The 144,179-nt window shown below is 43.0% G+C and overlaps 2 protein-coding genes and 1 long non-coding RNA gene across 12 annotated transcripts in view; 2 read left to right on the top strand and 1 right to left on the bottom strand.

Moving 5' to 3' along the window:
- GEM (GTP binding protein overexpressed in skeletal muscle) overlaps positions 1-7,322 on the top strand; it is a 13,559-nt gene extending 6,237 nt beyond the window's left edge. For 3 of the 7 annotated variants that reach the window (XM_044928535.1, XM_044928533.1, XM_044928534.1), the window contains exons 3-5: positions 3,137-3,213; positions 4,195-4,495; positions 5,950-7,322. In XM_044928535.1, the coding sequence (XP_044784470.1) occupies positions 3,137-3,213; positions 4,195-4,495; positions 5,950-6,227 (656 nt within the window). In that variant the 3' untranslated portion in view covers positions 6,228-7,322. The remainder of the gene's footprint in view (positions 1-3,136; positions 3,214-4,194; positions 4,496-5,949) is intronic. The other 4 variants (XM_006076283.3, XM_044928536.1, XM_006076284.3 and 1 more) reach the window with 2 other exon arrangements.
- A 38,082-nt stretch (positions 7,323-45,404) lies between these two features.
- On the top strand, positions 45,405-131,620 carry CDH17 (cadherin 17). Of its 4 annotated transcripts, XM_044928532.1 has the most exons (19): positions 45,448-45,565; positions 48,757-48,892; positions 65,643-65,713; positions 71,208-71,306; positions 83,613-83,747; positions 84,637-84,775; positions 87,591-87,749; positions 87,855-88,054; positions 91,581-91,712; positions 92,034-92,184; positions 95,883-96,098; positions 99,905-99,981; positions 102,358-102,549; positions 115,796-116,040; positions 121,119-121,249; positions 123,691-123,930; positions 128,119-128,235; positions 128,373-128,486; positions 130,786-131,620. In XM_044928532.1, the coding sequence occupies exons 3-19, from the start codon at positions 65,663-65,665 to the stop codon at positions 130,884-130,886; spliced, it is 2,499 nt and encodes an 832-aa protein (XP_044784467.1). In that variant the 5' UTR covers positions 45,448-45,565; positions 48,757-48,892; positions 65,643-65,662; the 3' UTR covers positions 130,887-131,620. The 4 variants fall into 4 exon arrangements, with proteins under 4 accessions (XP_006076349.2, XP_006076347.2, XP_044784467.1 ...); XM_006076287.3 differs by lacking the exon at positions 48,757-48,892 and having other exon boundaries at positions 45,405-45,537; XM_006076285.3 differs by lacking the exon at positions 48,757-48,892 and having other exon boundaries at positions 45,418-45,565.
- LOC123329426 lies at positions 82,573-88,710 on the bottom strand. Its single transcript, XR_006544834.1, has 3 exons — positions 88,494-88,710; positions 84,606-84,790; positions 82,573-83,141 (listed from the first exon to the last, which is right to left on the bottom strand). It is a non-coding gene; the product is annotated as an uncharacterized LOC123329426 (long non-coding RNA).
- Positions 131,621-144,179: the final 12,559 nt, after the last annotated feature.

Raw genomic sequence — 144,179 nt, 5'->3', positions numbered from 1 at the left:
TTTAGGCTCCTGGGTTTCCAACACAGTGACTTTCAGGCAGGGGTAAGTCAAAATGATCCTGTCAGGAACCTTCTGGAACAGCAAAGCAGTTTGGCCTTAATTTGCAACTGGACTCTTCAGTCCACTTATTCCTCTAGACTTCTGATAATTCTTAAACCGAGGGAAAGTTTGAGTTTGCTTTTTCCCTTAGCTACTGGAATACAGTATGCTTCTGTCTGAACTACTGGAGATTCAAGCAGATCTCTTGTGCTTGCCTACTTTTGGGTAGTGAGTGATGAGCAGAGAAAGTGGGGTGGTTTTTTTTAGTTTTCTGAGTGCAAGGAAGGCTTTCAGAGAAAAGACAAAAACTCTGAGGTGGTCACTGGCAGGCAGCCACGCCCCTACCACTACCCTCTACCCCATCTGTGCTGCCCAAACTCCGATGGTTGGCACTTGGTTGTATAAATTTGCCTGTTGAAGTCATGAGACTCTACTCTCCACTAAGCCAAGTTATGCTATTCACTCCGATCCATTCCTGATGCATCCTGAGGGTAGCAAACACGGTGGGAATAAATAGACTTAAAAATCCCCAGTGGGAAACAGTTACCATCGTTTAGAAGAGTGACTCCAAAAAAAGGTGGGGACGCTGAGAAATTTAAAGTTGTTCCTGGTTCATTTTTATTCTCCTCTGTCCATGTTTCCTTCCTTTCTCTCTCCTGATTCTAATCCCTAGATGAAGAAACATTAGACCAGGAGCATGGCTTTTCTGTTTTAAATTGGAGTGTAGTTGCTTTACAGTGTCGTTAGTTTCTGCTGTATAAGAGTGTGAGTTGGCTACAAGCACACCTGTATCTCCTTGCTCTTGAGCCTCTGTGCCGCGCATTCTGCCCCTGTGGATCGTCGCGGAGTGCTGGGCTGGTTCCCTGTGCTGTATACAGCGGCTTCCCACTAGCTATATACACGTCAATGCTACTCTCTCGATTTGTCCCATGGCCTTCTTCCCCCACTGTGTCTGCAAGTCCGTTCTCTACGTCTGTGTCTCTATTCCTGCCCTGTAAATAGGTTCGTCAGTACCATTTTTCTAGATTCCGTATATATGTATTGATGTACAGTGTTTGTTTTTCTCCCTCTGACTTACTTTATTCTGTGCGACAGACTCTAGGTTCATCCACATCACTACAAATGACCCAATTCCACTCCTTTTTATGGCTGAGTCATATTCCATTGTATATATGTAACACGTCTTTATCCATTCTTCTGTTGATGGACATCTAGGCTGCTTTCATGTCCTGGCTGTTGTAAATAGTACTTTTACAATTTGCACATGAATATTGGGATAATGTGTCTTTTTCAGTTATGTAAACCAGGAGCACTGCTTCTTCTAAGTCCCTCACTGTTATAAAGCAGGAAATGCTCTGGTTCCTACAATGCAGGGCTCTTCAGCTAGGATTACCTGTAATAGGAAATAGCAAGTATGGCAAGAAGCAACTTCCATGATCTGAAGAAGTGATGATAACAGCTAACATTAACTGCATGCCTCCTGTGTGCCCAGGCTTGATAAATGTAATTGTCAGATAGCCCTAAGGTATGGATACTGTAATCAGTTCCATTTCACAGGTGAAGAGACCGAGGCCCAGAGAAATTAAGAAAGCAGTTCAGAGCCAAATAGTTAATAAGGGCGGGCACCCAGATTTGAGTTCAGGTTTGCTTGTGCTCACAGCTCCAGTGCTATATTTATCATCCATTCATTCACTTGATAAGTATTTACTAAGCACCCGCCATCTACCCAGTAAGTGTCCTGGGTGCTGGGGGAGAGGACAGTGAACAGCACAGAGGTAAATCTCTGCGTTAACATTCTGGAAGGTGATAGGGACTGAAAATAATAAAATGAGTACATTAAATGCATTCTTGTTAGCAATCAGCACAGTGAAGAAAAAACAGGGAAGGGAGTAAGGAATATTGGGAGGAGAAGGATAATGGAATTTTAAGAAGATAGTCAGGAAACACATCCCTCAGAAGGAGGTGAGGGAACAAGTCTTCGAATATTGGAGAGAAATGTTATTGTTGTCATTCAGTCGCCCAGCCATGTCCTACTCTTTGCGACCCCATGGACTGTAGCCAGACCTCCCTGTCCCTCGCCATCTCCCGAAGTTTGCCCAAGTTCATGTCCATTGCATTGGTGATGCCATCTCATCCTCTGATGCCCTCTTCTTCTGCTAGAACTAGTTCTAGCAAAAAGAACAGCCAACGAAAAATGACCAAAAAACAAAAAAGACAAGAAATCATTACGAAGATCATAATTTTCTAATGTTAAAATTCAAAACAGGAAACCGCATTGTACAAATAGAGGGAGTATGGGCTCAGTTGCGTGGAACTGATGGGAATTTCTCTTGCAAAAATCCCACTGAACTCAGTTACTCCCCTCCCCCCTACACACACACTGATTTTTCTGGCCTGGAGCTACTCTGCCCTTTGGACTGCATTCACCCTTCACCTACACTCAATCTGGGCTCAAGTGCCAGGAGGGAAGTTTCCATTACTAAGTAGAGCTGGAGGCTGTGCCTCTGTTCTACTTAAGATGGAAAAGCAATCCCGTTTGTTCCAGGGACCTGTATTTTTTAAATGCAGAAAATATCATCAAAACAAGGGTAGTCTCAAGATTTTTTTCTTGCATATTTCAAAAGAGCTCTGTGAGCTGAAAGCTCCCGAAATTGCCAGTGAATGTTCAGTCATCACCCCTGTGAGGGTTGTGAGCTACGTTTGCAGTTCTACTGGGCAGTCAGTGTTTCTCAGGCAGCATCCATGGAATCGGAGTCAAAAGTACTCAAGTGAGTTTATTCTCCTAAAGGGTTTTCCTGTATAAAACGTATAGGAATGATGAAAATGAATGGATGCCTTTCGAGTGTTTAGTGACACATATTCAGAAGATGCAGGAGATCTGCTTAGTAAATACTGGAGGAATATGTGTGGAATGTTGTTGAAGGTGATTAAAAAAGAGTTTATCTTTGTGAATATTTACACAGTTTACTCTGTCTACTTGCATAATTAATTGCATAGTTAGTAAGTTTATTTTCTGGCATAATTTGCTGCATCACCCTCTTAGAGAAAAGTGTTGCATATCTGTTTGACTCCAACATCACTGTTCTTTCTTTTCCAGAAGATACATATGAACGAACACTGATGGTTGATGGGGAAATTGCAACAATTATCCTCCTGGACATGTGGGAGAACAAGGTATGCAGGGCCCGTGACTGTAAACTCCTCTGGGGCCTGCCTTCCAACAGGCTGTTTGGTGCAAGGGTGACATTGTCCTTCTTGATGTTCCAGATAAGGTGGACTCATTTTCTTGATTAAAAAGCATTTACTTCTGAAGACCAAAACTGTTGTAAGGGACACGTTGTTCATAAATGAACTTTGAATAACAAGCAAGTGGCAGTGATCTGCCCTTAGGTCTATTCAGAAATACAAAGTGTATTTGCTTTAGGGAAAGTCCCAGTAAGTATGGGTGATAATTTTAAACTACATAAAACCATATTATATGAAGTTGACATTCTCAATAGTTTTCACATTTTGCTTTTTTTGGTGAAAGGTTTGGGGTTTCTGAGCTTGTATGCTAGACCTTCTGTTTATTGAGAATCCTCCTATGCTAATGAAAGGATTCTTAATTTCATCACTTAGGAGAGGCAACGGAGAAGGCAATGGCACCCCACTCCAGTACTCTTGCCTGGAAAATCCCATGGACGGAGGAGCCTGGTAGGCTGTAGTCCATGGGGTCGCGAAGAGTCAGACATGACTGAGCGACTTTACTTTCACTTTTCACTTTCATGCATTGGAGAAGGAAATGGCAACCCACTCCAGTGTTCTTGCCTGGAGAATCCCAGGGACGGGGGAGCCTGGTGGGCTGCCGTCTATGGGGTCGCACAGAGTCGGACACGACTGAAGCGACTTAGCAGCAGTAGCAGTAGCAGCAGGAGAGGCAAAAAGAATTTTATGGAAGCCAGGAAAGGCTCCTTTTAGGTAGTTGAAATAAAATTGGAAATATTGTTTGGCAGACCCCTTGTATAATTTATCAACTCAAGCTGTAGGAGGAATCGGAAAGTCAAAGTTTTTGGCGTCCGTCCTGTCTGAGCTAGCAGTCTTTACAGTCACAGACATCATGGAAGACTGATGCCTCTGGGGGGAGTCGGAATGAATTTTCTTCCTTTCCCATATCAGCAAAGGGACTCTGGGATACACACGTTCCCTCTTTCAAACGGACACCTCATTCAACCAGGCAGATCTGAGCTCATGGAAGACCTTGTCCTTTATCAGGGGGAGAGTGAGTGGCTACAGGACCACTGCATGCAGGTGGGCGATGCCTACCTGATCGTCTACTCCATCACGGACCGAGCCAGCTTCGAGAAGGCGTCCGAGCTGCGGATTCAGCTCCGCAGGGCCCGGCAGACCGAGGACATCCCGATAATCCTGGTTGGCAACAAAAGTGACCTGGTGCGGTGCCGGGAAGTGTCCGTATCAGGTAAGAGGAGTGGTGCCAGTACCACAGAAACGTCTCTGAGTCCCTTGCATTTTGCTTCCGACAGTTGCTCTTTCCTGAAGCTGAAACTGGAGACTTACTAGAATGCCACATGGAGTTTCATGCATCCTCTCTAAGAGGTCCACGTTCCCAGCAGATCATCTGCTCTACCTGCGGGATTCCAGTCTCTCCATCCCCAAGGCTTTCTCTGGGATTCCTTTAGGGAAGAGGTTTGGCTCAGGGGAAACTGGCCGTCCCCAGCCTTTTGGCCTTGTCCCTTCTATTCTCCAGGGAGATCTCAAGCCTTCTGGGAAGTGAAAGTAACATCTTTAGACAGGAAGAATGGGCACTTGATTAAGGGGCATTGTGAGAAAGAGTCTCACTGAGATTGAGAATTCTACTCTGGCTGCCTCTGGTTCCTAGAAGCACCCTTCCAGCCCTCACTCTTTGTTTCCTGAATTCCAGTCAAGGCATCAGTCTGCTGGTGTCATGTACCCTTTGTCATAATTCAGGGTTACTTTCTATTTGTTGAGCTGGCACCCAAGTGCCTTTGGGGACCTTAAAATTTTATTGTCCTAATATAGATTTGTACAATGGTTAAAAAAAAAATAAAATGCTGCATTGCCAGCCTCCACCCAGGAGTAAAGAACCCTGTAAAAGACTGAAAAGACCCAACCAGCTTGGGAATCCCTTACTCTTGGGAAATGGCTGTCTATAGTAGTCAGTTCCCCCCAAACAAAAACGTGGACACCTGGTCATTAAACACAGGAGAACATTCAAAATTGAGACTGTTTCAGAAAAACTTGTTTGTAGAGTTGCTGTGATTGTACTGTACATGTGTGAAATCTTCAAAATTTTTTCAAAATATCTCATCAAAACTTAAAAAAAGTTTTTTTAAGAGAGGAAATAAACTAGTAGGATTCTTAATTTTCAATTCAGGAACTGAATCAGGAGAAAGAGTAAAGAACATGAACTTGAGAGTGAAGCAGACCTGGATTCACAGCTGCTACTTACAGGCTGTGTGAATGCCCCTCCCTTCCAGTCTCATCAGCTACCTGAAAGGGATAGTGTACTTTTAAAGATTGTTGTGAGCATTAAAAAAATATTTGTCAAGTATTTAGCCCGTTTCCCGAGGGGAGTCAATTAAGACACTGGCTGGGACTATTATAATTAATACTAAGACACTAGTGAAATTGGACCTTCACATCGTGAATTTGGTGGGCCCGATCTAAAGCCCGTCTTTGCTGCTTCCAGGAATTTTCCTGTGAGGCTCTTTGCTTCTGTTTAGGGGAGGCCACGTGTCCCCGTGGCCTCCGGTATCCATCATGTGTATTGCTGACTTTGAGTTCCCTGGGGCACCGTTTCAAGTTAGGCCGCATGCAGCTTGGCTGTGTGCGTGGCGGGTCAAATCTGCAGCTCCCCTGACTCTCCTCTCGCCCTCTTGTTTTCCCCATCAGAAGGGAGAGCGTGTGCCGTGGTGTTCGACTGCAAGTTCATCGAGACTTCTGCGGCCGTCCAGCACAACGTCAAGGAGCTGTTTGAAGGCATAGTGCGGCAGGTCCGCCTCCGGCGGGACAGCAAGGAGAAGAACGAGCGGCGGCTGGCCTACCAGAAGCGGCGGGAGAGCATCCCCAGGAAAGCCAGGCGCTTCTGGGGCAAGATCGTGGCCAAAAACAACAAGAACATGGCCTTCAAGCTCAAGTCCAAGTCCTGCCACGACCTCTCGGTGCTCTAGGCACCCAGAGTCACCCGCTGTCCCGCAGAGGACATCACTGAAGGCCACTGGGACCCATAATCTATATTAGATTGGATTCTTAAGTATCGTTAGATGTGGCTTCCCCTATTGTAGCTGGGAACTAACGTGCTAGCCTGCTGGGCAATGTACGCATGGGAAATGAAAGAGCTTCGTGAGGAGTCAGTATTCATCTACAGGAAGAGCCTGACCTTTGCTGTTTGAACACCCAAGACTCATTAAAGGGCGTGGTCGGGGTTCACATGTGTTTCTTCTCTCCTTTGGCCGATAGAGAATCGAAGCCTACCGAAGAATGCCTGGACAAGAACTTTTCCTTGTTAAAATTTTGCCTGGTGTTCTGATATGTGAATTTGAGGCCAATCAGTCTGTCATAGGCAAATATAGGAAAGCTGTCAAAGGAGTTTTGCAAAGGAAAGAGAACGTCTGTCTTTGTAGCTTATATTTGTGGAGCTAGAACTGCATAACTGGGTCCATCATGCTCATTGCTGTCATTGCTCCGTGAAGCTGTGAGAGATGATGGACTTGCTGGAAACGAAAGCTTAGCAAACCATTTTTGTTCAATGCCCATAGCTGATGATCCAGAAATCTGTACAATTTGGAATTGATACATGTACCACTTATGGGTTCAAAAATTGTGTATTTACTATTGTGTCTTATATTTTTTTATTTAGAGGAAAATTATTTTAATCAGATTCTATTTAGCCAAACCACATTTTCTGTTGCATTGTTTTTAAAATCATGGGGCCATCATAAAAATATTTTTAACATCTAAATTACTAAGAACATAGAGTGCAAAATGCCAGATTTTAAAATATAATTGAAGCTCTGAATTTTTGTAAAACACAAAACATAAATACTTCCAGCATTTTGGGTTGACCCTTGTATGCCACAGCTCTGCTCTATTTATTATTATTTTGCAAAATAACAATCATTGTAACATTTGATAAAGCATATTTATGAACCTGTTTCTTATTAAGAAAAACACCCATTTTATTACCATTTTCTATCTTTTTCAGAATATTCAAGTTTTTACCTATATGTCTTATAATAAAATAAATAAAATCTTTGGGAAAAAAAGGCATTCCTAAATATTTTTCCTCTCCAGGAAAGATGGTTGTGATCATTTTGGTATAGCTTCCAGAGCAAGCAAATTATAAAGAAACCTACCTATCATTTTATTTCTTCTTTTCATTGGCAGTAGCCCAGTCATTATCTGTTTTAAAGAGTATTCCTGACCCCTGTCCTTTGGGACGTGATTCACAATAATGCAAGGTGATTTTCAGCTGATACAGTTAGGAAGTATTTGGAGTCACGTAAATGCTAAGTTACAATAAAAGTGAGATTGATCTTTACTTTGGTCTGGAAAATTCCTAACTCAACAGATGGGCCTCGCTTTGCTCCCCAAAGGCTCATGGTCCTAAGCTTGAGTAAAGCATTAGAGGAAATTATAAAGGATTAGGGAGGAAAAAAAGGAAGCTGGTGATTTTCAGCCTGAGATCTAGCCAGGCAAGGCTTTAACCAAATTCTCCTTGCTGACTTTATTACAGCTGGACATTAATACATGGCTGCTTTCCAGTGGTGCTGTGTAGCCCTTCTGCTGCAGGAGTGAGGCTCCCTGTTCACACCCCTGGCCCCCATGTGCCCCCTCTTTCACTCTCAACTCCCTCTCTTTCTGAGTTTGTGGTCAGACACACACAGTGACAATCGTGGGACCTTGCATATTGCCCCGAGTGACACAGTTTTACAAGGGGTTTCTTTTCTGTTCTGTTGCCCTTTCTTCTCCCTTTTCTAAGCTGGGAGCAGAAGTTCCCATCTCAGAACTTTGTATCTTTGAATTGTGTAAGGAAACAGTACAGGGAAGTGATGAGAGTAAAGATTCAGGTTACACAGGCCTCTGCGGAATCCCGGCTGTGCCATTTAACATGTGCGTCTGGAGTAGAGATTAAAGCTTCTTAACTATCAGTTTCTCATCTGCAAAATGGGGCTGCTAAATATATCTGCCTTATAAGGTTGTGAGACGGATGTCGTTTGGTTTGCCACACTGTAAAGAGCTTGAGAAATGGCAGTTTTCATTGACACACATCTTCCACTTTGCATCAGTTAGTTTTTTTAAAATTTTAATTGGAGGCTAATTACCTTACAATATTGTTTTATATGTCAGCCTCCCCAAAATGAAATGGACACTCCTTAAAATCAAGAACCACTTCAATCTTTTCCTTTTCACCTCTCTGCGGTACAGAGCTTTACATACATTGAAGGTTTTAATAGCATTTCTTCTTGAATAGTTTCTCCCAGTGGCTCCATGAGGTTGACAGGCCATTTTACAGCAAACAAGGCCAGGGGATAAGTGACTTTCTCAGTTTGTTCAGCTATGAAGTATCTGGGTTATGACTGGTGTCCAGCTGTGATGTATTTGCATCTTCTAGAATCTAAAACTGTTTCCTATACACACAGCTCTTTTCATCTTCATCGGTCAGCCCTTCTCCCCGCCCCACACACCACACACACCACACATAGCATGCCACACCTCCCCTCCACATCCCCCACACGTAACACAAACCACATACACGCACCCCTCCATGTAGCATACACACACAACATGCACATACAGCAAACACAGTACCCACATCCCACAGTACACATACCACATACATACCTGACACGCACACCACACACACACACACACACACACACACACACGTATTCTTTATACTCTCTTCTCCCAATTCAGCCTGCCTCCTCACTTATTTCAGATCTCCTTAGATAAACAGCCAACAGCTCCCAAGCGTCTAAGCCTCAGGGCCCGTTGAGGACCGTCACCTCAGGGCTCCCCCAGCTAAGCCAGGCACACAGTGCAGGTTGCAGTCCAGTCTGAGAGGTGATTTGGTTCAAACACATCTGGGTTTCAAACTGGTTTCATCACTGTGGCTATGTGACCAGTAGGAACTTGCTTATCCCCTTCAGCCTCAGTTTGCCCATCTGTGATGTAGGGATAACACCTACTTCACAAGGTTGCAATGAGAACAGCGAGAGACCTGCAAAAGTTTTCGCCCCAAGGTAGCTCCCACAGCTGCTGCTCCTACACAGCATCTTGCCTTCACTCACCCTCACCTCCTCCAGACATTGCTGGGTGTCCGCGCACCATCGGATGCCAGGGATACAGTGATGACTAAGACATTGTCCTGGTCCTCCGAGTCCTCGAGAAAGGTAAACACAACTGTCCCGAAAAGCCAAAGAAGGTGGCATTAGGGATAGGAAGAAACGAAACGAGGATTATACGTGGAAGGTGCTGGATCTGCTGCCATTAGATGAAGTTTAGATGAAAGAAAACTATTAAAATGATTGGATTTGAGGTGGAAAAATAAATTGGGCTATTTTTTAAAATTCCATTTTGGAAAGTAGGAGCATTGGAGAAAAGTTGGATTTTTAGCAACCTGTCTTTTTGCTCAATACATGAACTACTCAATAAATGGAATGAAGCAGACGATTATGAATTCACTCGGCCAAATCCATGGAGTGCCTACGTGTGCAAGGTGCGGTGGAGGAAACCCAATGGGAGAAGGCTGTCTCGCCTTTAAGAAGCCTATGATATAGTTATGGCATATTTGTGGGAGGTGGGCATGGTGTGAATGAGGACAGCTACACAAAAACCTAGACTATGACACAGAAGATAAGAAGGGGCCGCAGACCTGTGAGGTAATGTGGTGGGAGCTTGGCTGGTGCAATCATGGAATGCCTCTTGGAGGAAGTGGCATTGCGCTTAATCTTGAAGACTACTTAAGATTTCCACAGACAAGGCTAGTTAAAAGAAAGAAAAAGGGAGAGGTTGGCCTATGTCAAGAAAATAGCATGAGTAAGAGCAGAGAGGCAGGAAAGAGAAAAATATGTTTAGAAAAAATAAGACAAGTCTAGTTTGACCAGGAGATTTCTGGAAGGTGGTTAAAAGTGAAGTGGTTAAATATATGAGTCTTGGAGTCAGAAAAATGTAGTTTCACATTCTAACTTGTTAGCTATAGTGGGTTGAATTCCCCCCCAAATCCACATCCACCTCAAAATGGGACCTCATTTGGAAAGAAATTTTTTTTTAGTGTACTTAGTTAAGGATCTTGAAATCATTCTGGACTTACGGTGGGCTCTAAATCCAATGAGTGCTGCCTTCATAAGAGAAAAGAGAGGGAGAGAGATGTGACACGTAGGGAAGGAGGCCACGTGAAGACAAAAGCAGAGATTGGCATGATGCTGTGGCCGGCGAGGAATGCCGAGGAACATCTGGGACCAGTAGTTGCAGACAGAAGGAAGGATTCTCCCTAAAGCCTTCTGAGGGAGAATGGCTCTGCCAACATCATCATTTTAGATTTTTAGCCTCCAGAACTGCAGTAGAATACATTCTGCTGTTTGAGCCAACAAGTTTTTGGTAACGTCAGCAACCCTAGGGAAATGAAATGCATTGGGTTATTTAGGGCAATGTAGCCTCTATAAAGGAGAAGGCGATGGCACCCCATTTCGGTACTCTTGCCTGGAAAATCCCATGGACGGAGGAGCCTGGTAGGCTACAGTCCATGGGGTCGCTAAGAGTCGGACACGACTGAACGACTTCACTTTCACTTTTCACTTTCATGCATTGGAGAAGGAAATGGCAATCCACTCCAGTGTTCTTGCCTGGAGAATCCCAGGGACGGGGGAGCCTGGTGGGCTGCCGTCTATGGGGTCACACAGAGTCGGACACGACTGAAGCGACTTAGCAGCAGCAGCAGCAGCCTCTATAAGCCTCCATTTCTTCATTGGAGAAACAAAGATAATGCCCATCTCAAAGGATTATCATGAGGATTAAATGGAAAGCGCTCAATTCATTGTCTGTCCAAGAGGTAGAAAGTGACTAAACAGGAAGGTAAGAATGGGGCGTCAGAGACTTGTCAATGTCCAGGCTGAGAAGTTTGCACTTGGTTCAGAAGACAATGCAGGGGCTTGAAGATTGCCAAACGGTGTGAGAGGTCAAGTGGTGCTGCTTCAGGACATGCCCCAGGGGGGTTGACCTGGCAGGAACTTGGAGGTACAAGACCACCCCCCACACCCCCCCTGCAAGAAGACCTGCGAGGAAGCCACGGGAGCACCTGGCCTCGTGTACTGAACCCTGTGCAGAGGGGACGGAAGCTGTCCAGCAGGAGAGCCGTCGATGTGTGCTCTGCATTGACGAGTGCACGCGTCTGGCAGGTTTCCAGGTTTTGTGCGGGGAGTGCCCCCAACGCAACGAGGCCTGATACCTACAACAGCCAGATGGCAGTGCAAATAAGAGACAAGGAGAAAAGGGCAGCAGAGCAGGGCGGGGAGCGCTGGGTTACCAGATGATCCTGTGGGAAGGGTGTGGATTCCAACTCTGTGACTGCCGAAAAAAGCCGTAAAACAGGAGGCCTGAAACCACCAGTAATTGTCCAGTTTAACTCCTGAAGCACTGAGGAAATAAATATTGCACACCTGCTTGTTGGCTCCTCACATCAGATGGCCAAAATATTGGAGCTTCAGCCTCAGCATCAGTCCTTCCGACGAATATTCAGGGTTGATTTCCTTTAGGATTGACTGGTTTGATCTTGCTGTCCAAGGCACTCTCAAGAGTCTTCTCCAACAGCACAATTTGAAAGCATCATTCTTTGGTGCTCAGCCTTCTTTAAGGTTCAACTCTCACATCTGTACATGACTACTGGAAAAACTGGAGTACTGCAATTAAAATAACTTCAAATGTCAACTAGACTCTCATCTTGCTCCACTATTCAGTATATTTCAAAAATACAGCTTCTGTCAATGGTTTTATTTACTTCAGTATTTACAAAGGAAACTGAGTATTCAAGAGGTGTGTGCCCTTTCAGAAACCAAAATGAGTTGCAATTTAAGTTTACTGAGATTGTGGTCAGATAAGCTGAAACAAGATGAGCCTGCAGCTTCTGTGGGACTGAGGTTTTTAACCACTTGAGTCAAAGTAGAGAAGTTACCTCTCACTGTCAGACTTTAAGAAACATGGATACTCAAGTGGCCTGAGATGTACTAGATTAGCATTACTTAGAGGCCCCACGGATGTCATTTGACTTGCAGAAAACTGGCTGCCATGTGGGTGATTTGAAACAATTTTGGAGGGCACTTTCCTGAAGGGTATTTGTAATTTTAGCTACATACATATACCTTCCACCTATATATGTTTGTATATGTACAGACCACACATATTTACACCAGCCTCATTTGAAGACAAACTAATTGTAATACAGATGGCAGATGTTGCAAACTAGATATCTGATGAGGGAACTATACTCCTCATGTGAATGTCGGCAAAAGGTACCTTATCAGGAGCACCGTAGACACAGAGAGCACATTGCAAATACCAGAAAACGGGCAGGCAAAGAGCCGTGAGGAGTGCAGTCGATAGTCGGTCAGCTTTTATTTGATTAAAAACACAATCAGATATATTTGAAAGCAGTACTTTCTGTTTTTTGTAAGCATCAGGCTGGACAAGGCGATGAAGTAGGAATGGAAATCCTATTTAAAAAAATGCAGAGGAAATTGCCTGTGATTCATCTGTTTGATGGTAAGATGGAGCTGGTAGCTGGCCATAGTGTGGTTCAATATTTGGAAAGAGCAAGTGAGGAGCTTGGCTTATCTGAGGAATGATGGGGCAAAAGTAATTCTGAGCTGAGGTGGAAAAAAACAAGTGCCAACAGGGCCTCCACATGTCTTTCAGACGAGACCTGCCACACCATGAACGTGCCTCCCCCTTCACCTGGGCCTTAAAGGGAGGTCCAGGCAAGGTGCCCACAGAGCGACAGGACCCTGGGCACAAGCCTTTATTAAAGTCTGAGGATGGAGGGCTTTTTCTTGTTGCAAGGCCCGATGGGTTAATTCAGACAAGAGAGTGAGGCTTTGATAAGCTCCACAGGGGTCTTATCTAATGGGTGCCGGGGAGGCTGTGCTTGCAAGGGCTGCTGGGAAAGTCACGTCAGGAACTTACTTTTGCTTGTGACTCTACGGGCTGTTACCGAGGACATGCACTTGTATGAGGGCATTCCTGTCAGCTTACGGCCTCCCGCAGGTCACTAGGTCAAATAAAATGGATGCAGAGGCAGCAATGCCTGGGGATAGAGTATCTTAGCTAAACTCTGGACTCTGGATGTTCATGAGCCCCGTAAGACCCACAGTAGTACATGTGGTCCTGTAGACTCCAAAAGATGACTCGAGTTTAGAGTTTGAGCGAGCCTCAGATGGCAGAGGACTCCTCCTTTTTGCACAGGGAGACACTGAGACCCTGAAGGTGTGATTTGCTCAGTGACCCAGTTGGGCCAGAACCCAGGGTTCCAGACCCCAGTTCAATGCTCTTTCCACAAGAGTCACTGCCTTGCCACCTGAGTTAAAAGACTGTCCTGGCTTTCCTAATCATAGCTCAGTTGGTAAAGAATCCACTTGCAATGCAGGAGACCCTGGTTCAATTCCTGGGTCAGGAAGATCCCCTGGAGAAGGGATAGGCTACCCACTCCAGTATTCTTGGGCTTCCCTTGTGGCTCAGCTGGTAAAGAATCTGCCTGCAATGTGGGAGACCTGGGTTTGATCCCTGGGTTGGGAAGACTCCCTGGAGAAGGGAAAGGCTACCCACTCCTGTATTCTGGTCTGGAAAATTCCATGGACTAAGTCCACGAGGTTGCAAAGAGTTGGACACAACTGAGTGACTTTCACTTCACTTCTTCACTTCAGATCAGATCAGATCAGTCACTCAGTCATGTCCGACTCTTTGCAACCCCATGAATCGCAGCACGCCAGGCCTCCCTGTCCAACACCAACTCCTGGAGTTCACTGAGACTCATGTCCATCGAGTCGGTGATGCCATCCAGCCATCTCATCCTCCGTCGTCCCCTTCTCCTCCTGCCCCCAATCCCTCCCAGCATCAGAGTCTTTTCCAATGAGTCAACTCTTCACCTCAGTGCATCTTAAAATCTTAATGCATAAAATAAGAAAAATACTACTGATTTCACAGTGTTTTTTTAATTCAAAATTGTTTTAATCTTTTTAAATGGAATACAGTTGCTTGACAATGCTGTATCAGTTTCTACTATACAACGTGAATCAGCTGTATGTACCATATACCCGCTCCCTCTTCAGCCTGCCTCCCTCCACCATCCCACCCTTCTCAAAACTACAGTGAGGTATCACCTCACATCGTCAGAATGGCCATCATCAAAAAGTCTATAAACAATAAATGCTGGAGAGGCTGTGGAGAAAAGGGAACCCTCCTACACGGTTGCTGGGAATGTAAATTGGTGCAGCCACTATGGAGAACAGTATGGAGGGTTCTTAAAAAATGAAACAGAAGCTACTGTATGACCCAGCAATCCTACTCCTGGGCATATAACCCTGAAAAAACCACAGTGTTTTTAAGATGACAGAATGAGATAAATAAAAGTGCTTTGTAATCTCTGAAGAGACTTCAAACCTCTACAGAGTCATTAAAGTGCTATGCACATATGAGGTGGCATGAAGGCTTGTTTGCCAATCGATGACTTCAACAGTGTCTGAAGGAGAATCACAGGTGGAAGTCAGACCAGCTCGTGGAGTAGGTGGGTCTCTCAGTGCCTACCCTCAGCGGATTCTCCCCCCACCACCCCAGACAGATACTCACCTACTTTGCTGATGTATTGGACTGGCTTTGATCACTGTCCCTTGGAATGTCTGAAGCCAGTTAAAGCGCATTAGCAGTTGGGGAAATGCCAACGCCATCTCTTCTGGCAGCAGCAGGAGGGAACTTGTAATTTGATTTTCTTTATTGTATCTTTGAGAGTCTCTGTACAGACTGGGCAATGAGAAATGCTATTTTAGGTGTTAAAGATGAGGACATTTGACTCATAAAAATATCAGATTGATAGTGACCTTGTCCATTTCCTTGCTTCTAGGTGGAACAGTGTTCCACCTGACAGATAAATGAGACCCTAGGGTGTCACAGGTGCTTCAGGTTATAACTGTGAGTAAATCACTGCAGATGGTGACTGCAGCCATGAAATTAAAAGACGCTTGCTCCTTGGAAGAAAAGCTATGACCAAGCTAGACAGCATATTAAAAAGCAGAGACATTACTTTACCAACAAAGGTCCATCTAGTCAAAGCTAGGGTTTTTCCAGTAATCATGTATGGATGTGAGAGTTGGATTATAAAGAAAGCTGAGAGCTGAAGAACTGATGTTTCTGAACTGTGGTGTTGGAGAAGACTCTTGATGGTCCCTTGGATTGCAAGGAGATCCAACCAGTCCATCCTAAAGGAAATCAGACCTGAATATTCATTGGAAGGACTGATGCTGAAGCTGAAACTCCAATACTTTGGCCACATGATGTGAAGAACTGACTCATTTGAAAAGACCCTGATGCTGGGAAAGATTGACGGTGGGAAGAGAAGGGGATGACAGAGGATGAGATGGTTGGATGGCATCACCAATGCGATGGACATGAGTTTGAGTAAGCTCCGGGAGATGGTGATGGACAGGGAAGCCTGGCGTGCTGCAATCCATGGGGTCACAAGGAGTTAGACATGACTGAGCCACTGAACTGAACTGAGGGTGTCACAGGTGCTTTGGGTTATAACTGTGAGTGTAGGAAAGAAGACAGAAGTGGACACGTGGGATTCACCTCCTTTGTGACTGAGAAGGAAAATGCAGATTGTGCAGCTCCATGAGAGAGTAGCTGAAAACGTAAGATGAACCCAAGATGAGGATGGGTTGCCTGGGTTTGGATGCTGGTTCCCCCTGGGTTATCCCAGCTAGGTAACTTGGGCAGGTAACAGTCTTTATCAGGCTCAGTTTCATTATCAGAAGGAAGCAATCAAGTAAATGAATTAAGATTATCTATTTCTTTGGTTTTTATAGAGAATAATGGAAAAGTGCAGCCTCCTGGTACATGATGCTTAAAGCTTTTAGCAAGGTTTATTTTCTTTATTCAAATGAAAACCAAGTGCCTTCAGAGACTAGTCCTAGGAGGGAAGTCTGGAAGCAGGGAGGGGCTGTCTAACAGGAGACTCTCCTAGTCTGTTATCCTAAATTGTCATCTTGCCCTTGGCAGTCAATACTACTCTAGAGGGGAGTCCAGCCTGAATGTCCTGGCCAAAGGATGGACCAAACTTCCTGCCACAAAGGAATCACATTCCTTTTTAAGGCTGAATAATATTCCATTTTATGTATCCACAAATGAATTCTATATTTTCTATATTCGTTCATCTATCATTAGACACTTGATTGTTTGTACCATTTGGTTATTATGAAAAATACTGTCATGAACATGGGTGTATAAATATCTGTAAGAGTCTCTGTTTTCAATTCTTTTGAGAAGAAGTGGAATTGCTGGATCTTTTAGTAATTCTATCTTTAATTTTTTGAGAAATCTCCATGTCCTTTTCCACAGTGGCTGTGTCATTTTGCATTCCCAACAGCAATGAATGTACAAGGGTTCTGAGTTCTCCACATTCTTGCCAACACTTCCTATATTATATATTTTTTTGTTAATAGCCACCCGACTGGGTGTGAAGCAGTATCTCATTGTGGTTCTGATTTGTATTTCCCTAGTGATTAGTGATGTTGCAAGTCTTTTCACATGCTTATTGGCCATTTGGTGGTGGTTTAGTTGCTCAGTGGTATCTGACTCTCTGCAACCCCATGGACTATAGTCCTCTAGGCTTCTCTGTCCATGGGATTTTCCAGGTAAGAATACTGGCATGGGTTGCCATTTCCTTCTCCATTTACATACTGTTTTTGGAGAAATGTCTATTCAAGTCCTTTGCTGATTTTTTGATTGGGTTATTTTGAGCTGTAGGAGTTCTTCATATATTCTGAGTATTAATCTCTCATTAGATATATGATTTGCAAATATTTTCTCCCATTTCATGAGTTGTCTTTTTGCTTTGCTTATGGTATCCTTTGATGTACAAATGTTTTAAATTTTGATGAAATTCAATTTATCCACGTTTTCTTTTGTTGCTTGTGCTTTTGATGTCATATCCAAGAAATTGTTGCCAAACCAGTTTCATTTGCCTGACATACAGCAAGTCAAATCTAGATGGAGAGGTTTGTAGCAGAGAAAGGATTTGTTCACAAGGCAGTCAAGCGAGGAGTCAGGAGAACAAGTCTCAAGTCCACCTCCCCAAAGGCGAGAGGGCCTTGGAATATTTATAGGGTAAGGAGGTAAAGTGGTCTGAGGAGTGGGGAAAGATGACTGGAGGCAAGAAAATGGTGAAATAACTGGTGTTCTGTGCAGGTGTATCTGAGTTACATTCTTCTTCATAGTATGCATGTTCAGAAAATGGCAGCATTAGCATGATCTAAGGGTGGAGTTTGGGGCCCTCTAACGTCAAAAGGCTATCCATCAGACACTTGCACAGTCTCAGTTGGATGTTGGTCATCTTGATCGGTTTGATCTGAGCAAAACTAGCTCCATGTTCCTGAAAAATGATTCAGCCATTACTGTGGAAGCCCATACATCAGAGGTGTTATCTCTAGGGGGCAGTTAATCGAGTCGTGTGACATATTGTCTAGGCTCCATGAAGCTTGAAGGGTATATAATTCACAAGAACAATTAAGGTAAGCTTGATTGGTGAAGGCAGGTTTTTGTGGTTATTCAGTTGTGCCCAACTCTTTGAAACCCCATGGACTGCAGCATGCCAAGCCTCCCTGTCCTTCACCATCTCCTGGAGTTTGCTCAAACTCATGTCCATTGAGTCAGTCTTGCCATCCAACCATCTCATCCTCTGTCGTGCCCTTCTCCTCCTGCCTTCAATCTTTCCCAGCATCAGGGTCTTTTCCAGTGAGTAGGCTCTTCACATCAGGTGGCCAAAGTATTGGAGCTTCAGCTTCAGTATCAGTCCTTCCAAAGAATATTCAGTCCTTTCAATGAGTATTCTTGATTTCCTTTAGTACTGACTGGTTTGATCTCCTTGCCGTTCAAGGGACTCTCAAGAATTTTCTCTAACATCACAGTTCGAAAGTATCAATTCTTCAGCACTCAGCCTTCCTTATGGTCCAACTCTCACAGCCATATATGACTACAGGAAAAATCATAGCTATGACTATATAGACCTTTTAGGATATTATTTATTAAGCAAGTTATGGTTTAAAAGATCTAATTGATTACTGCCTTCAGTTTAAAAATCCTTGTTGAATCCAATGTTATGAAACTTTTCTTCTCTATGTTTTCTTCTAAAAGTTTTATAGTTTTAACTCATGTTTGGGTCTTTGATCTATTTTGAGTTAACTTTTGTAGGTGGTGTAAGGTAAAGGTACAACTTCCTTTTTTTTTTTGCAAATGGGAAATAGGTTTTGTGCATCATCTATAGTTCACTGGTTGCAAGCAACAGAAACTGAGAGGCTAACTATTGGAATCATTCTAGGTAGTTCATAGAAATTAAAATAAGTTCTGAATGGTAAAATCTCTGTAGGTAAAGAATATGGCAGTGACTTAGGAATCTTAGTCATGGACTGTTTCTAATGATGCTGTGATCAGAGAGATGCTGTGACTGGCTCCAAAAATCTTGTGTGTGTGTACTTCACTGGATGTCATATTTGGCTAGGAGGCCTATAAGGGGAAGTGTGTGTGTGTGTGTGTGTGTGTGTGTGTGTGCTGAGGATGAGGCAGCATTGTTATTGAATTTTCTCAACAGATAAGATCAGTTGAAATGCAGGGTTTGAGTGAGTGGGAGAGAGGGAGGAGGGGGTAAGGGATTCCCCACAAGAAAACCAGAATGCAGGAGCAAAAGGAAGTGGTAAGGAATACTGGCTAGGTCAAACAATAGATATTCGCTACCTGTCTTCACTGAAAACTTCTCAGATATTGATTGATATTGCATTGCGAATCTTGAGTAGACAGCAACAGAGTATGTCATGTTTTCCACACCTATTTGTCCAAGATACTTTTCAGTTCAGTTCAGTCGCTCAGTCGTGTCCGACTCTTTGAGACCCCATGAATCACAGCACGCCAGGCCTTCCTGTCCATCACCAACTCCCAGAGTTCACTCAGACTCATGTCCATCGAGTCAGTGATGCCATCCAGCCATCTCATCCTCTGTCATCCCCTTCTCCTCCAGCCCCCAATCCCTCCCAGCATCAAGGTTTTTAAGTGCATCTTACAGAATTGATGTTCCATAGAACATGTTTTGGGAAATGCTTTCACATGCTAATAAAAAGAATTGTGTACTTGTACAATAGCAAGTTCAATCCTGGTTGACTCTTTTCTTCAGTTCGTAAATTAGACACAGCTTACACAAAGAGCAAGGACACACACATCACATACATCAAAGCACTGAGCTGAAGTGGGTCTGGACTTCCCAAGTTTGTGCTGGGAAGCTAGGGGTCAGATTCAAGTAACCCTCTCCCATACACTCACAGAGGAAAGATGACTTCACATAAGCCAAGCAGAAATATCATCCACAATATTTGTGTTGGGAATACATTTCTCTGTGACACTTTGATGTGAGAAATGACATGTTCCTTAATTTTTTAAAAATCTTCATCTAGCTCTTTCTCAGCAGGACTGGTCTTTCTGGGAGACCACCACTCTTTTGGATTATTCATGACACCATGGGACTTATTCAAACCCAAATAGCTGGTCTCTAGGGACTGGTCATCTTCATCACTGCTGTGCTTTCTGGGTGCCTTCACTGGGCTCCTGAGAGGCGCCCTGCCCCCCGTAGTGCTCTTCTCCGCTGACCTCATGCTCAGCCTAGGACTCTCAGCATGGCTTCCCAAATCTCTTAGCATCTGCCTCTGACAAGCAGAGCTAAACCCAAACTCCCTTTGCATGTGGGTGGCACAATGGAAGGCTGGGGTAGTCCCATGGAAGCCGCATCCCCTCCCCAGGATATGGGATTCCAACCCCACTTGACATTGAGTCATTTCTCTTTCTTACTTCAAGGCATCAACACCTCCATCTCCTCTTCTTCTGGTTCTTAGTGATCCAGCAGTTGGGGTAAGGGGAGTACAGCTCAGTAGTAGAATTTCAGTCTCCTGCGGGTTTTGGAGCTCCCAGGGTGCTATCTGTAGAGGCTCTGATTCAGTTCCAGAGCGGTGGGGACCAGAACACACTGTCAGAGAGTCTGATCCAGCACATCTTCTGACCATACTTGATGGGCTGTGTCCTCATCCTGGGGACAAAAACCAGACAAGTCTCCTGGGCAAGGGTAGGGGGTAGGATAGAAAGAGTCCTGTCTTTGGAGATGTCAGAGCTGGTCTCCCAGCTTCCCAAAATGGACAGTGTGCTTCTAAAGGAGCAACATATCAAAACAACCCATATGGTTAAATTTCCATATCCTCATCCAATTTGCCATGACTCACCTCTGTAGATCTGTGTTTTGGAACTCCCCATAAACACAGAGAAGAGAGCCTGTGTGTTTCTATCATGTCTCTATTTCTCTGTGTCTCTTTTGAAGCCTGGCAGGTATCGGCAGGACTTTGGCCGAGTGCCTGGGTTGCTAACTCTTAGCGTCTGACAGGCCGCCGGCTTGAAATGGGGGTGGGGGCGGTGTCTGTGTTCATGGGTGTGGCTTGTCTTCCCCAGGGCACAGATGTGAATCTGTCATTGATTTGGGGATCTTTTGTGACTTTCAGAAGAGGTGTCTATTTTGTTGCCAGCACCCTCTCTTTTCCAAATCCCATGCAGGCATCCGTATTTCTATTGTTTCATAAATCCTGGTGTTCAAGAAATGAATGGCTGTCCACAAGTACTGCAGCAACCTCCTCAGCTCAGGAAAGGGGGCAATGATTGCTTTTTAACTCCAAAACTTAAGGCCTGGTGGTCACTTCTATGCTTCAGGATATTTTCCTCTAGAAAGCGGGAGGGTTGGGCCAAATCTATTAATTCAAAGATAAACATTTACTGAGCTTGATGATGCACTCGGCTCTGTGCTGGAGGGATGTGACATTAAATAAAACCTGATGCATGCCTTTGTAATGATGCTTTCCAAGGTCTTCTGACACGCTGGCATTCTGTGAGTCTATGAGCGATGCCTGCTCACAGCAGCCCTCCAACACTGCTTTCACACACATTATCACATCTGCACTTGAGATGAGTCACCCTTCCCACTGCATGGGGGTCGAGTGACTTGTCTAAGGATACACCGTTGTGAAGCAACAGGGCTGGATTTGAATCCTGAGTTTCTGTTTCCCAGTCCCGTGCTCTCGGCTCTTTAGCTTGCTGTCTGTGACTACTCCTTCCTTCCAGATTTTTTTCCACCCAGTGAAATAACAGCTATCATTTGAGAAGCGCTTGCTTTGGGTCCTGCTACATACATTATCTTGTGGAAATCTCACAGCACTGTTACTAGGTAGTTATTATTACTGTCACTATACAGAGGAGGAAACCAGGGCTCAGAGGTTGAGAGCCTTACACAGAGTCACACAGCTTGTCAGTGACATTGGACCCCAGGTCTGTCTGGGGCTGCTCAACTGTATTGCCTTCTGGGATCATTGAGAGAGAAGACTGGGAAGACCCTGGACCCTGTTCTTTCCTAGAGAATTGAAGGTTGGGCCTTTGTGTCTTTCTTGGTTCCCTCTGAAGAAAACTGAGAAAGCCAGAGGACTTGAGGGAGTTGTGAAGAGGCCTTGGTCAGTGCCCCCTCCTGGGCTGAAGGTCCTGAGTTTGGGGGCTTCATGGGGAAATATGACAGACTTCCAAGACTCCAAAGACATTCCAGGTCTTAGGCCCAGAGGCCCCCGTAGGTGTCAGCTGAAAAGCAGGAGCACCCTGTCATTTTCCAGAAGGGGTGATGTGGACTGGCTGGGAAGATGCTTCTGGGGTCTTGCAGAAGCAAGGTCCTCCCTCCTCCCAGCCCCGGGCCTGCCATCCTGGGCTCCCTCCGCCCACCCTCAGGACCCCAGAAGGCCTTTCCTCTTCCTGAAGCCTGCCTGTGGTGCTCCCTTCATCCAGTGCTTGGAGGCTCTGGGGGCAAATTAACCTCTAGCTGGGCAGTGCCCTCACCTCAGGGCTTCTGCTTAGCCTCATGACCTCGTGGGAAGGCTGAAAGTAGTAGAGTGCACTCCAGCAAACAGATGGGGAGTACGTGTGGGCTTAAAGGGGAAGGAACTAGCTCAACTCACTCACCACCAGCAGAAATCAGGCCTGAAGTGTGGACTTGGTTCCCAAGGGCGGGGTGCAGAGCTGGCCCCCGAAACCTGGGGTAACCATGGCTCACACCTTAATTTATTTTTTAGGTGCTTAACTCATCTACAACCACCCAGGGAGGCCAGTAGTACTGTCTCCATGCTACAAATGAGGAGCCTCGAGCCTGGAAAGGTTAAATAACTTTCCCAAGACCACTTGGCTAGAGAACTAGGGAAGGATTCAAGCTCAGGACCCTCTGGGTTCCTCCACTGCACCTCACTGTCCCCTCCCCTCACTGCCACCCTGAGATTTTCCTGACTTCCGGTTCACGGTGTATGCATGCCAAGTCGTGTCAGTCATGTCCAACTCTTTGCGACCCCATGGACTGTAGCCCCGCTAGGCTCCTCTGTCCATGGGATTCTCCAGGCAAGGATATTGGAGTGGATTGCCATGCCCTCCTCCAGGGGATCTTCCCGACCCAGGGATCCAACTCAAGTCTCTTCTGTCTCCTACATAGAAAGGTGGGTTCTTTACCACTAGCACCACCTGTGTTCAGGTTCAAGACCCTGATGCTGGGAAAGACTGAAGGCAGGATGAGAAGGGGACAACAGAGGACAAGATGGTTGGATGGCATTATCCACTCAATGGACATGAGTCTGAGCAAACTCTGGGAGATGGCGAAGGACAGGGAGACCTGGTGAGCTGCCATCCATGGGGTCGCAAAGAGTTGGACACGACTGAGTGACTGAACAACAACCAGCACCTGGGTTCACAGTAGGGAGTCGTAAACTGGATGTGAGTGAAGCCCGGATGGGTCCTTATGGAGGTTGGCTGGGAACTGGAGGACTAACTACCAATTGAAAGCTGACCCTCCAGGCCCTGGATTTTAATTATCAGCAAGAAGCCAAGACAAGCTTAGACTCATTCCTTAGCAACAGGAAGTGTGTGGGATGTGCAGAGGCTTTGGAGGGACCACCAGCAGTTAAAGAGGAGTGAGCAAAACTGCCTAGATACAATCTACTAGCCGCAGGGCCCCAGGAGAGGAGACTCTGACAGCTGGTGAAGTCACGAGCGGGGGACAGATGCTAATGGACAAAGGTCACGGCCTCCATGGAGCTGGGCATGAGGCATGCATCTGTGAGTCACGGCAGGAGAGACTCACAGGCTTACTCCCAAACCCAGGGACACACACCGAGCTGTCACCAGAGCCACCCTCCTATAAAATACATGATTAATTATGACAAAAGCTTCTTACAAATGGGAGTCTCCAAGCTGGGTTTGCAATTAGCATGAAGAGAAGGTGCTTCACGTTCAATTAATTTTAATCTGACCTGCCTGATCTCCCGGCAACAAAGCTCGGCTCCCGCTGCTGTAAGGATTCGGTTCTCTGCCAGGGCCGGAGGGAGCTGCGGCGCCGGGTCCTCCCGGACTGGAAAGCAGTGTTTGTGAGAAGAGCAAATGGCGCAGATGGGGAATACTGAGCGTCACTGTCCTGTCCCACCCTCTGGAGAGCTGCTGCTGCTGCGTCACTTCAGTCGTGTCCGACTCTGTGTGACCCCATAGACGGCAGCCCACCAGGCTCCCCCGTCCCTGGGATTCTCCAGGCAAGAACACTGGAGTGGGTTGCCATTTCCTTCTCCAATGCATGAAAGTGAAAAGTGAAAGTAAAGTCGCTCAGTCATGTCTGACTCTTAGCGACCCCATGGACTGCAGCCTACCAGGCTCCTCCGTCCATGGGATTCTCCAGGCAAGAGTACTGGAGTGGGGTGCCGTTGCCTTCTACGTCTGGAGAGCTGGGGAGGTTTAAATCGAGCCTGGTGGATTTTTTTTTTTTTTTAATTTGAAAAATAAATCAGGTGGCACAGTTCCCCCCCCCCCTCAAGAAAGCATAATTTTTTTTTTAGGGGAAAAATTCTCCAGCATCCAGAGATGATGTTGACCCTAGAGTGGCAGAGGGAGAGGTGGGGGGCACAAGCCCTGGGTTCCTGATGTTTTCTGGGACTTCCTGACTTTGCCAGGCCGGGGGGTCTTGGTTTCCCCCTCCCCTGCTCCCCGCAGAGGGTCCGGCTCTCACGCTGGAGAGCGGGGGGCTGGCACCCGGCTGCGCGTGGGCTCTGAGGGAGAAGCGCCGCCATCTTGGAGCAGAATTGCGTCACTGGAGAGAGCAGGGAACGCTAACGTGACCCCCGGGCTGGTTTCCGGGTCTGAGAGCCCAGTCTTGCCACGTCCTCGTCGTCATCGTCATCAGGGAGGACTTGGGGGAGCGGGGAGTGGGGAGTGTCACGGGAACCCTGAAGCACTGGCTCTTGTTGAAAGCAGGCGGATGGGATGGGGGGCGCGGGGGGGAGGGGGGGCGCGGCGGGGAGGGGGGGCGCGGGGGGGAGGGGGGGCGCGGCGGGGAGGAATGATGCTAAAGCTGAAACTCCAGTACTTTGGCCACCTCATGCGAAGAGTTGACTCATTGGAAAAGACTCTGATGCTGGGAGGGATTGGGGGCAGGAGGAGAAGGGGACGACAGAGGATGAGATGGCTGGATGGCATCGCTGACTCGATGGACGTGAGTTTGAGTGAGCTCTGGGAGTTGGTGATCGACAGGGAGGCCTGGCGTGCCGCGATTCATGGGGCCGCAAAGAGTCGGACACGACTGAGCGACTTAACTGAACTGAACTCAATGAAATTGTTCACTAGAGAGAAAAATTCCAGGGCTGGTTGGGATGGTGTTTGAACGGAACGCGAGCATTTGGGGTCCCTTTTATTCAACCGGGGTACAGCGGAATGGCACATCCTGGGAAGCCTGGAAGTTTGGAGTTTCAGGAGGAAGGGTTCAGAACTCTTACCGCCTAATCACATTTCACTCAAAAACCTTGAGTCAGACCTGGTTCCACACCGCCCCCCTCTCCTTCCTGTTGAGTCATCCTGGGGAGGTTATTTAACCTTCTATCTTACCCTTATAATATGAGGGTAATAAATATCTCCCTGTTAGGGCTGAAGTGAGAGTCAGATGGAATCATGTTGTACCAGCCTACCCAGGGGTTCGCTGCAGGGGTGTCCTGAGGCCTCCAGCCCCGAGAGACTCCCCATTTTCCTTGACATCCCAAAAGCCTTCCCTGAGGTCCAGTCCATAAGCTGTGGCTCCTCCCATCTCCCCTCCTTTATGGCTCTCAGCGTTCTTGGGGGAATTTTGTTTGTCTCCTGATGATTTCTCCCTCTGATTTCCCGTCTCTGCAGAATTTTCAAGCCCTTTCTGCAGCTTTCCTGCTGTAACTGACCTTCTGTGACTCAGCACTCTCATTTGCCTTTAGTTACTAGGAAAGTGATCATTAGTCCAGGTGGTTGTGTTTACTGAAGATCTGGGCCTAGTTGGGCCTGATTCAAGAGAGTTTACAACACAGTCCAGAGAACAACCTAAAACGGAGCAATAGGTAGGACCCTTCTAGTGTCTCAGCCATTCCACAGGCCATCTCACTAGTCATCTGTATCAGTTAGCTATTGCTGCACAACAAATTACCCCTAAACATAGTGGTCTCAATTCTGTGCATTGGCAACTGAGGATCAGCCATGTAGTTCTGGTTTCATCTGAACTCTGATATGGATCATCAGTTACCAGTGGTCGGTTTGCTGTTCCTGGTTGAATTCTCACATGTCCGGGAGCTTGGCTGGGATACGTTGGTTCTATTTCACGTGGTCTCTCAACTTGTAGCAGTTAGTTGTTCATATGGCAAGTGAGTGGAAGCATACAAGGTTTCTGAGATATAGTCTTAGAAATGGCACTCCATTACTTTTACTGCATTCTGTTGGTCAAAGCAATTCTTAAAATCAATCCAGATTGAAGTAGGGGAAAATAAATATATTTTTGGATGTGAGGAGCTACAGATCCAGATGGCAAAGGGTGTGGATGGAGGGCAGAGTGAAGTACTGTATCCCTGTTTTTTTTAATCTCCTGCTCCATCTTTTCCCCTCAGGGTCTCTCCTATTATTGTTGGATCTTCAGTCCCTCCTCCTGGACTGTCTGGATCTCTTTCCAAAGAGATAATTTCTCCCTCTTCAAATCCCTCTTCTGATTTAAAGAAGACTCTGATTTCCTGTAACTATTATGCAGAATGTTTATTTTTCTTTATTGACAGTGTTTTCTTTTCCAGTCACATTCTCATCAAAAAAATGATCCTAAAGTGTGTTGATTAAAGTATACCACTGGTGGGCGTCAGAATCACCTGCTGCTGCTGCTGCTGCTAAGTCGCTTCAGTTGTGTCCGACTCTGTGCGACCCCGTAGACGGCAGCCCATCAGGCTCCCCCGTCCCTGGGATTCTCCAGGCAAGAACACTGGAGTGGTTTGCCATGTCCTTCTCCAATGCATGAAAGTGAAAAGTGAAAGTAAAGTCGCTTAGTCGTGTCAGACTCTTAGTGACCCCATGGACTGCAGCCCACCAGGCTCCTCTGTCCATGGGATTTTCCAGGCAACAGTACTGGAGTGGGGTGCCATTCAGAATCACCTACAATGCTTTAAAAAATTACTGATGTCTTTGGTCCCACCCCCAGGTCTGGGCTAGGTTTTGGATGTTGGTATTTAAAAAAATTGTCTCTAGGTGGTTCTAATATGTAGCTAAGGTTGAAAACCACTGGAATAAAGAAAAGCACCATGTATCCCTGAAGTGAATTTTGCTCCTTCTTTAAAATATGGGCATCTTAGAAGCTGTTTTTTTTTTTAATGAGCAAATTCCCTCTTCATGTTACACTGTGTAGTGTCCAGTGCACTGAAGGTACTCACTAAATATGAGCTATTATCACTGTTACTATTGCCATCAAGGATAAGACTGTGGTAGTAAGGAATGTGGTTTCTAAAGTCAGACCACTTCACCAGTATCTGCCGCAGTTTCCTCATTTGTAAAATGAACATAATTAAAATTATTACTTCATTAATATCTACTTACCTCCAGGATTGTTGTGGGGATTAAATGTCTTAATGATTGAACTTCAACACGGAGTAGACGTTCAATAAATGGTGGGTACTATGTAATTATTGTTTTATTATTTCAGCACCCCATTTTTTATTTTTCACAAAGCACAGTTTTCTTTCTCTTTGGACCAGTTTGTTTCCAAATAAAATATGATGACAGTGGATGGGGAGAAGTGGTGGAGTTTTACTGGAGCGTGCTGGGGTTGGGAAGATACAGAAGAGAGCTTGCTTGGGGGAATCTCTCAGCTCTGCCAAGTCTAGATTAGTCATGGCATTAAGAAAATTCTCTGGCAAACCTGGGAATCTTCTTTCTTTTCCAAGCTGAAGTTTTCCTCAGCCCAAACATTCATTTTAATGGAGGCAACTTCAAACTTGTGCAATTACTTGAGGAGTGCATAATTAGCACATTTAGCTCAGTTCAGATGTCCTGGAGATAATAGATGTGAACAAGGATGCGAGAATCTGTTAGGAGCCTGGACCAGGTCTGAGTGCCAGCCTGGGTGGTGGGGGTGCAGTCAGCACGCTGAGGGGGTGGTGGGTAGGACGGAGGACATCTTGGAATCACAAAGAGAGTCAGCGGGGCTTTTTGATGTCTAGACCCACATAAAGGAAAAAGAATCAAGCATATCTACAGTCACATTGCTGGTGACTGGTAGAGCTCAGACTAGCGGGATTTTAACTGTTACTGTGTCCTTTCTTGTTCCAGGCTTGTGTTGGGTCTTCATCTTTACTACTTCAATTGTATCTCACAGCTTTAGAAAACAGGGAATATTGTCTCCATTTTATAGCTGAGAAAACTGAGGCTTCAAGAAATTACGATGTTACTGCAACTAAATTAAAAGTTAAGTCACCATACGGCTAACCTGTGACAACACAGGGCAGTTTAAAGCCATTGGAGTGACTTAAAATTTTTTCTATAAAATTTCTATTCCCCTTTCTGAAGAGGCAGAATGAGATTAGCTCCACAGTATGATTTTAGGAAGACTCTAAGGGGAAAACAATTCTTTCCAAAATCTGAAAATCAGAAAACCCAAATCTTACTTCAGTTTCCTCTCACCTTATTCACTGATATGTGAAAATAAATTGGAGCTTAATTTAAGGTTTTAATTTCTGATACAATGGAATCATTCTTGAAAGAAGCTAAAACTCAACATGACCTGAAAGAGGCAACATAGTATGGGGTAAATGAGCACTGTGATCTCATGTTTCAAAAAACTAATCTGGCTTCAAACTTGGCCAGCCCAGTACAAGTCACATATATGGAAAATTCTGGAAGAAAGGGCACAGACAAGATATTTGCTGGACAGAAGCCCAAATTATAAAATACTTAGAAAATATGCAATTTTTATTATTTCCTATATTATACACCAATGCATGTGATATTTTTATGCAAAATGAGATGGGGAAAAAGAAAAGAAAAATCTCAACAGCCTTATTAGTGTCTCATAGGCATAAAAAATTTACAAAATTTGGGTGCCAGGTAAGTAGAGTGGTTGTCTTTAGACGTGGGAGTCGTACTTCCTGGTTTCATATCCTGGTAGTATCATGTTACTAGTTGTGTTACTTTGTGTAAGTTTACTTGACATCTCTGGGCCTAGTTCCTTATCGAGAAAATAGTGCTAAGGATATATTCCTGCTTCATAATGTTTTGAGATCTGAATGAATTAATGCCTTGCTGTCTTCTTCCCAGGGCAGGATTCTCTTAATAGGAATCCTCTCTGAATTATTGCCTTATTGCCAATAACACATTTTTTGAATTAAGGCGACTGCGTTCCTGGTTTCTGGTTATTATCTTTGTATCAGACTAGGATTACCTCTTGTCGACTTAAATTTACCGCTTGCCCATGATTGCCTTGGCTTAGTTTGACTGCCCTTTATTATTTTTCACATAAGTCATGATTTGCAGAGCTTTGGCAAATGTGCACTGGCCTACTGTTGCAGCAACAGCCGGGGAGAAGGCAGGATCTCCTGTTTCACCCCGCCAGAAGGTGGCCACAGCAGATCCGCTTGCTCTGGGTGTGGCTGTTGGTCATGCTCCACAGATGGGTGTTTTATTTTCATGTCTGCACCCAGCAAGCTCATGACTCTACCAAGCACTCTGCCTCTTACTCCTGGTCCTCCTGGAGACCAGGCACTGGACTAAAGCAGGAATACGGTTATCTGGGGGCCACAGGGAGAATACAGAAATAGACTGCTTCCTAGTCCAAATACCAACACAAACTTTTTTTAAAAATTGATTTTTAGTGGAGTATGTGTACTTACTCACTCAGTCATGTCCAACTCTTTGTGACCCTTTGGATTATAGCTCACCAGGCTACCCTTTCCATGGGATTTTTCAGGCAAGAATACTGGAGTGGGTTGCCATTTTCTCTTCCAGGGTATCTTCTTGACCCAGGGATTAAACCTGTGTCTCATCTCCTTTGTCTCCTGCATGGCAGGTGTATTCTTTATCCACTGAGCCATCAGAGTTGATTTAAAATGTTGTGTTAGTTTCTGCCGTACAGCAAAGTGAATTGGTTATACATAAACATATACTGACTCTTTTTTCGATTATTTTCCCATATAGGTGATTACAAAGTATTGAGTAGAGTTGCCTATTCTATACAGTAGGCCCTTACTGGTTATGTATTTTATATATGTAAGTGTAAATGACAGTGTTAGTCGCTCAGTCATGTCCAACCCTTTATGACCCCATGGGATGGTAGCCCATCAGACTCCTCTGTCCATGGAATTCTCCAGGCAAGAATACTGGAATGGGTTGCTATTCCCTTCTCCAGGGGATCTTCCCGACCCAGCGATCGAACCCAGATCTTCTGCATTGCAGGCAGATTCTTTACCATCTGAGCCACCAGGGGGGCCCATTTTATACATAGTAGTGTGTATATGTCAATTCCAATCTCCCAATTTAGTCCCACTCCCCATTCCCCTTCAGTTCAGTTCAGTCACTCAGTCGTGTCCGACCCCATGTCTTTGCAATCCCATGAATTGCAGCACGCCAGGCCTCCCTGTCCATCACCAACTCCCAGAGTTCACCCAAACTCATGTCTATCGAGTCAATGATGCCATCCAGCCATCTCATCCTCTGTCGTCCCCTTCTCCTCCTGCCCCCAATACCTCCCAGCATCAGGGTCTTTTTCAGTGAGTCAACTCTTCACATGAGGTGGCCAAAGTATTGGAGTTTCAGCTTCAGCATCAGTCCTTCCAATGAACACCCAGGACTGATCTCCTTTTAAGATGGACTGGTTGGATCTTCTTGCAGTCCAAGGGACTCTCAAGAGTCTTCTCCAACATCACGGTTCAAAAGCACCAGTTCTTTGGTGCTCAGCTTTCTTTATAGTCCAACTCTCACATCCATACATGATTACTGGAAAAACCCTAGCTTTGACTAGATGGACCTTTGTTGGCAAAGTAATGTCTCTGCTTTTGAATATGCTATCTAGGTTGGTCATAACTTTCCTTCCAAGGAGTAAGTTTCTTTTAATTTCATGGCTGCAGTCACCATCTGCAGTGATTTTGGAGCCCAGAAAAATAAAGTCTGACACTGTTTTCCACTGTTTCCCCATCTATTTCCCATGAAGTGATGGGACCAGATGTCATGATCTTAGTTTTCTGAATGTTGAGCTTTAAGCCAACTTTTTCACTCTCCTCTTTCACTTTCATCAAAAGGCTCTTTAGTTCTTTTTAACTTTCATAGGGCCATAAGGGTGGTATCATCTGCATATCTGAGGTTATTGATATTTCTCCCACAACCTTGATTCCATCTTGTGCTTCTTCCAGCCCAGCATTTCTCATGATGTACTCTGCATATAAGTTAAATAAGCAGGATGACAATATACAGCCTTGATGTACTCCTTTTCCTATTTGGAACCATCCCCCTTGTTCCAACACAAATTTTTATAAGTAAACAGCACACACGATTCTATTACTATCCTCCTGTTATGTAACTCCAACTGAGTGTTTCCACACTCAAAGCACCCAGCCACAAACAAGGGTGATTCTGAGCATGAGCTGAAGACAGAGGAAGACCTGATGTAGGTCACCCAGGCTCTAGAAGGGGCCATCTTCTAGATCAAAGTGCAGCCCTGCCACCAGCTGCCTGCCTCTGAGCAAGCAGTTCTTTGGATTAGCTCTGCCACAAGCCATGAGCAACCGTTAGTCTAAATTTAGGGTTGGCAGAGATAAGAGGCCAGGCAGATGGCCTGGATGAGAGCCTTTCCAGGGCCTCAGTAAGAATCTACAACTGACAATTGTCAACAGGGTGTAATGGACTGGAAACATGGGCATGTCCTGCTAACAAAGGCATCCCCAAATCCCTTTAGAAGAGGAGGTATGGGTTTCAGTCTACAGGCTTGGTTGTTTACCCGAGTGAGTATTCCTCCCCATAAGACCCCTAAACAGAGATGAAATAAGGGAATAGCATGGAATATTGCACACTTACCATCACAGGTTTCTTCTGTTAGAAGCATTTTTATGATTTTCTTTCTTCCCTTACTTCTTGGGCAGCATGAAGAGAAATCACAAGTCATGTGGAGGCTGAAGACTCCAAATGTAGGTTTAAATTTAGGTTCTTCTATTAGCTGATGGATGCTGGGGCAAGTCACTTAACTGAAGAGTTTGTGAAAATGGGGTTATAGCAATATTTACCTCGGAGATGCTAAAAAAAAAAAGCATTTTAGATAAATAGTGCCTGTTTTCTGAATCAATGGATTATTTTTCTCATGAAAGAAGAAAAGAAATCATATCTTGAAATTGATATGCTGATAGTCTCATCAGACAAGTAGCCTCTTTGGAGGGCTCCAGAAGACCCCTGGTGCTTGGCATTATGACCTAGGTACTTCCTTCCTCATCTTGTGATGAATCGTGATTAAGTGTGCGTGTGCACGTGCACGCGTGTGTGTGTAAGAGACAGAGACTGTGGCAGTTAAGGGGCAATTTGGCTGTGCTGTGCCCAGATATGTTGTCAAACATATATGCTTCTGTGAGATTGTTTTGAGATGGGGACAAGGAGGCCTGGCGTGCTGCAGTTCATGGGGTCGCAAAGAGTCGGACACGACTGCACGACTGAACTGAACTGAACTAAAATTTAAATTAGTGGGGTCGAATAAAGAAGATTGCTTTCCCTAGTGTGGTCAGCTTTACTCAATCAGTTGAAGGCCTGAATAAAACAAGACTGATTTTCCTGGGTCAAGCATGAATTCTGTCATTCAATTGCCTTTGGACTTGAACTGGAACATTAGCTCTTCCTGATTCTCCAGCTTGCTGACCCACCTTGCAGATTTTGGGTTTGCCAGAGCCATAATTGCATGAGCCAATATTTTAAAAAAGAAGTCTTTCTGTTGGTTCTACTTCCTTGGGGAACCCTGACTGATTCTGGTGAGACAAGAAGAGTATCAGCATTCCCTGCTGGCTTATATCATCTGAGAGACTTCACTTGACAAACCTGCTCACAGCGCTTTTTTCACAGTGATTCTGCGTTTTAGAAATACTGTAGTGTTTCTGTCTTGTGCCTGGTTTTCATTATTTTCTTATTTGGAATAAATTAAAAGCGTAAAACAGGGAATACAATGGTCATTACTAGATTGTACTATGTTCAAGGGAATCTTAATTCAAACTAAGACCAAAGACACACACCCACTCCTGAAGACAAAATAAAAGACAATACAAGATAGTTTCTGTCAACATAATTCTATTATAAGGACCTACAAAACAAGGATTATTTTAATAATTATGATAGTAATAACAATAGTTGACTCTTAGAAAGAAAATGAAAGTGAAAGTCGCTCAGTTCATTCCAACTCTGTGACCCCAAGGATTATATGGTCCATGGAATTCTCCAGGCCAGAATACTGGAGTGGGTAGCTTTTCCTTTCTCCAGGGGATCTTCCCAACCCAGGGATCGAACCCAGGTCTCCTGCATTGCAAGCGGATACCAGCTGAGCCACAAGGGAAACCCAATACATAGAAGCCCTTACCAGTTATTGGCTATATACAAGAATTTACATGTATTATTTCCTTAAACATGATGATAGTGGTGGGAGGCCTTCCCAAATGTACTGGAGAATCACTGAAGGCCCCTAAATTTTAGTGTTTAATTTCTCCCTACAAATGATGCATTTCTTTGAATTTTATTTAATTATTTTTAAGTTTTGAGTGTGCTGTGACCTTGTTGCTGTGTGTGGGCTTTCTCTAGTTGCAGCGCGTGAGGGCTGCTCTAGTTGTGTGTGGACTTCTCATTTAGGTGGCTGCTCTTGTTGCTGAGCTCTGGGACACTCGAGGCTCTAGGACACTCGGGCTTCAGTAGTGGTGGCGCGTGGGCTTAGTTGCCCTGAGACATGTAGGATCTTTCTGGAACAGGGATCAAAACTGTGTCTCTTACATTGGCAGGTGGATTCCTAACCACTGCACCTCCAGGGAAGTCCTAAATGATACATTTTGAAAGGACTATTTCTTGGTTATTTTCTGCCAGATTTGTTCCGTTCAGTTTTATCTGTCTTCAACTCTCCATGTGGTTGAATAACTGTACGGTGGAGGCTGTGTTTATCATTATCCAATGGCAGAAAAGCCAGCATGCTCAGAAAGCATGTTTATTCTGGGTAATCATGTATTCTGGTTATATAGATTTCACATAACCATATGCGGCTGAACAGTTGTCAGATACATTTAATTCAATAGGATATATTTATTGCTCTGCCTCTGGAATGTAATAGCAGTTTGGTGGGTCATAAACCTCTTGAGTTTATCTTTCTGCCTCTGGGTCATCTTCACAGGCATCAGTTCTCACTGTATGTATCATTACTTTTTTTTTTTTTAAATTGGAGTATAGTTGCTTACAACATTGTGTTAGCTTCTGCTGTACAATGAAATGAACCAGCTATATGTGTACACGTATCCCTTCCCTGCTAGAGCCCTCTCCCAGCCTGCCCCCATCCCCACCCATCTAGGTCGCCACAGAGCGCCGGGCTGCGCTCCACGTGCTGTATGGCAGCTTCCCATGTGTCTGTTCTCACACACGGCAGTGCACTACTTGCTAATCAGCAGGACGCTAAATAAATGAGCCTTTACTGCATTACTTGCCACGAGGGACGAAGGCTGCATGTGTCTATAAAATATCATTTGTGGTCAATTTATTTAAAAATGATAGAAGGTGATGGGAAAAGGAGCTGTGAAACATACTTTCTCCTTCCTCAGTGCCCACCAGCCCCTGCTGGGTTTTCTGGCTGTTTTTGTCCTGGATTTGCTGCCCAGTGACAGCAAATAAAATAAAAAATAAAGTGACAGAGGCATCAGTTGTCTTCTGAACTCATTCGCCTTTGGTAAGAGGTGTTCATCCTTTTCCTGACGGTGCTGTTGTCCTTATTTCAATGGGCAGGATTTTCACCCAGGAAATGCTCTGGGCATTGGTGCCCACAAAATGCCATCTGTAGCCTGCCAAACCCAGACAGTGGGGGAAGGCTTTTGAAGGCCGAATTCCCTAAGTTAGAGGACAAATGAAGTCACTTGCTGGCTGTGTGATCTTGAGAGAATAACTCAACCTCTCCGAACCTCCTTTTTCTTACCTGTAAAAGTGTGGTGGTAATGCCTGTGCCATGGGAGAGGGGAGACTGTAATGATTCATGGAGGAAATGAATATGAAATGCTTAGTACTTGGTCTGGAATGATAATTCATAAATGGCAGTGGATCTAAGTGCTTGTAACCCTGCCATCAGCTCAGATTTCTCTGACCATTGGAGACACAGAATCTCAAGTCTAAAGACACCCCCAAGATACCTGCAGATGACTAAGACCTAACCTCAAGTCGGACAACCTGCCCCTTCCTTCTATACCCTTTTTGCTTCCAGGTCACCAGCTCCTATGTCTACAGATGTGCAACTTGTGTTTCACGCTGTGCCCGCTGGTCGAGACCCTTATATCCTTGAGATGCTAACAAAGGAGAACAGTTCTTAAGTTTCAATACTAATATTGTAGTGCTCTAAACTCCAAGTTTACCTTCCAATTCAGGAGGCTTCATTTACATTTTGTGAAAGGGCAGGTTCAGAATGTGAAACTAGGGCCCCCACATGGTGTTGTGGTGAAACTGTCTTCTCTGGAAACTGTCCAGCTGAGAATGTGCTCAACACTGTCTCTACAGAAATAAATGCCTCGATGGTTTGAACAAAAAACCCACCATTCACCCCTTATTGACCCAGATCCTTTGTTCAAAACAAGAATAAGAAGTTAGGGAAAGTCAGGGTGTGCGTGTGTGTGTGTGTAACTAAAGTGTTCTCATTTTAAAGTTTACTAATAGAACATGTCAAAATAAAAAAAAAGGAATAATGTAATAAACTCCCATGTGGCATCATTGCCCAATTGCCTTGGTACTTAGCTTGTGCCTAGTCTTGTTTCATTTCTGCTGCCCTGTACCACACTACCTTCCCTTACAACCAGAATGGATTCTTGCAAAGCACATCTAAGACAGCAAATCACTTCATCCATAACTCTATACATATCGCTAAATAAGAACCCTTAAAGAACTGAAACCACATAACCATTTTCACACCCCAAAATGGAATTTACCTATTTATAGAACTTTTTTAAAAAAAAGAATTGGTTTGGGGAATTCCCTGGCAGTCCGGTGTTAGGACTCTGAACTCTCACTGACCTGGGTTCGGTCACTGGTTGGGGAGCTAAAATCTCCCATGCTGCATGAAAAAACAAAACCACAACAGAGAATTGGTCCATGCCTTCTTTCAATTTTCTTTTAATCTATAACTGTTTAATCTTTTTTCCTTTTCAATTTATACATGGAAGAAACAGAGTCCTCTGTCCTGGAGTATTTCTATTTTGCAACTCCGAGTGTCATTTCATCTGTAACTTGTTCCTCTCACCAGCATTTCCTGTAGACTAATTCTTTAGACCTACAGTCTAGAATGGAAAGTTTGATCTGCTGTTTCTATTGTATCTATTAGATACAATAGATCTGCTGTAACTATTGATAGATACAATTTTCTATCAAGAAATCTTCATAAGCGTACTTCTTTCAGGGGCAATGGTGCGACATGCTGTCTGTTTGTTGTAGTTCATCATTTTGATAGATTCATTTTTCACTAGGGGTTGCAAAATGATAATAGTCTAATTATATCATTCCTTCATTTATTTGGTGGAAGTCTTCTATAAAGAGGAAGTTTCCCTTAAAACTCTGTGGTTACCCCAAGGTACAGTTTGCACAGTAAGGGCAGGTTAAGTCCTTTATTCTTATCTATCAGGAAACGAAGATCATGGCATCCGGTCCCATCACTTCATGGGAAATAGATGGGGAAACAGTGGAAACAGTGTCAGACTTTATTTTGGGGGGCTCCAAAATCACTGCAGATGGTGACTGCAGCCATGAAATTAAAAGACGCTTACTCCTTGGAAGGAAAGTTATGACCAACCTAGATAGCATATTGAAAAGCAGAGACATTACTTTGCCAACAAAGGTTCGTCTAGTCAAGACTATGGTTTTTCCTGTGGTCATGTATGGATGTGAGAGTTGGACTGTGAAGAAGGCTGAGCACCGAAGAATTGATGCTTTTGAACTGTGGTGTTGGAGAAGACTCTTGAGAGTCCCTTGGACTGCAAGGAGATCCAACCAGTCCATTCTGAAGGAGATCAGCCCTGGGATTTCTTTGGAAGGAATGATGCTGAAGCTGAAACTCCAGTACTTTGGGTACCTCATGTGAAGAGTTGACTCATTGGAAAAGACTCTGATGCTGGGAGGGATTGGGGGCAGGAGGAGAAGGGGATGACAGAGGATGAGATGGCTGGATGGCATCACTGACTCGATGGACGTGAGTCTCAGTAAACTCCGGGAGTTGGTGTTGGACAGGGAGGCCTGGTGTGCTGCGATTCATGGGGTTGCAAAGAGTCAGACACGACTGAGCGACTGATCTGATCTGATCTGATTCATAATGATAACTTGGTTCTTAGTCATCCTCCAAGGGTGATCAATGAGTTTTTGTTGTTGAGTATAATTATAGCCTCATGGATTTAAACATGTTTGATGTCTTTTAGTTCATTTCAGTCATTTTTTGCCTCTGAGAGCCTCTTTTTGTTTGCTGAATTCTTTGAATACAACTCCAGTGGGTTTTGATAACTTCTTCGCTGTCCATTATGACAAATGTTCTAGGTACATTTTGTACATTTCCTGCTCCAGACCAAGAGTCAGCAATTTCTTCAAGGAGACTTAGCTCTTTTTGTGAGAAATGATGTTTAAAGATCACAAGCTGGCTTTAGGGCTGCTCATTGCTTATGAGCTGGTCATTGTTTCTAGGCTGTTTCAGTGGACAGAATGATAAAAATTATTTAGGAGAAAATACATCATGAGTTCCTGCTAAAATTTTGAATTTGGACTTAGTATTGTAGGACTGCTATTTAACTTCTTTGATTTTGTATTTGTATATTTTTGCTCTTCTGCTTAAATCTTGACTCCAAGCAGTATTAATATAATTACTTTGGCTTTACTATCTGTGTTTCAGAATGATGATATTAATATCATTGCTAGCAGAATAATTTCTGAAAACAGTTTAAGATTTTTAAGGTGATTTTTGTCCTTAGGATCGAACCCACCATGGTTCACAGTGATATTGCTGTTTTTAAATCGTTTGAATTGTTTCCTCTCAGGCTATGCTTCTCATTCAATACATAATGAATTTTGTTTGTTTCATTTGCTTTCCATTTAAGAGTAGCTTTCTTTTAATTTTGACCTAAAGTTGTTTTGTAGTTATGTAAAGAATTTGCATGGTTCTAATGTCAAATCTATACAGTCAGTTATATTCAGAGCAGTTCTAGCTTCTGTTCTTATTCTCTCCACTTTGATCTCTAGCTTCCCCTATGATAACTATTAAACAAATTTGCTTTATCCTTCTATTTTCTAAAGTATAAGTAAATGTATATCTGTATGTGTTTATATATGTGCATAATTATATATATGTATATAAATTAATATATGAATTAGTATCTTCCCCTTCTTCAGTGTTAGATAAATGCTTCAGTTCAGTTCAGTTCAGTCACTCAGTTGTGTCCAACTCTTTGCGACCCCATGGACTGCAGCACACCAGGCTTCCCTGTCCATCACCAGCTCCCAGAGCTTGCTCAAATTCATGTCCAATGAGTCGGTAATGCCATCCAACCATCTCATCCTCTGTTGTCCCCTTCTCCTCCTGCCTTCAATATTTCCTAGCATCAGGGTCTTTATCAGGTGGCCAAAGTACTGGAGTTTCAGCTTCAGCATCAGTCCTTCCAATAAGTACTCAGGACTGATTTCCTTTAGGATGGACTGGTTGGATCTCCTTGCAGTCCAAGGGACTCTCAAGAATCTTCTCCAACAAGAATCTCCAACCCCACAGCTCAACAGCATTGATTCTTCAGTGCTCAGCTTTCTTTATGGTCCAACTCTCACATCCATACATGACTACTGGAAAAACAATGGCTTTGACTAGATGGACCTTTGTTGGAAAAGTAATGTCTCTGCTTTTTAATATGCTGTCTAGGTTGGTTATAGCTTTCCTTCCAAGGAGCAAGTGTCTTTTAATTTCAGGGCTGCAGTCACCATCTGCAGTGATTTTGGAGCCCCCCAAAATAAAGTTTCTCACTGTTTCCATCGTTTCCCCATCTATTTACCAGGAAGTGATGGGACCGGGTGCCATGATTTTAGTTTTCTGAATGTTGAGTTTTAAGCCAGATTTTTCACTCTCCTCTTTCACTTTCATCAGGAGGCTTTTTAGTTCGTCTTCACTTTCTGTCATAAGGGTGGTGTCATCTGCATATCTGAGTTTATTGATATTTCTCCTGGCAATCTTGATTCCAGCTTGTGCTTCATCCAGCCTAGCATTTCACATGGTGTACTCTGCATATAAGTTAAATAAGCAAGGTGACAATATACAGCCTTGACGTACTCCTTTCCTGATTTGGAACCAGTCCATTGTTCCATGTCTGGTTCCAACTGCTGCTTCTTGACCTGCATACAGATACCTCAGGAGGCAGGAAAGGTGGTCTGGTATTCTCATCTCTTTAGAATTTCCCACAGTTTGTTGTGATCCACACAGTCAAAGGCTTTGGCATAGTCAATAAAGCAGAAGTACATGTTTTCCTGGAACTCTCTTGCTTTTTCTATGATCCAACAGATGTCAACAATTTGATCTCTGGTTCCTCTGCCTTTTCTAAATCCAGCTTGAACATCTGGAAGTTCACAGTTTATGTACTGTTGAAACCTCCCTTGGAGAATTTTGAGCATTACTTTGCTACCATGTGAGATGAGTGCAATTGTGTGGTAGTTTGAACGTTCTTTGAGATTGCCTTTCTTTGGGATTGGAATGAAAACTGACCTTTTCCAGTCCTGTGGCCACTGCTGAGTTTTCCAAATTTGCTAGCATGTTGAGTGCAGCACTTTCACAGCATCATCTTTTAGGACTTGAAATAGCTCAGCTGGAATTCCATCACCTCCTCTAGCTTTGTTGCTAGTGATGCTTCCTAAGGCCCACTTGACTTCTGACTCCAGGATGTCTGGCCCTAGATGAGTGATGGTAGCATACTATTAAATATATACACTTTCTTTTGGTTTTCAGTTCAGTTCAGTTCAGTTCAGTCGCTCAGTTTTGTCCAACTCTGCGACCCCATGAATTGCAGCACGCCAGGCCTCCCTGTCCATCACCAACTCCAGGAGTTCATTCAAACTCATGTTCATCCAGTCGGTGATGCCATCCAGCCATCTCATCCTCTGTTGTCCCCTTCTCCTCCTGCCCCCAATCCCTCCCAGCATCAGAGTCTTTTCCAATGAGTCAACTCTTCGCATGAGGTGGCCAAAATATTGGAGTTTCAGCTTTAGCATCATTCCTTCCAAAGAACACCCAGGATTGATCTCCTTTAGAATGGACTGGTTGGATTCCTTGCAGTCCAAGGGACTCTCAAAAGTCTTCTCCAACACCGCAGTTCAAAGCATCAATTCTTCGGCACTCACCTTTCTTCACAGTCCTTGTTTTATTTTAAACTTTTTATTTTGTATTGAGGTATAGCCAATTAACAAGCAATGTTGTGATAGTTTCAGGTGTACTGTGAAGGGACTCAGCCATACATATAGATATATCCCTTCTTCCCCAAACTCCCCTCCCATCCAGGTTGCCACATGACATTGAGCAGAATTCCATGTGCTCTACAGTAGGTCCTTGTTGATTAACCATTTTAAATATAGCAGTGTTCTGGGTAGCAGCAGCCAAGCAAAGACTCAGCTGCTTGGTTAGAGCCTGAAAGTCAATTCCTCTCAGTTGTTGAATTTTCAACTCATGAATTTCTGTGGTCCAGAGAGCAAAAGTTCCTCAAAATTGTCTACCACAAATAAGCAATGTTAAGAGTAACTTGCATGGTGCCTCTTCAGACCCTAGCATAAACAGTTTTGGAAAAAGCCTCCAAGAGCCCAACCAGTTTAAAAGTAGAAGAGCTGCTGTTCATTGGATGCCAGTCAGGTAGAGAGAAAAGCTGATGTAATTTTATGAATTGAGAAGCTTGGCCTATAGTCCAGGTGATGCAGGATCATTTGACTTCTAGTAGAGTTGACCATAGCCTTGACTAGACGGACCTTTGTTGGCCAAGTAATGTGTCTGCTTTTCAATATGCTATCTAGGTTGGACGTAACTTTCCTTCCAAGGAGTAAACGTCTTTTAATTTCATGGCTGCAGTCACCATCTGCAGTGATTTTGGGGCCCAAAAAGCCAAGGCTATGGTTTTTCCTGTGGTCATGTATGGATGTGAGTTGGACTGTGAAGAAGGCTGAGCGCCGAAGAATTGATGCTTTTGAACTGTGGTGTTGGAGAAGACTCTTGAGAGTCCCTTGGACTGCAAGGAGATTCAACCAGTCCATTCTGAAGGAGATCAGCCCTGGGATTTCTTTGGAAGGAATGATGCTAAAGCTGAAACTCCAGTACTTTGGCCACCTCATGTGAAGAGTTGACTCATTGGAAAAGACTCTGATGCTGGGAGGGATAGGGGGCAGGAGGAGAAGGGGATGACAGAGGCTGAGATGGCTGGATGGCATCACCAACTCAATGAACATGAGTTTGAGTGAACTCCGGGAGTTGGTGATGGACAGGGAGGCCTGGCATGCTGCGATTCATGGGGTTGCAAAGAGTCAGACACGACTGAGCGACTGAACTGAACTGAACTGAACTGAGAGTTGACCAGAAGTCTGCTTCTAGGAAAGACCAGTATTTCTTTTTTCCTAAGAAGTCAGTTTGAATGCTCTAGGGTGAGGGATCAGGTCATGTGTTTCAAGGGAAGCACAGATGGAACAAAGCTGGACATGAGGTGTTAACTGCTAAAGCTGGAAGTTGGTACATGTGTTCATTACATTAATCTCTCTACTTCTGTTTATGTTTAAATTTTTCCACTGCAAAATGTTACAATAAGAGAATTCAAGTTGCACACACACACACACACACACACACACACACAGCCTAACTGAAGCATTTGGTATCCAACCATAGACTACAGATACTCCTGTGGGCCTTCTACATCAATCCTTGAATCAAATTAATCACCAGCAGAAAGATGATCCTAGATGGATCTCATTAATTTAAATTCCAGCTGAAAAGCCTTTTTACTAAGTTAAGTTTTCATGTTATATGCTTTGCTTTTATCAATGGTGGATGTAAGAGATACCCTTATAGAGAATGTACATCTTTTATACAGTCAATGCAAAAAGATATACATTGTTGGATGTACACTCTAGAATTGAGGTTTAATCTGACTCAGGTATATTTTCCCAGGAATAATCCTGTATAAATGGTATTGCATACTTCTACCAGAAGGCATCTAGTGACCAGTTTGCCAACATGTGATGGGACAGTCTAGTCTTTACCTAGACTCATTATTTCACTAGGCATTTGCAAAATGATAACATTTAGATTATATCATCATCACTTCATTTCTTTGCTGGAAGACATCTATAAGAGAAACTTTTTCTTATCACCCTAGAGTTCCTCTCCTCATGGAATGGCTGGCATGCTTTAAGCCTGGAAGATGCTAAGAGTGGTTACCACCTTCCTCAACCTCAGCAGAACCTTAGTAAACTTCTGAAATGGAGAGGATGGCATTTGGACAGAGCAGTCTGGATGAACTCATATAAATATGTCCTGGAGGGAATATAGAAGTAGATGAATAAACAGGGCTGGTTTAACACTGCCTACTTCAACATTAGTGAGTTTGCCCAAAGTAACAATTTTGGCTTTGATGTAAGTTCTCTAGAACTTTTTTTAAACTATGTGAAACAGTTAGTTGTATACTAAGGCCTCTTCTGTTTGGTTGAGCCACTTAAGTCCAAGTAATAGGAGAAAGGATGTGGTCCTGGTGTCCAGGGTAGAAGCTGTGACTAGGACACCTCTATAAATCAGGAACAGTGTTCACAATGACAAAGATCCTGAGTTATCTGAATCCAAATCTTAGCTCCGTAACCACCAATTATGTGTCTATGAACAAGGTATTTGACTTCCATGAGGCTCAGTTTCTGTAATTGGGGTTGGAGACTGTGATCTACCTTTCAGTCTTGCGTACACTAGAGATAAGATAAGCCAAGCACTTTGCCCAGCATCTGGCACAGAATAGATACTTGCTAAATAGACCTCATCATCATTTAGAAGTAATTTAGAAAAAGGCAAACAACATGTGATACCACTTATATGTGGAATCTAAAATATGACACAAATGAACTCATCTAGGAAAGAGAAGCAAACTCACAGACACAGACAATAGTCTTGTGGTTGCCAAGGGGGAGGTGGGGTGGGAGAGGGATGGACTGAATGTTTGGTGGTTGCGGGGCGGGGGGAGGGAGAAGGAGAAGGCGTAAGTAAACAAATAAATGGAAGAAAGACAAAGGAACTGCTTAATGATCAGACTAAATAGTCAAGTCGGAATTGGGGACCATCCCTAAATTCAGGGCTGAACACATTGGGTGGCAAAACAGCTCCTGGAGAAATCACATGGGCTACATTTGAAAACTGTGCAAGGTCCCTACTGGGGAGAGTTGTATGTCCACCAAATCCAAAGACGCTGCTGCAGGGTTATAAAGTCAGGGCAACTCTCTAGTCAGCTACCAATAGAAATCAGAGTTCTCACTGCACTTTCAGAAGCCATTTGGTGAGAAATATGTCCAAATGGTGTCCACTGAGATGCTAATGACTTATTTCAAGCTTTCTCACTGATGTTTGCTGTATTTTAGCTTTTAAAATAGAAACTTATATGAGAATTTGAACTTAGCTTTCTGTGGCTTCCTTTGTATTTGGTTTGCTTATCAACGACACCAATTTTAGTTTCCTAGCAGCCTTTGCAATACCACGAGATTAGGTTGATTAAGCCTTCTAGGCTTGTGGTCAGTTCAGTTCAGTTCAGTTGCTCAGTCGTGTTTGACTCTTTGCGACCCCATGAATTGCAGCATGCCAGGCCTCCCTGTCCATCACCAACTCCTGGAACTTACTCAAACTCATGTCCATTGAGTTGGTGATGCCATCCAGCCATCTCATCCTCTGTCGTCCCTTTCTCCTCCTGCCCCCAGTCCCTCGCAGCATCAGAGTCTTTTCCAATGAGTCAGCTCTTCGCATGAGGTGGCCAAAGTATTGGAGTTTCAGCTTCAACATCAGTCCTTTCAATGAACAACCAGGACTGATCTCCTTTAGAATGCACGGGTTGAATCTCCTTGCAGTCCAAGGGACTCTCAAGAGTCTTCTCCAACACCACGCTTGTGGTAGATGAGGCTAATTGCTGTTGGTTCCTGGTCTGAGTGAGGTTGGGAGGCAAATGGCAAAACACTCTCAAGGCAGGTAGAGTAGGGTTGAAAGGCTCCTTAGAAAAGTAATTAATGGAAGATGTTGGAATCTCCTCTTTCTACCTTCAGTATATTCTTACATATCTTGGTACCATTTTTAAGCAGAGTTCAGAGCTCCCTACAAACACCCCTATTGCACCTTAGTGTTTTAACCCCTTAATGGTACCACTGCTGTTATGAGCACAGAGTAGGCGGTTCAGTTATGGAAGGTCTAGTCTAAGATTTCCCAATCTTTGTTGGTGATAAATATAGGAGTCAAGAATAGCATTGGAATTGGGATTCAGATCCTAATTTGCCAGTCCCCAAAAGCTGTGGTCTTAAACACTCTGACTCAAAGAAGAGTGTACATATGTTAGTCTCTCAGTCGTGTCCGACTCTTTGTGACCCCATGGACTCCCCACGGGCTCCTCTGTCCATAGAATTTTCCAGGCAAGAATACTGGAGTGGGTTGCCATTTCCTTCTCCACAAAGGATAATAGACTAATAGTTTATTAGGGAGCTGACTAAAAATGGGGAGAAATAAGTTCTCATTGCCCGTGTCAGGCTCAGGAAATGTGTCCTTGACCCTGAGAGCCCTGGGACTGGCTCTGTGGTAATTCTCCCTCCAGTCTTTTCCTCGTGATCAACAAAGAAAAAGACCAAATGGTCCTCTATTCCAAAGACAGAAAATTAATTTCAAAGTCCAAAGTGAAACTCACTCAGACTTTTTGCAACCTCAGGGACTATACAGTCCCTAGAATTCTCCAGGCCAGAATACTGGAGTGTGCAGCCTTTCCCTTCTCTAGGGGATCTTCCCAACCCAAGGATCGAACCCAGGTCTCCTGCATTGCAGGCGGATTCTTTACCAGCTGAGCTACCAGGGAAGCCCAAGTCCAAGTCAAAGTCCAAGGCCCCTGTTAAATTCCAGAAGGAAAGTCAGCACATTGGCACTGTTGTACTGGGAGCCATGTGATACCCCAGTAATGGAGAGGATGTTCAGTTATTGGGGGAAGGGGCTTCCCAGGTGGCTCATCGATAAAGAATCCACCTGCCAAGCAGGAGATTGTGGTTGGATCCCTGGGTCAGGAAGATCCCCTGGAGAAGGAAGTGGCAACCCATTCTGTACTCTTGCATGGAAAAGCCCATGGACAGAGGAGCCTAGCCTGCTGCTGTCCAGGAGGTTGCAAAAGAATCAGACAAGACTGAGTGACTAAACAACGAACAATATGTAAAAAACCCAGGAAGTCAGGGATAATTGATTGACTGCTGGGGCAAAGTGCACCTGGCCGCGTGTCTAATTCTTTGAACAATATTGGCTTCTGGGCTGGGCTGGTCTGAGCTGAACTCCAGTAAAGCTAACCACTTCCTCATTAGCTCTGAGACAGGGTGACCTTCTTCCAGACCAGCTGAGAGAGAGACTGGATCCAAGTTGGCCAGGTGATGCTCTCCTTCCACGCCGAGAAAGGTCAGGGGGATGTCTAAGAGGATACCAGCTGGGGAGGAGATCTGGGTGGAACGTGCTCTAGGGGGTAAAGTAGTTGGTGTTATCTGGGAATGGAAATGACACCAGGGCAGGTTTCGAGGCCAGGGCAGGATTCCCAGGGAAGGAGCTCTCAGAAAAGGTGGGGCAAAGGGACAGCTGGTGGGAATGATGTCGGGGTGGGAGTGTGGATGTTTGGGCTGTGGTCTGTGAGCTGATGTGTAAGCTGCCTCTGATTCTGGTACCTGGTGGATAAGTAGAGCCGCATAGGAAAGGCACCCTGCAGCCTATTAAAGGCTCTCAGCCCTGGGTAGCTATGAAGTGCTCTGATATATATATATATATATTTTTTTAATTCACACCTGGATTCAAGCCTTGGTGAGTCTATTTTTATCTTCTTTTTTTCTCGGTTTCTTTATTTGCAAAGTAATACAAATAATGACCTCACAGCATTGTTGTGAGGGTAATACGCTGAGACCAGTTAGGAAAGTGCCTGACAAAGGGCAGGCCTTGGATCGGTGAGTCTCAAGCTCAGCTGAGCCTTTGGTACCAAGGAGAACATAGAGATGGCTGTTGTCAGATCATCAAACGCCAATCCAATTAGAATCACTTTGCTTCTGTGCAGCCAGGGTTAAGAAGTACTAAAAATTAATTGTTTTCGGAAAGCTCAGAGGATAGAAAGAGTGGTGGTTTTTGGTTAACTTTTAGTCAAGTCCTGTGTTGTTAACTGATTAGTTTTCTTTTGTATAAAGTGGTAACTTGGAGAAGGTACAGCCACCTCTGGCTTGTAAATCAATCCTATTGGATATAGTGCTTGTTCTAGGCAATCCCCTTTGCTTCTCATGCTTAGCAGCAGAACTGGGAAGATATGGGAGTAAAACAGTCTCTTTGGAGCCTTGCCTCTGGGACTCACCGGACAAGATCACAGGGTTTAAAATAGGGGCACAGTTTGAGTGAGACTCCAATAGTTTAATCAAAGACGGTCTGGGGCCTCCCCCATGCTTTGTGAGGGGACCTGGCATTACCTGAGCACTCATTGGTGATCCTCAAGAATCTTTCCCCAGTGGCTTTCCTCTTTCCTCCTCCTTCAGGCTTCTCCTGAAGAACAGCAAAGTGGATCTCAGGTGTGAGATTTCATTCCTGGGTTTTCTCATGTAGCAACTGGAAAATTTCAGGCTTAAGAAGACAGAGCTTTTCCAGAAATTCTCCTGCATTATTATTGTGTGCGTACGTGACCCTAGGCTTAATATTACCCAGAGCCGGAAGACCAAAGGAAGAAAAAAATTTCTCTTTTTTTTCCGAGTTACTAGATTTGGTCATGTCGAAAGAAAGTAGACTTCCCTTTTTGGGGGGCAGTGAATTCAAAGAGTTTCTCTAGTGCTGAACTGACTGACCTGAAGCGCTAGGAGGGAGACGGAAAGGCCTGTGGTCACCTGGTCCTCTTTTCCTTCCTTCTTTGCTCAGGGCAGAGAACTTTCAAGAATGGAAATGTTCTTATATACACTTTTGAAAGTAAAACACAGAAGATGAGATCAAATAATAAGTAAAATAAGCAAAACAAATACATTTAGGTGAGACTATCATGATTAAAATCCCTCAAATCATCTATGATAATAGAACACAATGAATTTGTTCTGAAGTTCTTTGTTTGAGGTAACTGGAAATGTTTAAACCTATGTCTTGTATTTCATATCAGGGTGAGTTTGGCTGCAGGAATTACCTCTTCCTTTTTTTGGTAACAGCTTTACTGAGATAAAAATTAATGTACATAAAAGTTACCAATTTAAAGTACAGAACTCAATAGTTGTTTTTAGTATATTTACAGAATCCTGCAACCGTCACTGCAATGAATTTTAGAACATTTTCATCACTACGAAAAGAAACCCCATATCCTTTAACATAAACTTCTAACCCCATCGACCCACTGCCTGACCTCAGGCAACCCTGAATCTACTTTCTAGCTCTATGAACTTGCCTGTTCTGGGCATTTCACATGAATGGAGTCATACAGTGTTTGGCCTTTTTTGTCTGGCTACTTTTACTTCATCTATGTTGTAGCATATGCCAGCTCTCCATTGCTTTTTGTGGCTAAAGAATACCCTATTACCTGGATACACCACATTTTGTTTATCCGTTTGTTGGTTGAGTGGACATTTCGTTGTTTTCACTTTTAGTTATTATGCATAATGCTGCCGTGACCACTCATGCACCGATTTTTATGTGGACATATGTCATTTTTTTCTTAGATACATACCTAAGAATGACATTGCTAGGTCAGATGGTTTAAGTTTTTGAGGAAATTTCCAGATTTTTTTTTCCAAAGTGACTTTATCATTTACATTCCCACTGAGTATATACAAAGATTCTGATTTCTCTATATACTCTCCAATACTTGCTATTATATGTCCTTTTTGTTATAGTTATCTTAATGAGTATAAAGTAGTACCTTACTATGGATTTGATTTACATCATGCTTATGCCTAATGATGTTGACCATCTTTTCATGTGTTTGTTAGCTATTTGAATACCTTCTTTAATAATATCTGTTCTTATCCTTTGTCTATTTCTGATGGATTTTAATCTAGTTATTTTTGAATTCTAAGAGTTTTTTTTAAATGTGTTCTAGCTACAGCTCCCTCCTCAGATATGTGGTTTACTCTCATCCTGTGGGTGGCCTTTCCACTGTAAAAAAATAAAATTATTTTTATTTATTTGCTGCACTGGGTCTATGTTGCAGCATGTGGAATCTGATTATAGTTGCAGCATGCAAGCTCTTAGTTGTGGAATGTGGGGTCTGATTCCCTGACCAGGGATTGAACTTGGGCCCCCTGCACTGGGAGTGGGAAGCCTTAGCCACTGGACCACCAGAGAAGTCCCCCACTTTTAATAGTGTTCTTTGAAGCACAAATTCTTAACTTTGATGAAGTCCAATTTGTTTTTCTATTGTTGTTTGTGCTTTTGCTGTTATGTCTAAGAAACCATTGCCAAATCCAAAGACATTCAGATTTACCACTGTTTTCTTCTGAGAGTTTTATAGAGTCCCTAATTTCAGGTCTTTAATCCACTCTGAGTTCATTTTTCTGGATGGTATGATATAGGAGTTTTGACTTCATTCCTTTGCATGTGGGTATGCAGTTATTTCATCACCATGTGTTGAAAATACTATTCTTCTCCAGGAAATACTTCTTAAGGACAACATTTTCAGAGGCGATTCCAATGTTTTGTTTTCCCATGAGAAACTCATAAGTAGAGAAGGCAATCCAGAGTTCACTGAGCCCTCGTGTCCAAGTCACAGAGTCCTTCCTAGGCAAGGTGGGTGATTCCCAGGCGTATTCACTGCCAGCCTCCTATTTGTACGCATGACAGGAATTACCAATCAATCACAGCACCCTGGCTAAGGCTTGGTGACTACCAAGGCTAACATGAAGGGGTAGTGTTCCAAGAGGCTCAGTTTGGGAGAGAGTGAAATGGTGAGGTTAATTTCGGATATGTTGAGTTTGTAGTGCATTTGGGACATATAAAGGGAGCTTTGGCAATAATTGGTTGGTGTAAAAAGACTGAAACCCAAGCCAGGGGAGGGATCTATGCTGAGAGACCTGAGACTTTGCTGTACAGATGGGAACAGATCCAACCTTCTAGAATGAGTGATAAGGCGAGATAACCCGGCATTGACCCAAGGAGTCTGGTGAGGCTACAAATGGAACTGCCAGAGACTGGCTCGAGAAGTAGAAAAGAAATCAGAACAATATTCGCAAATAAACTAAGGATAAAGGGCAGTTCAGGGAAGGCTATTGATAGTGTCACATGTTGTGAGAGATCTGGTAAAGTGCAGCGTTTCTGATTATCAAACGGGGTTGTTATCGCCTTTGGGAGTGCAGCTTCCATGGGATACTGGAGGTGGAAATAAGATGCAATAGTCTGAGCATTGAACTGGATGTGAGAGAAGACCAATGCTGGTGAAATCTGGTAAGAGATACAGAGATCAGACTCAGAAAAGCAACAAGATTATTGTAATTTCTTGGAATTAAGAAAAAAATTTGAGGTCAAATGAAATGTTCAGTAGACTGTGAAAAAAATGTCTGAGGCAAGATAAGCATCTTTGTGTTTGCCAGATTCAGTCTACATGGATGACATCAACTCAACCTCAGTGTTGTCTGAGACAGGTCCTGCAGAAATGGTGGGGGAAAATTATTATCAAGGACAGACCTTGTTAAAGAATATTTACTCACAGATAGAGCACAGAATCACTAAGCTGTGTTTCTCAGAAAAGGGTCCATGTGATTACTTGCATCAGGAATCCAGAGGGGTTTAAAAAAATATTGATCCCTGGGATGCATCCGTGACCTCCTGAGTCAGGATCTCATCATAGGAGGCCCAGTTTTAATAAACTGCCCATAGTTAGAAAGTTCTAGAAAGCATTTGTCCAATCTATGTCTGATGTGGATACTTACTAACCATTCCAGTCATAGGGTTCTCCAGAAGTTTCCTGATAGGGGTAACTGGAGCCAGATTAAGGACCTAGTGCCTATTAGGACCAACTGCCTACTAGGCAATTGTCAGAAGTAACCCTCTATAGATGGAGTTAAAATATTCCTGAAATAAACAAATGCAAACCGGATCCACTTCTGTCAAAATTGAAAACAGGGAAAAAACTTTTCGTTAGCTTCAAACTGTCTTTTTTGAATATTTTTAGGATGAGCACAAGTCATAGCTAAGATTTTGAAACTTCATTATGTATGGTTCAGTGTTTTTTACTTGGCGTTAGTGTTTTGTTTTAATATCTAAGTCTTAAATCACTTAGTAATTCCTTAGAGTGTTCTGGTCTGGGAAATTGCCTGAAACAATAACGTGAAAAACAATAAAAAGCCCAAACTCAAGGACAAGAATAAGGACAATGTGAGAGTGGGGGCTATGTTGCTTACATTTATCAGAAAATGGACACTGCCTTGGCTGGTGAAAGGAATTAGAGAAAATTCTGCTTTGGTCTAAAACATTCACCAGCAGAAAATTAGTTTCAAGTCATTCCACTAAATAAATGTGGAATAAAAGATGTAAAACATAGCCTTGAGAGGATCCAAAATCATTCACGTATCTGGGTTCCCATTAGCCTTGGTTGGGCCTGCATGCAATCCTGACTATTTGGAGTTATTGAATTAAATAACTCAAAAGAGTTTTATTCTAAAAAGTATTTACTGAGAATTTCCTAGTGGGCTAGCACTCCCACTGCTGAGGGCCCAGGTTCAATCCTTGGTCTGGGAACTAAGATCCTGCAAACTGCATGGCTTGGTCAAAAAACAAATAAATAAAATAATAAGAATTTATTCAGTGCTAATGGAAGACAGTTTCTGCCACCAGTAACATGAGTAAGACAGATATTAAGTAATTAAAAGTATTATTATGTATATGTATTATATAACTCCTATTAGATGAGGCTCTATGTTGATAGATGCATGATAAAATGTTCTTAAAATACATGATATGTAGTGCAAATAAAGTCCAAGTTAAAGTGCAAGTGAATGAAAAATGGAAAAACTTAGCATTCATAAATTTATTTTGAGCTTTAAATAATAAGAATATTAGAAATGTAACATTCTTTGAAATTTAAGAACCATTTCAAATTTTCATCAAGCTTTTTTTTAAATTTAAATTTATTTATTTCAATGGAGGCTAATTACTTTTCATCAAACTTTTGTCTGGGAGGCTATCCAAACTTTATTCCTTGCTAACTAGCTAAGTAGCACAGTCCATAGATCAAACACTGCTTATGTATTTTCTATGGCTAATGTTGGAGGAATGGTTGCTGCTGCTGCTGCTGCTATGTCAAAAAAACACTATTAATATTAATTGTTAATATGTTCTAATACCATGAAGCTGTTAGTCAGAAGTATTTATCCTAACTTTTCCAATTGTTCACTTGTTTCCATCATATAAACAATTTATATCTACTTTGCTCTGATAAAAGGAATTAGTAATCTTTATCAACAACCTAGATAGCATATTCAAAAGCAGACATTACTTTGCCAACAAAGATTCAACTAGTCAAGGCTATGGTTTTTCCTGTGGTCATGTATGGATGTGAGAGTTGGACTGTGAAGAAGGCTGAGCACCGAAGAATTGATGCTTTTGAACTGTGGTGTTGGAGTAGACTCTTGAGAGTCCCTTGGACTGCAAGGAGATCCAACCAGTCCATTCTGAAGGAGATCAGCCCTGGGATTTCTTTGGAAGGAATGATGCTGAAGCTGAAACTCCAGTACTTTGGCCACCTCATGTGAAGAGTTGACTCATTGGAAAAGACTCTGATGCTGGGAGGGATAGGGGGCAGGAGGAGAAGGGGACAACAGAGGATGAGATGGCTGGATGGCATCACTGACTCGATGGACATGAGTCTGGGTGAACTCCGGGAGTTGGTGATGGACAGGGAGGCCTGGCATGCTGCGATTCATGGGGTTGCAAAGAGTCGGACACGACTGAGCGACTGATCTGATCTGATCTGATCGATTAAAATTTCCTTATTATTACTGTCAGTGTTAAACTATTGAACTGGAAATGCCTCATTTTTACATAAGAATGGGTTCCTAAAATGCAAAGGTGTTCACCCTGAAACACAGGGCAGAATTTAATCTAGAATTATAAATCCAGATAACTTTAATCTAGAAGTGTAAATCCAGATAATTTTATAACTTATAAATTTAATGTATGAATAGTGAACACACAGCTCTGAAAACTATGCTAACCTATTATCATGGAGAGCACAAGAGAAGCCTTTATAATACAGAGATGTAATTACCTGTTAATTTCTCTGATGGGTGGTTTTGGCCTTTTTAGAATTTAATCAATCTGACTTGAGAAGCTGCTGCTGCTACTGTTGCTGCTAAGTCGCTTCAGTCGTGTCCGACTCTGTGCGACCCCATAGACGGCAGCCCACCAGGCTCCCCTGTCTCTGGGATTCTCCAGGCAAGAACACTGGAGTGGGTTGCCATTTCCTTCTCTAATGCATGCAAGTGAAAAGTGAAAGTGAAGTCACTCAGTCGTGTCCGACTCTCAGCCTACCAGGTTCCTCCATCCATAGGATTTTCCAGGCAAGAGTACTGGAGTGGGGTGCCATTACCTTCTCCGGACTTAAGAAGCTAGGAACCTAGAACATAAAATATATAAAGGGAAGCCCACTTTAGGAACCTGGCTATCTCCCATCAGGAACTGGGTCACACAAATGGATTTCTTCCTAAATGGAACCAGAAGAAAAACAAATTGGCAAATTCAACAGCTGTGGTGGTGAATAGGTTAGGCTTTGAATCAGACAGACCAAGGCTGGAGTCCTGATTCTATAATTTTGATCATTGCTAAGAATCAGTGATTAAAAGTGGTACATATATACACATTCTTTTGAAGAAAAGCTTATAGATTTAAACGTACTTTTTGCATACATTATTAAAAAGTACCACAAGTTTCTGAAGAAGAAGCAAAGTCTGAGCAACACCTTGAAATTTTTGTCATTGATTCAGGAAGTAAAACATACAAGTGAAAGTTCTTTGATCTTGTGGAATAAGGTCATTTGATTTGGTTCACAGGAGGGCAGAGGTGTTAAGAGTGTGAGAGTTGCTTAGCCTCACTGACCTCATTTTTCTAAATGTAGCTATGTTGTGAAACAAAGGAAGAAGGATCCATGCTGGGCCTGCCGGTCCACCGAGCATGCTGACTGCTGACCCACAACCAGGTGATTTCACTTCAGGGTCCCCAAGACAAGTGAGGCTTAGTCTTCTCAAGGGGATCGAGAAGGAAGAAGCCCATCTAGACAGTGGGCTGTGCTCTTGTGCTTTGACTGTACTAGATGCACACTAGAGACAGATGGAGAATGCAATGCAGCTCAGGAGAGGCCCAGAAATGAGTATCAGAATGACAATCACATTTGACATAAAAGCGACCTTGATTCACATCTTTAGTGTAGGTTTCCAGAGTGACTGAGGGGTGGGAATGAGGAATCCGTCAAAAAGAGCCCTTGACTTTAGAAAAGGCCATAGGCTTTTATTGTTTAATCGGAAACCTCATTTTGAGTGGAAAAAGTGGTAACTTGTTCTTAGTAAGTCCAATCTCAGACAGTGAGAAAAAGGACTTGATTTGTGTTTTGGGGGAAGGCTACTGCTGGCTGTTTCATGCAGACTTTGAAGAGGACCCTTGGGCTTCAGAAGCGGGTGCTGTCAGATTGCACCCTGGGTTGCACTGTCTGAATCATTTCCCCCGTCTCTTGTGCCTGGTTATCAGTGAACTGAGTCACTGCTCAGACATGACATCCTGTACTGGTCTGTGTTTAAGACGGAATCTACACAAATATCTGTTAATTATTCTTCTGTGCCAAGTGGTGGGAAAGAGGACTTCCTCTCTGGCTCACTGGGTAAAGAATCTACCTACAATGCAGGAGACACAGGAGGTGCGAGTTCAATCCTTGAGTCAGGAAGATCCCCTGGAGAAGGAAATGGAAACCCCCTCCAGTCTTCTTGCCTGGGAAATCCCATGGACAGAGGAGCCTGGGGGGCTACAGTCCACGGAGTCGCCAAGAGTTGAAAACGACTGAGCGACTAAGCGCACAAGGGTTGGGAGAGCAAAATATGGAGGAAGCTCAGAGATGTCAGGGAACTCACACTCTACAGACAGTTGAATACACAGAAAGTTTTTCCATGCTAACTTCCTCTTGTCTTCTATTTTATTTAACCTACATTCTGATATTCAGAAACTTGTTCTGAGATGTATTAGATGTGAACGAACTGCTTTTGGTACAAACACATTTCTTTCCTGGATTACAATTCCATTTATGACATCTGATGAAAATCAATAAAACCAGTCGATGGTTAATGTTTGACTGAAGGAGAAGGGAGAGGCTGGGGAAGCAGAGCCATGCACTGGGTGTGGCCTCAGGGGAAGACACTCCAGTCCCAGCAAGGGTCCCAGCAGCTGAATGGAAGAAAATAACCTTTAACCACCATTTTTGTTACTTACAGAAAGGTAAGCTTTGGTATGTCTTAACTATGCTGATAATGTATTTCTTTAAGGAGAGCAGAATAGATGGCGAAGGGGCTTACTTAAGTTGCTGGATAAAAGTATTCCTTGAGGGGTGCTGGGTAGCATTTGCTGGGAAGAAAAGTTTATTCCTAGTGTAATAAGTTATGCTTCTGGAGCATAATTTCTTTTGCAGGTTCTTTCGATTAGTCTATATCTTCTATAAATCCATTTCATGAAGTGGTTTGGGTTAAGTCAAGCTTGGGAGTAGATTTAAAGGAAAGCATAATGCTTTGGATGTTTACGTGTGGATCACACCCATTCCTTTCAAATAAAATATTAGAAAGTGCCCAGCCCTGAGAGGACCTGGGACTCTCATACTCTAGAAATCAGGGCCAGAATCTCATTTTCACAATGTGTCATTTCTCAGAGGTGATCTTTAAAAACTGTGCATTTTATTTACTTCTTAGACAGCGAGATTCAATTTAGGATTCATAGGACTGCCTGGGACAGAGCAGAGAAAAGGAAATGCATAGGAGGAAAAAAAGTCCTTTGTTTAAAGTAGTGGAATAGGAATTGAAAACAGAGAGACAGATCTGCCTTCCCAATTGGGAAAGCAAGGTTGGTGAGTGTATCGGTCAGGTTCTGGTCCTTCTTTCGGCCACGTCGGTGGGTGTAATATCAGCTAACGAGTGATTATTTTGAGATATCAAGACATGTACAGCTTGTCAGTATCTTCAAAGGTCCAGTCCCTGTCTTTGTCCCAGTTTTTTATTCATTGTGAGTGACTTTGAAACAGATGCCCTCTGGGCTGGCAGACGCCAAGCAGCAGACAGGCAATGCATTCTCTAACATTTTCTTGTCTTTCTGTTTCTTCAAAAACTCAGATAGCAAGAGAGGAATAATTTGAAAGAAGAAGAAAGCATATGTTTCGATGACATGGAAAATGGATGGCATTCACCCCTCACCAGGAAATGAAATGAGTTTTGCTGAGTGAGGGTTTATCATGGACTATAGAGTATATAGTTTATGAGTCTTCAGGGTTGGGCAGATGGGTTAGGCCAGTTTCACCATTTACCAGCCAGCGGACACCGAGCAGATTGCTTAAGCTCCCTGTACCTTAAATTCCTCACCTACAGAATGGAGATACCTGCCCACCAAGTCGTTGTGAGAATAAGTTAAAAATTAGATCAGCACGTCAAGAACTCAGTACGTAGTCTGGCACCCAATAGACGTTTAATGAATGTTAACTACTTTCCATGAGAAAAGATGTTGACTCTACCTTTTAAGTAGGTGATGCAAGTCAGACTGAGAAGTTGCTCTTTCAATACCTAGGGAAAGAAACCAACAGTAATTTTGCAGTAACTACATCTACCATTATGCAAGGGAGAAACTGGTTCTATGCCAAAGAAGTGGGGTCCCAAAATATGAGATAATGAGAAAACACTTGAGTTTTGCTTCTTTTTAAAATGAAGCATTTTAAAGCACGTCTGATGTTTCACATATATCTTGGGTGAGAAGGGGGTGTGGTGTCCTTTGAGACTTGCTGAGATGTCCCCTGGGAAAAGTCATTGCTGTCGTTCAGGATGAAGATTGCATTTCCAGTACCTCTTCCCTTCTTTCATAAAAGGCAAAATATACCCCGGCAACAACTCGACTTGCTGTTCGTTTGTCAAAGGAACTCTCTAGAAAGGAGAGTGGGGTCCCCCTTTTCTTTCCGGTCAAGAGAGGCGACTCTGCTCAGGAGGAAAGCTGAACACCGTTGTGCTCCTTTCTCTGAAGGCTGACAAGTGCCTTTATGGCTGTTAGTTTACACTGGTAGAGACATACAGGTTTATTTGTTGGCATGAAGTTGTATTCCTTCAGAAATCCCTGGTGTCGAATTTAGCAGGGGCTAGTTGTTCTGTGTTCTCCTCCGTGATTAAACAAGAAAAGAGGTACTGAAGTTTGTTAGGGGAATATCAATCTACTTAGTTGTTACTTGTGAGAACAAACAAGGATGTTTATTTAGGTATAAGAAATGTTAAGTTAGCAAAAGCAGATACTCACCCAGTGGTTGAGGTTTAAACTCTTGTACACTCAAGCTGAGCTTTTCACTTATGCGTGTGTAACAGACCAAGCTGTCCATGGTTATTGTGTATGCGACACAAATAAAACCTAATTTGTCTTAATATTCTGTAAGACTGACATTGAATTCTCTCGTCCATGATATTCTGAATCAATGATTTCTTACGGCATTTTAATTATTTTAAAGCATAGGACTTGTGTTTCTGAGTGAGAGGCAGAGAAATCGGAAGGGTAGACTTGTGCCCTTAGGGAATGTTAAACTCAGGATGAGCACGTCTTCCTCACGCAGAGGGTTCCATGCTTGGTCTCTGCGATCAGACTGGTGCTCCTTCCTCAACCTCGCTGAGCTGTTCTGCCCTGTAGGATGACAACAGGTCCTGCCTTATGGAAACGTTGTGAAACTAGATGAAATAAGTCATCCAAAGTACATAACTTAGTAAATGTTCAGTAAATGCTAGCTTTTTTTTCTTTTTAAAGGTTTCAATGATAAAAAACCAACTCATGAATGAGTTTTCATAGTGGTAAAGCACCCTTTACGAAGATAGAATTAAATTTATTTTCCCCTTATTCTCTTGCCCATCCCAGTTGTCAATTACAACTTAATTACAGAATCAGAAAGTTAGCCTGCCACACTTGAGGAGGACTGCACATTTTTGTTTTTAGAGCCCTTGTCTGAAGGTCACCTTGTACATGAGCTAGTATTGTAGCAAGTCTTTTGTTTTGTTTTAAATCTCAGTGTTTTGTTTTAAACCATATGTGAAAGTTAAAGTGTTAGTCACTCAGTCATGTCTGACTCTGCGACCCCATGGACTGTAGCCTGCCAGGCTCCTCTGTCCTTGGAATTCTCCAGGCAAGAGTACTGGAGTGGGTTGCCATTCCCTTCTTCAGGGAATCTTCCTGACCCAGGGATCGAACCTGGGTCTCCTGCAATGCAGGCAGATTCTTTACTGTCTATTCACCAGGGAAGCCCTTAAATCATATGGGATGGTATCTAATTTAGATTTACCTCACATTGAATTTCTAAGGCCAGAATGTATTATCTTGACAAAGTATTCACCTGTGCACTTCTTAATACACAAAGAAATGTTGTATAAAGCATGAAGAAACACTTTGTCAAAAATAATTAAGATGCTTTTTTGAGAAATATTGATTTCTACTCTCCTTTTGGTGGCTCAGCCAGTAAAGAATCTGCCTGCAATGCAGGAGACCCCCTGCAGCATTGGAGACCCAGGTTCGATCCCTGGGTTGAGAAGATCCCCTGGAGAAGGAAATGGCAACCCACTCCAGTATTCTTGCCTGGAGAATTCCATGGACAGAGGAGCCTGGTGGGCTACAGTCCATGGGGTCACAAGAGTTGGACACCACTGAGCAACTACGCAATGACAACAGTCCTCCTTTTAGGCTGGAAAAGACCCTTGTGATGTTGTTGTGCTAGATATGGAGGAAAGAAGTCCTATCTCTGCCTCAGGTTTCTGAGGTGGAAACCTAAACACCTTAGAGAACTCAACACTGTCGTCCTTACTGCCAATCTGCTTAAGTCGTCCAAGTACCATGGGGGCGGGTCGCCATCTGTGACCCCATGCGAGGGCCTCCCTTCCCTCTGACCTCCTCACCCCAGCTGCCCTTTCCCTAGCTCACTCTGGGGGGAGTGCTGGGTGGAGGTAAGTATGAGCACACTTCCTGAAATAGTCCTTAGAACTCATTATTACTTTCTTTAATAATTAGGTTTAAAATGTGTATTTAAGTCAATCAGAGAAATTTAACATATTTTAAGAGGAGCCCTCTAGCCTCTCATAAGACTGTATAACCAATTATTCACCTACTGATTAAGTAAAAAAAAATCACCCTCCATTTTGCATACGTGTAAATCCAGATTTTCGTATGCTGAAAGATGGGCATATTTCAATTGCAAAATTCAGTGAGAGAACAAAGTGCCTGCCTTTATGTGTGCATTGGGTGGGGAGAGGGCAAGCCACCCTTCCTTTTCCTTCTTTGGACCTTCCTTCCTCCTTTCTAATCAGCCTGAAGTGGAAGGCAGCAGCCCAGATTTTACACCTTCCTGTTTGTTTCTAGCTTATTATTAGCTGCTTTAATTTGGTCCTTAATTTGCCAAGAATGCAAATTGGTCAGATCCTCTTGTGATTTTTTTCTAAACCTTAAGTGATATAATGGGTGCCAGAGATTTGTGAGCAAGAAGACCACAAAGATGGGCATGATTGATCTGAACATTACTTGATGAACAATGTGAGCAAGTTTTAATCTGATTTTTATTCATATCTGGCTTTGCTGTCCAATTTATGCTGCTCTTAGCAATATACAATGCAGAGGTGAATTAAATGGCACACAGAATATTTGGCTCTATTATTTGGTCCTGATGGTGTTATGAATTCTAGTCACATTCTTTCCTTGGCCACATCACCTATGATATTAGAGAGCAAATTTTGCAGCCCTCTCCTTCTGTACCTTTATTGTTCTTTGGAAATGCATTGTTCAGCCTTAGAGCATGGTGAATTACTTTAATTCAAAGCCTTTAACTTTTCTTTTTTTAAACAAAAAGGATGAGTATGGCTGACTTGATTTAAGGTTTGCCTGTTACTTAGCTTTTTGTAAGAGGGGGAAAAATCAATGCTTGTGTATTGATTTACTTGCAGGTTTTGAGACCTGGGACCTAGAAATTCCTCATCCTTATTCAGATAAATGGGGAAATGACAGGGGAGTCTAAAAATACCTCTTGGAGGCACTGGAGCCCAGCAGGAGACTCAATCAACTTGGAGTGGAGCCCCTGGGATGCAGTGGCCACTGCCTATATAGTAACTGGATGAGGCCCCATCTGAGGCCACCTCTGTCCTAGGATGGCAGTGCCTTTGTCAGTCAAAACTAGGGCCCCTTGATGTATTAGTTTGGTAGGGATGCTATAACAAAGTACCACAGATAGAGTGGCTCAAGCAACAGAAATTTATTGTCTCACAGCTCTAGAGGCTTGAAGTCCAAAATCAAGGTGTCTGCGGGGCTGACTCCTGCAGACAATGAGGTCTGCAGCCTCTCGCCTTGGCTTGTCTTTCCCCGTGGCCCTTCATATTGTCTTTCCTCTACGTGTGTCTCTGCGGCCAAGTTCCTCCTTTTGATGAGGACACCAGTCATTGGAGCAGACTCACCCTGACGACTTCATTCTAACCGCATTACCTCTGTGAAGACTTGAGTCTCTGAGTCAGATCACATTCTGAGGTACTTGGGAGTCAGGACTCCAACATGAATTTTGAGGCAAGGGGCACTTTTCAACCCATCACACTTAGCTCGACTGAAAACTAAGAAACTAGGGGGGTGAAGGTCAGAGAGTGATTGAGGAGAGGGTACGATAGAGAAATAGTTGTGTGGTAGGAGCCGGATCTCCAGAGCTGATGGTCTTCTGAGAAGGCGGACGCATGTTAGCGTCTGAGGAGGAAGCGCCGCCATGGAGCGAAAAATAAAACTTTTTGAAATTTTAGCAAGATACGTAACCGACTCAGTGACACCAGGCGTCTTATTTGTAAGGATGTTCGTGCTTTCAGAGAGACTAATATATGAATGAGAGCATAGGTGTGAAGTTAGCCAGACGGTGTGATCTTGGACCAGTGTCTTGTAACTTCTTTGATTTTTGATCTTTATGAGGTAAATTTTTTTTACATTAAAAAATAATTTTATATTTATTTTTGGCTGTGCTGGGTCTTATTGCTGTGCGGGCTTTTCTCTAGTTGTGGTGCACGGGCTTCTCATGGCAGGGGCTTCTCTTGTTGTGGAGCACAGGCTCTAGGGCCTGGACTCGGTAGTCGTGGCTCCTGGGTCTACAGCACAGACCCAGTAGTTGAGACACACGGGCTTAGTTGCTCCAAGACAGGCAGGTGGGATGTTCCCAGATCAGGGATCGAACCCATGTCTCCTGCATTGGCAGGTGGGTTCTTTACCGCTGATCCACCAGGGAAGCCCTTTTAAGAGATAAATTTTAACAGCGTCTGCTTCATAGGGTTCTTACAAAAAATCAATAATTATATAAAAGTCTCAGCATGTGCTGAGACAAAGGGCTTCCAGTCAATGTTAGCTGCCTTTGTGTCGTTATCCTGGCTGGACACAGATTCAGGACATGGAGGGGTTTCAGTGTTTTCTGGGCTGTGGTGAGTTAAACGAAGCCGTCAGCCCTAATTATCAAGGCCAGCAGCCCTGATTCCGCGTTTGTAAATTGTTCACGGTTAAAGCAACTGGTGGTGGCTTTTCAAAACTCTCCCAGACCTCTGACCTCTGTTGCTAAGGATGTACTTGGCCTCTTAGATAGTTGCATAGAAACTGTGTGAATTTAGTCTTTGTGCCTGAGGGAAACTCTGACAGCAAAAATTCCTAGCAGATGGTTGGATCAACTGTTTCAGATAGTTCAGACAAAACATCACTGAATTATCTGGAAATCTACTCCAATCCTTTGCCAAGTAGGGTTGGTGAAGTAGTCTATCTAGTGTGTATGGCTTGGTGGTTTTAGGCAATTTCAGTTACAAACCATGGTTTCCCTCCAGCCAGGATGTAATATTCATTAGTGAAATTATGTCTGTGTGAAGAACAAAGATAGGTGAGACTTGTTTGTGAGGACGGAGTCCTCCTCCGGCATAATCCTAGCAGTGGGGTACTTTGCCTTGGATCATTCAGACAAAGGCTTTGCTTGGCCGCTTCCTTTGGCCGTGCGGGTGTTGTTGTGAAGTCTGCGTCTCGAGTATCCTTGTGACCAGGGCCATCGAAAGCTGGGAATCGTGACAGGAGCTGTCTTGTAGGACAACATTTAAAGTTCTGACTAATAAACTTGGGTGGCAGAAGAAAATTTTATTTGACAAAAAATATTAACTGTTCAAAATATTCACTTATTGAGGCCCCCAAAGTAGATACTATTATCCTCGCTTTACAGATGCGAGTCAGTGGAGGAGCCAGGATCCAAACCAGCCAATCTAACAATTGCATTGTGTGACTGATTCATCCACAAAGAAATCACGAGACCCTAGGCATGGGAACGGAAAGCAATTACTTCTGTTTCCCACTGGAAACCTTTCTGTGAGGGGTGAAACCAAATGTAAATAACAAAATAAAGGATGAGTTTAATGCTTTGTTTACTTTTTAGGTTTCATTAAGCACCTCAAACGGTGGCCTGTTTGAGCATCTAGCTAAAATAAGGCATTTATTTTAATTTGCTTTTCTGCCATTCAACTTACATGTCTTTGGAAGCTTGGAAGTGCTAAAAAATCATTTTAAGTGCAGATGGTATATATCGATCAGTTCTTAACCTATTTACTGAGAAGAAATTTGTTTGTGTATTTAAAAGAGAAATAATCCTTTTCATCAACAATAAAAACGTATTACTGTGCATCAAAATAAATCTTTAGATCTCGTTAGTTTCCTTTAATGTTTTCTGTTTATTCTGAAAGCTCTTACTAAGTGGAGAAATTCATAGAATACCAATGTTGCTGCTGCTGCTGCGTTGCTTTAGTCGTATCCGACTCTGTGTGACCCCATAGACAGCAGCCCACCAGGCTCCCCGGTCCCTGGGATTCTCCAGGCAAGAACACTGGAGTGGGTTGCCATTTCCTTCTCCAATGCATGAAAGTGAAAAGTGAAAGTGAAGTCGCTCAGTCGTGTCTGACTCTTCAAAACCCCATGGACTGCAGCCTACCAGGCTCCTCCATCCATGGGAGTCTCCAGGCAAGAGTACTGCAGTGGGGTGCCATTGCGTTCTCCGATACCAATGTTAGACAATCACAAATGTTTCAGAATTTAATAAACATCTGTTGAGAGTGTAATATATGCAAGCCATAGTATGAAGAGCTGGGAGAGGTTAAAAATATATAGTTTTAAAATAAGGCCTCTGCTTTGAAGGATTTTGTTTTCTAGTAGAGGCAGCAACACAGACATGTAAATAAGTGATAAAAAATAAAATGCAGGTAGGAGGGCCTTTGAGAAGGCAGTGGCACCCAACTCCAGGACTCTCGTCTGGAAAATCCCATGGACAGAGGAGCTTGGTAGGCTGCAATCCATGGGGTCGCTAAGAGTCGGACACGACTGAGTGATTTCCCTTTCCCTTTTCACTTTCATGCATTGGAGAAGGAAATGGCAACCCACTCCAGTGTTCTTGCCTGGAGAATCCCAGGGACGGGGGAACCTGGTGGGCTGCCGTCTATGGGGTCCCGCAGAGTCAGACACGACTGAAGCGACTTAGCAGCAGCAGCAGCAGCAGCAGCAGGAGGGGCTTTGAGAGAGCTTCTGGCTGGAAAAAAGAGAGATTGCATGAAGGACGTAATTTCTAGCTCCATGAGGCAGATGCTATATCCCTTATTTTGTTTTCCCAGATTTTAGCCCAGTATCTGGCACATAATAGAATTGTTAAATTCAGTGATTTTAAAATAAATAAATTGGCCCTAGATGGTCAGGTATGTAAGGAAAAATGAGAACACATAATCTCAATCCAGCTTGATTCAGCAAATATCAATTGTCATTTACCCTGGGTGGGGCCCTTTGCTGGATGGGAAGAACAGCCAGTGCCAAAGCGTGACGACAGGGAAGCTGGGTGCAAAGTCCACGGAGTGCTCGGCGGCATTCCTGGGTGCGGCGGGTGTGGGAGATAAGGCCAGAAGAGCAACTGGGGACCAACGTTTAAAAGATCTTGATGCTGAAAGTTCTGAGGAGAAAGATCCCCAAATGTTACTTCTCTTAAGCAAATATTGGTCGATACCTGATCGTGTTCATTTTACTAATACAAGAAAATGACTAGTTAGATTTAATAATACCAATTTATTCATTTTAGTATGTAGTATGCTAGAACCTGGGCTTGTTATTTGTTTCTGTATGTTTCCAAACCATGTAAGTAGTCTAAAGCAGTAGAAAAAATGTCTTGTTTGTGTTTGACAAGGAGCCAATTCTAAAATGATGTTTGGACACATAGACCAGACTAATTCTGTTGCAAAAGCTCATTTCTAAACATTCACAGAATTTACAGATCTAACTGTCCTGAAGGGTTTCCGTCCTAGCTCTTTCTTAAAATAGCTGTAGCCTTGGGACAATTGGTCTCATTTACACAGCATGCGCAAACAATATGTACATCTCTATACCTATATCTGCCTCTCTTGGGCTATCACACAGTACAGGGTAGAGCAGAGAGAGGAAAAGTTCTTTGAACTTTGGCTTCTGACAGATCTGGTTGGCAACAGGGCAGTATCACTTCCTAGCTGTGTCTTTAGGTGAATGGCTCAACTTTGGACTTCAGTTTCCTCATGAATAAAATAAGAGTAACATTTCCTAATTCGTTATGGCTGTGAGAAACTCGTAAAAGTGCTCGCTCACTATTGAGCAATTGCTATGTATTTTCCATTCGAGTAAACTGAGGCACAGAGAGAGATTAAGTAGTACCCACGTGGCCACACAGCTAACGAAAGGCTGCACTGGGTTTCCGGCCCAGACTCTCTGACTCAGAGTACACCTTCTGGGCCTCTGCCATTCTGTCTGTAGAGGTCCCTCTACTGATCTACCCTATGTGCTGTGCTGTGCTTAGTCGCTCAGTCATGTCCAACTCTTTGTGACCCCATGGATTGTAGCCCGCCAGGGTCCTCTGTCCATGGGATTCTCCAGGCAAGAAAACTGGAGTGGGTAGCCATGCCCTTCTCCAGGGGATCTTCCCAACTCAGGGATTGAACCCAGGCCTCCCACACAGCAGGCAGATTCTTTTTTTAGCGTCTGAGCCACCAGGGATGATCCTTAATAAACACTAATTTCTATCTTTATTTCCCAGGACATTTGTTAAGCTAAATTGTTGTAGTACTTTGATCTTTCTTAAAGTTCAAATAGAAGGTGTCCAAAGGTAAGGAATTAAAAATTGTCAGGGTTTAAATTTTTAGATAGTTAGAATTTTATAACCATTTTCCCATGCCGATTATATTAGTGATGTAAGTTCAATGTAGAAAACTTTAAAAAATTAAAAACAAAGAAGTAAAACAAGATCATCTACAATTCCTCAAGGCAATAAAATAATTGGAATTTTAGTGAAGTGAATACATTCTTCATTTCCTTGTTTTTTTGTTGTTTTGTTTTAGCAGTCCAATATTATGATAGGCAAGAGTCCTGCTTCACAGACCATGTGGAAAATTTGTCTCAGATCTTAAAATCAGTTAGTCATGAAAAAATAAGAATAGGAAAAAAGATCAGTTAGTCATGATGTATCTTAGGATGAAAGGTATACTTTTTGTGAAACGTGAAGGCACAGGGAAAGAGGAAAAATAATACTGAGTAGGAGAGAAGAGGGGCAGAGTGTGGATTCTCACTGGGTTGCTTTGGGAGTTATAAACACATTTTTTCCTTTGGTGTATTGTACAGTTAACAGCAAGGTTTAGAAGACCAAAGAGGCGGCTGGTGAGGTCATTGAATGAAGGGTTGGGAACATGCTTGGGTTCTTCCTCCTTGAACACTCTCACATATTTGCAGCTGTGAATCAGAACCACTAAAATTTCAGCATCTTGTTATTCTGGCATTTGGCGCATCTCCTCCATCCATATAATGAGGGTCTTCATTGCGGCACGTGGGGGCTTCTCTGATTGTAGAGCAGAGGCTCAGTAGTTGAGGCTTCTCTGTTTGCCCCCGGGCATGTGGACTCTTAGTTCCCCGACTAGGGATTGAACCCTCGTCCCCTGCATGGAAAGGTGGATTCTTAACCACTGGACCACCAGGGAAGTCCCCATTTAAGACTCTTTAAGTGAAGAAGAGTGATAAAGTGAAGCAGTAAAATTGGAGTTAGCACAAGCTTGTTTCGGGATATTGACTTGTGGTTGCTGTGGATGAGGTATCAGGGGGCTTGGGGAAGTCCAGGCTGTTCCGCAGAGGAGAGGCTGGCCTTCAAGGATGCCATCCTACGAGGTTTATAACTGAATATCGTCCAGGGATCCTTTGTGCTTGGATAAACACGGTTTTAATAGGAGGGGAACTAATCAACTTATCTCCGGTTTGTTCACAGGAGTTTGAATAAGGAAAATTATGACAACGCAAGCCCAGCTACACTGCTTGTGTCTCCTTACACTTTACTTGGTAAGAGAAGAGAAATGTTCTGTCTTTATTTAGTGGAATATTTCTAGCCCATACCGGGGAAGCAACAGCTATCATCACTTAAACAAAAAAGTCTATCAAATTAACTTATCGTGAACAAAGCACACAGCTTACACTAATGGGCCATTTTTGATGAAATGGCTGTAAGTTATATGTCTAACTTTCAACCAGGGAGATGCTTTCTCCCCAGCTCTTATAAGCCAATGCCCCTTCACGGGCAAGTTTTAAACAATTCATCTACTCAGTTTTAGGCTTTTACATCCAGCTCAGGGAATCTGGAAAGAAAAGTATACTGATACATGTGTTAGTCTCTGACCCTTAGTCTTGACTTTATTTATTTTTTCTTTAACCATCGTTAAATTACCACTGAAATTAAGAAAAGCATTTTCTCCATTTTTGACTCTGCTCTGCACTTTTGTTCCCATATATGGCTTGGACTTTTTTTGGCCAAATTTGCCCTTGGTCACTTGTCGAGCTAACCCTATCGACTCAGGCTTCTAGAAGTTGGAGCTGAATGGAACGTGGGGAAACCAGCCCAGACCTCAGGTAGATAGAGGGATGCGGTCTTCCCTTTTGTCGTGAGGTTCATAAGGGTCATATATGTGCCAGATTTGCTGTGTTATGAAGCAAAATTATGGGGAAGCATTTGCTTTCTCCTTAGAAGGAAGCTACTAGATCCTCCTACCTCTAATCTTGGTTCCTTTCTTTGAAAACCCGAATATAACATCGAATTTCAAGTTCCAGAGAGCCCCTGAGAGTCTACACAGTTCAAAATATTTAGAGTGACATACAGCTGTACTTGTAAACTTACCAAAGCGTTCCTCTTGAGGGGAAAAGCTGCAGTCTGAACCTTATGAGCACTACGCATCCTCACAGCCTGGGGCTCAAAGCTTGTCCCCAGGACTGCCAAGAAGCACCACTTGGCTTCACTCCTGTTGCTACCTTCTCATATGTGCTTTGCTATCTGTATTATGGCAGAACGGTGAAATCAGTGCCTAGTTCAAACTTGGCACTGCTGTTGACTGGTGATAGGAACTTGGGTGAGTTACTACACTCTTAACCTCAGTTTTCTGCCCTGTGAAATGGGTCTAACAAGACGACTTGCCTTATGTGGCAACTAAATGAAATCATACAAAGCCCTTGGATCAGTGACTGGCACAGTCTAAGGACTTGATAAATATTAGCTATAATTATTACTACCACATTTTAAATATTCAGGGATTACACTCATATGGACCCTGACCTTCATGAGGAAGACTGTGTTTTAGTCATCTTTGCAGCCTCAGCACATAGCACAGTGCCAGGAACAAGGTAGAAATTAAATACATAATTATGGATTTATATTAAGAAACAACAGTGAGCTCTAAGAAAGACAGAGAAGATTCTTTCATGATAATTTAACATTAGCAGGCTCAACAGCTTCTGATCTGAAATGGGGATATGCATTTTTCTTCCTAGATAGAGGGTGAAAAGCAGTTTTCCTTTTCCTTCCTTTCGTTTTCCTTACTCTCACCATAGTGAAGTTTCTACCTGGAGTGAGGAATACAGCCCAAACCACTGCTGGCAGCAAGAGCGTTGCCTGGGAGACGGCCACGTGCACAGCTGTCTCTGGGCGAAGGAGGGAGGCTGCGACCTGTGGGCTGGGGTCTCAGGGCCGTTGGGAGGAGCCATGTCTCTTCTGCCCCCCCTCACCCCTATGCCCAGACCCTCTCTTGTGAAGACTGCAAGTTCACTTGGTGCTTCTTTCTTTCGGCATCAGGCTTTTATTTAGCAGAGGATATTTACCATTTATTCCATACTATAGTGGCTCAGCCATTCTCTTCTGAGAACTGGTTCTCTTAGGGGATTAGGAACACTGTGTGGACACATTGCAAGGGCACTGAAGAGAGGATTTGGGAGAGTGCTGAGTAGGGATGCAAGGAAATCAGGGAGAAGCCAACTGTATTAGAATTGTGCCTGGGACTCTGCTTCCTCCAGAAGGAAGAGAGCTTGAAATACTTACTGTATAACCAACACAGAGAACTCTTGGTGTAAAGTGCAATGAAGGTGGCTACTAGGCAGGCAGATCTGACAATTGCAAGTGTCCTTTGCTGGCCTGGAAGGCAGTGGGGCAACTTGGTGAGAGTTGGGGCGTGGTAGTCCAGCCCCGTCGGCACCATTCCACTGTAACACCAACTATCTGTGCCTCTGCTAGGGGGATTCTCTTGAGAGACTTCCCTGATATTGGTGAGGATCTTAAGAAATGACATGTGTGGAGGGTCACATTCCATAGCAGGAAACACAAAAATATCAGTTCCATCCGCTTCCTACCTTTCACCTCTTTATGCAAGATGGTGGGTTTTGTTCCTCCAACTCTTTCACAAGTTTTCACTATAACATTCTTCCCAGTTCTGGCAGTATGGCTTGTTGACTCATGCATTTTGAAATTTTTATAGCTCAAATAGCCCTGATATGAGAACCCAACCCTACTTTGAACCTTGCCACTGAGACATCTCCTTGTTTCCTGATAGGTGAGCCGGCTTGTCCACAGAGGAAAAATGCAGGCTTGTGGGTGAGGTGTGCCTGACTGACATGGTTTTCCTGTAGGGGCTGCACTGGTGTGATCAGCTGAAAGACAGACTGCTTCCTGATGTGAGCAGAAAGCTGATGAAATGAAATGAAAGTCACTCAGTTGTGTCCGACTCTTTGCGACCCCAAGGACTATACAGTCCATGGAATTCCCCATTTCAATTCCATTCTCCATGGAATTCTCCAGGCCAGAATACTGGAGTGGGTAGCCTTTCCCTTCTCCAGGGGATCTTCCCAACCCAGGGATCAAAGCCAGGTCTCTGGCATTGCAGGTGGATTCTTTACCAGCTGAGCCACAAGACAGACTGCTTCCTGATGTGAGCAGAAAGCTGATGAAAGCAGTGTGCTATTAAGCAGTAGCCCCTCAAAAAGCACTGCCCTAGCAGCAGCAGCATTCTGTATCCACCACGGCGCCCACTTCTTGTGCTCTGCCTTCCAGAGGGAGGAGAAGCTGGAGCTGGAGCTGGAGAAGATGTGGACAGAAGTGGGAGGGAAGATGAGCCCTCAGAGGAAGACACACCTTGAAAGGAACTGATGAGCTAGGAGTCTGTATAGTTATTGTGTCAGTTAAGAAGTCCTTTGCTGCTGCTGCTAAGTTGCTTCAGTCATGTCCGACTCTGTGTGTGACCCCATAGATGGCAGCCCACCAGGCTCTCCTGTCCCTGGGATTCTCCAGACAAGAACACTGGAGTGGGTGGCCATTTCCTTCTCCAATGCATGCAAGTGAAAAGTGAAAGTGAAGTCTCTCAGTCGTGTCCGAATCTTAGCAACCCCATGGACTGCAGCCTACCAGGCTCCTCCATCCATGGGATTTCCCAGGCAAGAGTACTGAAGTAGGGTGCCATTGCTTTCTCCAAAGAAGTCCTTTAGCTATGAGCATATTTAGAGTGTCTCCAGTCAACAGGGATTTATTTTTTTGTTAGACAACAAGAATCCTATAGTGGGCAGTCCTGGGCAGGTTTAGCAGTTTTGTGATATTATCAGAGACCTGGGCTTCTTTATCTTTGCTCCACCATTATCTGAGCTGGTTTATCCCCCGTGGTTTCATGACAGCTGCCACAGCTACAGACAGGGGACCACTGCCTGAATAAGAACAAGGAAAGAGGAAGGGCCGTGCCACCCACATCTGTCCTTTTTCATCAGCTCAGTTCGGTCACTCAGTCGTGTCTGACTCTTTGTGACCCCTTGGACTGCAGCACGCCAGGCCTCCCTGTCCATCACCAATTCCCGGAGTTTACCCAAACTCATGTCCATTGAGTCAGTGATGCCATCCAACCATCTCATCCTCTGTTGTCTCCTTCTCATCAGAACAAAAGCTTGACTGGAAACATTCCCCCACCCACACCCCAATCTAGCAGACTCCACCTTTTGTTTCAATAACCAGAATGGAGTCACTTGGCCATGATCTTTCCTGCAAAGGAGTCTGGGAAAGAGATCATTTGTCTTTCCAAGGGATAGAGGTTGATGATGGCTGCGGGGGCAGCTAACCCAAGAGTCCACTACATCTCTGAAGGGGAGGGAAGTTCCAAATTCCAAAACCTCTGTGTTCTTGTTTACTACTGCTTTTTTGTTGGACACCCAGATCAACTCAGTCAAGGTTTAATGAGCCATAGTACAAGATATTTTCTCCCCATCATTTTGTCCTAATTGTTTTTGGGTTATTTATCTCCAGTGTTTCTGCAGTAAGAGTGTACTTGCTCCATATAAGGAAATGCAGAATAAATCTCTTCTCCCCAGTTTTTCTTTCTTTTTTTGTTTTACCTGTGCAGTTCTCCAAACCATTAACTTTCCATATCATACTAATCCATCCCACCCCTGACTGCCACCACAAGAGGAGAGCGGAAGGACCACTCAGGAGGGGCACTGGCATTGGGTGTTGTGCTAGATACCTCGTTCCAGGGGTGCCCACTGTGGTGGGTTTATAGCTGGCGGTCCCTTCCTGCGTGCTGCTCTGCCTCGAGATTTCCTTCAGTGATCCTTGTTGGTGGGAGACAAAGGGAGGGCAGGAACTACCGCTGAATGTGCCCTCTTGCACACCCTCCATGCCGATTTCCTGCCAGGCTGTCTCAGCCACTTGTGCTCTTTCTAGTGGGTAGTGGGGCAGTGGCTTAGAGCAGCTAAGAGTGGTCTGGAATTGTAGGTTCAAATCCTGCTTCCTGCACTGTGAGCAAATGACTTAACCTTTCTGCATCTGAGTCTCATTGCTGGTGAAACAGAGCTAGTGATGATAAATGTAGGATTGTTAACGTGGTTAAATGTGCTTAGGACAAAGCTCAGCGTATGCTAGCGTAGCGAATGTGAGCTCTTTTTGCTGTGTGCCAGGCAAGCATTGTACTAAACAGGTCCACGTATTTTTTTTTCCCCTTATGGATTCAATTGTCTTTGAGGTGCCTGAACTCTAGCATGCTGGGGAATCTGCCATGGATTTCCTTATAAACTAACAAGAGTGGAATGGAGGGGTTTTAAGAAGCTGGTATCAACCAGGTAGAATTGAACGGCATAGTGGCACTGTGGGATGACGATCACCAGTTTTCCTTCAGCTATAACCTAGTGTGTGTGCCATGTCAACTGCTCATGGGTTCTACTCCGGTCAAGTGACTAACTCTCTGTGAGCCTGACTGAAAACACGGCAGTGTTAATTTCCGCCCCCAGGGTGATTGCTTGAATCACCTTGAATGAGAAAAGCAATGCTAGGCTGCTGACAAGCCATCTTGACATAGTGGAGCCTCAGCAAATATTAGAACCCTTCCTGCCTATTTTGACTTGATTTCACTTTTTTTTTGAGCCATGTTAGAATCTTAGATTTCATATATCACTCCCAGAACCATAAGAAAATCATCAAGTGGCCCATATACATTCATAGTACATGGTGTTGCTAATTTTCTATTTGTCTTTCATCTTTTAACAGACAACTGGATATGGCCAAGAGGGAAAGTTTAGTGGACCCCTAAAACCCATGGAATTTTCAATTTTTGAAGGCCAAGAACCGAGTCAACCCATATTCCAGGTAAGGGCTACTCTTATTCCCTGTCATCTTGATTTTGCAGGCTCTCTCCGTGGACTTTACTCCTTTATCTACTGGACACCCAGAAATAAAATAGAGGCCTAGGAGATTTCATTATGGAGAATGATTTCAGGAGCCAAGAGATGAGCAGTCTCAGTAATACCAGGCGTCCTCATTCGGACTTTCTCAGTGGTATCTGGGATATCTTCCATCCCTGAGGTGGGGACCTTAGGGCCTGTAGGCTCCGCCACTCTCTGGGGGTGGGCGGGGAACCAGTCTCGGAAGGGGGTGGTTATCTGAGTCTTGGTCTATTCCGTGAGCTGGCTGCTTGCAGCATTTGAAGATGCGGATTCTCTGGTTTAGTGCTGAAATAGCCTGCCTTCCTGGAGAAGGAAATGGCAACCCACTCCAGTATTCTTGCCTGAAGAATCCCGTGGACGAAGGAGCTTGGTGGGCTACAGTCTATGGGAGGAGCTTGGTGGGCTACAGTCTATGGGGTTGAAAAAGTGTCGGACACGACTAAGCAACTAACACACACACACACACACACACACAACCTGCCTTCTTCACTGCCTCCTCTGAGCCTGTCTCTAGGCCGACCCAGGCGTTGACCGAGACACACTGGGAGGCAGTCATCTTGTTCACTTTGTTCACTGAGAAGCCTCAGATTGAGGGTGGATGGCAGGGGCTTGAGGGGCAAGAGACTTCAGCTTTAGGGGCACTGAAATAATCCTGGAAACATAATGGAGAGAGGGAGAAAAACATCCTACTGCATTGGTCAGAACCCCCTGGGGAAGCCTGCTTGGCCCTGGAGTGGTTAAAGAGGCTTTGATGGGCCTTAGAGGATGCCCGTGATCCCCTGCTCCATGCACTGGGGGAGCAACAGGGGTTGCCAAACTACTGTCTGAGGTGGGTATGCCTTCTCTTAAGTGCCAAACATCTCTTTTGTTGGACAGTTTCCATCCACAGAGGAGGGACCGAAAACTGCCTCATCCCACCTTCTCTCATTTGGTACCAGATCAGTGCGAAGTGGCCCTATTGTATGAGCTGGTGGGGGTGCACAGGTATCTCTGTGCCCCTGCCGTGGGGTGTTACAGAGGCTTTGACCTCTCCAGTTAGGGGAGTCAGGCCCTGAGGGAGGAGCAAATGCTTTGAGAGCTTAGACAGAAGAGCAGTCCAGCAAAGGCACAGCTGGAACACCTGCCCTGTGCTGGGAGAGGGCAGGGCCTGCCTAGGGTTCTGGCAGAAGGCCAGTGAGGCCGGGAAGCCGCGAGCCTGGAGAAGGAGGTAGGAACGGAGGCCTCAGAGACAGGAAGGATCCTGACTTCTGAGGTTCTTAGATTCCGCCCCCAGCCCCCAGAGGAGCGGGCCTGAATCACGTTTCCGTTCAGGGCTGCAAAGCGGAGGGGGCTGGGAAATGGGAGAGGATGCCAGGAAAAGGTTGGGAGTCTCTGGCGAGGGCTCATTTAGGGGAAGATCTCGTTAACTAACACTGTCTCCCTCGCCAGGGAGCATTTAGTTAGAGATTTCTCATTTACCTTTGGAAAGTCCTTTTCATTTGTGTGTTTTATGCTTCATAAGTTGGTAAGAATGCTGTGGGCTGGGCACACATTCATCTCCTTTTATGAACTGTGCAGAAAGTGCCTACTGTTACAAGATGCTGTGCTGGGTTCTGGGGGTGCAGGATGAGACCAGCAGCAATTCTGCCCCTGGAGCGCTCTTGGGTAGCAGAAGGAGACTAACAAGAAGGCAAACAATGCACTGGAGGGTTCTGATTGGAGTCTGGGGGGCTGCGGAGGGGGCCAAGTGCAGGCAGAGAAAGAGTGGTCGATTTTAAGAGTGGAGGGTAGTCGTTGAACAGAAAAAGTTTCACTGGACCCCAGAACTGGGTATTTAAAGTTGACCAGGCACTCCCAAACAGAAAGCAGGCCCTGAGGACTAGATGGAAAAAAAAATATGGGGGCAGGCATTTATGCAAGAAAATGAAAGATGGCAGGTGGTTTAGGGTGGGAGAGGCTGTGAGGAGAAGGTGAGACTGCTGAGGGCGGGGGTTGGCGTGGGGGTCCTGACTGGCTGTTTAACCTGTGTTAGGCGGCAGGGCCCCCTGGGATGTTAAGGAAGGGGTGAAGGAGTTAGGCTGTGTTTGCCCAGACTTGCTCTCTGATCACTTTGAGTGTATGATGAGGAGAGTGAGCCTGGAGGCGGGAAGGGTCTTGGGACACTGTTTGCCATAGAACCAGTGGGACATGACGGAGGCCTGGTTTAAGCAAGTATAAATGGGAGTGGAGGGGACAGGAGGGGTGGGAGCAACGCGAGGGGGTCCCACGTGCTGGAATTGGTTACTGAGTGAGTGCAGGCAGTGAGAGAAAGGTGTTGAGGGTAACTCTAGGGTCTCTGGATGGCTTGACTGGCTGGTTCATGGTGTCACTCAGAGAGCGAGAGAAGGAGGGGAGGGAAAGTTTATGGCAAAATAAGTTTTAGGCTTATTGAATTTAATCTGTGGGGTTAGTGAGGTGGAGATGTTTAAGAGACAGTGGCCACATGAGTCTGGAGCAATAGACTGGAGAGTCTTCCTCTCACAGTTGCTAATCCAGGGCTTGGGTTTGAAAGCACCTACCCACAGGGGCCAGGTAGATGATGAATGGTACTATCTTGGGATCAGAAAGGCAATAGCAAAAAACAGATGTAGAAAATCCCCTAGCTGTGCAAATGTGAAACTAAAAGTCTTCTGACACTTGGTTTCAGCCTGTGGGACACAGGGAACAGTGGGGAGCGGGACTAACTGAGGGTGCCTCACAGGGCAAAGGCTCAGGGCAATTCCAGATACTTTCTCAAATCAGAATTTGTGTATTACAGGATTTCATGATTTTTTCCACAAAAGTCAGACATTTTTATCTTTATGTAGAATTTCCTAAGAATCTAAATATTTCCTAAGAATCAAAATCTAAGAATATTGGCACAGTTAAAAAAAAGCATCCTATAATCAAAGCAAAAGTTGTCTGTGGGCCAGAGAGTCTGCCGTCACTTCTTCGGGCAGAAAGGAATGGCTGTTCTCTGAGTACAGGTCCACATCTCGTTGAACAGGATCAGAACTGTACATAGTTCTGCTGTACTGAACTGTACAATCTCCAACTTACAAACATCACAGACCTAGAAATTGCTTCTTAGGATCCTTTCACAGTCTCTGAGGATCCCAGCCAGTAAAATCATTCCTTGGGTTGCTCCACGTCGTTTTCTGTTCTTTTTCCATCAGTCATGTTACAAAGCTTATCTCTTGTAGGCAGGAAATGAGAGCCCTGTTGTCATGGCTGAAAGCTCTTGCGTATGGGTGTGTGTGTTACAGAGGAGAAGTAGGAGATGAAGGGGATTTCCTTCTAGAATCTTAGAGTCTTTGTGCTAGAAAACACCTTAGAGACTCTTTGTACCAATTGCTTGTTTTACAGATAGGAAAATTGAGGCTTAAATAAATTAATGGCATAACAGATATTATAACACTGCTGTTCTCATGTTCTAGTCGAGTATATCATGCTACCTAACACCATATATGGCTTCCCAGGTGATGCTAGTGGTAAAGAACCTGCCTGTCAGTGCAGGTAGAAATAAGGAACGTGGGTGCAATCCCTGGGGTTGGGAAGATCCCCTGGAGAAGCGCATGGCAACCCACTCCAGTATTCTTGCCTGGAGAATTCCATGAACAGAGGAGCCTGGCAGGCTATAGTCCATAGGGTCACACAGTCAGGCACCACTGAAGTGACTGAGCATGCACGCAACACCATATGCAAAAATTAACTCAAAATGGATTAAAAACCTAGATGTAAGACCAAAACCGTAAAACTCCTAGAAGAAAACATAAGCAGAACACTTTGATATAAATCATATCTGTCTCCTAAAGCAAAGGAAATGAAAGCAAAAATAAGCAAGTTAAACCTAATTAAACTCCAAAGCTTTTGCACAGCAAAAGAGATGATTGTTAAAATGAAAAACAACCTACAGAAAGGGAGAAAATGTTTGCAAATGATATAACTGATAAGGGGTTAATATCCAAAATATACAAAGAGCTCATACAACTCAACGTCAGAAAACAACCTAATTTAAAAATGGGTAGAATACTGAAATAGACATTTTTCTAAAGAGGGCATGCAGAAGGCCAACAGGCACGTGAAAAGATGTTCAACATTGTTAATCATCAGATAAATGTAAATTAATAAACTCTAGAAATGATCCCTGAAAATATAGTCTTGAGAAATGCAAATTTAAACCCCAAGGAGATATCACCTCAAGCTGTCAGAATGGCTATCCTCAGAAAGAGCACAAATAACAAAGGTTGGTGAGGATGTGGAGAAAAGGGAATTGCTCGTGTACTTTTTTGGGGGAATATAAATTGGTGCAGCCACTGTGGAAAACTGTATGAAGGTTTCTCGAAAAATAGAACTACCACATGACCCAGTGATTCCACTCCTGGGTATATGTGAAAAAAATGAAAACACTAATTCAGAAAGATACATGCACCCCAATATTCATAGTAATAGTATTTACAGTTGCCAAGATATGGAAGCAAGCTAAGTGTCCATCAGTGGATGATGGATACAAAATATCTGACACACATGTGACACACACATGCACAATGGAGTACTACGCAGCCATAAAAAGAACTTCCCTGGTGGCTCAGACCGTAAAGAATCTGCCTGCAGTGCAAGAGAACTCGCTTCAATCCCTGAGTTGGGAAGATCCCCTGGAAAGGGAATGGCAACCTACTCCTGTATTCTTGCCTGGAAAATCCCATGGACAGAGAAGCCTGGCGGGCTACAGACCATAGGGTTGCAAACAGTCAGATATGACTGAGTGACTAACAGTTTCACTTTCATAAAAAGAATGAAAATTTGCCATTTGCAGCAATATGGATGGACTTTGAGGGTATTACGCTAAAGTGAAATAAATCAGACAGAGAAAGAGAAATATTGTATGAAATTGTTTATAGGTGGAATCTGAAAAACAAAACAAACTAGTGACTACAACAAAAAAGACTCATAGGCACAGAGAACAAACTAGTGGTTATCAGTGACAGGCTGGGGGAAGAGGAGGGGCCAAGAGAGAGGCAGGGGATTAAGAGGTACCAACTATTATGTATAAAACTCCCTTGAACAGCAATGGATCAAACCAATCAATCCTAAAGGAAATCAACCCTGAATATTCCTTAGAAGGACTGAGGTTGAAGCTGACACTCCAATACTGATGCAAAGAACTGACTTATTGGAAAAGACCCTGATGCTGGGAAAGATTGAGGGCGGGAGGAGAAGGGGATGACAGAGGAAGAGATAGTTGGATGGCATCATTGACTTAATGGAGATGAGTTTGAGCAAACTCCAGGAGATAGTGAAGGACAGGAAAGTCTGGTGTCCTGCAGTTCATGGAATCGCAAAGAGTTGGACATGACTTAGGAACTGAACAACAGCAAATAATCTACAAGGATATATTGTACAACACAGGGAATATGACCAATATTTTGTAGTAACTATTAGTGGAATATAACCTTTAGACGTGAATCACTATGTTGCACCCCTATAATTCATGTAATGTTGTGTGCTGTGCTGTGCTTAGTTGCTCAGTCTTGTCTGGCTCTCTGTGACCCCATGGGCTAGTCCTCCCAGCTTCTCTGTCCATGGGGATTCTCCAGGCAAGAATACTGGAGTGGGTTGCCGTACCCTCCTCCAGGGGATCTTCCTAACCCAGGGATCGAACCCAGGTCTCCCGCATTGCAGGTGAATTGTTTACCATCTGAGCCACCAGGGAAGCCCATGTAATATTGTGCTTCAATTTAAGTTAAAAAGTAGGTTACATGGCAAAAAATAAAATAAAATCTGACATCTCAGGAAAAAAAAAAAGCATTTCATTCTCTCTCCATCTTTGGCTGTGGAGATGATGTGGGAAACTTGGCCTTGGTAAGATGTACTCTGAGCTCTTTATTCCAGTGGTAGCGTGGAGTTGTCCCAGTCCCCTCATCTGTACCACTCAAAGAACTTCTTACCTGAAGTCAGGGAGGCACAAAACAAGCTTATTGCCCCCTGAGGTTGACCCTTGCATTATTAACATATCCTCCAAAAAAGAAAGAAAGAAAGAAAAAAAGGAAGGAAGAAGGAACTACACATCTACAGACTTCTTTTACTGAAGATTTGCAATTATCCCCAGCTCTGTATTCTCAGGGGCTTCCAGATGAAAGAATTGTATGATACATTTCTGAAATAGGTCATTTTTTGCCTTTTTTCTTTGTAATGTATGAGAGGTAACTCACATATCTTAAGATTTGCCCTTTTAAAATGGCCAATTCTTTGGTTTTTAATATATCATAAAAATATGCAACCATCACCACTGTCTGATCCCAGAACACTTTCACCAGCCTCAGAGAAACCCTGTACCCGCTGGCAGCCACTCTTTCCTCTCCTCCCACCCCCTGGCAAATACTAATTTATTTTCAGTCTCTATAGATTTGCCTTTACAGACACTTCATAAAAATGAAGTCATATAACATGTGGCCTTTTGTGTATAGTTTCTTTTACTTAGCATCATACTTTCAAGGTTCATCCATATTGTAGCTGCTGTTAGTCCTCCACTCCTTTTTTATAGCCGAATAATATTCCGTTGTGTGAATATGCTACCTTTTGAATATCCATTTATCATTTAATGGACATTTATGGCTATTACAAAGTAATGATATTATGGACATTCATGTACAATTTTTTGTGAGAACATATGTTTTCCATTCTCTTGGGTATATACCTAAGAGTAAAATTTCTGAGTCATGATGAATTTAATATTTAGCCTTTTGAATAACTGTAAAATTGGTCTGCAAAACAACTAAACTATTTTATATTCCCACCAGCATTGTATAAGTGTTCTGATATCTCCACATCCTTGGCAACGCTTGTTACCTTTTTTTTTTTTAATTAAAGCTATCCTAGTGGAGTAGAGTGGTTTCTTTGTGGTTTGGGTTTCCCTAATGATTAATGTTAATATCTTTTAATGTACTTATGTACTATTTGTATCTGTTCTTTGGAGAAATGTCTCTTCAAATCCTTTGCCTATTTTTAAATTGGATTATGTCTTTTTATTGTAAGAGCTGTTTATATATTCTGCATAAAATTTCTTATCATACACATAATTTGCAAATACTTTCTCACATTCTGTAGATTATCTTTTCAGTTTCTTGGTAATGTCATTTGAAGCACAAAAGCTTTTAATTTTGAAGTTCAATTTATTTATTTTATTTTCTGTTTGTGCTGTTGATATAATATCTAAAAAACTATTGCCTCATCAAGAGTCATAAGGTTTTATGCCTGTGTTTTCTTCTTAAAGTTTTATAGTTTTAACTCTAACATTTAGGCCTTTGATCTATTTTTAGTTGTTCTGTGCATGGTACAAGGTAGGGATTTAACTTCATTTTCTTTTGCATGTGAGTATCCAGTTGTTCAAACATCATTTGCTGAAAACACTATTTTTTTCCCCTTGAATTATCTTAACACCTTTGTTGGAAATTAATTTGACAATAAATACAAAAGTTTACTTCTGTATTCCTGATTTTGATTCCACTGATCTATATGTCTATCCTTATGCCAGTGCCATAAACTTATTGCCCCATGGGGTTGATCCTTAGGTTATTAACATATCGTCCAAAAAAGAAAGAAAGAAATTCTTACACAGTTCTATAATATTGTAGCTTTGTAGTAAAGTTTGAAATTAGGCAGTGTTAGGTCTCCCAACTTCGTTCTTCTTTTTCAAGATTGTTTTGGTTATTTTGGGTCTTTTACATTTAAACCTAAATTTTAAGATCATCCTGTTAATTCTACAAACAAGACAAAGGTAATTTTGATAGGGATTGTGTTGAATCAGTATCTCAACTTGGGGAATATTACTATCTTAAAAATCTTATTTTTCAACTTTTAAGGATGGGGTGTTTTCCATTTATTTAGATCTTTAATTTCTTTCAATAATGTTTTAAAGTTTTCAGATTACAAATTCAGATTTTCTTGTATTTCTCAGGTTAAATTTATTTTGAAGTATGTTATTCTTTTTACTCTTATTGTGTATGGAGTTGTTTTCATAACATCACTTTCAGATTTATTTTTGCTAGTGTATAGAAATAGTATTGATTTTTGTATATTGATCTTTTGTCCTGCAGCCTCACTGTACTTGTTTATTTGCTGTAAAATTCTTTTTAGATTCTTAAGACTGTCCATATATAAGATCATGTCTTCTGTGAATAGAGGTACTTTTATTATCCAATCTGGATGACTTTTATTTCTCTTCTTGCCTAGGATCTCAAGTACAATATTAGATAGGAAGTCCCCTCCATGCGAATGAATTCTGTTCCCAGAGTGCATTCTTAAAGTCCAATTTGTTCCTAAGTCCAACAGAGTTAGCCTAGGTCCCCAGCTAACACAATTGGCTATAGAGTACCATATTATAATTGGTTTATAATACTTTTCACACAAATAATATGCAAAAAACAAACATAAAAAATAAGGAAAACATTTTTACCTTACGGAATAGTACCCTGAAAAGTACAGGACAGCACCTGGCAACCAGGGGCTGGTACAGAGTGAATAGGCAAGAGGAGTTACCGACCTGAAGAGGGAGAGGAGGTGGCCGACGACAGAGCTGAAGGAGTGTCAGCAATAGGAGACAGAGGGCGAGCTCCAATTCCACTCCCGCCTGATGTTGGTAGCACAGGTTCTGGCTCCTTGCTGGATTCAACACTACCCTTTTGATAAAATGATCCAGTGATGTCTGGGTAGTGCCTCTTTTTTTCTCATCGTGGATGATATCTTGGGCTTGAAATCAGGACATTATACTACTACACTCTATACAGTGCGTGCATGCTCAGTCATATCTGACTTTGTGACCGCATGGACTGTAGCCCACCAGGCTCTTCTGTCCATGGGATTCTCCAGGCAAGAATACTGGAGTGGGTTGCTGTTTCCTCCTCCAGGGGATCTTCCCAGCCCAGGGCTTGAAGTAGCATCTCCTGTGTCTCCTGCATCGGAAGGCAGATTCTTTTCACCACCGAGCCCCCTGAGAAGCCCATTCTCTACAGAACTGTAAAGTACACAAAGCACAACCACTTGCAGAGGATGCACACACTTGACAACGTGCGCCAGATAAGTGCACTAACTTAAGACACGGAAATGCACACTCGAATCTTTGAGAGCTCACAACTTGAAGGGGACTTACTATATAGAAGTGACAAGATTGGGCTTCATTTTCTTGTTCCTGATCATATGGGGAAAGCTTTCAGTCTTTCACCACTAAGTATAATATTAATATTAACTGTGGGTTTTTCTTATATATCCTTTATCAGGTTGAGGGATTTACCTTCTATTCCTGAATTGTTGCATATTTTTCATCATGAAAGGATATTGGATTTTGTGGAATGATTTTCTGCTTCTATTGAGATACTCGTCTGGTTTTGTCCTTTATTCTATTAATATGGAATATTAAATTAATTGATTTTTGTATGTTGAACCAGCCTTGTATTCTGGGATAAATGCCACTTGGTCATGATATATAATTTTTTATAGTTGCTAGAATCAGTTTGCTAGTATTTTGCTGAAAATTTTTGCATCTGTATTTATAAGAGATATTGCTCTGCAGTTTTATTGTATTTTTTTTTTCTGATTTACATATAAAGATGATATTGACCTCATAGAATAAGTTAGGAAGTGTTCCATACTCTTTTTTTTTTTTGGAAGTATTTGTGAAACTTTGGTGTTAATTCTCCCATTGTTAGGCAGAATTCATCAGTGAAGTTATCTAGACCTGGACTTTCCTTTGTGGGAATTTTTAAAATTACTAGCTCAATCTCTTTACTTGCTATAGTTCTTTTATTCTTTTGTCAGTTTTGGTTAGGTTCAGTTGCTCAGTTGTGTCCAATTCTTGTGACCCCATGGACTGCAGCACGCCAGGCCTCCCTGTCCATCACCAACTTCCGGAATTTACTCAAACTCATGTCGATTGAGTCTGTAATGCCATCCAACCATCTTATCCTCTGTCACCCCCTTCTCCTCCCACCTTCAATCTTTCCCAGCAAAAAGGTCTTTTCAAATGAATCAGTTCTTCTCATCAAGTGGCCAAAGTATTGGAGTTCCAGCTTCAGCATCAGTCCTTCCAATGCCTATTCAGGACTGATTTCCTTTAGGATGGACTGGTTGGATCTCCTTGCAGTCCAAGGGACTCTCAAGAGTCTTCTCCAACACCACAGTTCAAAAGCATCAATTCTTCGACCCTCAGCTTTCTTTATAGTCCAACTCTCACATCTATACATGACTACTGGAAAAAACATAGCTCTGACTAGATGGACCTTTGTTGGCAAAGTAATGTCTCTGCTTTTGAATATGCTGTTTAGGTTGGTCATAGCTTTTCTTCCAAGCAGCAAGCGTCTTTCTAATTTCATGGTTGGAGTCACCATCTGCAGTGATTTTGGAGCCCTGCCCCCAAATAAAGTCTGTCACTGTTTCCACTGTTTCCTCATCTATTTGCCATGAAGTGATGGGACCAGATGCCTTGATCTTTGTTTTCTGAATGTTGAGCTTTAAGCCAGCTTTTTCACTCTCCTCTTTCACTTTCATCAGCGGGCTTTTTAGTTCCTCTTCACTTTCTGCCATAAGGGTGGTGTCATCTGCATATCTGAGGTCATTGATCTTTCTCCTGGCAATCTTGATTCCAGCTTGTGCTTCATCCAGTCCAGCGTTTCTCATGAGGTACTCTGCATGTAAGTTAAATAAGCAGGGTGACAACATAAAGCCTTGATGGACTCCTTTCCCAATTTGGAACCAGTCTGCTGTTCCATGTCCAATTCTAACTGTTGCTTCTTGACCTGCATACAGATTTCTCAGGAGCCAGGTCAGGTGGTCTGGTAGTCCCATCTCTTGAAGAATTTTCAACAGTTTGTGGTGACCCACACAGTCAAAGGCTTTGGCATAGTCAATTTTCATAGTTTTTGTCTAAGGATTTATCCATTTCACCTAGGTTGTCTGATTTGTGAGAAAACAATTGCTCATAGTATTCTATTTAGAGTTTTTAATCTCTGTAAGTTTGGTCGTGATGTTCCCTCTTTTTTTCCGGTTGTGCCATGTGTGGCTTGCAGGTTCTTAGTTCCTCAACCAGAGATTGACCTGGTTGAGGTAAGTCCAGTTGAAGATTTGTTCATTGTATTGATCTTTTTTTTTTTTTTAAAAAAAAACAAACAACTTTTGGTTTTGTTGATGTTCTCCTTTGCTTTTGTATTCTCCATTTCATTAATTTCCGCTTTATATTTCCTTCTGCTTGCTTTGGGTTAGTTTAGTCATCATTTATTTAGTTTCTTTTTTAAAATAATTTTTTATTTATTTATGGCTGCGCTGGGTCTTCCTTGCTGCATGTGGGCTTTCTCTAGCTATGGTGAGCAGGGCTAACTCTTTATTGCCCTGAGCAGGCTTGTCATTGCAGCGACTTCTTTTTTTGTGGAGCACATGCCACTTATTGTTTAAAAAGTATTTCCTTAGGATAAATTCTGTTTAGTAATGTTTGCTATTAAAGTCTATAAACATTTTATGCCTCAAGTTATTTCCGAAAGGATTATGCTAATTTATATTTTCGTTAATAATATATGTGCTTCTTTCCATTCTTTACATGAGCTTTTACAACATTGGCTATTATTGATTTTTAACTTGTGAATATAGAAAAATATATTAAAATTGTTAATGAGGTTGAATGACTTTTCTGTCTGCTTTTAAGTGAATTTTCTCTTCTGTGGTCTTAAAAGTACTATAGCTGTCCCATGAAGGATCATTGACATTTTCTTCATTTCTGAAAAAGTGAGATTTTCATACAGAATATTATCAAATAAAGTCACTTTAAAGTTGTTTTCCTTAACATTAAAGTATCTCTTAATCTTTGTCACAGTTTTTAGAAGTACTAAATGCCATCTTTTTCATCCTAGCAATGAAACTACACTTCTTAATGTTTCTTAGAAGCGAGTAGTAATATAGCTCTCAGATATTCCCAGAAAAAATCTCATCTAACTCTAGCTATAATGTAAAGTATCAACTGAGTTTGGTAAATATATTAAATTATGTCATTTATTGTTTCTTGAGAGACATGTAGTTTGAATATTAGTTAATATTAAAGCAGACTTTTAGAATGTATCCCTTTAAAAGCTTAGAAATTCTTATTTTGGTGCTTGTGCAAATAAAAATGTTACGTGAAATTGGTGACTTACAACAAATTCTACAACTTTGCTTTTCCTAATGACTTAATCTAATTTTTGCTTTTTCCCAGTTTAAGGCCAATCCTCCTGCTGTGACTTTCAAACTAACGGGGGAGACAGATGGCATATTTCAGATACAACCTGATGGACTGCTATATCACAACAAAAGCCTGGACAGGGAAACAAGAGCTGTTCACAGACTGCAGGTGAATCGACCCCAGGCCACGGACACCAGCTCATCTCTGAGCGCAGGAGATGCCACTGGCACGCTCCCCCCAGCACAGAACCCCGTTTCCACTCTCCTTACCCTAACGACGTGTTTGCCAATCTCGTTTGTCCACATTTTTTTTTTAAACCAACTAGAGAGTGATTTGGTAAAGGTATCCTTGTTTTCAGGCTTTTTGACCAGATAACCCAAGTTATATTGCCAAGGCTCTCAGATGGCTCACTCATCCAAGTAAGGCCCTACTTAGGCACTGGATCAAAACCACTCAACACTTCTCTGATATTTCACTGGTGTCTTGCTCTGGCTATTGGGGGGGCTCTGGCTCCGCAAAGAAGGCAGCACTGGTGTTAGATGACGCACCTTTGGGCCTTGCAAGAAACAGAAGTAGCCGATGACCAAAGTCAGAGTCTGACTAAAGAGACCTCCTCCCTCTCTTTCTCCCTGAGGTTTCACGGTTTGTATCTGAATACACAGAAATGGTAGAGAGCTAACTGTGGGTAAAGAGCAGGCCAAAAGCTTTCTGTTGGTAAATATGCAGATTGACCACTAAAGTGCCTCTGTAACAGCACGTGATATTTCCATACCCTCAAGGGTCAAAGTGTTCTTATTTCACTGACTCTAGCTATTTAGAAAAGAGCATGTCCAGTGTCCAGCATATCCCACTGCTGGAAAACAGTCATGATTAGCTTGGCTTAACTGATAGGGCCTCTATTTTAGCAGCCCCCAATTTGGGCTTTTATGGGTATCTTTCTCCCCTGTAGTTATCAGACCATTGATTATTTGGGCTCTAATTTCCTTCAAGTGACTTTTGGGTGTATGATATGAGGTTCAGACTCACCGAGAAGCTTTCTTTTTCCTGTCAACATCAGGTCTCAGCCCTGGATGCTCAGGGCAATACAGTGGAGGGCCCGGTCCCTGTCACCATCGAAGTGAAGGACATCAATGACAACCGACCTGTGTTTCTCCAGCAACGTTATGAAGGCTCAGTAAGGCAGAACTCTCGCTCAGGTAATAGGCAGGAGCCTGGAGATATTTGGCAGAATGGCAGATTTGTGTGGTTAACAGCTATAGCTATCATTCATTAAGCACTAACTATCTTATTTAAATTTTACTTATCTTATTTAAATTTCACAGCAATCCTGCGGGATTAGTTTTATTATCCCCATTGCTCTAGGGCACAATTTCTCACCGTTGGCACTACTGACATCTTAGGCTCTATAATTCTTTTTTGTGTTGTTGTTGTTTTCCTTTTTTTTTGGTCAGGGGCTGCTGTTCTGTGCATTATAGGATATTAGCAGCTTCCCTGACATCTATCTACACATCAGATGCCAGGAGCAACACTGCCTTTCCACGCTTTGATAGCTGAGATGTCTTCAGACATTTTCAAATATCTCTTGGGGGTAAAATCACCCCCAGTTAAGGACCACTATCTTATGAGATTTTAGAATACCTTACAGCTCTAGAGGGGCTTCCCTGCTGTCTCAGACGGTCAAGACTCTGCCTGCAATGTGGGAGACCTGGGTTCAATCCCTAGATGGGGAAGATCCCCTGAAGAAGAGAATGGTAACCCACTCCAGTATTCTTGCCTGGAGAATTCCATGGACAGAGGAGCCTGGCAGCTATAGTCCATGTTGTCATCAGAGTAGGACATGACTGAGCGATTAACACACACACACACACAGCTCTAGAACACTCTGGAAGGGTAAGCTTACTTCCCCACACCCTCCCAGGAATCCACATTCTCATGGTCACTGCTGGCTCCTAGTTCTTTTTCTTCTCTTACTTCTAACTCCTAGCTAGGGCTCATCCTTTCACAATTCTCTTACCCTTCATCTCCAGGAAATCCCCTCATCAAAGCCTAGGTGTGTGCGGTTCAGTTCAATTCAGTTCAGTTCAGTTGCTCAGTCGTGTCCGACTCTGCGACCCTATGAATTGCAGCACGCCAGGCCTCCCTGTCCATCACCAACTCCTGGAGTTCACCCAAACTCATGTCCATCGAGTCGGTAATGCCATCCAGCCATCTCATCCTCTGTCGTCCCCTTCTCCTCCTGCCCCCAATCCCTCCCAGCATCAGAGTCTTTTCCAATGAGTCAACTCTTCGCATCAGGTGGCCAAAGTATTAGAGTTTCAGCTTTAGCATCATTCCTTCCAAAGAACACCCAGGGCTGATCTCCTTTAGAATGGACTAGTTGGATCTCCTTGCAGTCCAAAAGAAGACTCTCAAGAGTCTTCTCCAACACCACAGTTCAAAAGCATCAATTCTTCAGCGCTAAGCCTTCTTCACAGTCCAGCTCTCACATCCATACATGACCACTGGAAAAACCATAGCCTTGACTAGACGGACCTTTGTTGGCAAAGTAATGTCTCTGCTTTTGAATATGCTATGTAGGTTGGTCATAACTCTCCTTCCAAGGAGCAAGTGTCTTTTAATTTCATGGCTGCAATCATGGTGTGTGTGGTAGGCTTTACTAAAGATTTAGAGAAATGAAGGAGCATCTTGACATAACAGTGCACAAAATAAACCTGAATATTAGACTTTGAGTTCTCAGAAAGACTCTTGGCCATTTCCATCGACTCACTCTCAAACTTCCTTCTGTGTTACTTAATGTTCTCTCTCATTTTTCAACGCCCACTTCCAATAACTCAGGAAGAGTATTCCTTTCACTTTATTATGTGGAGTAATTTCATGTGTCTCTGTCTCTGAGGTTGCATACCAAAGGTTCACTGCTGAACTGTGCTAAGTAATTATCTTGCAGGTCTTATTCTTCACCAGTAGGATTTTCTAGTTCAGTGGTTCTCAAACCTTTTGGTCTTAGGGCCCTTGTATTCTCCTAAAAACTATTTCAGGCTCTAAGGAACTTTTCCAAGGATATATGGCTTATATCCAGTAGTATGCTGGCAAATTTTAATAGCTGTCTATCTGGAGGTGGAAAAAAACCCTCAGATTTGTAGCATTTGTCAATTTTTGTGGTATAACTACTCCCACCATAACTCATTTTAAACTACCAATGGTGTTAATAATTGACTCACAGAACTTCTAGAAATTCAACTGGGTTGTACCAGTTGGCTCCACTATATCACTGGTTATATCTACCAATATTTATCATATTTGAAATCAAAACTGAGAAATTGAAAAATTATTTAGTAATTGATCTAAAGTAATTATCATATTTTAATAAAAAGAACTGTATTTTCAAAGATAGAAGGAATTATTAAGAAAATGGCATTGTTTTAGTCTTTGCACATCCTTTAATGTTTGGATTAGTTGAGAACAATTGGATTCTTATGTCTGTTTTTGCATTCATTTTGTGGCCATATACTGTTTTGGTTGAAACGTTTAAAGAAAAACTGTCCTTAGGCAGATATGTAGTTGAAAAAAGGAGTACTGTAACAGTGTTTTCAGATAACTGTGAATAGTCTTTGATACTAGACAAAACTCAGCAAGGGATAGTTTATTGTTGATTGCAATGTGGAATCTGAAACCGTATCAATGTTTTTTGGGGTACTCCTTTATGCTAAAATGCATCAATTTATCTTGTGATTTGGATGGGTCTTTTATACACGTATGACTTTAAAAACAGTCTCAAAGACCCCTAGAGGTTCCTGGACCATACTTTAAGGAATTTCATCCTAGGAAAAAGGAGCAGAATAAAGATTTATTCCACACTAATATGAATTATGGCACATTCCTCCACTCTATTTCTGCCCCTTGGAAGGCAAATGTGTCTATGGTTGGTTTAATATCTTTTAAAAATATCTTTTAACATCTTTTTTTAATATCTAAATATCTTTTTTTTTTTTCTGGGTACATTTTGTTAAACAGGAAAGCCCTTTATCTATGTCAATGCTACAGACTTGGATGATCCAGCCACACTCAATGGCCAACTTATTTATCAGATTATCATGCAGCTTCCCAAGGTCAACAATGTCATGTACTTTCAGATCAACAACAAAACAGGAGGAATTTCACTTACTCCACAAGGTGAGTTAAGTGATGCCCTCAAGGGACTCTCTGAATCAATACAAATGACCTAGATCCATATCATCTTCAGACATTTCCTTTTCTCTTCTCTCCTACTTCCCACAGGATCCCAGGAATTGGATCCTTTGAAGAATCCTTCCTATAAGCTGCTGGTCTCAGTGGAAGACATGGGAGGCCTGACTGAGCATTCCTTTACTGACAGTGTACATGTGGATATTACGGTGAAGGAGAATATTTGGAAACCGCCAGAACCTGTGGAGATTGAAGAAAACTCGACTGAACCTTATCCCATTAAAATCACTCAGGTAGTGCCCAAGGAATGCTAACAGCCTGCCCAATCAAAACACTCACATTGTAGGGGCCCACTCTCATGGTCTTCACTGATGTTTTTGCATAGTATCATTATAAAGCAAACTAAATAAACAAAATCTCTGACCACAAGTCTCTGGAGTTTGCCATCATGGGTGAACTCTGGACTGTACCAACTTAGATTCATGTGCGCTAAGTCACTTCAGTCTTGTCTGACTCTGTGACCCTGTGGACTGTAGCCCACCAGGCTCCTCTGTCCACGGCATTCTCCAGGCAAGAGTAGTGGAACAGGTCGCCATTTCCTTCCGTGGGGTATCTTCCCGACCCAGGGATCGAATCCAAGTTTCCTGCATGGCAGGCAGATTCTTGATCATCTGAGCTACTAGGGAAGCCCAACTTACATATATTTGAGTTTTAAAAGAGAACTTTACTCACCTTCATTTTCTAAGTAGATAATGCTGTTTTCTTTTTCTTGTCTATAGAGTAGGATATGGCTGACTTGTATATGGTACATGTGCATGATTTGAATTTGAGACTGCAAATTAGTTTTGAAATGTTGCTTCTTAGTCTGGTGGGGAAAATCTCGATGTGAAAGATTCGCCCCATCATAGGCTGAGGGGCAGAGATAGGACTGGCCAGGAGTAAGAGCTGAGTAGACAACTTTTATCTTTGGAGCCCACCCCCTTCCCAATGCCATCCCCTGTAGGTACCTCCCCTCTCTGTTCAGACCCTCCCCTGGTCCCACCTGTGTCTCACTCTGAGCCTTCTCTTCCTGCTTTAATTCCTGGAAATCCACTCTGGGGCCCACCCAGATCTGATCTTTCCTGGGAGATTAGGAGATTTCTTGACACAAAAAGCTGTGAGTCAGTGGAAGATCACTGGATTTGGAGGCAGATAAGCAAAACCACATTCTTTTTTTTTTTTTAATTTAAATTTTATTTTATTTTTAAACTTTATATAACTGTATTAGTTTTGCCAAATATAAAAATGAATCCGCCACAGGTATACATGTGTTCCCCATCCTGAACCCTCCTCCCTCCTCCCTCCCCATTCCATCCCTCTGGGTCGTCCCAGTGCACCAGCCCCAAGCATCCAGTATCGTGCATCGAACCTGGACTGGCAACTCATTTCATACATGATATTTTACATGTTTCAATGCCATTCTCCCAAATCTTCCCACCCTCTCCCTCTCCCACAGAGTCCATAAGACTGTTCTATACATCAGTGTCTCTTTTGCTGTCTCGTACACAGGGTTATTGTTACCATCTTTCTAAATTCCATATATATGCGTTAGTATACTGTATTGGTGTTTTTCTTTCTGGCTTACTTCACTCTGTATAATAGGCTCCAGTTTCATCCACCTCATTAGAACTGATTCAAATGTATTCTTTTTAATGGCTGAGTAATACTCCATTGTGTATATGTACCACAGCTTTCTTATCCATTCATCTGCTGATGGGCATCTAGGTTGCTTCCATGTCCTGGCTATCTCTATTACCTCAACGACTGATCATAAACAAAGAAAGTGAAAGTGAAGTCGCCCAGACGTGTCCGACTCTTTGCAACCCCATGGACTGTAGCCTACCAGGCTCTCCGTCCATGGGGTTTTCTAGGCAAGGATACTGGAGTGGGTTTCCGTTTCCTTCTCCAGAGGAACTTCCCAACCCAGGGATTGAACCCAGGTCTCCCACACTGCAGGCAGACTCTTTACTATCTGAGCCACCAGGGAAGCATAAAAAAGTCATTTATTGTTTATGAGAAGCTGAGGCAACTTCTCACCAATAAAATGGGGATAATGACAGCTCTTTGGGTTGTGACGGAAGTTAATTAGTATCTGTGAAAGTAGATAAAAGGTATTAACGTTATGAGGCAGTTCTGGTCTCTAGTACTCCTATATATATATATTTTAATGGTACTGCTATTGTTAAGGGGTCCTGGGGCCCATCCCATTGTATCTATCTTCTAACTTAAGATTTTTATTTATTGAAGTTTTTTAACGTGAAAAATGTTTTACCTCCTTTTACAAATTTACTTATTTATTTAATTGGAGGATAATTGCTTTACAATGTTGTGTTTGTTTTCTGCCATACAACAATGAGAATCAGTCATAACTGTATATATATCCCTTCCCTCTGAAGCCCCCTCTCACCGCCGCCCCCCTCCCCCCAATCCCAGCCCTTACAGAGCGCCAGGCTGGGCTCCCTGCGTTATATAGCAGCTTCCCACTTACTGAATGTTGAATTAATGAATTTCACCTTCAGAAGAAAAAAAACGAAAGCAAGAAGTATTCTGCTTTACCAGATAAGAAAGTATATCAGGACTCATTTCCCCAAGAATTTCAGTTTGGTTCCTTTATGAAAGTCTTCCTATTTATTATTCAGGTTGCCTTCATAAGGATTTATAAATGCTAAAAAAAAAAAAAAAAGCATATACTTAGTTTTTCATAGCACTGTCGAAGAAAAGAAAATATAAAGAGCCACAGCCAATACCCAGGCCTGGGAAAAGTACTCGGTGTGTCTTCAAACTGAGGAAGAAGGGTGGAGGGGGAAAGATGGAAGAACTTGGGCTGAATCTGTAGGGCGTAACGGGAGCTTGCTTACAACCAAGAACATAACCTTTGGCCTGGAGCTTAAATAACTAGAAAAGGACAGGGGTGGCTGCTTGATACCCTTCCCAAGTTGTCTTTGAGAAAATAGTTTAGTGTAGGACTTTAGGCAAGTCATTTAAACATTCTGCGTGCTAGTTCCCCCGTTTATAAGATGGGGGTAAAAATAGTCTCTACCTCATGGGACTGTTTGCGGATTTAATGAGACACTTTAAAGTGTTTAGTATTATGTCTGGAATGGGGCACAACCCTCAATAAGTGTTGTTATTAGTAGTAAGTAGATTATCCTATAGGCTAGGCTCTGTCTGTAGCAAGTAGACGGGACTTACTATTGAGTTTATTGATTTTATTTTTTCCAAGTTATTTACAAAACAACACTGGGAGTTGGCAAATATTCTTATCCCTAAAGCCTATGAGATTAAATATTTAAGGGAGAGATGTTCTTTATTTATGTATCACTTGTTTTAAATAACAGCATTGTGAAGAATTGAGAGTGTCTCCTGTCTTTACTGGGGAGTTTTGGGAGCTTGTCATTCATCATGGCTTGGTCCTCACATAATGCCAGACATTAAGTGCATCTTGTTTCTTAAATTGGCGTTTCATGACAGGAAGTCTTCACAACCAGGCTTCCAAATGAACAACCTATAGACTCTTTAGAGGGTTCACAAAGAATTGCTTTAGGGAAGAGAAATACCGCTATGTGCTTATCTGGAGCAATGCAACAGTGAAAAGGAAAAAAGGGGGAGGGATTATTTTAGGTTGAAAATAAAAATGTAATTTAGCAGTTATAAGAAACCACAGACATCCAAACAAGGTCGTCAGAAATTTCAAACGGAGAGCTAGAAAATTGTTTATTTCCTTTCCAATTCTGTCCGCCTGGGTCTGTCTTTCCTCACATTTTGCTCTGGGCCCTGTAGGTGCAGTGGAATGATCCAGGTGCTCTATACTCCTTAGTGGACAAGGAGAACACACCACGATTTCCATTTTCGATAGACCAGAAAGGAGATATTTATGTGACTCAGCCCTTGGACCGAGAAGAAAAGGATGCAGTGAGTAAATCTAAGAGGAGGTTCACGGGTGACAAGACGAGACCCTGTGTCCGCGGAGACCTGAGGGCAGAGAGGATTTTACTGAACACCCGCACCACCGCCACCAAACCCCCAGAACTGTGTTCTGAACCTCAGTGCCTTATTGCTCTCAAAGGCATGGAAATAACCCCACAAATTCAATCCATTTTATATTTTCTCGTTTCACAGTTCTAAATGAATTGAAAATAAGGGGATAAATGAAATAGTCTTGAAATAGTTGTTTTCTCTGCCTTTTAAAAAAGATGATGATGGAGTCATGTTTTACCTCTGATCTTGTTATAGTATGTTTTTTATGCGGTTGCAAGGGATGAGCAAGGAAAATCACTCTCAATCCCACTGAAAATTCAAGTGAAAGTGAAAGACATTAATGATAATCCGCCTACGTGTCCATCTCCAGTGACTGTACTTGAGGTCCAGGAGAATGAACAAATAGGTAAGAAAGTGTGTGTCTGTCTTCTTTAACTCTGTAATCCCTTTCTCCTCCCTGTTGGGTAAATGGTGGCAGATAAACCTGACTGGGGATTGCTTGTCCATGCCCAACACAGCATAGAGGTAGAATGCATTTTGGGACTCACACAGGTACAGTATTTCAGTTCAGGGAGTGTCTGAGAAGGGTTCTAAAATTGGAGTTTTCTAACTACCACCCCTATTCATAGCACGGTTCCTGCCGCTACCATTTCTACTACTCCTGTCGCTACTTACACCCCTACACCTGCCATGAGCACCATAACCACTTGCACCAGCATCCTGTATAAATGTGTAACGTTATCTCATCTGCACAGTTTTCCCATAGATTCTTATTTGCCTTCCAGAAAAGTCAGTGACAGATGTAATCCCATCAAATTTGCTAAATAATTTAAACAAACATTTACACTCCATGCCAGATACCCTGCAATTGACCCTCTATAGGAAGCTGATAAACGCTCATGGGGCTTAAAGATGAAGTTCAGTTTCTATCTGCTTTTGTCCTTCTATTCTTTACCTGCTTCATTTCTTTGTACTGTTCCAGGATAGCTTTAGTTTTGTGCAGGGACAACTACTATTAGAACGCTGATTTCTGGGAGTTCTATGACTTCACTGGATTTGGGACACCTGTTATCTATTACTCCTTACTGCTGAGCTCATTGGTTGTGCAGAAGATCTTTGAAAACCTCTGTAGATGATACCTCAATTATTTTTGCGTAGGGCCCAACATTTAGTGTATCCGTTCATCTATGATGCATAACAAACTGCCCCAAAATTTAGCAGCTTAAAATAACAAACATTTATTATCTCACAGTTTCTCTGAGTTAGGGATCTGGACATTCAGAAAGAGAGAGAGAGAGTTTTAAAAAAAATGGCAAGTAAGATGAAAGTCAGTCTTTTCATAACCTAATCTCAGAAGTGACATCCCATAACTTTTGCCATATTCATTAGAAATGAGTCACTAGGCCCAGCTCATACCCAAAAGGAGGAAGTTACACCAAGGCATCACTATCAGGGGTGGGGTGATTGCTGGGGGCCATCATAGTGGTGGCCTGCCTTAGTAGGGAGGAGGACAGTACTTGTTTTCTGAGACTAGTGAGGATGTCCTTGCTGGTAAAACAAATTGTTCAAGGGTGCAGCCTCTCCAAAAGTGATCATTTATTTTGTAACAATATTTCAGTCTTGAGTTGTGGACTTAATGAACCAGGAATTCTTAGAAATCAACACAGAATGAGTCTATTCTAATATATATAGCCTAGAAGGATACCCCCCCAAAAATGCCCTTGCCTTTTGGGGCCCTGTCTAGCTCAGTCAAATACCAAATTATTCTCTAGTATATTTATATTCTCCTGTTTGGTGTCTTGTATCGGCCAGAAACTTGTGAGACTCATGCCCCAAGTCTCAGCAGTGCCAACTTTAATTCTGAAATCCCACTTGCCTCCAACACCTTTGTATTCACACCGGAACTTTATCCTCTCATAAAAGCCCCACCTCCCCAAAGTATTTCTCGGTGTCCCAAGAGATACTGTACGTACCTCTGAATCAGTTTGGGCTGCCACTTATTCCTAGCCTTTGTCACTCGGAGACATGACACTTCTTTCACTCCTGGCTCATTCATAAAGTTCTCTGCTCCCACTGAGTGGCGCCCCCTACTGGAGTTTCCCTGTCAGTGATGCCAAGCCGTCCAGGTGTCTCTGACAGCTGGAGGGTTCTCCCGCAGTGAGGGGAGACCGGTGTCCTCTGTGTTACGCTCACTTGCCGAGGGAAGGGTCCCGAGCAGGGCTGCTCAGACACCAAAGTGAAAGTGAAAGTCGCTCAGTCGTGTCCGACTCTTTGCGACCCCATGGACTATACAGCCCATGGAATTCTCCAGGCCACAATACTGGAGTGGGTGGCATTTCCCTTCTCCAGGGGATCTTTCCAACCCAGGGATCGAACCCAGGTCTCCCTCATTGCAGGTGGCTTCTTTACCAGCTGGGCCACAAGGGAAGCCCTCAGACACCAAACCACCACAGAATTTAGTGAGACGCACTTTCATTCCAGCACACAGATGCTTTTCTTACAAGGGCAGATGCAGGTTGCAAAGGTGACTTGGTTGCTTGTGAGGACGCAGAAATGGCAGCTGCTACCATGCTAGACACATGTTCTGATGCCTCTCCTTCCCTGGCCAGGAGACACGTCTGCCAGGGCAACCCTCTTAGAGGCATAACATAGGTACTTTCATTCCTCCCCTCACGAAACCCTCCAAATCTCCCTGTGAACCAGTAGATGCAAAGTAACAGGGCGAGGGGATAAAGCCAACTCCACAAGGGGGATACATATTCAAGTTCTAGCCCTCATGTGGAATTCTGGCTGTGCGTAGAGAAACACAATTCCCATTTCATGCAGCAAGATGACCCAGCATCTATCAGAGCTCATCCAGACAGACCTGGGTAGAGCACTGCGTTGTGGCCAGACGTCTAGAACTCCCTGGACTGAGACACTCACAGAAATAAAACTTAGGTCCATAAACTGCAGCGAGGTGGAGAGGACGCCAGCCTGCTCTCGGCCTGTGCTGTCTTTATCTTGGGGGTGGAGTCAGTCTCTGCTGTTGTTCCAGAAACTTGCTTAGAATTCAGCACAGTTGGCTTGTCCTTGTTTAGTTTTACCATTTGCCTTCTGTGTTAGTGTCTGAGGGCGGCCGTAACAAATGACCACCGACTCAGAGATTTGAAACAACAGAAATGTATCTGCACACAGTTCTGGAGGCTAGAAGCCTGCAGTCAAGGTGCCTGCGAGGGGAGAATCCTGGCCCCTGGTGGCTCCTGGCATTCGTTGGCTGCTCATGGTGGCCTTGCCGCAGTCTCTGCCCTCTTCTTCACATTGCCTCCTCCTCTGTGAGTGTCTCTGTCGTCTCTTCTGGATTTAGGGCCCACTCCACATCCAGGATGGTTCAAGACCCTGACTTGGGTCCTCCCGAATTCATATGGTGAAGTCCTAGCCCCCGGCACCTCAAGGGGGACTATCATTTAGAGACAGGGTCTTCAACGTCATTAGCATGGGTCTTAACCCAATATGACTGGTGTCCTTCTGAGAAGAGAAAATCTGAATAGACACAGAACGGGGGAAGACCATGTGCAAACACATGCAACAGATGGCCATCTATAAGCCAGAGATCTCTGAAGAAATCAGTCCTCCTCACAATTGCTCTCAGACTTCTAGTCTCCAAAAACTGAGAAAATAAATTGCTGTTGTTAAAGCCATCCATTGTGTGGTCACTTTTTTTTTTTATGGCAAGCCCTAGCCAGCTAAAAATGGACTTCCCTGGTGGCTCAGACAGTAAAGAATCTGCCTGCAATGCAGGAGACCCAGGTTCCATCCCTGGCTTGGGAAGATGCCCTGCAGAAGGGAACAGCAACCCAGTGGAGCCCTGCGGGCTACAGTCCATGGGGTCGCAGAGAATCGAATGCGACTTAGCGACTCACACACACACATGCAGCCAACTAAGACGCTGCTCCACACACTGTACTGCTGGAAAGGTTAGAAGCACCAGCATCAATCTAAGAACTTTATTCTGCTTCTCATGGTTAATTCTAGTGCCTTCTAGGAACCCGATTCTCCACGGAAGCCATTTTTTAATAGGCTAAAAAAATTAATGGACGGGTTTCCTTCTTTCTTTCCCTATAGGAAGCAGTATTGGAACTCTTACTGCTCATGACATGGATGAACAAGACACTATCAACAGTGTTTTAGAATACAGAATTGTGGATCAAACTCCCAAAGTGCCTCAAGATGGACTCTTCCTGGTCCAAGAATACTCTGGAATACTCCAGTTAGTGCTGCAGTCGTTGCGTAAGTGGGACACTCCACAGTACAACCTGACCGTAGAGGTGTCTGACAAAGGTTAGTATCGCTTTCATGGTGTCGAGTGAAAACACTTGTTTTCTTTCTAGCTGTGATTGTTAGGCTGCTCTAATGCCTGGGTGTGTTACAGAGGCTACCATTGAAAAAGGTCTTGCTTCCCACGTAAAACAAGCCCAGAAGCCAACATGGTAACGGCCAGAGTTGCAGCTCAGAAAATGTGATTATGTTTGTCTCCTGAGAAGCAGATGCCCACGAGGGGATTAAATATATAAGGATTTTATTAGGGGAACTGCCTATGAGAAAAAATGGAAAGGGATACAGAGAAGGGTGGAAGAGCCATCACACCTCAATACGAGCCTGACCCTGAGTGAAGGAGGGAAGGAAGGAAAGTGCTGGGGAAACTCCCGGTCAAAGGGAAGTTCGGCAGGGTCATCGGAAGTCTGAGGTTGGCTGTGGAAGGAGTCTGTGGTCTCCAAAAGCAGGCCTACCTTAGCCTGCCTGCCTTGTTCAGGCACTGCTGGGGCAGCCAATGGGAAGCAAGGTCTTGGTGCACACGTGGTGATGGATTTCAGAGCCCGGCAGCATGTTGTCAATTAAGATCCCTGTTGTTAGAAGTTGTTGGCAAGCCTCGTTGTCATGGCCACCGTGATCACAAACAAGAAAGTTAGTTGTATTTCTCAAGTCTCCCTTTCAGACTCAAAGGCTTCTACTGTAGGACTGTGAAGGAACTTTTGGAAAGCTTTGTCTTCTCCTATTAGCTTCTAATTGGCCATTTGACAATATCAGGAAACATTCATCCTTATACTTTATACAATTTCAAAGCAAGTGGTTTTTAATCTTTGCTAAGTCATCACCCTTTGAGAATCTGATGGAAACTATGAATTCCTAAACAAATGCATACGTTCTCAGATAAATTGCACAGACACACAAACATACTCGACCTCAGAGACAGGCCTGTTTTAGGGTCATTAATACTTTTAAGTTAAGAATCTTTCTTCGAGTTAACTGGTCCTGAGTCTTAAAGAAACAAGTAGTTCAGTAATTATGATGCTAGGAAATAGAGATTATATAGGTATGCTGTAGTAAAGAGCATCATTTCACATTGTACTTCAAATTTTTTTTCTTTATCCAGATGTTGAGATACTAAAGAGAACTGAGAGTCCTGGGGTTTACCAGGCCCCCAGAGCAGAATGTTTAAGACATAGTAATTCGGCAAATATAGAGGGCCTAACATAATGCTTAGCATTATGCTAAGAGGTACAATGAAAGTGGGTATAATAAATTATCCCTGTCTGTGATGAGCTGACAATTTCACACCATTAGCCAGCCATTCCTCCAGTGGTTACTGAGCATTTAGCTTGATTGAGGCACCATTCAAGGTACTGGGAAAGCACAAATAAATAAGACCCGGTGTCTGTCCTCAAGGAGCACTTTTTGGTAGAGGAGATGGACAAGTGAATAAATAAATTATAAGGAATATGTACAAGGTAGCCCATGAAAGCAACGAGTGACTCAGTGGAGAGGGAGAGAGACCTAATAGAGATTTCTGGAAGAGGTGTCATTAATCTGACTTTAGATGGATGAATATGACAAGTTACAAAACAGTGTAAAGGCTTATAGAGGAGAAGAAACCCCATGTGCAAATGCATGGAGACCCAAAGCAGTTTAATGCCATAAGAGCATAAAGTGGAAATCAGATGACAAATTGTCTATATACATGAATACATCTATAGACTATATGGACCAGATTATGCAATATATTTATATGTAAATATATGGGTGTATGTGTGTTGATGGAATTAAACATTCAATAGTATACTACAGAAAATTAGTCAGTAGGCTATAATTAGCGTAGTTTTACATAAATTCAGGGAAGTGATTTTATTTACATGAAACCACGAGGTTCACTGCTGGTCCAAATGAGGCTTATGTGGAACAGGCAAGTGGTGAGTTCAGGCCCTGGGACCTCTCCAAATCTCCAGCCATTCTTGCTGTCTACAAATGTCCTGGGGGCTGGACCCAGCTTTAATTAGCATCCACTTATTTATAAGATGGTTATTATTAGGTTACATGCCTGGCCTTGTGTCTGGTGTGTTGAGAACAAGCTCTGGAGCTCGGCAGCCTGAGTGTGTTTGTCAGCATCCCAGGAAAAGCAAGCCCTCTTCAAAGAAGTAACCAAAAAGAGAGTAAAGAAGGGATTATCTGTAAAGCTGTGGGTAGGGGTTATGGGAAGCCAGCAGGAAGTGTGAAGCACAATGGAGTCATTTTTACCCCAAGGTGAGAAGGGCAAGGGAAGGGCCCTTCCCGGAAGGAGCAGGCCCTGGGCCTGGGGCTGTGACTCTAGAGGAAGCTGCTGGCAGTGGGAGCCAGACTCTGACTCTGTGCTCCTGCCCTTCCTCAGACCTCCTGCCAGTGCTCCCCCTGGTAGAGCTCAACTGCTACCCAGAGGGCCAGGATGCCCAGTGATGCTGTTCCTAAGGGCAGCCCCAGGGCACAGAGCAGGGTGAAGGGTGGGGAGCAGACGGAGAGGACTGGCAAGCACGTGGATTCGGATTCTGGCTCGACCACGAGCCAGCTGCAGGGCCTTGGTCAAGTTACCCTTGGCTCCCTCGGTTGTGAACTAAATGAAAATGACAATCATACCTACATCACAGCGTCAGAGTGAAGATGAAATGAGTCACGTAAGCAAAGCACTTAATGCCGCGCCTGATACGCAGAGAGTGCCAGCGGTGTCTGTTAGGATGAGAACCTTGATTTTGTTGCTATCTACATTTTATAAACTGACTACCTCACACTGATTTCAAGTAACATAACCAACCTCTTACACATCTGATAAGTAGCAGAGACAGAATTTCAGTGGTGGGGTTCCAGAGACCAAAGTCTTAGCCATTGTATAATACAGGCTTCATGGCTGGAATATGGAAACCTCAACAAAAGAGCCCATCCTGTTGGTCTTCATGTGGCTATTTTTCTGGGGATCCCATCTCTACCGGTACTCCATGCTCACCTTGGATCCAGGTTGAACTGCTGTCTCTGACTAGGTCTCTGAATTGTCAAACTCACCCCTCAAAGCCACTTTCCAGGATTCTGTGAGCTGCCTCTGGGTAGGCATGCCCTTGGAAGAGGGCTAATTGTATCATGGGCTTCCCAGGTGGTGCTAGGGGTAAAGAACCCGCCTGCCGATGCAGGATATGTAAGAGACCTGGGTAAAATACTGGGTCAGGAAGATTCCCCTGGAGGAGGGCATGGCAATCCACTCCAGTCCTCTTGCCTGGGAAATGCTATGGACAGAGGAGCCTGGCAGGCTATAGTCCAAAAGGTCGCAAATAGTCAGACATGACTGAAGCGACTTTGTACACAGACACACCATTGTACCTTGCCTCTCTCACTTGGGCCTTCCCTTTATGGGGGCAGAAGAGATACAGCACAGTGAGAGCCAGAAGTGTTCAGAGAAGGAAAGACAACCTTCTCGGATGCTCAAAGAAGCTTTCTAGAAGGACAGTTTTGCACTGGGCTTTGAAGGCTACGTAAGTTTCACGAGCCAGAAAACAGAGGCTGCTTCCCAGAAAGCCTGGCTCAGGAACAAGCTCTTACGGAGGAGGAGGCAGGTGGGTGGAGCGGGAAGCCCAGAGGAGCTTCTCCCAGGGTTTTCTTCCGCCCCACCTTGGTGACCTACACGTGGGTGTTGGTGGGGAACAGAGGGCCCCCTTGCTCCGCACATCGCAGGCCAATAGTCAAATTGTGGCGTGGCTGTCTCTGTACTTGCCAAGTGTTTTTCTTGCAGATTTCTGATCTCAATGCATGATTTTCAGTGAAAATTTTTGTGATGTGCTTTTGATTTTCAGACTTCAAGACCCTCTGCTTTGTGCAAATCAACGTTATTGATATCAATGATCAGATCCCCATCTTTGAAAAGTTAAATGTGAGTAGTTGTCTCCTTGTTTTTGCTTTACTTTGTTTCTATTACCTGACCCCTGCTTCTGGGATAAAGACACAAACAGGAGTTAGGGATAATGCCAGATTTAATATCTTAGTTAATGCTCTGCTAGTAAACTCAGGCATCGTCTTCAGTGGAAACCTTCCGGGGACAGTAATGTTCACTGTTATAGTATCTGCGAGCATCTGTTTATAAACTTTTGCCAACAGCTCATTTATTTCAAGGACTGCTTGAAAGCTGTAAGCACAGTCTTTGTCAAATTGAGATGAATCGAGTGGCTGCTTGCAGTTTGCCTTTATATATTTTGTGTGTGTAGGACAATAAATAGATTATTGCTAGGTTCTCAAACAAGAATTTTTTGACAAAATTTAAAATCTGGCAAAATATTGGCAATTTAAACTCACCTTGCATTAATTGAATAAGAATCCAGTAGTCATATACAGATGTGAGAGTATCTGAAGGCTGAGTGCCCAAGAATTGATGCCTTCGAACTGTGGTGCTGGAGAAGACTCTTAAGTGTCCCTTGGACTGCAAGAAGATCCACCCAGTCAATCCTAAAGGACATCAACCCTGAATATTCATTGGAAGGATTGGTGCTGAAGCTGAAGCTCCAATACTTTGGCCACCTGATGCAAAGAGCCGATTCATTGGAAAAGACCCTGATGTTGGGAAAGATTGAAGACAGGAGGCGAAGGGGATGACAGAGGATGAGATGGTTGGATGGCATCATCAACTCAGTGCAAACACTGGGAGACGGTGAAGGACAGGGAGGCCTGGTGTGCTGCACGCAGCACATGGGGCTGCAAAGAGTCGGACATGACTGAGCAACCGCATAACAACAACAACAAAGGCGAAGACAAAGCTAACCTCTGGTTTATGCCAAAAGAATGTGCTCAGGACACTTGCAAAAAAGAGAAGAACTGGGCAGAAAGAGCAGGAGAAAAAAGATCAGTTGACTATATCAAGAAGAATTCAAGCTAATTTACTGGTAATGTGGGCTTTGAACTTGGCAGTAGTTTTATCATTGCTTCCCTTAAAATGGATGCCTCTATTTATTTATTTTGGAGGAGGAGAAGCTGTTTTGACTAGATAGTTATGTTTGAAGTCAGTGATGAGGCAGCCCCGAGCCTTGTGATGATGTTCATAAATCAAAATAAGGATAAAGCTGTGACAAAGAAAGGGAATTGATTTACAGGAGGGTTTGCAGAGGTAAAAAGTTTGACAATATAACTTGTGTAGCAGGCACTGAGGTTAAGTGAGCATGAGATGAAGAGCCTGTCTCTTCTCTGTCTCCATTCTCTTGGGTATTCGATCTTTTCTGTATGTTATAGTCTCCTCGCATTACATCTAGACAGTGCTTTTAGACTGAGAACAAGAGTTCTGCTTTAGGAATCTCAGAGCTTGGAAAGGCAAACAGGGCTCTAGAAAGTAGGAGTCCACTTCTTTTGCTGTTATGGTCCACTCCTGGACCCTGCCTATTATCGTCTTCATGATCGTGATGCCAAGAGACATGACCTGGGGGATTTTCAGTGGAGGAGTGAGAGATTAACAGCACCTGCTTTGGAGGTGGACAAGCATGGATTTGAACCCCAATTCTGTGACCAACTAGCTGTGTGGAGTGGGTTTCACCTCTCCAGTCTTTTGCTTCTCTGTCACATGGAGGTGATAACACAGCTATGTAGTAGGGCATTTTGTCTTGCTGCTTACCTTTTTGAGCACTTATTATGTGCTAGGCATTCAGAGTTTTTATATGTATTATCTCTGCAAATCCAGACAGAAAATATAAAATAGCTTCCATTTTTATTATGTCCAATGGACAGAGGATGAACCTGAGACTTTAAAAAATCAGGTTACTTATTTCAATTCACCCAGGTAATAAGTGGCAAGCCTAGGATTCATACTGAGGCCATTTGACTCCAAAGTTCAGGCTCTTAACAACTATTCTGATTGATTAAGAATTAATTAAAATGATATATGTAAAGTGCCTGTGACATTGTAGGTACTCGATACATAGGAGCTATTTATCTGTCTCATTACTAACAACTATAATGATAGTTACTAAATATATTGGTTAATGGTAGTTATTAAATATATTGGATGTGGGTGGGAGAATCTGTTTTAGAATCCGATCAGTCGCTCTCTGAGAGGCTCTTTCTTGGTATAACGGATATCAGTCTACAAGTGTGACTGATGTCAAAAGCAACTGCAACCTACTCATCAACGGGAAAAACATGCTTGGTAAGTATTGATGTAAACGATGACTTGTGTCCATTCTGAAACCAGAGGCAAGTTTTCTCGTTGATAATTGTGCTTGATGACAATGGACATTCTCACTGTTTCCTCCCCCTCTTTCCTTCTTAGTATGGAAACCTAACTTTCCCTGAAGACACAGCTGTGGGATCTGTCATCTTAACCATCCAGGCCACAGACGCTGATGAACCACATACTGGGAGTTCTAAAATCCTGTATCGAATTACACAGGGAGACAGTGAGGGACGTTTGGAGATTGAAACAGATCCCCAAACCAATACTGGATACGTCAAGCTTAAAAAGGTAAATCGCCCATTGAATGGAATTTGTCTTTTTCATAGATTAGTTTCCTTAGGACCATTCAGGGACCTATAAGCAGATGAATTGGCAGTGACCTCTCAGGCACGTGATGGACTCCTGGAACCCCCTCAGTCATTCCTGTCCTCGTGAAAGACAGAGGCCGGGATTCTTGCTCTGAGTCTGTCACTAGCTGACCAAGTAACCTTTGCAGAGGGAGGTAGGATTTTCATAAAAATTATAGAATGAATCGTTTTTAGTATTAGTATATCCCATGCAATAATTGGGAAATGCTTTTACTAAAAAATCGCTTACTTTTATCTGAAATCCAAATTTAACCAGGCATTCTTTATTTTTATTGACTAAATCTTGGGCAAGGTAGTGCTCAGGGCTTTATTTTTCCCTTTGCAGGTGTGGGATATGAGACTAGATGAATCCCATGAACCCTTTAGGATGTAGGCTGTTTATTCTAGTGGACCAGCCATAGGTTCCTCTTTTTAATAATGACTGGAGGTTGGTAGGTCTCCTTTAATAGGCAAGTTATAATAAATAAATTTATTCTCTCATACCTTCTTCCCTGCCCACTCCTTACATTCATCTTTTACGATGCTGCTGAGTCCACTGGCTCTTGCTTCATCTCTCCCTTTGTAAGGACTGGGTAGCCTGGAAGCCAAAATCTTGATGACCCTGATACTTGCTTCTTTATACAGGGTCTTCCCATTCTTCACTCAATCTACTCCTATCCCCTACTGTATACACCTGAAGTTTGGCCCTTTCCTCCCTGGCTGCCTCATTTATGCATGTAAACTGTGTATCAGATGACTCAACAGGAAGCGGCACTCAATGTCGTCCAATATCTTTAGAATGAAAAGAGATCAGAGTTACAGCAATAGAGACTCTGCAGACATGGTTGAATGCGGAAAGTGTGTAGTACAGTGTGTGGGAGGCTGCATCAGAAAGCTCTGAAGGAAAGTTTTGACCCAGAATAAAGGTAGAAACTGAAAATGAAGACAAAAGAAAATAATTTTACAGAAAATGGATAGAAGCATGGGGGGAAAAAAGTGCTGGTGCTGAAGGAAACTCTGGAGCAGAATCTCAGAATTTTGGTATCGTTCTGACCACACACCCCGCCTGTGACAAAGGGCCTCACTGGGTTTCAGCTGCAAGGTTTGTGCATGGACCTACTTAAGCAGCAGTATTTTGTGTGAGTCTGACCTTTGAAAAAGGTGCCGTTACATCTTCCCCCTCTATTCATGGCTGCCTATATGGACACAAAAACCCAGAAGGAAAGGTCAGGGCCCCGAGTTTGCAATGGGTGGTCGAGGTGGCAGGCCTGGTCCTGGGGCAGGAGGCGGGGGCAGATAGCTTCCATCCTTCCCCAGGACCAGCACCCTCTAGGTGTCTAAGAGAAGATAAAGGCTTGTCCATCTCAGTATGAACGTCAGTAACTTTTCATGGTGGCTTGTTGTGAACTAATGTAAGTTGATTTGACCATCTGTGGCTAACGGGCATCTATAGGGAACAGTTGGTAACCTTGATGATCAGCAGTAGGTGAAGGCTCTAATTTTCTTCCCACACCTTCCTTAACATGAGAGGGTGTGTTCCAGTACAGCGGGCCTCTGGCTAAAGTCTTGGTCACATCCTTATTTTGTTTGTGGTTATATGCCAAGTGTCCAGAATATTTGCACATAGTGGAGGTTCAATAAATCTTGGTTGCCTGAATACATAGTTCGTCCCATGTGCAATTAATAGCAAGCAGGTTTGAAAACCAGCATCCAGCTTGTGCTTTCGGCTTTCGGCTTGTGCTGTCCTGGCTCTCCGTCCCTCAGGCGCTGTAATCATTGTAGCCTAGAGACAGGATTCATCTGACTGTCCACAGAAAAGGTGACGATAGACCCGAACTGGAGTCCTGGAACTCTGAAGGGTATAAGCTGCTGGGCCAGCCAGATGCTACGTTCTTCTTCAAGAATGTATTTTTCCACCAAATTGCATGTCTTGAATACCACTGATATCACAAAAACCTCTTTCCAAGATCACTTTGCTAATTAACAAGCCTTCTATGCAGCTTGAGACAGTGCTAGCTCAGAGCCTGTAGCAGCTGCCTCTGGGGCGTGGCTCTGATCGGGGTCTTTCAAATGCTAAGCCAGCCCAGAGGTGTGGATCCCTGACCAGGATGCACTGATGTCAGCCAACCGCCCCTCGGGTGTGTGTCCTTGCCATGACAGATGTGTTCATGCAGTTTTCAGATTTTTAAACTTAGACTCTACTATGTGGTTTCTCTGTTGGCTCAGTGGTAAAGAACCTGCCTGCAATGCAGGAGATACAGGAGGCATGGGTTCGATTCCTGGGTCAGGAAGACCCCCTAGAGGAGGGTATGGCATCCCACTCTAGCATTCTTGCCTGGAGAATCCCTTGGACAGGGGAGCCTGGTGGGCTACACGTCCACAGGGTCACAAAGAGTCAGACATGACAGAAGCGACTGAGCACGCACGCATGTGGTTTCTCACGCATAGCTTAGTTAGCCTTACTTCTAATTCCCTCCTCATTAAGCCTTCCATTGCTTCAGAACCATTGTATTGGTCATTTAAAAAAAAATTTTAATCCCAATGTTAAACTATCACGGTCCTATCAGCACCTGTTCACCTGAATTAAATGTGCAAATGAAAGTGAACGTCACTCAGTGGAGTCCGACTCTTTGCGACCCCATGGACTATACAGTCCATGGAATTCTCCAGGCCAGAATACTGGAGTGGGTAGCCTTTCCCTTCTCCAGGAGGTCTTCCCAACCCAGGGATCGAACCCAGATCTCCCCCATTGCAGGCAGATTCTTCACCAGCTGAGCCATAAGGGAAGCTCAAGAATACTGGAGTGGGTAGTCTATCCCTTCTCCAGGGGACCCTCTGGACCCAGGAATCAAACTGGGGTCTCCTGCATTGCAGGTGGATTCTTTACCAACTGAGCTATGAGGGAAGCCCTAAATGTGCAAATGGCAACAGGTAAAATTCACCAAGGAGCGCACACTCCACAACTGAAGCCCCTTTCGCTTCATGAAGCACTTTTGCACATACTTCTTTGCCTCTCAAGCTGATCCCAAGGGAGGCATAAACAGTCCCATCATCCAGCTGAGGTTCAGGCTCACGAGTTACAGTCAGCCCCTCTGCTAGATGAAGGAGCTGGGAACTTGACCCCTGGCTTCTGACTCCTTTCAGGAAAGGACTGCTATGGCAGCCTGGGATTGCCATGTACTAGTTCTGCGACCTTGACGCAAATGTTGTAACCTCTCAGACCTCAGTTTTCTGATCTGAAAACCTAAATTGGTGGAACCTTCTTGATGAGGATCCTGGAGGATTCAGTGCAAAAATACACACATAACTTTTAAGATGTGTGAGGGCAGAAGCTAGGACTCTGGCTGTGGACAGATGAGACGTTTTCTCTTCTTGCCAAGGGGGCCAAACTTGCCCGATCCCAGAGTGCCCTCTGGGGACAGCTGACTCTGGCTCTCTGACTCTGGGGGGAGGGAGGGGGCCTGGAAATCAGTCTTCTTAGCAAGTGCCCTGCGAAGGCTTTCTCCTCTACTCTTGAGTAATCACTGCACTTCAGGGTGGATACCAGGTGTGTGGAAAGCCCAGCCTGGTGTCCTACAGTGTAACTCAATTATGACACTTGTCTGTTGGGAGACAGCATCCGACCCCCCCAGGTTAAGGGCTCAGTTCCACTCTCCCACCCCACTTCAGAAGCCAGTAGCAAGTCCCAGGTTGTCACCTGTTCTTCTGACTGACTGGCTATACATCAGAGGTTCACGACTCCCTCCTTAAGTTCCAGCATTTGCTAGAACAGCTCACAGAGCGCATGGAAATGTATTTACCAATGTATCATGTAATAAAGGATATGATGAAGGATCCAGCGGAGCAGCCAGATGAAGAGATAGATGAGGTGAGGCCTGGGAGGACCCCGAGAGCAGGAACTTCTGTCTCATGGAGTTGAGCTGTGTGTCACTTCCCTAGCTCGTGGATGTGCTCACTAACCCAGAAGCTCTCTGAATGCCTTACTCTGGGGATGTTTATTGAGGCTTCATCATGTAGACATGATTGATCATGAACTCAGTCTCCGGCCCCTGTGCCCTTCCTGGGAGGTGGAAGGGGTTGTGCTGAAAATCCCAAGCTTCTAACCATGCCTTGGTCTTGGTCTGGTAACCTGTTCCCGTCCTGGTTACCAGGAGACACCAAGAGTCACCTCATTAGAACAAAAGGCGTCCCTATCACCCAGGAAATTGCAAGGGATTTAGGAGCTCAGTGTCAGGAACCAGAGGAAAAGACCAAGATATACTTTTTATGTGAATTCATATGCCCCAAGTGATGCTTGGGAATAAACACGTTTTAGAACTGCTGTCCTCCCTGTCTTTACCGCCACCCTGAGCTCTGGCCTATTGAGTGATAGATCAACATATTCTTGAGACCAAGCAGGTATCAGGAGCGAGGAAGGCTATTTCTCTGAGCCCTGCCAGACTCATCAATAACTCTCCTGAAATTGAAATTCAGAGGTTTGTTTTGGCTTTAATTTTTTTTTTTTTTTGATACAAATTTTGTCACTTCTTCATTATGGCTGGTCCTTTTGAATTCTCAGTACATGATGCATTTTTAAGCAGCTAGAATATCATGTGGAAAGCTAATGTGCATTTTTTTCTTATCACTGATTATTGATGAAAATGTTAAATGTCCCTGGTCTCAGCTCCTTTCCTTCAGCACTTTATCTCTGCTTCCAGGTTGAATCTAAATCATGGGGTTGACCTTTCAAGCAGTCATGTACGGAAGAGGGATTGTGGCATAAGTGGGTGTTTTCTGCCTACCTGATGAGTAAGGTCATGAGGGTCTCTTGACTTGACTCTGCAGGCATAGCCCTGTGTAGTGAAAGACAGGGCACATGGTTTGACAAAGCCTGTTCTTGATTAAACTCTGCTGGTTATCACTTGCTAATTTTAGTATCTTCCATTTCTAATTTTTTCCTGGAAAATGTGGTTCCGTGTGGTTTCCTGGTGTGAAAGTTAAGCAGACTGACTGATAGCAAGCTGTTACTTCCATTCAGTAAGGGTTGAAGGAATACTGACACCCTCTCCTAACAGGCCTCCCTGCCCTGGTCAGATTGGCTCAAATCCACCCCTCCCCTAGCGCCTCCCAGAGTTAACTTCCTCCAATACAAGTTCCACCTTGTCAGTCTTGTGCTCGCCGCCTCTCTCTGTTCATCAAGGATCAGGTCCCAGCTTCCTAGCTTGACGTGTATCGTCTTCTCCATCACCTCTCTCTTCTCTCAGGTCACACATTCTGTCCTGCTAACTCCCGCTGCTCCTTATTTGCAGGTACACCATTTCGTTTCTGTATCCCTCACCTCTGGTTTCTGTATCTCTCACCTCACCTCACCCTCACCTTTCCGTGAAAGGATCGGAAAGCCAGGGAGGGGACTTAGGACCTGTTTGATATAAGGATGAGGTGTGTGTCCTCTGCCCGAGCTCACAGAGTGCTGTGCTGCTTGTCTGAGCCTGGTCTTGGCTTGACCCACAAGGAACAGATTGCCGCATCCTTGGTCCACATGGCGGGCTTGCTCTGGGGGCTGTTGGCTTCCTGCTTCATCTACCAGACTTTTAGTTTGACGACCCTGCCCTCCTCCCCTGAGATGATGGGTGGATCCCTGGGAGTCAGACGCTCCAGCATGCACACATCTTTTCCCAACTCCCCTGGGTGGGAAGCCCTATCCCACCATGAGGTCTTGACCAAGAGGTCATCATGGGGTCATACCCTGTAGGCACTGGATGCTTATTTCTATGAAAATCCTCTCTTTTTACATCTCAGCTGGATTACAAAATTTTATATCCTGCATTTTAACAAGAGCCGATTCATTCTCAGATGACCTTGAGTCTTTACACATAATTCTTTCTCATTCATATGAGGAAATTTTCTATCTTACTTCCTTTTGAGCTAGTAATTGGGTTGCGATATTGTGTGTGTTTGTGTGTTCATGGAGGAGAGGGTTTCTAAAGAGTGAAGATTTTCTCCAGAATCTCTTTCCCACTGGAGCCTGCAAGGGCTTGAGAAGGACCAAGACCTTCTCATTTTTGTATTTCCTAATGGGTATACTATGCACACTGTTTGTCAGGGAAGTGATGAGAAGCAAAGAATACAATACAGTTCCTCTTCTCAGACAGCTCATGGCCAGTAAGGATCTGGAATAGAGAAGCAAGCAATTAGGATCCTGAGTTAAGTCCTATAAGATTACAGAAGGCATGGAGCTCATCTATTTGGGGATACAGAGTGGGATTTGGGGAAGATGGTATGCAGAGAACAGCACTGAGCCAACTTTTGACTGATGGGGAGAATTTTTTCAGATGTTGAGGGAAGAGCAGGCTGAGCTAATGCAGTCATGTGTCAGCTTTTCTTCTTTATGAAAGGAAAATACCATTTTTGTTTAACTGATGAGAAACTGATGTAAACTAAAGTTAAAGAACTGACAGCTTCCCAAGAGATCCTGGGTCCTCCAGGCCTGGAAGAGTGAATAAAACAGGGCGGTTCCCAGAATCTATAATGTGCTTTTTGAGCTTTTCTCTGGTTCTTTCATCTTTTTGAGGTCATGGGTACCTTCGAGACTCTGACAAAAGCTACATAACCTCTCCTGATGAAAAAATTCATGTATGCACAAACATAAAAAATTCAATGGAGTAAGTTTAAGGATCAAATTGGCTTTATTAAATAATTCATAAGTCAAGTGTCATTCCATTTAGCAAATAGAAAGGAGCTCTACCAAGCTGTAGAAAAGGAAAGATTTTTAAAGGTAGAATGGGAGTGGAAAAAGGAAATTATTGGCAAAGAATGTCTTGTTTCAGACAAGGTTGCCTTCCTAAAAGGAACAAAAGGGCCTACTGGGTTGATTACCTCACTAGGGCTGACCAGATTCAAGACTGACTGGTTAAAGTTGCATTCCTGGGGCAGGGATTGAGAATGCAATAAGTCAGGTATTAAGTTTTGTTGCTGACATGGGGTTTGGCACAAGTGATTCTATTTTGGGCCTGCTGTTTCTTTAAAGTGTGTGCATGCTCAGTTGTGTCTGACTTTTTGCAACCCCAAAGAGCCCAACTCTTTGTGGACTGTAGCCCACGAGGCTTCTCTGTCCATGAGATTCTCCTGGCAAGAATACAGGAATGGGTTGCCATTTCCTTCTCCAGGGGATCTTCCCAAGCCAGGAATCGAACCCATGTCTCCTGCGTCTCCTGCACCACAGGTGGATGCTTTACTGATGAGCCACCGGGGAAGCCCTTTAACAGTTTCCCCATTTTGATCAGATTCTCACTTATCTGAGAAATGTGATAAAAACTTGAAGCATTAAATGCCACTATCAGATACTGCTCTTTAGTTCTTTCTTCTGTTGATCTTCTGTGTGATATTCACAGGTCATAATGGTTTTTTTTTTTTTTTTTTTTTTTTTTTTTTTTTTTTTTTTTTACTTAATCCCTGTGATATTCACAGGTGTCAACTGCAGGTTTAGAGTTTTTAAGTTGGTTATTCTTTCTGTCCCCTTTCTGATGTTCTTAGTCTTAGTGAGACTTGGTAGTGAGTGCTTGTGAGCATGTATTTAAAGCTTTTGAGAGAATGCAGCACATGAGAGAGAGTACTCTGATTCTAACAAGCAGGATAATTCCTTGTGTTTGGAGTGTACCTTTGAGCCATGGCCCCCAAGACCCAAACCAATCAAATGCAAATAATTCAAAGAAAGATTCCATGGCAGAAGTCATCCTTTGAAGGCAAGTGGCTTGTTCAGTGATCTGATGATCCTGAATTTCTGCTGCCCCGAAAGCGTTCTGCAGGTACAGCAGGTGGTGTTGGCTACAGCATAGACATCTCCTGCTCACCTGAAAGAGAATCAAGGGCTATCTTATATCAAGAACAACTTTGGCCAGAAAGTCTTAAGATTTTTGTTGGGCAGCTATTGCTCTAACAGTGAATTTTTCAATATTTTCAAGAATTAAGGAAAGGTTCCTAATCATATTCTGGTTTACATGCACTCTTAACCAAGGAGGGCTTCCCTGGTGGCTCAGACGGTAAAGAATCCACCAGCAAATCGGGAGACCTGGATTCTATCCCTGGGTTGGGAAGATCCCCTGGAGAAGGGAAAGGCAACCCACTCCAGTATTCTGGCCTGGAGCATTCCATGGACTGTATAGTCCATGGGGTCTCAAAGGGTCAGACACGACTAAGCAACTTTCACTTCACTTCACTTAAGAAGAATGCACCGGCTAAAGAAAGGGAATCCTGAGTCATGAATACGTCTTGACAATTCCTTTCTAACTCATTTACTGATGTAAATCCAGGGAGTTCAACCAATGAGGTATCTCAGTTGATTTGTGAACACTCAGGGGCGCAGTTAGATAACCTAGGAGACATTGCCTGATGACAATGTACCAGCCGTCTAGGTACATACAGAGAATGATAACCATCACAGACAAAGATAAATGCTGTCAGGACACAAATTGCTTCCATCGAGGCAGCACTGTTAGTGGGTTCACTCATAGGGATAGTTAGTTGTATACGCCTGTTCAAGTTAGATGTCAGTTAGGTTTTCTCCCTGCCCCAAATCCTAGTTGTTTTAAATTTCAGAGGCTGCCTCCCTTAGCGACGGCCTGGGAGATACAGATGGTGGTTTACCTTTCCAGGCCAATGCCAGAGTGAAGGAAAGGGAAGGGAAAAAGAGAGAGTTTCATGTTCAGCTGAAGTATGAAGTGTTGATCTGATGTCCTGGAAGGGAGCATCTACCGCACTGTCAGCTGCCTCTCTTCCTACTCAATCTGATTTGGAGATTCAGTATTTTTATAAGACCAGATGTCCGGTGGACCCCTCTTCAGCTGTGAGATGTGTATCTAAGGTTTAAGACTCTAAAGTTTGGCTGCCGTGTGGGGAGTAAGGAGGACCGGGCAGATCCCTTCCAAGGAGGTTCAAGGGCAGTCTTTGTTCTCACCAATTCCAATTCAGAAAGGTGGGAGACACCTGAAACATTAGCTTGGAGAGTTGTAGCCGGATATTTGAGGAAACTAGAAAAATTCAGGATCCAGTCCAGTTTATGGGTATATGTGTGCATGCTAAGTTGCTTCAGTCACGTCCAACTCTTTGCAACCCTATGGACTATACCTCGCCAGGCTCCTCTGTCCATGGGATTCTCCAGGCAAGAGTCCTGGAGTGGGTTGTCATGCCCTCCTCCAGGGGATCTTCCTGACACAGGGATCAACCCTCATTTTTTGTCTCCTGCATTGGCATCGGGTTCTTTACCACTAGCACCACCTGGGAAGCTGAGACTAATGTGCTATGCTGTGCTTAGTCACTCAGTCATGTTCGATTCTTTGTGATCCCATGAACTATAGCCTGCCAGGCTCCTCTGTCCATGGGGAATGTAAAGGTTCAAATAGAATTTTTCTCTCTACAATTATTCCTGCTTTTTAAAAAATTCTTTATAAGGATAACCCCAGTAAAGTAATTTTTTTTGCATTAAATTTGGCTTGATTATTTACATAAGCACAGCAAGAATAGTGATTGACCATGTAAGCTCATCAGAGAAGGCAATGGCAACCCACTCCAGTACTCTTCCCTGGAAAATCCCATGGACAGAGGAGCCTGGTAGGCTGCAGTCCATGGGTCGCTAGAAGTCGGATATGACTGAATGACTTCACTTTTACTTTTCACTTTCATGCATTGGAGAAGGAAATGGCAACCCACTCCAGTGTTCTTGCCTGGAGAATCCCAGGGATGGGGAAGCCTGGTGGGCTGCCGTCTATGGGGTCGCACAGAGTCAGACACGACTGAAGTGACTTAGCATAGCATAGCATGTAAGCTCATGCTGGAATCTTCAAAGCAAAGTACTCTCTGAGTCTATACACATCTCTCTCAAATGTGACAATCCAGTCCAAGCCTTAGCAATGTAATCAATGTTTCCAAATGTGTTCCATTATGAGGAGAACAGATTCTTATTGAACATATGTGAATGACTATCTATATTGCCATGAAAAGAATATATTGAGAGTTTCTGAATTCTGGAAAGATCACCTAGAAAAAAAATGTCATTTTTGTTTAAAAAGGTATGCTTTATCGATTGCTGTAAGTCATAGATTACTTAAAAGAAAACATTTCTTTAAATCTGGAAAAACAAAACATTAAGAAATATGTACTGTATTAGAACAGAAAGTCATACAAATTATAATCAACCTCCTCAGTTTATTTAGTTCAATGTAATTAATACTGGCTCTATTTTAATCTAGTTTTTCTGTTATTCTGGAATTCTTATCCAGTTTAGTTTTATGATTTTAAAATGATCAGATATTCTAGAATACCTGTCAGAGCCCTTTTTATGGGTTTCTCTGAAGATGAAATAGTTTTGTAGGAATACTTTTGCAAAAGCATCAGAATAAAATAATTAGCTATCTGTAAATGACAAAATTCTTAAAATGTCCATTATTAAATATCTGATAAGAATTCATTGTAATGGAATTGACAAGAAAATTTGGTAATTTTTGCAATGCGTAATGTTTAAGATAATTAGAATTATGACTGATAACATCATACCAGAAAATAATAGATTTCCAGGAATTTTGTATAATTTCTATAACATTTACATACCTATGTAAATATAACATAAAGAAGGTTTGGACTTCCCTAGTGGCCCAATGGACTTGGGTTCGATCCCTGCTCTGGGAAGATTCCACACGACACATTAAAACCATGCACAACAACTGCTAAAGCCCATGCACTTTAGAGCCCATGGTTTGCGTGAGAAGCCTGAGGACGGCAACTAGAGAGTGGCCCCCGCTCGTTGCAACTAGAGAAAGCCTGTGTGCAATGAAGACCTGGTGCAGCCAAAAATAAATACATTTTTTTAAAAAAAAGAAAAAAGCCTGAACACTCAAATCATTAAAAAAAAAAAAGGCTTAGTATTACTTGTTTGACAAAGTTTTCCATGTAATTTAACATATCAAATAATCTTAATTAGTGGAACATCTCTCTTTTTATAAGGAGAAAGAAAATGTCTTTTCTGATTTTTCCAAAGTACTTCTGGAAAATCCCAAAGTTATTTCCAGGTCAAAAAGACTTCACTTATAATTTGATTTTGGGAAGTTCTGTCAAAAAATTCAAAAGATTTGGACACAACTAAAAAGGATCACAGATCATTATGAAACAATACTTAATTATCCACTTAATTATTTCAAGAGCAAATGCAGTAAGTTACATACTTCTGAGCCAAACTTTGCTTTTCTAATATTGAGACAACTCAGTTTACTTAAATAATCAAAGAGTTGATAATAAAGATATAAAACACAAAAAATTATTTTGATAAAACACAAAGTCTTTGCTTTCTAAATAGATTGTTTTAAAGATAAAAACTTTTCAAATTTCTCATAAAGAGTAGATCTTTTTTTATTAATAGATCTAATAAAATTTGTCCTTTTAGCAGATGAAAGAAAATTAAGTTTTAGCTTTACATAAGAATATTCTTGTAATAACAATTTTTTTAGCTAATTGACCGCACAGGATTTCCTCTTTTTTCCTCTTTTTCTTTCTTTCATTCTTCTTTATTTTCTATGTCCATAGTTTTTCCTTATTTTTTTTCCTTCCTATTTTAAAATAACTAGAGAAAAAAAACCACTTTTATTTCCCTCAACAAAATATATTGCCATACCTCATACTCTTTTTAACAAAACAAAACAAAAAAGCCTCCAAAACAAAAAATACATCCTATTCTCCTTGCATACACAATTAATTCTTATTGTCTTAAATTACATGAGTGACTGAGCTTGCACACGTTAGAATTCTTAACACTTAGAAGCCTTAATTTATAGTGAATACTTGCTAAGCAGTTATGAACTGTTACCCTAGCATTCTTTAGACTAGCAAATTCATGAATACATTTCATAATTTTTAGAAAAATATGCTTCCTCATAGTAAACATTTTTAATGTGGCACTAGCCATATATACTAATAGATCCAAATATCTTTAGTTCCTCTGCAAAAGGAAACCAAAGTGGGTAAAATCTATGTTCAGTAATTAATGTTTTAGTGTTTTATCTTACTTAGAAGTGATCTAGATGTTCAGTGAACTTCTGTGGAGGGGAGCAGTAGGAATTACATCAGTCCTGTAGTCTTTTTTGGATACCTTTTATATCTCTAATTTTTTATCAGGCTTTTGCAATGAAATTTTCAATGAAACTATTTTGGAATTTTGAAGTATTTTGGAGGCTTCTTCATGCCAATTAAAATAGATATTCCTTGCTTTTAAGTGCTCTTCTTAAATGCTCTTGTCTAATTGGAACATTCCTCTTAATGGCCATTGTAATTCCCCTTAAGACTGACAGCAGTTTGCTAGGAACCTTAGCTGCGTTCGGAGTTCAACCTCCATTTCTTTCTGTTCAGCCATGTTTGGGGCCCCAGTTTGATGTTACCAACGCCAAGTTCTCATGCACAAAATTCTAGGTTGTCTTTAGTAAGGTTTTGGCCATTTTGAGGGGTAGGTATTTATAGTTTCTGAGACAGTTTTTAGATGTAAAATGAGCAGGTATGCTCTAGTTTATGCTAACCTCTCCCACCCACCAAGAGTTTAAGTTCTTTTATTTTGAAATGCGAATCCTGAGGTTTCTGGGAAATCATTCTCCATACAATCTGGTTGCTGTTTAGCTGCTGCTGTGTGCAGCTCTTCAACCCCATGGTCTGTAGCTGCTTCAGCTTCCTCTGTCCATGGGATTCTCCAGGCAAGAATACTGGAGTGGGTTCCCATTTCCTTCTCTAGGGGATTCCCTGGACCTAGGGATTGAACTTGCATCTCCCGTATTGGCAGGTGGAATTCTTTACCACTGAGCCACCAGGGAAGCCCCACACCATGTGGAAATCTCTGTATAAGCATTTCCCAGTGACTTCTGAGAACTGTCTTGAGAGAATCAATAAATTTCTGATGAATGAATGAATTATCCCAGGATTAAATAAATTGGAGGAGTGCTGTATTGATTCCCTCTTCTGGGAGAGTCAGAACACACATTAGCATATTCAAAGTCCTGGTAAGTCCTGTAGCAAAAGCTTCTCCATGGCTCTGCTATCCAGAGAAAAAGTTTTTGCTGACACTAGATTAAGAACGGATGCTCTGTCAGAGCTTTTTTTAGGGCGCCTTGGGGAGGGGGCGGATTTTAAGGGACTTAATTATCCCCCAATTGATTTTCCTTCTTTTTCCCCCTGTACAGCCTCTTGATTTTGAAACAGTAGCCATTCATAATATTGTAGTCCAAGCAGAAAATCCTGAGCCTCTGGTGCCTGGTGTACAGTATAATGCCAGCTCTTCTGCTACCTTCAGACTGATGGTGACAGACGTGAATGAGGCCCCGCAATTTTTCCAACAAGTATCTGAAGCAAAAGTCAGTGAGGCTGTGGTTAAAGGCACAAAAGTGGGCAACATGACTGCCAAGGATCCGGAAGGTCTGGACGTCAGGTAGAGAGGAGCTGTGCTGGGAAGCTTGGCTGGGTGCTGTAGTCACGGCCCGTGGGAGGAGGAAGGGCTGGGGGGCGGGTGGGCAGAGAAGCTGGCCTGACTTGAAGGCTCTCCCCTAAAGTAAGTTACTACATAACTTACTGTATGTAACTTACTGCCAGGGATCTGAAGCTGTGTCCCAGTGTGCTTGGTGAATCTGCCCTTGGTTTTGGCAGGCGCCAGTCACCTGGGGGGCATTGGGGAGCATCCAGACTTGGGAGTGGGAAACAGGTCAGATTCCAGCCCAGCCTGCCTACTGCAGTCCCAGCTGAGCAGTCCAGGAGGTGGGGCTGGAGACCCGGCTGCCCAGAGGTAGGCTCTGTGTCTGGACCAGTCACAGGGCCAGGGTCCGGAGACAAGCTCCAGCTCCTGAGGCAGACGGGCGTTCTAGACAGCAAAATAAAGCAGAAACCTGATGGGGTGGACTCAGCCACCTGAGAGGGTGAAGGGAACCTTCTCCGTGAGGAGATCTTCAGAGCAGGTCCAGGGGAGCTCAGCCCTGGAAAGGTAAGTACGTGGGCTAAGATGGTTAGACAAGATGTGTAAGTATTTCCATTTTAGTAGTTCTCATTTGTTTTTCAGGGTGATAGAACCCACACAGATTTTCCTTAAATATATGCAACAATAATCAAATTTTCCAAGATAACAGATGTATGTGTATACATCCATGTCTGTATCAATATCTATAACCTTCTTAAGATCATCTCGTTAATAAGCCCAAGGACAGGACTTGAACCTGAATCTTTTGTTTCTATTGTATAACATCAGCTCTACTGTCCATGGCATGACAAATATTTTAGTATGGCTTAAAACCCATGCAAGTGATTATGAATGCTATGAATGACAATTCCTTAAGTGTCTCTAAATATTTGAGGGGAGTCTTGCCTCCCACTGAGTGATCCTTTTGGTACCTGGAATCAGTTTCAAGACGTTTTTCTGATTGTCTGTTGGAATAAAGTTCCCACCTACTATTTTACACTGCAAGCACTTATCAACTTTCACAAAGACAAATAAGAGAAAGGAAAGAAGAGATGTGTTGTACTGGATGGTTAGTGTAGATACTACTCTGTACATCAGAGTCACTAATCGTGATGGGGCACAAAATGTTCCTGATTTTACAACAGTTTACTCTTTAACAAATGCTTCCATCTCCTTCATGAGAATGCCATGAGAAAGTCATTAGTCAAGGGCAAGTGAGTAAAAATTTGAGTTTATGAGTGGAGAAAACAAAGTCATTTAAGAACATTCCTCAGATGTTCATTCTCTTATCTGAGGAAATGATGTGATGTATGTACTATTAAGTTAAAATCAGGAAGATGAGTAAGAAAGATAATGTCCTGGCAGAAACAAATGAAAAAAGTACTTCATGAATGGAGAGTAATCAATAGTTGGGATGCTAGGAGTAAGTCATTTAAGATTTAAGGATAACTCCAAAGCTCCTGCTAAAACCTGAGCAATTTAATTCTCTTTCTTTTAGACCCGCAAACTTGGAATCCATTAGTACCCAATGGATCCTAATCCAATCTATCAATAAATATTAGTGATTCTTTCATTGAACTATATCCAGAATTGACCTGCTTCTCATCACTTCCTCAGTGATCCAGGCCACATTATCAACTCTTCCACCCATCCATTCACTGCAATGGGAGTGGGTCTTTAAAAAAAGCAAAATCACATAACTCCTCTGAAAACCCTCCAGAAGGTTCTCCATCTCACTCAGAAATCCCGACTATAGCAGTTCAGTTCAGTCCCTCTGTCCTGTCCGACTCTTTGTGATCCCATGGACTGCAGCACACCAGGCTTCCCTGTCCATCACCAACTCCGGGAGCTTGCTCAAACTCATGCCCATTGAGTCAGTGATGCCATCCAACCAAACACATGCAATTTTTAATTCATTGCCCATACACAGAGCCTAACACAGTGCTTGGCATATAGAATATTCTAACACTGGGAAAAAATTAGTTTGAACCAACAACATTATTACTTTTTAATCATTCTCCTACTCCCAGACATGTAGGTTGTTTCCAGTATTTTTTAACTTATAGAAAAGCTTTGAATGTATGTGTATAATTCATTTTTAAGACTTCTATTAAATTGTTTTTTAATTTGGAGAAAATTTCCAGAGGTGGGTTTTTTTTTTAATTTAAAGATACAGACAACGTTATGGCTATGTGCTTTGTTCCCAAAAGGCTGTAGCCATCTGTTTTCCTTTGGTTCTAGACTTTTCTCGCTCAATTTCACCTTTCATGCACCTACCAATGAGTTCCACTGAAAATATAAACATGACTAGGTCACCATCTCATGCCTGCCCATTGCTTCCCACAACCCAGCTCCTTCCATCCCTTGAGCTTCATCCTTTGCCATCCACTGTGCCCTATTTTTATCCCTTCACTCTTGGAATGTCTGATGCCCCCACATCCTAAGCTATTCCTTGGCCTCTCTGCCTTAGTTCTTGCAATTCCTTCTGCTTAAAGCATCCTTCTTTTTCTCACTTTAGCTAATATCTACTCTTTCAGATGTTTCAGAAAAACACCTATTTCTGCTTTATTGACTCTGCCAAAGCCTTTGACTGTGTGCATCACAATAAACTGTGGAAAATTCTTCAAGAGATGGGAATACCAGACCACCTGACCTGCCTCTTGAGAAACCTGTATGCAGGTCAGGAAGCAATAGTTAGATCTGGACATGGAACAACAGAGAGAGTTCCAAACAGGAAAAGGAGTCCGTCAAGGCTGTATATTGTCACCCTGCTTATTTAACTTCTATGCAGTGTACATCATGAGAAACGCTGGGCTGGAAGAAACACAAGCTGGAATCAAGATTGTTGGGAGAAATATCAATAACCTCAGATATGCAGATGACACCACCCTTATGGCAGAAAGTGAAGAAGAATTAAAGAGCCTCTTGATGAAAGTGAAAGAGTAGAGTGAAAAAGTTGGCTTAAAGCTCAACATTCAGAAAACAAAGATCATGGCATCTGGTCCCATCACTTTATGACAAATAGATGGGGAAACAGTGGAAACAGTGGCTGACTTCATTTTTCTGGGCTCCAAAATCACTGCAGATGGTGACTGCAGCCATGAAATTTAAAGATGCTTACTCCTTGGAAGGAAAGTTATGACCAACCTAGATAGCATATTCAAAAGCAGAGACATTACTTTGCCAACAAAGGTCTGTCTAGTCAAGGCTATGGTTTTTCCAGTGGTCATGTATGGATGTGAGAGTTGGACTGTGAAGAAAGCTGAGCACAGCACTGTTTATAATAGCCAGGACACGGAAGCAACCTAGATGTTCATCAGCAGATGAATGGATAAGAAAGCTGTGGTACATATACACAATGGAGTATTACTCAGCCATTAAAAAGAATACATTGGAATCAGTTCTAATGAGGTGGATGAAACTGGAGCCTATTATACAGAGTGAAGTAAGCCAGAAAGAAAAACACCAATACAGTATACTAACGCATATATATGGAATTTAGAAAGACGGTAACAATAAACCCTGTATATGAGACAGCAAAAGAGACACTGATGTATATAACAGTCTTTTGGACTCTGTGGGAGAGGGAGAGGGTGGGATGATTTGAGAGAATGGCATTGAAATATGTATAATATCATATATGAAACAAGTCACCAGCCCAGGTTTGATGCATGATACTGGATGTTTGGGGCTGGTGCAATGGGATGACCCAGAGGGATGGTATGGGGAGGGAGGAGGGAGGAGGGTTCAGGATGGGGAACACATGTATACCTGTGGCGGATTCATTTTGATATATGGCAAAACCAATACAATATTGTAAAGTTAAAAAATAAAATAAAAAAAAATAAAGCTGAGCACAGAAAAATGGATGCTTTTGAACTGTGGTGTTGGAGAAGACTCTCGAGAGTCCCTTGGACTGCAAGGACATCCAACCAGTCCATCCTAAAGGAGATCAGTCCTGGGTGTTCATTGGAAGGACTGATGTTGAAGCTGAAACTCCAATATTTTGGCCACCTGATACAAAGAGCTGACTCATTGGAAAAGACCCTGATGTTGGGAAAGATTGAGGGCAGCAGGAGAAGGGGATGACAGAGGATGAGATGTTTGGTTGGATGGCATCACTGATTCAATGGACATGAGTTTGAGTAAACTCTGGGAGTTGGTGATGGACAGGGAGGCCTGGCATGCTGCAGTTCATGGGGTCGCAAAGAGTCAGACACGACTGAGCAACTGAACTGAACTGAACTGAACTCTTTCAGGAGGGGCTTCCCTGGTGCCTCAGCTGGTAAAGAATCCGCCTGCAATGCAGGACACCTGGGTTCGATCCCTGAGTTGGGAAGATCTCCTGGAGGAGAGCATGGTAACCCACTCCAGTATTCTGGCCTGGAGAATCTCCATGGACAGAGGAGCCTGGTGGGTTGCAGTCCATAGGGTCGCAAAGATTCAGACATGACTGAGCGACTAAACACAGCACAGCACACTCTTTCAGAAAGTCTTCTCTGAATCCCATTACCTTATCTGGAATTCCACATGGACCCTGACAATCATCACACTAGAATTATCTGTCTCTATCTCCTCCACTGGCCTAGCAGCCCCCTTTGGTAATTTCCTCTCTTGGTCTACAGCCTGATGTTTGCTATCTCTCGGCAGATGTCTGTTGAATGAAGAGTTCACCGTGCCTCTGAGTATTCACCTATTCACATGTATCCACCAATGAGTGTTCACGTTTTCTTAGAGGGTGTGGTTTTAATAGACAATTCCAGGTTGTTTTATTTGAAAAAGAAGTTTAACTTTTTTTCACTAGAGGTTGTGACTTTACCTTTAAAAAAAAAAATTAAAACAAGTACAAAAACCACTTTGTAGGGATGAACAAATCCTTCTTTTGAAGGCAGATGGTAGGCAAACAAAGCATTAGTGATATTAGATTATGCTTCTTTATATATGATGTCAATAGTCTGCAAGGGACAGTGCTGATATAACAGCATAGAGGTGCATAAACTATCTCCACGTTTTCATGCAGGGTAACGTGGGCTTTCTTTCGCTCTTTTCTCTTACTGAAGTTATTCACTGAGAGGCGACAAGAGAGGCTGGCTAAGAATTGACCCCGCCACTGGTGAGATCTTCAGTGTGGCGCTGCTGGACAGGGAAGCTGAAAGTCTGTATCGGGTACAAGTGGTGGCAACGGAAGTAGGTGAGCCAACACAAATGCAGAAAAGGTAACACAAGTGATCAGGGGCTACGTCAACAGAAGTGGGAGGGACGGCGAGGTGAGTGGGAAACTCCACTGGGTCGAATGGTCAGAATATCTGCCAGTGGAGAAACAAGAAGAGGACAAACAAGGAGGGAAGGGCTCACCCCGTCCTGGCTGTGTTCTGGGTGAGAACCCTCATGCCTGCCCAGCTCTTTCCGGCTGGGCTGCCCCTGGAGGCTGGCAGGGCTTCAGGGCCGCTGCTCCCTCTGTGGGGTCCTGCAGGGACCACGGCTTCTGGGAAGGTTCCCGTGCCCCCACTGAACTACCCTGCCTTCCTCCAAAGTGGCTGTGGGTTTCTCCAGGGTGTGGGATCAAACCGCTATGTAGTAATATAGAATTATATGGTGGTGGTGGTTTAGTTGCTAAGTCGTGTCCGACTCTTGCGACCCCATGGACTGTAGCCTGCCAGGCTCCTCTGTCCATGGGATTGTCCAGGCAAGGATACTGGAGTGGGTTGCCATTCTTTTTCCAGGGGATCTTCCCGACCCAGGAATTGAACTCGGGTCTCCTGCATTGCAGGCAGATTCTTTACCAACTGAGCTATGAGGGAAGCCCCAGAATTATATAATATATAGTAACATACCTGCTTTACTTACCAAAAAAAAAAAAAAAAAAAAAAGAGAACTGAACAAAGTATGACTAAATAAACACAGATTTAGGGCAAAGAAAGAAACTTTCAAAATGTAAAGCCCAGGTTTGGGAGTGGGGGAATGGGGGAAATTCCAGTAGGTGGGAATCATGAAAATGGTCCCTGTCTGTGAAAAGTTGAAGAACAGCAAAGTACTGTAGTCATGTTAAACCAAGGAAGCTAGACCCGCAGATGTGTGTGCTGAATTCGAAATGGTTGTGGGTGAGCGCACAGACCTCACTGAAGTGGGTTGGGGGCTCTCTCTCTTGCTTCTAGTTAATGTGCTTCTAACACATACCACTATCACACTCTACACATTTAATTATTGATTTAAAAAGCTCCTGATTTAATCAGCAGGAAGTTTCTGGTGAAATCTTTGTGCTCTGCCTTCCCCTAAAATGTACTGTGGGGTCAGCACTTCACTTTAGACATATCCTAAAGCCTCTCACAGTATAGAAGTGTTGGGAATCAAAAACAGGGTTCAAAACCCTGCCCGGTGTGCAGTTGTTGGCCCTGGACTGATCCTAGTCGATGAAATGACTTCAAGAACCCGGTAGCTCTTCCTCCTTTGGTTAAGCAGACAGCTGGTGAGAAAAGCAGGCAAATAGAATTTACAGGAATTGAAGCAGGTTGGAGTCAGAAATTGTAGGAACATCAGGGAGAATGAGAATAGTCAGTGTCCCTGCTGTACTGACCGCCTCTTTCTAAGCACTTACCCCTCACACAACACTATGGGGAGGGATTATTATTGATTATATTTGATGTATGAGGAAACCAAGATACTGATAAGTAACTCGCCAAGGATCACACAGTTACTAATTGTTCAGGCAGCAAGGTCAAAATTTTTACCATGGTACCCCAGCAAATAACGTTTGTACAGCTCTGTACAATTTTCTAAGAATACTACATATAGTCATGTAGTATTCTTATATGGATCCTCATATAGTCACATTTTACGGCTGAAGAAATGAGGCTTAGAAAAGTTTTTTTTTTTTTTTAATATTTATTCATTTATTTTTGGCTGCGGCCCTTGGACGTCTCTCTAGCTGTGGTGTGCAGGCTCAGCTCGGTAGTTGTGGAGTGCAGGTTTAGTTGCCTTGCAGCTGGTGGGATCTTACTTCCCCAAGTAGGAATCAAATCCTCACCCTCTGGACTGGAAGGCAAAGTCTCAACCACTGGACCACAGGGAAGTCCTGACACTTAGAAAACTTAACAACCACGCCTAAGTCAATGATGAGGAGCAATTGAAGTTGTGGGCTCTAGAGTCAGATCTCCTGAGTTGGAAGACTCTCTACTGCTTTGTGACCCTGGGCAAGTCACACAACTTCTCTGAGCTCCAGTCTTCTCATCAATAAATGCATGCAGAATTGTTTTGAAGTAACATGTATAAAACATTAGCACATAATTCTTGGGGGTGTGTGTGTGTGCTCAGTTGTGTCTGACTCTTTGCAACTCCATGGACTGTAGCCTGCCAGGCTCTTCTGTCCATGGAATTTTCCAGGCAATAATACTGGAGTGGGTTGTGATTTCCTCCTCCAGGGGATCTTCCTGACCCAGGGATCGAACTTGTATCTCCTGCGTCTCCTACACTGGCAGGCAGATTCATAATTCTTAGTTATTTTTATTATCAAAACTTTTAAAGCAGAAAATGAAACTAGGTCTGAATTGTAAAATTTTTTTTAAGGAAAGGAAATATCCTTTCTGATTGAGACAATGAGAGCAGACACCGTATTTCAATGATTCAATTCCTTAGGTGGATCCTACTTGAGCTCCACGGCGCAATTCCACCTGACCCTTACGGATGTGAACGACAATCCCCCACGGCTGGTCAAGGAGTACACAGGCTTGTTCTTTTGCTATCCCCCCAAAGCACCCGGAAGTCTCATTTTTGAGGCCACCGATGATGATGAACTAACATTTCGGGGTCGACACTTTACATTTTCCCTTGGCAGCGAAAGCTTACAAAAAGACTGGGAAGTTTCCAAAATCAATGGTGAGTTGTCAAAAGAACATTGAGAAAAACACTGATGGGCGATGAAATGAGTTTTTAATTTGCTTTGGTGTGTGTGCAGCCCTCAACACAGAGCTTTCTTCCACGCTCCAGAAAGGAAGTTCATGCTGTGGAAACTTGCACAGGCAAGCTCTCCAGAGGGTTGAAAGCCCCCAAGGTTGGGAAAAGACAGATTGTTAACACTCAGTGTCCCCTTTGGTGTAAACGAACAGTTGGACAGTAGTTGGTGTACGTGAATTGTTTTGCAATCAGAGCAGCATTGCAAAGCAACCAGTGGCAGCTGAGAAACAGATTTTGTCATGATCTTTTAAAAACAGCTTTATTGAAATATAATTGACATACAATTAACAGCATATATTTGAAGCATACAGTTTTATAAAAGTTGATATACATATGTGCCACTGAAGCCATCAGCACCATCAGGTAAGACGACTCCACCAGCTCCACCAGGTTTCTTCATGCTCTGTTGCAATCCCTATTTTCCACCCCATGCTGTTCATCCCTCAGTCAGTTCAGTTGCTCAGTCGTGTCCAACTATGCGGCCCCATGGACTGCAGCAGGCCAGGCTTTCCTGTCCATCGCCCCCAAGTAACCACTGATCTGCTTCCTGTCACTGTAGATTGGTTTGCATTTTCAAGAGTTTTATGTGACTAAAATAACAGCGTGTAATTTTTTTTGTTTGGTTAATTTCACTTAGTATACTGATTTGGAGATTTCACCGTGTTATTGCATATATCAACACAGCACTCATTTGTATTGCAGAGGAGTATTCCATTGTATATCATGATTTATTATTCATTAACTTATTATTACTTAAATTGCTTCCATTTTTTGCCATTTCAAATAAAGCTGCTATGAACATTTGTGAAAAAGTACTTTGTAGGAGCCTGTGCTTCCATTTTTCTTGGTTAAATACCTGGAAGTGGTCATATGGTAGCTATATGGTCAAATTTTAAGAGGATATAAAATTGCTTCCCAAATAGTCTGTAATATGTTACATTTCCACCAGTGAACGAGAATTCTAGTTGCTTAATATTCTTCCCAATGCTTGTTATGCTCAGTCTTTTTAATTTTAGCCATTGTAGTGGGAGTGTAGTATTTCATTATGGTTTTAATTTACATGGCCCCAATGACTGATGGTGTTGACCAGCTTTTCATAAGCTCATTTGCCATCCATATATCCTCATTAGTGTAGTGTTTGGTCAAATATTGTGCCTGCTTAAAAAATTTAGCAAAGGTTTGACTTCTGTTGTGCTCTTGGTCAGATATATGTTTACAAATATTTTTTTCCAAGGCACTGTTATATTTTTATTTTTTAACAGTACCTTTTGAAGAGCAAATTAAGTTTTTTTGATGAAATCTAATTTATTGATATTTTTCCCTTATAATTTGTGACTGTTTTGCATATTCTTTAAGAAGTTTTTGCCAAGGTCACTAAAGTTTTCTGAGTTTTTTTTTCTTCCAGAGGAAAAGAAAGCTATGGTTTTAGCTTTTACAATTAGCTCTGTGATCCATTTCAAGTTAATCTTTCTTGCATGTATGGTAAATGTCAAGGTTCATTTTTTTTAAATATGGCTAATTATTTAACACTGTTTATTGAAAATATCCTTTCCACATTGAATTGTCTTGGCAGCTTTGTCAAAAACCAAGTGACCACATATACATGGATCTATTTCTGGACTCTTTTCTGTTTTATTGAGCTCTTTGTCTATAGCAACATCATAATGTTTTGATAATTTCAGCTCAATAATAAGACTTGAAATCAGGTAGTGTAAATGTCCTCGTTTTGTTCTTTTTCAAGTTTATTTTGCATATCTATATAATTTTTCGAATTAAGCTTGTCTGTTTCTACCCCCAAAACCTATGCTGGTTGTGATTGAGATAGTATGAATCGGTGCTTGAATTTGGGGGACAATTTAAATCTTAACAAAACTGAATTTCCCAATCCATGAATATGATTGTGTCTCCACTTATTTAGGTCTACCTAATTTCTCTGAGCAATGTGTTTTAATTTTTTAAGTATAGTTTTACAGAATTTCCCCTGAGCACTTCATATTTTTATGCTGTTATAAATACTTAAAAATTTTAATTCCAGCATATAGAAATATAACCGATGATTTTCTTATACTGATCTTGTAGCGTATAACATTGCTGACTTCACTTGTAAGTTCTCTCTCCTTTTTTTCCTTACATTTTCATAATTTTTCTACATGTTGTCTGTGAATCATAATAGCTTTATTTCTTTTCCAATCTGGATGGCTTTTTATATGTTTAGCTTGCTTTCTTACTGGTTAAAATCACCAGGACAATGTTCAATGAAGGTAGTGAGAGAAGAAACAATTTGGCTTCTGATCTCAGGGAGAAGGCATTCAGAAGTCGCTCACCGTTGGGCTCAAGGTTAGCCATAAGTTTTTGTAGATGTCCTTTATCAGAGTGAGGACTTTATCTTTTATTCCTAACTTGCTGAGAGGTTGTTTTTTTTTTTTTTTTAATGAAGTATGATGCTAAAAATTTCAGGTGTTTTTTCTGCATCTATTTAGATGATTGTTGGTTAATTTAGGTTTTTGTTGTTTTTGTCTGTTAGTTGGTGAAATATTTCAGTCAACTTTTGTATCTTAATTCAGTCTATTCCTGAGATAAGGCCTACTTGATGGTGAAATATTAGCATTTTTATGTGATTGGATTCAATTTGCTAAAATTTTAAGAATATTTCTATCTATATTCATTAGGGATATTGGCCTATATTTTTCCCTTATATTGCCTTTGTCTGATTTCGGTATCAGAGTAGTGTTGGCTTCACAGAATGATTTAGAAAGTGTTCTACCTCTTCAATTATCTGGAAGAATTTGTGTAAAATTGCTTTTTATTTTTTCCTTCAAGTTTGATAGAATTCACCAGTGAAGGCTTCTGACTCAAAGTTTTCTTTATAGGAAGTCTTAACTACAAATTCAATTTCTTTAATAGATAAGGGACTACTCAAGTTACAGGTTTATTTTTGGTTGAGCTTGCTAGTTTGTATCTTTCAAATGATTCTATATTTCAATAGATTTGTCTAATTTATTGGTATGAAGTTGTTCATAATATTTTATTACTTTTAATAATTACAGAGTATGTAGTGATATCACTTCATTCTAATATTGGAAATTTTTGCCTCTTCTTGATCAGTCTGGCTAGAGGTTATTAATCACACTGAACAAGCTTTTGGTTTCATTGATTTTGCCTTATTTTTTGTTTTATATTTCATTGCTCGGATCTTTATTATTTCCTCTATTCTTCTTATGTTGTTTTTAACTTGCTTTTTGGTACTGTTTTTATTAAGATGGAAACTGAAGCAACTGAGAATTTTTTTCTTTGTTAATGTAGGCATTTGGTGTTATACATTTATTTCAATGTTGTATTAGCTGTATTCCATAAAGTTTGATGTGTTTTCATTTTCATTCAGTTCAAAACACTTTCTAACTTTCCTTTAGATTTCTCCTATGACACATGGGTTATTTAGAAGTAGGGTATTTGGTTCTCATATATGTGGGGATTGCCCACATCTTCCTGGTTACTGATCTCTAATTTAATTCCATGGTGACCTGAGAACATGTGATTGGCGTACTTTTAAACTTAGTTTTTCTTTCAGTACTTTACAGACATTGTGTTCTGGATTGTATTGGTTCTTCTTTGTTCTTTTGAGTATAATATCTTTTTTTCTCTGGATACCTTTAAGATTTTCTTTTTCACTAGTTTTCAGTAAATTGAGTATTATGTGCCTTGGTGTAGTTGTTTATTTTTCTTTTTCCTGAGATTTGCTGATCTTCTTGGATCTGAGGATTTAGAGTTTCCATCAAATTTGGAAAAACGTTAGCAATTACTTCTTCGAATATGCTTTCTAATTCAGTGTTTGTGACCACTTTATGGAACATAACTACCAGGAGTAATGACAACCTACTGCACTTGGTGTTCATTTCTTCAGCGAAGTCAGGAATTGAGAGTTTGATGGGTGCTTCAGCATCCTTTTTAACATTATGGAGGGTACCTGTGGAGTGGTGATACTTGGGGTAGTTTAACTCACACTTTCATCTAACCACTCATGTATGAGGCAGAGATGAGCTTTATTCCTGCTCATCCAGGGGCCCACAGTTGTGTTTTCATGTCAGTCATTTTTTTCCCCTATTCTAACAGGAACTCATGCCCGCCTCTCCACCAAGCACACGGGCTTTGAGGAGAGAGTTTACAACATCCCAATCCGCATCGGTGATGGTGGCCGGCCACCCTTGGAAGGGACTGTCTCTTTGCCAGGTAGATATTTTGCGGCAGGCAAGTTGGGATAATGTTGTCTCTCAATATGATAATTTGTGAGAATTCTTATCTTTAATACAGGATTCCTCAATTGTTTGCTTGAAAATTTATCTACCAAATATTATTCTGTTTCTCAGTTACTTTCTGCAAGTGTGTGGAAAATAGGTGTTTCCAGCCAGCGGCTCGCATGCCTGGGATACCCCCAGTGGGCATGACAGTTGGTATACTCCTTGCCACCTTTTTGGTCATCGGTGAGTATGATTTCTCAGATTCAAGGATTTCTGTCATGTTTCTGCCTCAGAAACATGAGCTCATATGAGGGTCTGACTTCATGGGCTAAGCTGGGGCTGCTCAGATGGCAGCCTGGGTAATAACCAAGCATACAGATCACCAGTAAACCTGATTGGGAGTTACTGCTTTGGTACTACCCTCCACCCATCACTGCCTTGGTGGTTAGTTTAAAATCAGCAAGTTTAAACCAGTTCATTTAAAATCACATAGGTGGCTTTAAAGAATAAATTATTGTATCTCACGCTGAGTCACCAAGCTTTCATGCTGAAGGGGAAAGAAATGCAGTAGCTGTCCCTCTGCTATGCGTCAGGCACTGTGCCTGGTGGGAGACACGGTGATGGACATAAGCGGATCTTTCACTCACAGAGCTTAGGGCCTAGTCCGCCATTGTTGGAATAGGTAGAAGCTCGGACGGGGGAGCCTGGTGGGCTGCTGTCTATGGGGTCGCACAGAGTCGGACACGACTGAAGCAACTTAGCAGCAGCAGCCTTCCAGTGCAGATGCGGGTGTATCTGAAGGACCTGACATGTTGCAGAACTCCCCCTTTTATGTTTTTGTGACTGTGGACCTTGATTCTTTATTAACTCAGAATAATTCCACTGCATTGCAGGCCTCACTCTGCCTTGGCCCCTAGACAGCAGAGTTCCCTGTCTTCTTTTTTGTAAACAGCTCAGTGTCTACTGTAGTCTTTACCCTCTTTTCAACAGGTGTTCTCACCGCAAATTACGTATTAGAAGTAGATACTTCATCAGTTCACATGCACCTGAGCGAAGGAGTTGACACAGTTTCACATCCTTTCTCTTTTAAAGGAAGAGCTGGGGTTATTCTAAGTCTCTTTCATTGTTCTCTTGGCATCTGTGCTTTTCTGCCATCATGCAGTCTACCACCCTGGATTCTCATTCGTAGCTCTAAAAGGGATCTCATTTCCTCATACCCTTCTTTTTGTATTCCTCATTATTATGACACAGTACGGCCTTTGTGGCATGACCATGGCCCATCCTAATATGTGCATAGTAGTAGTAATGTTGGTTGCTCAGTTGTGTCCGACCCTTTGTGACCCCACGGACCATAGCCCACCAGGCTCCTCTGTTCATGAGCTTCTCCCGGCAAGAATACTGGAATGGGTTGCCATTCCCTTCTCCAGAGGACCTTCCTGACCAAAGGATCAAACCTGGGCCTCCTGCATTTAGGCAGATTCTTCACTGTCTGAGCCACAAGGAAGCCTAATATGTGCATGGTGACCATCATTTCTCTCTGACAACAGTTTGGTACAAACCTTTTATGCTAATTGAGCTGGCTTTTGAGATTTACTCACTTACCAAACTCCCCCCTACCTCTATGCCTTTTCTTATTCTATTTGTCTTCTCATCTTGAAAGGATTTTTGGGCTTGCATGCCATGGTTTTCTAGCATGACCATTTACTCTCAAAATTTTACCACGAGTTAAAGATTGGATGAGTTTGGTGATCTACAGACAGAAGTAATAGGATCTTGTAGTTTCATATCCTTACTTTTTTTTTCAAAATAGGAGGACTGGGATTATTGCAAGATTCTTAATGGGCCTCTGAGCATCCAGTCTTTCCTGTCATTATTCCTCCTGTGACCCTAATGCCAGGTTAATTTCCTAAAAACAATAGGTCTTTAGTTCACCTTTTCCTTTTCCATATAGGTCTCTGGTTTGTAGTACACATTTAGTGCTAAAACGCACAATGTAATTTTGCAGGAGGTCAGAGATGAGGGAAAGCAGAGAGGTTAGGTCGTCTACTCAAGCTGGAGCCACGAGGAAGGTGCAAAAGAAAATGTGATACTTGGTGAAAGTAGGCTTTAGGTAGATGGACGAATCCAAGAAAAGCTCTGTGGTTGTTCTCATTGGACTATTTCCTCCAGGGAAGAAGGACTGGAATCAACATCTGTTGGCTGTGTCCAGACTTCAGGAACTCTGTCGGATGCTCATACACTTGGTCTTCAGGGTAGTGCAGGCATGAAGTCCTATATCCCTTGACAGAGGCCTGGGGAGAGCCATCAGCTTAGATAAAACTTGGGGCTCGTTACACACTGACAGCAAGAAAAGTGATAAGCGTGCTTATCCAAGAAAGCCCGTGCCGAGAAGCCCTTAATTACCATGACAACGAAGCTTTGTTGACCCACTCACAAAATGAAGTTTATGAGTCATTTTTTCCTACCAGAGTGCTACTTTATAAATGAATGTGACAGTACATTGTAAGATTTCATCTATTTGACTCTGATTTTTCTCTTTTAGGCATAATTTTAGCAGTGGCGTTTTTCCGGATGAAGAGGGATAAAGGCCAACATAATGCTGAAAGTGCTCAGGCATCTGAAACCAAGCCTCTGAGAAACTGAATGTGAAAAAGAATGTTTGAGTTTATGTACCAAATGCTATTTCAGTAACATAACCATTTAGTCCCATATTTTTACTTTTCATCCAACATGTGCACTGGAAGTTTTACAGATAAACTCTCTTGTCTTTCAATATTTTATTACTTGTAGATATTTCATGTGCTATAGACATTAGAGATATTTTCCAATTTCTCATGACACTTTTCTACTCTGCAAAAGTCGTAGCTATTTCTCCAAACACAAAAATGTGTGTTTTTCCCTCTTAGGGAATGAGGGGCTGATGAAATAGTCTGTTAATTTTTGCTTCCTCAGGAGGTTTTATCAGTCACCATCACAGAGCTTTCTGGATTCCATTTATGCTTTTTTCTAATTCCATCCCGTGTCTCCTTCCACCATATTTCCTTTGGTATTTCACTAATTTTAAAACATTTGTTGGAGAAAAGAACAAAGCAGAGTCTCAGGAAAAAAAAAATAAAAGGGCAGACCTGTCCCTCAGTTTGAACAGAAACTCTTGATTGTTTGAAGAGGCCTGCTTCACAGACCCTGGTGGCAAACACTGGCCACTCACCATGTTTACTCACCACCTACCATGCTCGTGTGCTGTGCACGCTTCCTTCATATGTATATTAATAAAGTTTTGGTTATTGTATATTTAATGGTGAAGGAAAATAAGGAAGCATGAAAGATGTAGCGACAACAATCAAGAATAAACATTGGCTGTGGCTTTGTTTCTTGGATTTCTTTGGTTTTGCTTCCTGGTTCTTTGCATTTCTTGAGGGAAGGACTAGCTAGCAGTGGTTACCTATCGTTAATCAAAATTACCTCTCATGTAGAATTAACCCCTAAAGAGGGGTCCGCAATGAAATAAACATTCACTGTGCTTATGATCATGGATTGGGATGTTCAAGGCAGATACATGAGGAATTTTAAATTTTTAAATAAGAAAACCTTAGATTTGGAAGCACTTCTAGGACCTGGAGCTGTTGTCTGGCTCCCGATTTGAGTCTTGAAAGCGTTCAACATTACACAGCCTCTCAGAATTTTCAAGAATTTTGGGGAAAAGAACTTGTATCTGAAAAGGCGCTCCTACACTCATGGCTAAAGCAGGCCATGGAGTTCTGTTTTTCATAAATAACCCTCTTTGTGGGCTTTTATTATATATATTTTTGAAAGCAAAAAAGTAAGACAAAAGAAATTATGTAAACTCTGTTTCTAAGACCTCAGTATTACTTTCTTGCATAATGTTATCCTGTGCCCCAGCATAATACTGAGCTTTTTTACCTGTTTTTTTTTTTTTTTTTTTCACACAAGACTCATTGGAAGTCTCATGATGGGTGAGGTTCTCTCTTGTCTCACGAAATGCTGAAAGACCAAACAAAAGAAAACAAAAATCTAGGAGCGCCAAAAGCAAATCTACTGCACAAATTTTACCCCAGCCTAAAGAATGGTCTAACTTCCTCAGCAACTTCTATAGGAAATTTTCTTGTGTGTTTTGGACCAAGGGTGACTGTGATTTAGGTCACTTAAAATTGCATCCTTCTTGTTGTTCAGTCGCTCAGTTGTGTCCGACTCTTTGCGACCCCATGGACTGCAGAACTCCAGGTCACTTTATCATTCCTGAAAGACAGGCAGTTCCGTGGCAGGTCTGCTCAGGCACCCCTCCTGCCTCGGTTCAGGGTTGTCCTCTCTGGACCAATTTGTATCACCTAATAGTAGACTGATCACACATAACCATCTAAAATATAAAATCACTGCTTTTTCTCATCTAAAACCACTGATTAGTGTTTATGCTTTTTCCCCTTGGTGGGCCCTCCGTCTAAACCTTCTACTCCTTTCATGACCAGATCTTACCCATTCTTAGAGTCTTCAAGACCAATTTAAATACTGGTCCCTTTGGGAAGCCTTCTCTGAGGAAACTACAGAGATCCGGCCACCATCTCATCTAAACCTCTACACTGTGGTGAGGAAAATACCAGGATCTATTCCCTCTGCTGGTGAGAGTGGTTCCATTTCCACCAGAAGACATCTTCCCCTCCCTGTTCCCCAGCTTTTCCACACCCCGTCTGTATAGTTTAGCGTCAACTTCCTGTTTTTCCCCATGTCCCTACACTCACTTCTAGAATTTTGTTCAAACTCTCAGAAAACAGCTCTCTTTAAGTACAATTTGCTAAACTAGGCAAAAATAAGCTTAGAACATTCTAGTCACCATAAGAGGTAAGCCTGTCTCAGAGCAAGGACCACAGAGAGTTCAGAGGAGACTTTGAAAATGCTGAGTGCCTGCTCCAGCTCTGTCTGAGGGCAACCTTGCTCTGGACTTTCTTATCCTGTGAGGCAGTACGTTCCTTTTTTACTTAAAGCTCAGTGGAGTTCTGCCCTGGCAACTAGAAGAGTAGTGTTTGTACCTTACTTGTGGACCTTCTGTTCCACAACTGGAGTGCGTTTGACCTCCCCAACTAGTCTGGGGTTTCTCTGAATCCTTTCAGCATCTCTCGGACAAGTCTTGGCTCATAGCGGCTCCTCCGTAAGTTTTTAAAGAACGAATACATGAAACAGCTGATTCACTAGCCCCAAGCATCCAGTATCGTGCATTGACTCTGGACTGGCAACTCGTTTCATACATGATATTTTACATGTTTCAATGCCATTCTCCCAAATCTTCCCACCTGCTTGGGGCTAGTGCACTGGGACCACCCAGAGGGATGGTATGGGGAGGGAGGAGGGAGGAGGGTTCAGGATGGGGAACACATGTATACCTGTGGCGGATTCATTTTGATATTTGGCAAAACTAATACAATTTTGTAAGGTTTAAAAAACAAAACAGAACAAAACAGCTGATTCATTTAGGCCATTTATACCATTGTCATTTAAGAGGCAACTGTTAGACAAAATCGAAACGAATCCATCTGTGTTTAGTTACGGTATCCTCAACGATACCTTAAACTCCCACTTCACCACGCTGTGATGAGCCGTTCCAACATCCTCAGAGCTGAAAGCAGTGGTGAGTGAAGCCTATGAGTGACAAAGCCTGCAGGAATTTCTGGATGATTGAGAAGTAGCGTGAGAGTGAGAGGGTCTCATGAGCGGGGGTGGGAGGTACTCCTGGGAGAAGCTATAAGGAAAGTCTTGGGGGTTTCTGCTGCTGCTGCTAAGTCGCTTCAGTCGTGTCCAACTCTATGCTACCCCACAGACGGCAGCCCACCAGGCTCCCCCGTCCCTGGGATTCTCCAGGCAAGAACACTGGAGTGGGTTGCCATTTCCTTCTCTGATGCATGAAAGTGAAAAGTGAAAGTGAAGTTGCTCAGTCGTGTCTGACTCTTAGCGACCTCATGGACTACAGACTACCAGGCTCCTGGGTCCATGGGATTTTCCAGATGGGTTTCTGGACAGCAGTAAATGAAGAGGAGAGATCTCGGGTTGTGGAGGGGATGGGGAGCATGGTCTAAATACTCACAGGCAGGAAGCTAAGGTTACCTCTGAAGTATCCAGGGCAAGAAGGAGAGAATTTGTTTCCAAGGTTCTGTATAATGCTGTATGCATCATGGGAACTTGTTAAACTTGGAAACTTAAGAGTTACCTGAAAAGAAACAATGTCTTAAATTTTTATCTTTAAAACTCATTTTAAACTATTTTAAAAGGTACTGTTCAGGGGCATTAAGTACATTCACATTATTGGACAACCATCACCATCATCCATCTCTAGAACTTTTTCATGAATGTGTAGAGTTTCTAAATGAAACTCTGCACATTAAAAATGAACTCCTCATCCCTTCCTACCCCTAGTCCCTGGCAACCACTGTTCTAACTTTCTGAATCAGGTATCATATAATATTTGTTCATAATATCAATGTTTTAAAACACATTTTAAAATAGTAAGAGAGAAAAAAATAGCATTCAAACCTAAAGTTATCTTATGAGGAGAGTGTCTCAAAGCTAATACTATTTTTTATTTTGCTGCATTCAAATGTGCCACACATTATACACTTAGATATACATTTTACATATCTATGAAAATATCCATACAATGCATATACAATGCATGTGGGTTCTCCAAACACACATGCTCTCATTGCTCCTAAATTTCTTCTCACCGAAGCCTATCTCCTTCTGGCTGAATCCCAAGAATGTGGGCGGCTGTTGGATGGCCAGCTCTCTACCACAAGGGTGCTCAGTGGACACATGTTAGAATCACCTGGGGGAGTTTTTCAAAAATACTCATTCCAGAGCCCCATCCCCAAATGAGTCAGCATGTCTGGGCAGGGAGTTTTAACTTTAATATTCTGAAAAAAACCATATATATATATATCCCCACGTGAATCTAACGTGCAACCATGGCTGAGATCCCTTATTCCAGACAATCCTCAGAGGGGTTAGCACAAGGCTGGTGTGGAATATGATCCTTTGTGGGGTCTGAATCAGCAAATTTCTTCAGAACATCAGCTTCCCAAGTCTCTCAACTTTCTGGGCCCCTTTAACCTGGGCCTGCTTCCATCTTTTCCCAGGTGGAAACACGGACCATGACCTAGAGCTCAGGGAAGGTGGGGGGTTGCTGTCAAGAGAGCCATTCCTCGGTCCTCAAAGATCCTTCTGCTGAGAGCAGCCTGGTGGGTACAGTCCCAGGTCACTCTGTCTGCATGTCGGAGCCTGTGAACTCCAACGACGAAGCTGAGAAGAAAGACGCGGCTTCTGCCTGTGGAAGAGCAGAACTTTTGTAGACTAGAGCAAAAATTACTCAGAAAACACACATTTCTGTAAAGTGATCTTCTTGTGCTTGGAGACCTGGTTATTTAAAGGGACATTCTCGACAGTCTTCCCTGTAGCTCACATGGTAAAGAATCTCCCTGCAGTGCAGAAGACTGGGTTCGATCCCTGGGTCAGGAAGATCCCCTGGAGAAGGAAATGGCAGTCCACTCCAGTATTCTTGCCTGGAGAATCCCATGGGCAGAGGAGCCTGGCAGGCTACAGTCCACGGGATTGCAAAGAGTCAGACACGACTGAGCGACTGATACTACTACTTCCTGACAGTGTCAAAGACAAAGAATACTTTTCATAACACAATTACTTCCTATTTTATTGCTTTTCCACTTGTACCTCGAGCATGGTACAGGCCCCATTCGACATGTCAAAAGGACTGTATGCCACCTGTTAGTCATGTGTCAGCCATCTGGGTCCTTCGGACAAGGAGGGCGGCATCCTGACACGGTAGATAATTCTAAAGGGGAAGGGACTGTTCTGGAACCCAGGGGTAATAATGTCCATGGCTAGGGCACAAGTCACACCTGGGGCCTCCACAAGTTATTTAATAATGTCTCCAACAGCCCTTGGTGTTTTGGAACAGAAATCAAAGCCTCCCCCCCTCCACCCCCACCCCACATTTTTACACATGATCCTCATCCTGGGAGTGCGCTGTGGGACAGGAAGAAGACTGAAGCCAGGCTATGGAAACAAGGGTTCCTCTGATGGGGAGAGAGTTCTCATTCTTTCCATTGCCACAGCTGGGCTGAGGGGTAAGTCTCGGAGTTGGAAAGCTACACTGGAAGGGGAGGAGGGCAGGCACCAGGGAGGTGGGAATAAAAATAGCACCTGTGTGAGCGCAGCCTTTTAGTTACTTGAATTAAGCACAGGACTGGGAGGAAACAGAACATATTTTTAGTAACTGAAGTTAACGTGAGACTTTCTGACTCTTGGCGGAGAGAAGATCCCAGAGGTGGAATTTCCGGGGGTCTGCTGCGGCCTTGGTTGGCAGTAGACACAGAGAACCAGGGAAAGGTCCCCTGAGGGGCAGGAGGGGAGAGGCCCCGGGGGGCTCCCTACAGAGTGTGGGCCTCTGTGAGGGGATCTCAGAGCGCCTTCCTGGGGCCTCTGAAGGGGAAGCCTCCCCTGGAGTAAGCAGGCCGCGCAGCTTGGCGCTGATCACTGCCTGGCGTCCCTGGTCCGGCTGAGCCGGAAGTTGGTCCTGGGGTAAGGCTTCCTTGGGGTGTGAGTTCTTCCCCGGTTGCTCCACGTCCTCCCAGCTCAGTGTCAGTGACCCTTCCTTGGAAGGGCCCGTGTGTTCTCCAGGAAGGCCTTTCAGGAAGTGGAGGCTGAGAAAGAAACAGGCAAAGAGAAGTTCTGTGAGAGGCAAGGCCTGTGAGGGATGGAAGAAAGGAGGCTAAGGGGAGCCCGGGCTGTGAGGAAAGGGTGCTAGGTGTTGAAGGAACCAAGGAGGGCGGGAGGACCTTTAGGAGGAGCCTCAGGCCCACCGTGCAGCTCTGAGGGCCGGGGGCCAAGCCCATGCCGAGCTAGAAGCAAAGACTGTTGGAGGAGCCCACTTTGGGCAGAAGCCTCCCATCTCAGAACCCCTGCTCCGCCAGGCTGCTGACTGAGGATGTGGTCCTGAAGGTGGAGGTGGTGATCCTCTAGCTCCTGCAGTGAGGGGCCTCTTGAGGGAACATCTGAGCCTACCCTGCCCCCTGCCCCCCATCCCATGGCCGTCATAGTTAGGTTGCTGTTTCGTCCTTTTGCTTATCTGTAGGTCAGATATTTGTTGAGCCTCCACCATGGCTAGCAGTAAAGAATCCTCCTGCCCATGTAGGAGACTCAGGTTCAATCTTTGAGTCAGAAAGATCCCCTGGAGCAATGAAATGGAATGAAATCCACTCCAGTATTCTTGCCTGGAAAATCCCATGGACGGAGGAGCACAGGGGCTACAGTCCATGGGGTCACAAAGAGTCTGGCATGACTTCGAGACTAAAAAAGCTTCAACCATATCATGGCCTGATATTGAGCTAGTCACTAGGAACACAAATCACATTAGTTAGTAATTTTACAGCATTTATCATGTGCCCCGTACTATTCCAAATGCCTTACAAAATATTGTCATTGAGTCCTTACAACAACAGTATGAGGGAGATACAATTATTATGTCTATTGTACAGATCAGAAGTTGCAATAGAGAAAGGTGAAGTATGTAACTTGCTCAAGGTTGCATACCAGGAAACAACCCCAGAAGTCTTAACTCTGAAGTCCGTGCCCCAAACTACCATATTTCGTCTAATCTAAGGAACCAGCTCTTGTGAGATGCATTGTTATTTCAAGTGACACTAAGAAAGAAAGAAAGAAAATGAAGTCGCTCAGTCGTGGCCAACTCTTTGAGACCCCATGGACTGTAGCCTACCAGGGTCCTCTGTCCATGGGATTTTCCAGGCAGGAATACTGGAGTGGGTAGCCATTTCCTTCTCCAGGGGATCTTCCCAACCCAGGGATCGAACCCGGGTCTCCCGAATTACAGGCAGATGCTTTACCATTTGAGCCACCAGAGAAGAAAAAAAAGAGCACCGCAAATCAACTTGGCCATGCCTTTATTAGTAAGATGCATCCTCAACTGCAAAGAGGTTAAAATGTGAAAAAGAAAGCAAGTCTTGATCGTTGTTACAAAGAGGCACGTCTCTGTTCTAAGGCACAATTGCACAAGGGAGACAACTTCAATGATCATCGTGCAATGAGCTGAGCATCAAGTCACACCAAGGTGGAGCACACACGGACTGCTTCGGTGGCAGAAAGGGGTGACCTTCACTTCTATCTGAGGGTCTGGGAACCCATCGCAGAAGTGGCACCCAGCTCTGCCTTAGGGTTTCTCCAAATAGAGAAGGGAAGGATAGAACTGGGGAACCTGGGGTATTTTAAGGGCCATGGTTGCTAATACGAATGCTAATATTAATTAGCAGTAGCTAACAATAGCTAATCGTTCAGTCTTCACCACGTGTCAGGCGCCGTGTTTAGGGCTTTCCATGCATAGTCCCATTTAATCTTCACAGAAACCCTTTGAGAAAGCACCCTTACGAGGAAGAATCCCAAGGCTCAGGAGGTGAACAGATTCATCTCCTACAGCACAACTAATAGGTAATGTACCAGGATAAGGGTCTCTGGCAGCCCAGCTCCCAACTCCCACATTTTACCTACACTGCAGAGCCACCTCTAGGAAGCAGGTTAGTCTTATAACAATGTACGGCACAACTGAAATTTGCTAAGAGAGTAGAATTTCAGTGTTCTCTCTCACATACAAAAGGTAAATATGTGAAGTGATGGCTGTGTTGATTTAATTAGTTCTATGGGAGGAATTCTTTCATAACATATACGTGTATCAACTCATCACATTGTACGCTTTTAAGTCTCTTGCTATGTTATTTGTCCATTGCTATCTCTCTCAATAAAATGGAAAAAAAAAAAAAAAAGAGAGAAAATTGGTGATGAGACCTGCTCACCAAGATCACTCTCATCCACTGAGCTCTCCATTTCCTGGGAAAAGCACGTGTGAGGGCTAAGCATTGTCCAACCCAAGGGTTGAAGAGAGACCTTTGACAGACCGAAGACCTGTCTCTGAAGTTGGGCAGAGGATGAGTGATGGGCAGGAGGTTCTGAAAGCATTGGTGCAAGATTGAGGCCACTTAGTCATTTCAGCGAGCAAGTCTTTGATGAAAGCTCATCTCAGGCAAAGATCTGTGCTGGACACCCAGAGGACTTTTGAATGAAGTCATGGACTGAGCATCGAATGTTGCATGAATGAAATATAACATTGAATTCCTTTGCAGGCCTCTCTTATCCAACCCCTACCCTCTCTGACCTCATCTCCTGCCTCCTCCCTCTTACTCACCATGCATTAGTCACACCGACCATCTGGCACTTCCTTGAGGGGGCAAATTCCTTCCCCTTCTGTTCCTTTACATGTGCCTCTGCCTCAAAGATTCTCCTACCTCTAACCCCCTTTTTTGTGTCTGCCCTTTTCTCTTGCTTTAGGTCTCAGTGTAAAGTTGGTCTCCTCCAAGCTGTCCTGCCTGTTATTATCCACCTGTTAATTTTCTTCCTAGCACTTTCATAGTGTATATTATGTCCTTTATTAGGTTTGCTTCTTTAGGGGCAGAAACCTTGTTCACTGTTGTGTCCCATCATTGAGCGTGCTGCTGGCATGTAGGAGAGGCTCTGTATTCGAATAAGTGAATAGCTTAACTTAGAATCTAATTATGGAGCCAAGAGGTACATCGATGGCAACAAAGAGTTAGCTGCTGAACTTTCAATAAATGGAGAGATGGATGTGGGCAGAAAATGTCAAGGAGATACAAGCATTGAACAGGGTGGGCAGAATCCAAAAGTCTTAGGGATAGCCCTGGAGAAGAACCAGCTAGGAGAGAAAATCCAGTCTGTGGGAGAACACAAAAATAGTTTTCTCTTCCCTACAGGTTTGAAGCACCTTCAGTTTCAGTACCTGCAATCTGTCTAGCTTTACTTACCTCATGAGCTCTCCTCCTACTTACTGGAACACGAGCAAAGGCCACGGTGGCCAGCTGTTCAGGCTTCTTTCTTCAGAGTGCTCTGGTGGACTCCCTTGGGGGACCAAACACAGCACTGAGATTGAACTCGCCTATGGCTTCTCAGCCCAGGAATGAGGATGTTTGGGGGAAAACCAGCATGGCTGCTGCCTCACCCCATGAAAAGTGATCCCCAAAGTCCATGGCTCAGAGGGTAAAGAATCAGCCTGCAAGGCAGGAGACCTGGGTTCAATCCCTGGGTGGGGAAGATCCCCTGGGGAAGGAAATGGCTACCCACTCCAGTATTCTTGCCTGGGAAATTCCATGGACAGAGGAACCTGGTGGGCTACAATCCATGGAATCACAAGAGTTGGACACGACTGAGTGATTAACATACAAAGTGCAGCGAGGACCTCAAATGGTCATATTTTAGAATCCCTTCAAGGAATGTAATTCATCAGTTATAGTGTCTTCAGTCAGCTATTCTTCCCCACCCCACCATCGAGGTCTAATAGAGCACATTATCTGATTCACTTGCTGAAGAGTTGTACTTGCACAACTTTGAATTTCATGAATTTCCACACTGTACATTTTGAAGGTTAAGACTTGTTACCATTTTACCCGTGTTCTGTCTTATTCATCTTACATGTCTTGAAGGTGGTCTGTAGAGCATCAAGTCTTACTTTAATTGTTTATTCATGTGTTTACTTCCCCTCACCCCACCCCTATCCAGCACACACTGTGCAACTTGAGGGCAGGAGACCAGGTCTTATTATCATTGTAACTCTGCTGCCAGCAAAGAATCTTTAATAAAACAGTTTATTGGTAAGTGTTGAATTAAACTGAAGCATTCGAAGACCTTCCAGAAGTTCAGTTCTCTTTTTTAGCAAGGTTGCCTCAATTCACCTGAGCCCAAGTTTGTTTGCCCATTAACTGTATAAACCAAAATCTGTGTCCTCCTTGTCAAAGACTATTAAAGGGCAGAAATCTCATTTTAGCTTTAACTGGTCTGTGACTTAATTTGGCAAGCCTCGCCTTACCCACGATTAGACATTATTGAACAAGAATACAGAAAAATGAAATGAAAGTTAAAAATAACTTTCTGCTATAGTGAAATAACAGTTTAAAACTCTAAGCAAAACTCTTTGCCACAAACCTCAACCCAAGAATCCAGCTATTTCAGAATTTGTAGGGATTTAATTGCCACATTTCTGCCAAGGACAATACCATGCAATGGAGCTAGGAATGAAGTCATTTGGGCATGTGTTTTCTGGAACTGTGCCCCAAATAGTTTTCTTCTTGACATATGCCCAGCTCTTTAATACAACTTAGCATTAGTAATGCTCATAGTTTCTTTATAAAATCATGTTTAAAATATAAAGGAAGCATGGAAAGATGCTCAGAGTAAGGGAAAGGAAAGAAAAATAAGGAGGAAAGCATTTGTTGAGGATGAGTGAACACTCAACAAGAGTGCATCATGAAAACTGCTCTGTCAATGAGAACCTTATCCAAAGAGTCAGCCCAGTGATTGACATGACATTTACCCCCTGAATTAGGACACTCTGAATTTAGCTAAGGATTATCTTCTTTAGATTCATGCATGATTCACTTAATCCACAAAGGACTATTACTTTTTTTTATTCCTAAGAAGCAGGCAGAAGCAGCGATGACAACCTCCACCTTTGCTCACACAGTTTCCTTTCTGTCAATTGTTTCACTCCACTCCTGTCAAGGCTTCAGAAGGAATTTTCAAGGACTCTTCCACCAAAAGGCTATTAAGTAAATGTTTACAGTCATCTTTGCCCACCTTGGACTGTTCCTATCTCTGATATTTCACCACGATCAGAGCCTAAGATCATTTGGCAAATATTTTAAGGAAATAAAAGGTATGAAAATCCCTATTGAGGTCAGAACTATGGAATTACAGAGAGACTTGGTAGACTCCCCAACAGCTGAGAACAGTCAGCTAGAGAGTGATGCAGAAGTTCATAAACTGTATTAAAACTTTTGGTGCCCTGGAAAAAGCTCTGAAATGTTCCAATCATTAAATTACTCAACTGAAATCACTTTCAGCTGAGCAAATGCAGAACAAACCCAAGCTTTTAAACTACATCATATGTTCCAAAAGTAAAATGGAAAGCAGTAAAGCAGAGTGGTCTGTTCTTACTCCCACTTGCTTATGCAGGTGATTTCAGATTTAATACAAAGACATCTCTGGTATGTCTGCCCTCAGAACCAAATATGTGAAAATAATAAGCTTGGACCACTGACTCAAAGGAGTGGTTCTGCCAATTAGAGTGGTTGATGTCAGGACACTTAATACGTGGTAGATTTCAGTAATGTTCATTTCAGTGATACACAAACACATGGATAAATAATATCTGCAGTGAGAATAAGGTGAAAACTCTTGGCAGAGTAAGTAGCCCTATGAAAGAATGAAAACAGAGGCCAAAAAATTAGACAAAAACTTGCAGACTAAAGTGCTGAAAAAAATCAGAGAAGAAAATCATAAAAAGGAGTAAGTGGTTGACAAGCTCAACTGTAGTGAGGGGCCTTGGACTGATCAGTGTCAAGCAAATTAAATAACAACCTGGTGATCTGGAAGATGATAGTTGCAATTTGCACACAAGATCAATTAAGTGTACGTTGCCTCCAACTCCCTGTGCATTCCCTGGTATCATCCCCTTACCAGGAGTGTGGTGGGATTTAGTGACACAGTACTAGAGAGTAGAATCTGGAAGAAGTGATGGGTGTCACTTCTGGTATTAGGTAAGAGAAAGACTGTGGTTTCTCTCTTGGGCTGCCCTCTCATTCTCACTCTCTGATTTGCTTGCTCTGGGGAAGCCAGCTGCCACCCTGGAGCTGTCCTAAGGAGACAGTCATGTGACAAAAACCCTCCTGTTTCTGGGCGATAGCCAGGGTGAGCCCGAGGCCTGCCAGCAGCCACGGGCATCCAAGCACATTCCTGCAGTCATTTACTGTGTTAGGAATATGTATTAATAGACATGAATTGCTTTCATTTATCTCAAGAAGAACGACTGTGCTATTAATATTACTGAAAATCACATTGTAGCCATTCCCTAACCTAACAGCAAAGAATGATGGCCCTGTGGGCTTAAGGATAAAGGTGGAAATATCCTTCCTCAATGACCGAGCAAAGAAGATAGATGTCCTCTCACATTCAATTTACTCTTTAGTCTCCTAATTCATGGTTTCACTTACCATTTCAAGGTCTGTTTAGAGAATTCCAATCTGTTTTGACTAGATAGACAAAAATAGATGACCAAGAGCCAAAATAAAATATTTCAGAAACTATGATCTTTTAAAATGGGATTTGTTTTTAAGTCACTTTCTCTTTTGAAAAAAGATAACAGGAAGGAAAACAGTTTAACAAGACTGATTACCACAGCCATTTGGATGTGGTTATTTTGATTTAGGAAGTGTTTTGGTGTAACTATTTTGATCCCACTATTCTGATGAAAATGAAAAATGTTGTTTATTTTTTAAATTTTCCAAGTGATATGCCCAGTAAATTAGTGGATCTTTCTGTCCTGACCCTCCCTCATCCTGGATCACTCTGATCTTAATTTCCAGGTAGTAGTTGATGATGAGATGAAACTTAGGGGTTCAGTAAGGATGACAATTTCAGAGTACTGCAGAATGGTATTTAAAATGTAAAATTTTAGTGGCACAATTTTGGGGGGATATTCAAATAATCTGATTATCAATATGGCCATTGCAAATTGTCAAGTAGTTCAGATCCGATCAGATCAGTCGCTCAGTCGTGTCCGACTCTTTGCGACCCCATGAATCGCAGCATGCCAGGCCTCCCTGTCCATCACCAACTCCTGGAGTTCACTCAGACTCACGTCCATCGAGTCGGTGATGCTATCCAGCCATCTCATCCTCTGTCGTCCCCTTCTCCTCCTGCCCCCAATCCCTCCCAGCATCAGGGTCTTTTCCAATGAGTCAACTCTTCACATGAGGTGGCCAAAGTACTGGAGTTTCAGCTTTA

This window comes from Bubalus bubalis, chromosome 15 (assembly GCF_019923935.1).
Source record: "Bubalus bubalis isolate 160015118507 breed Murrah chromosome 15, NDDB_SH_1, whole genome shotgun sequence".
NCBI classification, from domain to species: Eukaryota; Metazoa; Chordata; class Mammalia; order Artiodactyla; family Bovidae; genus Bubalus; species Bubalus bubalis.
This window is presented reverse-complemented; position numbering and strand designations above follow the sequence as displayed.

What these genes read in the sequence shown, in the direction of transcription:
- CDH17 (XM_006076287.3), top strand. Translation starts at nt 65,663, where the DNA reads ATGACAACGCAAGCCCAGCTACACTGCTTGTGTCTCCTTACACTTTAC. An exon ending in CGAGTCAACCCATATTCCAG is followed by an intron (nt 71,307 to 83,612) that starts GTAAGGGCTACT and finishes GCTTTTTCCCAG; the next exon opens with TTTAAGGCCAATCCTCCTGC. An exon ending in AATTTCACTTACTCCACAAG is followed by an intron (nt 87,750 to 87,854) that starts GTGAGTTAAGTG and finishes TACTTCCCACAG; the next exon opens with GATCCCAGGAATTGGATCCT.